The sequence below is a fragment of the Eumetopias jubatus genome, unplaced genomic scaffold, assembly GCF_037043125.1.
Source record: "Eumetopias jubatus isolate StellerSeaLion01/CBP00866 unplaced genomic scaffold, mEumJub1_p1.0 scaffold_7, whole genome shotgun sequence".
Lineage (NCBI taxonomy): Eukaryota > Metazoa > Chordata > Mammalia > Carnivora > Otariidae > Eumetopias > Eumetopias jubatus.
The window spans coordinates 70,870,331-70,989,040 of record NW_028274813.1 but is presented as its reverse complement, the minus strand read 5'-3'; the positions used below and the strand labels follow the sequence as shown (position 1 = coordinate 70,989,040).

Sequence of the window (118,710 nt, the reverse complement as noted above, 5' to 3'; positions counted from 1 at the left end):
CTGGGATCACGACCCGAGCCGAAGGCAGACGCCCAACCGACTGAGCCACCCAGGCGCCCCTCCCTCTCTCTTCTTTTTTTCCCTAATTTTTCTTCATTATTTCCTCTCTGTCTCTCATACTCACCCCCCTCCCATGTCCCAACTCCTTCCAAAGCTTGTAGGCTGCTTAGGCTGGGGCTGATTGCTCTGTGCCAGGAGAAGGGAAAGTCAGAGAGAGGACATACCCTCAAGTCTGGAAGCTGCATCTTTATTGAGGTTTACTGAGGACACTGTGACCTGGAGGAGGATTCTTGGGTCTGAGGGATGTGGCGGGGCCTCAGCAGAGACCAGAGGCAGCTCTGGAGTAAGTGGCACAGAGAGCCTGCTCAGGTCTGGTTCCAGATTTCCCCTTGGGCTGGCCCAGGCTCCGTCCAGGCTTAATTCTCCTTCAGGACCTCATTGATCCAGGGCCGGTAGTGGGAGATTCGGGTGAAGACAACAGGGGGCTTTGCATTCTCCTGTCCATAGGAGACAATACCCTGGGCCACCCCAGCACACAGAAGAGGGCCCCCTGAATCTCCCTGTGGGACAGAGAGAAAGAGGGTATAGAGAGAGAGAGTGAGCACAGAAGGTGAGCAGGGAAGTCATCCACTCCTGCCTGTGGGTCCCAGTTCTGAGTCACAGAGAGACCTCTGGTCAGACCCAGCAGCCCTGGCTTCTCATGGGGTTATATATCTCGGTATGCTGCCCCTTTCCCTTTCCTTCTTGCTACCCTATGTGCGCTGGGCAGCAGCCTGGGAGGGATGGTCAGAGACTGCATGGCGGGGAGAGGGGGATAGATCTGCAGAGGGGCAATTCCAGTTCCTTAGGCCTGTGATCTGAAACCCTGCTGCTGGCTGACAGTCTTCCCACCCCATCTCCTTCCAGGAGACGTTCTAGACCCCAAACAGTGATTTGTGGAAAAGAACCCATGTCGGAGGGTCACCTTAAATGCAGTTTTTTTCTTCCTGGGATTGCCAACACACAGCTGGAGGTTGTGGTCAAAAGCTAGGTAGTGTCTACAGGCCTGGGGATCCATGAGCCTCAGCTTCACCTCTTGCAGAGTGTCAGAGCCTGATCCATTCACTTGTCTTCTTCCCCAGCCAGCCACCCAGCACATTCTCCCGGGTGGGATGAAGTTGAACTGGGGTGGGAGGGGGAGTGTCCCCACGGCCAGGGTCAGGTTGGCTTTCTCCTTCAACTATGAAGGGCATGAAGTGCTGTCAGTACTAGAAAGGGGTGACGGGGTATCACCACTTTGGGTGGAAATTTCCCTTGGAGGAAATCAGGGGAGGACAGGGCAAACAGTTTCACATTAGAACTACCCCCAGTGGGGTGACTTGGTGGGGTTGGAGTCCAGAGGCAGGTTGGGGAAATTTCAGGGCAATGGGGACCTGAAGGAGAAAACTAAGAGAACAGGAAGTGCAGAAGGGGGAAAAAGAAGTTATCACCTTCAGTAGCATGATGTCATGGAGAATAGTAAAGTCATTGTATTTTGGGTGAGGGAATTGTTTTATGACCTCAAGCTTCTGCCACGTGTCTTCTTTCTTTCGTATGTTATGGGCTCCGAGGGTGACCATTATGAACCTGTGGTGAGGGAGAAGGAAAGACAAGGAGCGACAGTGATGGTCTGTTTCTCCTGGGATGTGCCCACTCTGAGGAAAGGGAACTGGAGTCTATCACGGGGGTTACTGGACTCTCACCTCCCTTTTCCTGGGCCACTTGTGGCATTTGGGGGGTTCAGGTTTCACTCAGGGAACAGGGACAATTTCCAGGACTCTTGGGAATTGCTGGGGACTGGGCCGGCCATGGAGGACCCACGGGACAGGGTTAGCTCTTACTAATTCAGGGAGCCCTATATGAGGGCCAGCCCTCCAGAGCAAGAGATACCAGAGGAAAGGGGGACGTGGTGGAGTCCCTGGTAGACCCTGTTCTCTGCCTCCCATGGAAAGGATGGGTGAAATCCCTGAGAACTAAAGGCCAGTGTTCTTGGAAAGGGCAGAGAGGAAGCGGCCTGGAAAACTGGGTGGGCCCCTGAAAGTCACATATATCATAGGTGGGGGTCGGGGAGAGGGGAGCTACTTTTAGAGGAAGTACACTTGGATAGGGCCTCCTTTTTCCTCTGTAGGGTTGCTGAGCTCACAGTGGTTGAAGATCAGGGCATCCATCAATTATGGGCCCAGTTTCCTTAAATTCAAGTCTTGCCTCTCCCAGGCCTGGGACCCCTCCTCAGGCCACCCAAGCGTGTGTCCCTGGCTGCTATGCTGGCTGCCTATCTCCTTTCCGGACATAAACCGGACCCTGTTGTGTCACCTTCCTGCACAGTGAGCAGCTGTCAGCACGAAGTTCCGTCTTATCAGGAAACCACCACAAGACATCAGATGGTTCTGGGGAGTGATGATTTCCAAGTGGGCCATGTAAGGGCGGGAGTGTGGCTTGCACTCTGTGCCCCCGATGATCTCCCCTGGAACAGAGAGCCCCCAGGGCCTGAACACGGAGAATGCGTAGGCTGGGCTGAAGTTGGGAATCTCATCCTCACCCTGTACTCCGCCCGTCTTCCCCCTCAGGAGGCTCTGGTATCTGGTCTCCCCACCCACAACCTCCCATATAAATTCTCATTCCTTCTTCCAGGTATAACAGCCAATCTGGCCGCAGATGCCATTCAGGCATTTTTCACCTCGGATTTCCACCGCTCCCACACCGCCCGTGCCTTAATGCTCCTCTGTGACCATGCAGGGCAGGCTCTCCGGGTTCCTGGCTTGACCTTCTCCACCGGTCGTGAGCAGCATCACAGAATGGCCACATTACACGGTAAAATGTAGCCCCGAAGCTCAGAGGGTGAAGAGAACATAGGACCTTCTACGCAGTATCTCACATTATAGCACGAGAAGATGCCCCTCTTCCTCCCACCTGTTCTGGGCTTTCCCTGCTCAATGGGGTTCCTTGTCCCCTGGGGAACTACCATAGGCTGCAGAGACGGGGTGGGCGTATCCCAAGTGGAACTTCACTCTGGACTCCTGCAGAGAGATCCTGAGACCTTGTTTAAGAGTCAGCTATATTCAGACTAAACTTTGTTTTGGGGCTGATCCTGTCGCTTCCAGAGGGAAGGACCGCAAGACTCACCAGCTTCAGCTCTGCAGCATAGGAGAAGGAGTAGCAGGGTGAGAGGCAGATGATGCATCTTCTCAGAGAGGCTGCCCCAGGCAGATGCTGCTGCTATTTTCCGGTCTTGGGTTTTTATAACGCCAGCAACGAGCGAAGGGCTGGGCTGGTCACCACGGGAACTGTGTGGTCATGGTTTCTTCTCCCATCCTCAGCCAGCAGTCTGAGCTTTCAACCGTGGTGGCTTATCTGGGGAGCGGGGGTGGAGGGACCCTGTCTTTCCCAGCTAGGGCAGTTTGTTAAAGCCTCTTCAGAAACATGGGTTGGGAGAGTCCTTATGCGGAGCATCCAGAAACATATGTACTTTTATGGCCCACAGCAGGAAATGTGTTTTGCAGAAGGACCCAATGCACATAGACGTGTGCGTGAATACATGAGCACAAACATGCACACGTGCAACTGAATCAGAAGTTTCAGGAAACAATATTTATCCTGCTCACGTGCAGTACTTTCAGTTTCTATTCCATTCCGTTCCACTCCATATTAAAATATGAACAGCACCCCACTTAAAGGATGATTACCTGCAGTCTGAAAACCATTGATCTGGATCTCTCGCTTCCTCTGAACCGAATGTTCATTGGCAGAAGATCCACGGAGAGTAGATGTGAGACGGGAACAGACCCTACGGTAGGACTTTACATACATTATCACAAGTGCAATTGGAATTGGAATTCGCATTTTTTGAGACAGCCTATGCATCATTTATTGTCCCAACTCTTAGATATATTTGCGTAACGTCCCTGTGAAGTAGGTATCACTAGCTCAGTTTTATGGATTGGCTTTTGAGGCTTGTGGTTCAGAAATAGATTTTCCTGATTCCAAATCAAGGGCCCTCTCTGCTCTACCACTGCAGAGAAACAGAGAAATGGAGCCCCACTGATGGGGCTGTAGATGGAGTCCCGTCCTGTAGCCCTTCCCCAGTCGGACCCAAAATGAGAGGAGTAAACAAAGGAAGCATTTCTAGTTTTCACTCATGTGTGAGAAGTTGAGAGGTAGGTAGTCCAGGGCTAAGGTGGTAGTTCCACGGCATCATTAAGGCTCAGGTTCACCAGCATTCAATTTTGTTTCACCTGTACTGGAGGAGGGCAGGAGAATGAAATAGGTACAGCTCTGGTCAGGGGCCAATTTCAGAAATAAAGAGGGCACTCTCTGTCCATATTTTCTTCCTTGCTCCGTCATGTGTGTATTTGCATATTTGAACCGATTTCCTTTTTCTCTGTCCTCTGCCTTCCTTCTGCTATTTTATATATAGGATGCTGTTGGTGGTGAACCTTCGCTTTAGTCCATGGTTTATAGGATATCAGTTTGGGGATCTGACTAAATTAGAGGCGGAATGGGTATTTACTTGGAGCTGAAGGCAGTTAAGTGCTGAGACTGGCTTATTTCATTTCTGGGGAGAGTCGAACCTCATTTTCCTTTGTACAAGAGATAGTGAGGATTACGTTCAATGAGGGCACTTTCGTTTTAGGAAGGTTACTTATGGAGAAGTTCATGTTGGGCAGCCAAGTGATGGACTGTGGTGGGCATTTGCCATGTATGTGGTGGGTCCTTAGTGTCTTTTGAACACTTTTCCTATATTAGGGGAATTCCCAACCATAATTCTTGCTTTCCTAAGGTGGAATCTGTAAACTTCCTTTCTCAAATTCTCTTGCATCTAGGCCCCAATCTTGTGACTTAGACTCTGCCAATCAGATGGGTAGGTTTACAGTTTGATTTAGAAGGTGCAACCTGAGGGAGTAGGCACCATGTGGAATTACTTTTTCTAGTGAGAGTGAGTGGCCGAGGGGTCTGATTTTGGGGGAAAAATTAGTTATGGTTCAGATGTCTGCTGCTGCCTGTATATAGGGTCTGGGCCAAGCCCATGGGCTGTGAGGCCTTTGTTGAAGAATCCTGCGGGGTAGTTCAACATTGTTTCTGGCTACATGGCCTCCACATCTGATTTCACAGCATCTGAGGGAGATACTGACTCTGTATAAGGAAGAATTCACTAATAATCTGTTGTTACAACATGAATGTGCGAGGAGGGGAGTTAAGTGATTTCCCCATTGCTGAAAATAATAAACAGAGGTTGGACAGTCTTGTTTAAGATTCACAGTTGGTGGAAAGGAAAGGGTTGGGCCTGATATAAAAACACTGGCATTTAATGACGGCGGCGTTCCTTGGCCACGATGAGGCTGACCAAGGGATCATCCCTTCTCTGAGTTCCTGAGACATTTATCATCTGTGCCGTGGTTCACTTTGACATTCAAGGCATGCAGCCGGCTTGCAGTTTGACGGGAGGGCTTGAATCCTGCTTCTGCCACTTAATGATCTGTCCGACCTTAGCAGAGTCCCTTAAGTTCTCAGCCTTAGTATGACCTCTGTAAAATATTAAGAATGAGGTGAAACAGGGCTTTCGGAGAATTAAATAGAGTATTAAATGAAAAATGCCCCAGGGTTGGTCCTTAAGAAATATTGATTTTGTCTCTTTGTGTTATCTCTTGTGCTGCCATGTCAACATTTGATAGGTTAGTGGTGCCTATGTCCTCAGGGAGGCTGTTTATCTTTTCCTCTGAATCCGCCCTAAACATGCTACAGATGAAGCAGATGTACCAGACTCTAGTCATGTCTGCTTTGTACCAAGTCTTATTTTATTCTTTGAACTTTGAGCTGCCAGGCTGTTTCTTAACCTTGTGCTTTGAGTGATAGCTGTGGCTTTCTTGATTGAGCACGTGACTGAGTGGTTTTAACCGTTCAGTTGCCATGTAGGGATATAACTGCTGTCAACTTTCACGCCTGTTGAAGTCTCTTGTAAGAACTACTGTGGAGACGGACAGCTGATGGTCCCGGCTCGTGCCATCTTTTTTTTTTTTTTTAAAGATTTTATTTATTTATTCATGAGAGACAGAGGAGGAGAGAGAGAGAGAGAGAAGCAGAGGGAGAAGCAGGCTCCCAAGGAGCAGGGAGCCCGACGCGGGACTCTATCCCAGGACCCTGGGATCATGACCTGAGCCGAAGGCAGACGCTTAACCATCTGAGCCAGCCAGGCGCCCTTTTATTCTTTTCTTAAAATTTTTTTATTGTCATGTTAATCACCATACATATCATCATTAGTTTTTGATGTAGTGTTCCGTGATTCATTGTTTGTGCATAACACCCAGTGCTCCACGCAGAACGTGCCCTCTTTAATACCCATCACCAGGCTAACCCATCCCCCCACCCCCTCCCCTCTAGAACCCTCAGTTTGTTTTTCAGAGTCCATCATCTCTCATGGTTCATCTCCCCCTCCGATTTCCCCCCTTCATTCTTTCCCTCCTGCTGTCTTCTTTTTTTTTTCCTTAACATATATTGCATTATTTGTTTCAGAAGTACAGATCTGTGATTCAACAGTCTTGTACAATTCACAGTGCTCACCATAGCACATACCCTCCCCAATGTCTATCACCCAGCCCCCCATCCCTCCCACCCCACCCCCACTCTAGCAACCCTCAGTTCGTTTCCTGAGATTAAGAATTCCTCATATCAGTGAGGTCATATGATACATGTCTTTCTCTGATTGACTTATTTCACTCAGCATAACACCCTCCAGTTCCATCCACGTCGTTGCAAATGGCAAGATCTCATTCCTTTTGATGGCTGCATAATATTCCATTGTGTATATATACCACATCTTCTTTATCCATTCATCTGTCGATGGACATCTTGGCTCTTTCCACAGTTTGGCTATTGTGGACATTGCTGCTCTAAACATTGGGATGCACGTACCCCTTCGGATCCCTACATTTGTATCTTTGTGGTAAATACCCAGTAGTGCAATTGCTGGATCGTATGGTAGCTCTATTTTCAACTTTTTGAGGAACCTCCATACTGTTTTCCAGAGTGGCTGCACCAGCTTGCATTCCCACCAACAGTGTAGGAGGGTTCCCCTTTCTCCGCATCCCCGCCAACATCTGTCGTTTCCTGACTTGTTAATTTTCGCCATTCTGACTGGTGTGAGGTGGTATCTCATGGAGGTTTTGATTTGGATTTCCCTGATGCCGAGCGATATTGAGCACTTTTTCATGTGTCTGTTGGCCATTTGGATGTCTTCTTTGGACCCGGCTTGTGCCATCTTGCATCTGACTGACACAGCAGTGCCATGGAGCAGACACGTAGTGCATCCTTTATGGCATGGGCTGCATTTTCCTGAAGCAGGCTGGAGCTCTCTGTGCTTGCCTCCTTCTGTGGGTGATGTTCCCGAGTAACCAAGGTTTTCTTTCTTTTTTAAAATTTTTTTAAAAGTTTTTAAATTTAAATTTGATTAGCCAGCATATAGTACATTATTAGTTTCAGATGTAGAGTTCAGTAATTCATCAGTTGTGTATAACACCCAGTGCTCATCACATCACAGTTACCCCATTCCCCCACCCACCTCCCCAAACAAGGTTTTCTGAACTTCACTGCTACTAGCTTACATTCAGTATCTACAAAATAATTTGCAAGGATATAAGCTGATTTAGTCTAGTATACCCTGACCTCCATTCCTAACATGCTACTTCTTTTTTGAATGACTATGCTCAGCATGATTTTTTTCAGTGGACAGAGTATGATGAATGGAGAGGTCCTGGAAGATGACCCCAAGTTGTTTTTTTTTTAATTTGATTTTATTATGTTATGTTAGTCACCATTCATTACATCATTAGTTTTTGAGGTAGTGTTCCATGATTCATTGTTTGCATATAACACCCAGTGCTCCATGCAGTACGTGCCCTCTTTAATACCCATCACCGGGCTAACCCATCCCCCCACCCCCCTCCCCTCTAAAACCCTCAGTTTGTTTCTCAGGGTCCATAGTCTCTCATGGTTTGTCTCCCCCTCTGATTTCCCCGCCTTCATTTTTCCCTTCCTGCTATCTTCTTTTTTTTTTTTTAAACATATAATATATTATTTGTTTCAGAGGTACAGGTCTGTGATTCAACAGTCTTACACAATTCACAGCGCTCACCATAGCACATACCCTCCCCAATGTCTATCACCCAGTCACCCCATCCCTCCCAACCCCCACCACTCCAGCAACCCTCAGTTTGTTTCCTGAGATTAAGAATTCATATCATATGGTATCATATCAGTGAGATCATATGATACATGTCTTTCTCTGATTGACTTATTTCGCTCAGCATAATACCCTCCAGTTCCATCCACGTATTTGCAAATGGCAAGATTTCATTCCCTTTGATGACTGCATAATATTCCATTCTATATATATATACCACATCTTCCTTATCCATTCATCTGTTGATGGACATCTGGGCTCTTTCCATAGTTTGGCTATTGTGGACATTGCTGCTCTAAACATTGGGGTGCATGTACCCCTTTGGATCACTACATTTGTATCTTTGGGGTAAATACCCAGTAGTGCAATTGCTGAGTCGTAGGGTAGCTCTATTTTCAACTTTTTGAGGAACCTTCATACTGTTTTCCAGAGTGGTTGCACCAGCTTGCATTCCCAACAACAGTGTAGGAGGGTTCCCCTTTCTCCACATTCTCGTCAGCATCTGTCGTTTCCTGACTTGTTAAGTTTAGCCATTCTGACTGGTGTGAGGTGGTATCTCATTGAGGTTTTGATTTGGATTTCCCTGATGCCAAGTGATGTTGAGCACTTTTTCATGTGTCTGTTGGCCATTTGGATGTCTTCTTTGGAGAAATGTCTGTTCATGTTTTCTGCCCATTTCTTGATTGGATTATTTGTTCTTTGGGTGTTGAGTTTGATAAGTTCTTTATAGATTTTGGATACCAGCCTTTTATCTGATATAGATGACCCCAAGTTTTGGAGTGGGAGGAATGTGTCTCATGGCCTCACACAGGCTCTTCAGCAAGAACCACTGCCCACCCAACGTGGCTTTTTTTGGCTATCCTTCCGCTATATCTCTTTTCCATTTTCCATTCCTGCGACAGGCTGGTGTTTGAGGAGGGAGAGTCTTAGGGTGCCCCTTCTCATGAGTTTGGGCAAGCCCCTTTCCCTGGCCCTTTCTCGTCTGACCGCTGCGATGCTACCACTCCCCCATGGCTCTCAGCATCGGTCAGGTTGGCCATTGTCTTCTGCATCTCAGAATTAACATTCTAGCCCTGGCGGCCTTCGGGAGAGATCAGAGAGGCAACGACTGTTATTTCCATTCCAGGGGTCCACGTGATGCTCATTTAATCTGTGGTAGTTGCCCATGGGAGAGTCAGGGTCTGGAGGCTCAGCCCTACTCCTCACGGTCTCCATGCTGCTTCCTGTGGGCCATGCAGTCAGGGCGGCATTCCTGGATTCAGAGTGGCTTGTCTTCTGATAGTCCGAGAGTGGCCTGGTATCCTCTTTCTAGTGGGATCACTGCTCTTTGTTGAGGGTGTCTCATTTGTCTTGTTTTTTCGCCACATCCTATGCTCTTAGTTGCAAGGAGATTCCTTTTGTTCCTTGAGTGGCAGATGCTGCGCAACTATAGGCAGATGCCGCGCAACTATAGGCAGATGCCGGGGAGGCTGGCGGGGGCAGGTGTGAGGGGAAGTTACTCCAGACGTCAGAGACACCCGCTGTACAGCGGCGGCAGGGTGGAGGACGGCCAGCCCTCCAGGTGTCCCAAGAGTTTTCATTGCTGCTTTTGTGTCCAGGTTTTTGTAATTATGAATAGAGCTGCTATAAACCTCTGTGGACAGGTTTTTGTGTGAACTTAAGTTTTCATTTCTGTAAGATACACAGCCAGGCATAGGATTCTAGGTCATATAATAAATGTATATTTAGTTTTCTAAGAGAACGCCGAACTATTTTCTAAAGTGGCTGTACCATTTTCCACTCCCCTAGCGATGGATGAGTGCTCATGTTGGTCCACATCTGTGCAAGCCCTGGGTTTTTCAGTACTTTTAAAAAAATATTATTTATTTATTAGAGAGAGAGAGAGAGAGCACACGAGTGAGGGGAAGGGGCGGGGGAGAGGGAGATGCAGACTCCCTGTTGAGCAGGGAACCTGGGAAGGGGGGGGACTTGATCCCAGGACCCCGGGGTCATGACCAGAGCTGAAGGCAGACACTTAACCAATTGAGCCACCGAGGTGCCCTTCAGAATTTTTAATTTTAGCCATTCTAACAGGTGTGTAGTAGTGTTTCATTGTGTTTTTAATTTGCATTTTTCTAATGGCTAATGAAGTTAAGCATTTTCATGTGTTTATTTGCCACCCATAAATACTCTTGGATGAAGTCTGCTCATGCCTTTTGCCCGTATTTTAACTGGGGTTTTGTTTTCCTCCTGGTGAGGTTTGTCAGTACTTTATACATTCTGGATAAAAGTCATTTGTCTTTTTTCTTTCAGTCTGTAGCTTGTCCTTTCATTCTCTTAACAGATACTTTCTGTAGAGCAAAGGTTTTTAAATTTTCATGAGTCCAAAAGAAGTTGATGCCTTCTTTTATGGATTGTGCTTTTGGTGTCATGCCTAAGAATTTTTTGCTTAACTCCAGATTATGAAGATTTTCTGTTTTTTTCTAAAAGTTTCATAGTTTTACATTTAATTTTATGATCCATTTTGAATTAATTTTCGTATAAGATATGACATTTAGATTGAGATGGTTTTTGTTGTTGTTGTTGTTGTTGTTTTTTTTTGCATATGGTCTCATGAGAATTAAATGAGGCAAAGCAGGTAAAACAGTGCCCCCAATAGAAGTTAGTTCTTGCCCTTAAATTTTGTATGGCCTTGGGGTAAATGACCTCTTCATGGATATGATACTGACTCCTAGAGAATGCAGACCTATAAGGGTGGAGGTATAGCTCACCTTACATTTCTTTCGGATCTTTTGGGTGAATTACAAGTCCACAGAATGATTATCAACTTCACCCATTGTCAGCTTTTTATAAATGTATTTCCTTGGGATCTAAATTTTCCTCCATCCGTAACCCTGGCTCTCACTCTGGTATTGAGGAATAGAAATGTCCTTGGGGCACATTGTTGGCTCAGTCGGTTAAGCGTCTAACTTCAGCTCAGGTCATGATCTTGGGGTTCTGGGGCTGAGCCCCGCATTGGGCTCCCCACTCAGCAGGGAGTCTGCGTCTCCCTCTGCCCCTCCCTCTGCTTGCGCTCTTTCTCTTTCTCTCAAGTAAGTAAATAAAATCTTAAGAAAAAAATGTCCTTTATGACAGTGACCTTGAGTAAAAATTCATTTGAACTATCTAGAGGCCGAGAGGAGGCCAGCCACGAGCCATGACCGCTCTCAAATGTGGTAGCCGGGGCTGGGACTAGGGCACAGCAAGAGAGGCACATAGGACACACTGTTGAGGAGATGCTCACTCTCCCCTGCAAGAGCCTCTCTAAGCGACTGTCTCCTTAAATTTTGCACCCAGGTGGCTTTGGCTTTCTTGCCTCACTCTGAGGCCGGTCTCCTGCAGGGTGGCAGCAGTGTGCTTGAAAGATAGGGTAGCCCATGGGGTGGGCTCAGGAGCAGCGAACAGTAGATTGTGAGTACAAGGTGGGAGTGAAACCCTGCACCTGTTATTCTAATCACTGTAAAAAAATAAAAACAGAACAAAAGAATTTTCTGAAGCAGGCTGGAGCTACACTCTGTAAATGTGGTTTTAATAAGCTCTTTATCGCACTCACTGCGGATTCTTTCCTTGATATGTTGGAATGGCAAAGCTTTTTATGAATTTAATGCCCCCTCCTAATATAAAAGACTTATTAAAGTAAATAGTGGGGAGGTGAGTGGGAGGATGGAGTAACTGGGTGATGGGCATTAAGGAGGTCACTTGAAGTAACAAGCGCTGGGTGTTATATGCAACTGATGAATCACTAAATTCTACCTCTAAACTAATAATATGCTATATGTCAATTAAATTGAATTTAAATAAAAAATTAAAAGAGTAAAGTAAATGGTGATTTTTGGAGAAAAATTTAAATTCCTAAAACTCTGCCTTAACTCCTGTATTCTACAGTTACTATTACAAAGTACCACCAAGTAGGTGGCTTAAAACGATAGAAATGTATCTGCTCACAGTTCTGGAGGCTAGAAGTCTGAGACGAAGTTGTGGGCAGTGTGGATTTCTTGTGAGGGCTGTGACGAGCAATCCGCCCCGTGCCTCTCCCTAGCTTTGGGGATAGCTGGCAATTCTTGGCGTTCCTTGGCCCTCAGATGCATCATTCAGTGTGTGTTTTCACCCCGCCTTCTCCCTGTGTGTGTGTCTTTCCCGCTATGAGGACTCGGGCCATATTGGATTAAGGGCTCACCTGACTTCTGCATGACCACCCTCTTCAGGGTGACAACTGCTTCAGTGTGGGCCCATGCCAACCCCCTACACAGCCCAGGACTGCGTGAGGGGGGAAGGTGCCAAAGGAACTGTGGGTGCAGGAGGGACAATTCCCAGGTTCTTGGGGGAGGGCCTCACCCTTGGGGGGGTCAGAGGGGCAATTATCTTCCTGTTGGGCTTTTTGACCTGGGCCCCCACAACCCTGGCTCTGGAGGAGCTGGTTCCTCAGCGTTCCCCTGTGCACCGCCCTCAGCTGTCCAGAACCTTTCTTCCCGTGAGTTTGGGCAAAGCCGTTTTATTCTGATGGTTTCTCCTGCTGACCCTGTGGTGCTGAGACTCTCCTATTGCTCTCAGTGCCAGTCAGGCAGGCTCATTCCATGGGCCCTCTTGTCCCTACTTCGGAACTAACGCTGTAGGGATGATGATGTGCTTAACTTCTCTGTGTGGCTGGGCCACAAAGTGCTCTTTCCACGGCATGGGTTCATGGCATGCTTGTTTGGTTGGCATTGGTGGCCATGCTTGGTCAGTGCCTGTCAACCCCTTCGGGTCCAATTCAGCGTGCAGACTCAGTCCAGCTCCCTGTGGTCTCCACAGGCTGCAGTATTTCTCGGAGGCCAGGCTGGCAGGGTAGCCTGACCACTCTCTCCACGTCTCCAGTTGCCAGCTTCCTGGGAAGGAAAGCTGCCCTGAAAACGTGCTGTCTCAAGGGGTCAGGAGTGGGTGGGGCCTTAGCAGCAATTCAGCAAGTGCTCTGGTCTCCTAAGCAAACATTATGCATAGTGTCCCTGTTCCTTTTTCATATTTTAAAACTATTATTTAATTATACAAATATAAAAGGAGATTTGGGGCTAAAAGAAAAAACACATTTTTTTTTTTTATTGAGAGAGAAAGAGAGAGTGCGTGCAAGAGGTGGGGAGGGGCAGAGGGAGAGAGAGAATCTCAAGCGGACTCTGTGCTGAGCTCAGAGCCCAACAAGGACCACCGGGGAGGAGGGAGGGGGGAGGGAGGGGCTCGATCTTATGACCTCGAGATCATGACCTGAGCTGAAATCAAGAGTCAGGCACTTGACCGACTGAGCCGTCCAGGTGCCCTGAAAAAACACATCTTTTAATTACCATTTCCAGCATACGTTCTTTTATTTTTGGGATCTTTCCAGGTTTTCTCTTTTCTTTTCTTTCATTTTTTAAAGGTTTTATTTATTTATTTGAGATAGAGAGAGAGAGAGAGTGAGTGGGCCAGGGGAGGGGCGAGGGAGAGCGAGAGAGAGAATCTCAAGCAGACTCCTCTAGGAGCCTGACGCGGGGCTCGATCTCAAGACCCTGAAACCATGACCTGAGTTGAAACCAAAAGTCGGCCACTTAATCGACCAAGCCACCCAGACACCCCTGGTTTTTTCTTTTTTAAAAGGTAATTAAAATTTTTTTCATAGTCATGTTTTATTCATACCACATATATATCACAAATTATATTTTATACATTGTGTGACCATTAACAGATCTATTATTATTTTTATGAATTTTTCTTTTAAATCATAAAAACTGTAATATTTGCTGTTGCTTTTATATTTATGTATTTAGAGTGCTTTTCCCCAGTCCTTTTTATCATCATATGTCTTCAAGTTTCCCTCTATTGTCCTTTCGTTTCAGCCTGAAGGGCTCCATCTAGCTTTTCTTTCTTTTTTTTTTTGTACTTATGGATTTTTAAAAAACTGAAGTGTAGTTGACACATAATGCTATGTTAATTTCAGATGTGCAACAGAGTGAACTGACAAGTCTCTACATTACGCTAAGTTCACAAGTTTAGCTGCCATCTGTCACCAGGCAAGGCAATTACAATACCCTTATTCCCTGTGCTGTGCCTTTCATTCTCAGGACTTATTCATTCCATGACTGGGAGCCTGTATCTCTTCTCCCCTTCACCCATTTTGCCCATCTCCCCACCAAACTCCCCTCTGGCAACCGTCAGTTTGGTTTCTGTATTTATGGGTCTGTGTCTGCTTTTTTTGGTTTGTTTGTTCATTTTGTTTTTTAGATTCTGCCATATGAGTGAAATCGGATGGGATTTGTCTTTCTCTCTCTGACTTATTACACTTAGCATAATACACTCTAGGTCCATCCACATTGTTGCAGGTGGCAAGATCTCATTCTTTTTTATGGGTGAGTAATATTCTGTGTGTGTGTGTGTGTGTGTGTGTGTGTGTGTGTACTATATCTTCTTTTATTTTTCCTTCTACCAATGGACACTTGGGCTGTTTCCATATCTTGGCTACTGTAAATAATGCTGCAATAAACATAGGGGTGCATGTGTCTTTTCATATTAGTGTTTTCATTTTTTTGGGTAAATACCCAGTGGTGGATTTACTGGTTTATAAGGTATTTCTATTTTTAATTTTCTGAAGCACCTCTATTGTTTTCCACAGTGGCTGCACCAATTTACCCACTTAGGCCTGTTGTACACAGAGAGTTAGTTTATTATCAGTCTTGTATATTATGCTTGCTTTATTTTACATCTGTACTCATCAGTGGCAAAGCTGGAAACCCCGCTCTGTGGGCTGGTGGGCAGTGGGGAAGGTGGAGAGGCTGGGTTCCCTGTATCCAGCCATGGTAGCTCTTCCTTGCCCGGGGCCAGGCCTATCTTCTTAGGCCTTAGGGGCTGTGGTGGGACATGTTTGGACGTCCTTGAATTGCAGGCTCCTGAGAGTGAGTGGGAGTTCATACCCTGTTTCCCCGTGTTCGGGCAGGCGTGGCTGAGGTGTACTCGCCTCACTCAGACGCTGGTGGGCATAGGGTTCAGAGTGTTGCAGTTCCCTTGGAGGAAGCAACTTTGGAGAACTTGGCCTAAGTCAGATATTCTTCTTCTGGAAGACCTGAGACATTGTGTCATTTCTGGAGGAAAATGACAGTTGAATTTGGGTGGCTCTGATGTAGTTCACAGACTAGGCTGACACTGATATTCTTGGGGCGCTCCCCTCAGTTAGAATGGCCCTGCCCCACATACAGCTCTGTGCTGACCGCTGTGCCAGACAGACCCATCCTGAGGACTCCTAGGGGTCATCCCTCCCCCTCCCTCCTGAGCTCTGCTGCTTGGGAAGTTTTCTTCCCTCCCCCTTGGCATAGGCTCCCCCAGCTGCAGAGCCAGTATTGAGGGGGATGATAATGATGAGGTAGAAAAGTCCTGCCTGGGGCCATTTCTAGAAACATTCATGGGGAGTTGGCTCTGGTGCGTTCTATGCCCTGAACCGCAGTGGCTGGGACACGGGTTTTGAGGAAAGAGGAAAATTGAGAGGAGGAGGAGGAGGAAGGGGGAAGAAAGTAAATTAATGCAACATCACTCTGGATGTTAAATCCTATGTGCAGATCAAAATATATTCTTCAATAATCCATAATATCACACAATGTACAAGGTAATTAGGAGGCAAGATTATTAATCTGGCAAGAAAGGAGCCCAGAACAATTCATTTAAGCCAGAGAGGAGTATCTGGACTCCTCCGTCGGAGCAGACCAGCTCTGTGGGAGAGAAGAGTCACACACACATGCTGAAGGCAGCATGTTTATTGAAGTTCACTGGGGGTACAATCAGCAGGGACTTTGTGTGCCTCCAAGAGCCTCCCTGGGGCTCAGGCTGGGGCCAGGCGCTGTGGAACCTGCATCGGCCCAGGGAGGCCTCTGGCTTTGGGACTCTCACACAGGCTGGCCAGGCTTCCATGACTATATGTTCTTTAAGATTTTATTAATCCAGGGCACATATGGGGAGATCCGAGTGAAGACAGAAAGAGGCTTTGCATCTCCAAGTCCGTAAGACACAATATGTTGGGCCACACCTGCACACAACAGGGGGCCCCCAGAATCCCCCTGTGGGTTAGAGAAAGCAGATCGTGAGCAGGGAATGTCCTTCTCTTCCTACTGTCACCTGATCCTGGTTCTATCAGCACCCTAGCCAGCTCCTAGATACCCCAGAGTCAGATCAGGATCCTGGCTCCTCATGGAATCCTAAGTTAGGAGATTAATGTCTTATTCCTCTCTGGCATGGAACTACAACTCTAGATCCTGTCCGTTCCATTTCTTCCTTTCTCTCCTGGAGTCCTGTTCAGGAGAGTAGAAGGGAGGGTTAGAGGCAGGGCTTGAGTATGTGAGGATGGAACCCCGAGGGAGGATTCCAGTTCCCATGTTGCTAGAAACCCACAGACTTAGGCACCACTCACTGTACTAGGGGACTTCCCGACCCCACCCCCTCCCAGGAGGATGCTGTCTCCCAGGGACTGCGTTGTGAGGAGGAAGTGGAGGTGTGTGGTCACCTTGTATGCCGATCTTGTCTTCCTGGGATTGCCCACACAGATTTGTAAGTTATGGTTGTAAAAGAAATAGTGGTTGCAGGCCCTGGCGTCCATGAGTCTCAACTTCATCTCCCTCAGAGTATCTGACACCACCTCCATCACTCCTGTTCTTCCCCAGCCAGCCACCCTGCACATTCTCCCAGGTGAAATAAAGGCAGACCAGGTGAGCAGGGAGATTGTCCCTATGGCATGGGTCAGCTTGGCTCTCGTTTGTAGTTGTGAGGGAGGGAGAGGAGATGGACCTCCGGTCCCGGGGAAAGTGGGGGGTGTGCTGCGGTAGGGACTCCCTGGGCAGGGCCAAGAGTTGCTCCCCAGTGGGGTGGTGATGACACAGAGTGGGAGGGTGGGCCCCAAGGAGATGGTTTGGAAGAGAGAATGAGAAATGCACAGGTCAGGCAGGAGAAAGGTTCAAGAAGGGGGGGTGGAGATGGGCTGGAAAGCTAATGGCACCTTCAGTAACATGATGTCATTGAGTTTGGTGAATGAGTTGTAATTTGGGTGAATGATTTGTTCTGAGACTTCTAGCTTCTGCCATGTGGATTCTTCCTGTTTTATGTCATGAGATCCCAGAGTGACAGTAATTTTCCCGTTGAGAAGGAGGAGAGAAACAGGAGAAGGCGCTGGTCCCCTAGAAAGGGTCCCCTTCTGAGCAAGTGGACAGTAGGCTCTCTTCTTCCCCAGTGCAGGGCCATCTGAGGAACTCAGGTCTTACTCGGGACAGAAATGCCCACCTGGGATCATAGCCAGTTCAGGAAGGGCCAGGCCCTGGCAGCTACAGGGTACTGAGAGACTCAGGTGGCAGCAGGACAAGAGGGCCAGCATTGGCCTGCTGTGACCCAGCTGCCCTGAAGAGGGCGGTGGCCTCTGGAGGTGGAGATGGCAAATGAAAATGGGCTGGTTGCTTGCAATATACATTGCTGACCATCTTGAGATGAGCAGGGCACAAGAATCTCTCCTCAGGCCACTTTGAAACTGTGTGTAACTCTGGTTCCTATAGCTCCTCACATGAAAAGAGAGTAAGTCAAAGTTTTCTTACCTTCCTTTACAATGAGCAGCGATCATCACGAACTCTTGACTTAGGAGAAACCCGCCACAGCTGGCAACATACCCCTCGTCAGTGACCATTTCCAGAAGGGCCATGTAGGGGCGGGAGCGTGGCTTGGACTCAACGCCACTGATAATTTCCTCTCAAACAGAGAACCCCTAAACAGAGACTCACCTGCTTTCAGACAGAGCACTGGGTGAGGAAAAGTAGGTGGAAGCTGAGGGCCCCCCAGAGCTTCTTTCTTACTTCTTATGGAGCTCAGCCCTCCACGTGTAATTATTGTTCACTTTCTTGACCCCAATCCACCCCATCAACCTACCCTGAGCCTACTTTCAGAACTTGATTGTTAGTCTTGATTCTGAGCTGTCATTTAAACGTTTCTTTTCTTTTCAAGATTTTATTTATTTATTTGAGAGAGTGAGAGAGAGCTGTGCATAAGCAGGGAGAGAGACAGAGGGAGAGGGACAAGCAGACTCCCTGCTGAGTGGGGAGCTGGACGGACGTGGGCTCATCCAGGACCCTGAGATCATGACCCGAGCGAGCCAAAAGCAGACAGACGCTTAACTGACAGAGCCACCCACGTGCCCCTAAACATTTCTTCATGTCTCTATCCTGACCTCCTCTCAGCAAGCACCAAGAACTGGGAATGAGAATGGTGCCTATTTTGAAGAAAGCAGTTCAGGAGGAGTTTTCAAAGCCAGTTTTCTGACTCTTTCTCCACCCAAGACTTCTCATCCCAGGGAAACTGTATCAGCTGCAGGGAAAGAGTCTGACTCTTCCAGCTGGAGATTTCTCCCTAGAATACTTGCAATGGGATCTTGTAGCCTCTTTTGAGGTCTTCTTTGACAGGAAGTTACACCCTAGACTCACCAGCTCCAGCTTCAGGAGGCAAGAGAATGGCCAGCAAAAGAAATAGAGCCTGCAGGCTCTATTTCCCAGGGATGGTGTCCATGGTGAGCTTCCTCTGTCCCTGCCCTCCCTTGCCCCTGCTTTTATAATCCCAGCAGAAGAAAGGGGAGGACTGGAAACCACAGAAACAACCTAGTCACATTTTTGTTTTTCACTTTGGCCTGGCTATCTTCTTCATCAGAAATTCTTACAACCCTCTTCTCCTCTCTGCTGGTGTTGAGGCTGTGGTCAGAGCCCAAGGGTCCTGTTTACTAGGATGAAGCATGCACCTTTCCCATCTAACATAGCTCTCTTGAGGCAGCATAGTAACACAGATGGGGGGTAGATTAAAATTTTATTTTTTATTTTTAAAAAAAGATTTATTTATCTATTTGAGAGAGAAAAAGCAAGCAAACACGTGAGTGGGGGGAAGGCAGAGGGAGAGGGACAGAGAGAATCTCAAGCAGACTCCCCGCTGAGCATGGAGCCTGAGGCAGGGCTCGATCCCAGGACCCCAAGATCATGATCTGAATTGAAGTCAAGAGTCCTCAACCAACTGAGTCAGCCAAGTGCCCCTTTATTTTTTATTATTGAAGTATAGTTGACATATCATCTTCTATTAGTTTCAGGTGTCCAACATAGTGATTCAGCAGTTCTGTACGTTACTTAGTCCTCCCCATGATAAGGGTACTTACCATCCATCTCCATACAATGTTATTACAATATTATTTACCATATTCCCTATGCTCTACTTTCTATTTCCATGACTTACTTATTTTATAAAATATGAATAAGAATATATAAATATATGTAAAATATATTTATGAAATATAAGGATGTATAAATAGAAAGCATTTATAAAATATAGGGATGTATAAATAAAATATATCTATAAAATATAAATATAAATTTTATAAATAAGGAAGTTTGTGCTTCTTAATCCCCTTCACCTGTTTTGCCCATTCCCCCACCCACTGCCCTTCTGGCAACCACCAGTTTGTTCTCTGTATTTCAGAGTCTGTTTTTTGTTTATTTGTTTGTTCATTTTTTTTGTTTTTTAGATTTCACACATAAGTGAAATCATATGGTATTTGTTTATAACTGTATTACTTATTTCACTTAGCATAACACCCTCTAGGTTCATCCATGGTGTTGCAAATGGCAAGATGTCATTCCTTTTTAATGGATGTGTAATATTCCACTGCACAAGCACGTGTGTGTGTGTGTGTGTGTGTGTGTGTGTGTGTACTGTATCTTCTTTATCCATTCATCTATCAATGGACAGTTGAGTTGCTTCCATATCTTAGCTATTGTAAATAATGCTGCAATAAATGTAAGGGCATATATATCTTTTTGAATTAGTGTTTTCATTTTCTTTGGGTAAATACCCAGTGCTGGAATTATTGGATCATATGGTATTTCTATTTTTAATTTTCTGAGAAAACTCCATACTCTTCTCTACTGTGGTTTACATTCCTACCAACAGCACCTGAGGGGTCCCTTTTCACCATATCCTTGCCAACAGAGGGGCGTTGGTTTAGGTGATGTAAGAATCTAGAATAGGGATCAGCAAACTTTTTCTGTAGATAGCCACCTAGTGAGTGTTTTCAGCTTTGCAAGTCATACTGTCTCTGTGGCAACTATTCAACTCTGTTGTTGTAGTACAAAAGCAACCATAGATAAGATGTAAACAAATAGGTGTGCAGTGTTCCAATAAAACTTTATTTTAAAAACAGGTGGTGGGCTGATATGGCTTGAGGGCCATAGTTTGCCAACCCCTGATCTAGAAGATCAGCCCTTTCTTCAGTCCAAATAATCAATAGAAGAACAGAATGTGGCAGTGAGAGAGAGAAGGAAAAATGGAGAATTTATTGACTACCCACAATATGTTTGGTGCTGATAGAACTTACATGCATCATCTCATTTGTAATAGTCCTTTTGGGTAAGTATTATTATACACAATTATGGAGCACTCAAGCGAAGCTCAGGATGTCACATAGCAGCAAGATCCAAGTTTAATATGTCAGATTCTGAAACTTATACTTTTTCCATTCCACTAATCTGAATAACAAGGGATGTGGGATGAGGTTAGTCCAATTAACAGAGAAAGAAATGGAATGTATAAAGGAGAACAGTTGTGTTCTCTAGGGGGTGTTGGGGTTTTCCACTTGTGCATTGAGAGTCACACTTAGTTTGATAACCATATGATATCTGCACTTGTCATTATTTGAGATATTACTCTGGGTTCTCATTTGTTTATGTGCATTGAGAAAGGAAAACATTGTTCTTTTCTTTTTTTAAAGATTTTATTTCATTTATTTGAGAGTGAGTAAGCACATGAGGAGCAGGGGGAGGGGCAGAAGGAGAGGGAGAAGCAGGCTCCCCGCTGAGCAGGGAGCCTGACCCGGGCTGATCCCAGGACCCTGGGATCATGACATGAGCCAAAGGCAGACGCTTAACCGACTGAGTTACCCAGGAGCCCCAGGAAAAAGTTGTTCTTGACTAAACAATAACATGCCATTGATTACAAGATTCCTTCCTGTTGTAAAGGGGTTAAAATGTAAAATATTGTGCATTTTGGAATCAATGAAATATGATATATTGCAAGTATCTCATTCACTCTCATATCAGCCTTGAGAGCTATTATTGTTTTCATTTTACAGACGAGGAAACTGAGGCTCACAGAATTTGAGTCCCTTGACAAGATTTCAAAGCCAATAAATATCAGAACTAGGTGTCAAACACATACCTGTTTGACTTCAATCACATAATCTTTCCACATATCACCCTGCTTTCCTAGACTGTAAAAACAAAACAAAACAAAACAAAACAACAACAACAAGAATCTAGATAGGATTACTCTACCAGTTCCCACAATTTTATAAGACGCAATCCTTATAAGAAGTCCCTTATTTTACATTACTCATAGTGGTTCTGCTTTTCTTGATTGAACTCTAAATAATAGAGATATTGGGGCACCTGGGTGGCTCAGTCGTTAAGCGTCTGCCTTCAGCTCAGTTCATGATCCCGGGGTCCTGGGATCGAGCCCTGCGTTGGGCTCCGGCTCAGCAGGAAGCCTGCTTCTCCCTCTCCTACTCCCACTCCCCTTGCTTGTGTTCCCTCTCTCACTGTTTCTCTCTCTGTCAAATAAATAAATGAAATCTTTAAAAAAATAAATAATAGAGATACTGGCATTGGAAGTGAGTTCAGAAGAACCTACACTTAGGTTCTGTAACTTGGCTTGGGTTATCTATTGCAGGTTCTCTAATCTGAATATATTTCAAGGCACTGTTGTAAGTGGTAAAGCATATTAGTTGTAAGTTGTAAGTAACCATTATGGCATACAGAGCAAACCTATTAAATTATCATCTGTAGGTATCTGTAATCAAAACCAGACTTTAGGTGATTAAGAATTTGGTGACATAGAACATATCAGTGGAAATAAGGAGTATTATGGGGTTGATGGTTGCTTCTAGGTGCACTAAAGAACCTAAGAAAAATACATGATGAGCTTTGGGCTTTCAATTCCAAGCTTATGATCTAAGTAAGGGTCCAGAAATCTTCTCTGCCATAAAAGAAACCCTTCTCTCATGTAACTTACTGTCTAAGATTTCTAAAAATCAAGCCAATGTCTTATCCTGTGGGTGGTTTGAACATACTTGAATCACCAAACTGGCAGGGTCTCTTAGATGAAATTAAAGCATGGAGACTCTGAAAATTGGAATGGGAATATATGTGGGCATATTCTCATGAAGCTGGGATCTTGAACCCCGAAATTCCTTCAATCCTCCTTTGTCCATAACAGCAGCCCATCTTTTCCGGTCTGAGGAGGTTAGTCTTCCCTTGCTTGAAGAATCTGTAATGAGATTCCCTGAGGTAGTTACTTTGCAGCAGACTGCTGGCTGCCCCCTCCTACTACCTTTATCACTTCTGGATCTATAACCAGATTCAACTCCCAGTAGGTCCTAGACATGTGACCCATAAGGATTTGCAATGTACACCAAAACAAGATTTTTGCTAATTTGTATCAAGAGAAACATGAATAGAATGGGTCTTAAAGGCATTGGTGTAGGTGTTGGGCCAGCCTGACTTTATTGATGGGTTGCACTACATACAGATGCCAATGTCAGCATATTAGATCAAGCATGTTGAGGTGGCTCTAACTATTTGACTAGTTGGCTGGATTGACATATGGACCCAAAGGTGGCCTACACTAAGTGAAGCTGAGATGCCAGACTTCTTTGATATAGAGAAAGGTATTCTATGCTTTGCGGAAATCAGAAGGTAGAGATTTATTATTATGAGACTGGTTTACTCACCCCAGTGTCCTAGGAGAGCACAGAGAACATTCTTTCCCCCAAAGCTGTGAAAAATACATTAGGGAGAGGGAGCACTGGCATTTTTGGAGAGTGCTGTAGTGGCTATTTGCTACAAGTGTGGAGTGACCATGGGACCTGCTGCTACTGGATCTGGATCCCTGAGTACCAAGGTGGTGATGGGTCTCAGGGTGGGAGAAGCCGAGCTACCAGAGGTGCAGTGGGCTTGGTTACTCTAATGAGTATCAGAGTTGAAGCAGACGTTAAGATAGTGGTCCATGACTTTGACTAATTGATCGTGGTGTCCCTGAGCTGAAATAGATAGACTACTAAGGCCTTAGTTGATTTGGATAAGTAGAAGCATTCTGGGTCTGGTAAACAGAGGTCTTAAATATCACAAGACACATGAACTAGTTCCCAGACTTGAACCAGCTCACTGACCCAGAGCCCCTTGAATGAAAAGGGTGAACTGCCTTTGAGGAAGGTCCTTGCTACAAAGCCAAAAAATTGTGCTGTACATCTTCCTCTTTGCCTTCTTCAAAGCTACCTATGGCCATTTACCAGAGTGAGTATGAATTAGAGAAAAAAGTCGGAGACATAATCATGCCTTTGTTTGTTTGTTTTTTGTTACTGGGCCCTGGATCTGAACCGATATGAATTCCCAAAGATCCAAAATGCCCATGGGAATCACCAGTCAGAGGAGGGGCTTATGGACTGATCAACAAATTTTGGCATGCATTTATCTCATAGTGGTCCCAGTGGTCGCAGTGGTTCCCAAATCAACCTTTGACTATTTCCCAAGCTCCAGAATGCAGAGGTAGGATGGATGTATTACAAACGTGACAGAATCTCCATCATGGTTGCCTGACTCCTGAAGTGAGGGCTATTATGGTAGAAAAGACCAAGTGGAGACACCAGAATGGCCTCTACCTACAAAAGTAGTAAACTAAGAGCAATATTATATTCATAGAGCATTCAGGTATTAGTGCAATTGCCAAATTATAGAAGGATGCAGGAGTGATTATTCTTACCACATCTCTTTTCAGGTCACCTGTTTGTATCAAGAGAAACATGAGTGGAATGGGTATTAAGGCATTGGTGTAGGTGTTGGGCCTATTTAGTCTTCAGTTATAGGACTTCTGGGCTCTCTGTCTTATGCCTGAAGAACTCCTGATTTTGTTTTTTTTTAATTGTGCTGGTGCTTGAAGGTGTTAGAGGACAAAGTGTTCAGGGAAGTAAAACGTTGAGCGGGAGGTGGATTCTAATGTCTCAGGGGGAGAACTCCCTCTAGGGTGAGAGATGGCAGGAGAGCCTCTCGTTTTACTTTCTCACTTCTGTTGTAGGCTCACTGCAGACCTGAGAACAGTTGGCTTTGTTTTGTTTTCTGCTCTGTCTCATCTACTTTCAAGAGCCTCCAAATTTATCCAGTAGTTATGCTAAGCAGTCTTCAAACCATCCCCTTCCCAAGGGTTTGGGTAGTCCCTGAAATCTGGGATGCCTCTTTCATAAACCTTGTGATGCTGCAGTCTATCAGCAATCAGCATTGGGCAGGCTGGCAAGAGATAGCTCTCTGCATCTTAGAATCAATTCTATCAACGGCGATCTTCTCTTATCTGGTGGGCTGTTGGAGGAGGCCTGTTTGTACCAACTGTCCTTTTCACGTGCCTACTTGAAGTTTGGTTTGTGGTTGCTGCCAAGAATGGGGTGCGGCAACTGTTCTGAGCCAGCACAGCAACAAGGGACAGAGGCATAGCCTCAAGGTGTGTTTTATGCTCTCCCATCTGTGGGTTCGATTAACTGAAGGGGTGCTACTCAGGACTCTTCATTTAACCTTCCGGGATGTTTTCCCATGTAATCATTCTTCCCTTTGGTTGCTCCTTCTTCTTGCATTTCCTTATCTCTTTACAGAGCCATCCAGGAATAATTTTGTTCCTCCCCTAGGTGCCATATTTGACTGATACAATTTTGAACATTTGGCTGGTGTATTGATATGGCCATGGTGGAGGGACCTAAGCAACAACATCTCCTGTGAAGGACTGATTTTTTAGTGCTGCTAAGAGGATTGTCATAAGGAGAAGAAAGGAGTGCATTTCCTAGGGCAAACGTGTCTCATTTAAATGCAAAATCACACTGTGAAGGGCATATTTCTGTGGATTATTTTTAAAAGATTTTATTTATTTATTTAACAGAGAGAGACACAGCGAGAGAAGGAACACAAGCAAGGGGAGTGGGAGAGGGAGGGGGAGAAGCAGGCTTCCCGCAGAGCAGGGAGCCCTGTGTGGGGGTCCCAGGACCCTGGGATCATGACCTGAGCAGAGGGCAGACACTCACCGACTGAACCACCCAGGCACCCCCCTGTGGATTCTTCAAGTTGCTCAACTCCTTCCTGATTTCGTGGCCTTTTCTAACTAGTCTTAATCCCTTGATAATCACATGACACATGACTGGCACTATCTCCCTCATCCCAACCTTCCATTCATTTTCTTTTACTAAGATATGAGTTCTTTCAGTGATGATATTTGTGTTAGTCTGGATATCAAAAATCTCTATTCCTCTCAGGCTCTAGGTTTCTGGATAAAATGCTACTCATTCACTCACTTTATCAGTCAAAAAATGGTTTGATGGGCATTTAGTAGATGCCAGACTCGTGATACAAAAAGATGAGTCTGTATTCTTATAACCACAGCACAAAGAGCAAAGTGCTGCAATGGAGAGTTGTAGAAATATTGTGGGATGGGAAGAGAAGCTCCCAAGTCTGCCCTGGAAAGGCAGTGACAGCTTCATTCCAACTGAGATCTCAAGGATGGGTTGCATTTTGTCATTGGGCAAATTGAGACATGTTTTCTGAACAGAGGTAGCAACATATCCAAAAAGGGCAAGAGAAAGGCTGGGTGACTGGGGGAATTACAAGTCGCTCAGTGTTACTGAAGCATAGTTAATGGAGAAAGGGCGAGAATGGTGGAAGAGGAGGCTGGATAGGAGCCAGTTTAGGAATGGCTCATCTGCTGCAAAAGTGTGGAGTTTGTCCCTACGTCAGTGGGGTTAAAATATTGTGGTCAAAAGCACACTAATACTAATTTTATACTAATATAAAATTTACCATCTCTACCATTTCTAAGTGTGCACAACAGTGGTGTCAACCATATGCAGATTATTGTACAATAATCACTACGAATTTTTCAGTTTGCAAAACAGAAACTACATACCCATTGAACAAGAGCTACCCTTTCCTCCTTCCCACAACCTCTGGCCATCACCGATCTATTTGTCTCTTGAGTTTGACTAGTTGCTTCATATAAGTGGAGTATTTGTCTTTTTGAGACTGGCTTATTTCACTCAGCATACTGTCCTCAAGGTTCATCCATGTTGTAACATATGACAGGATTTCCTTCTTTTTTTAGGGCTAATATTCCACTGCGTGTAGTTATCATGTTTTCTTTAACTAGCTACAGTCGACATTTAGGTGCTTCCACCTGTTGGAGTGTTCTTTTTTTTTTTAATTGTGAAATTGATCACCTATACATGTAGGGCTTATAATTTACATGTACAGCTTAGTGAACAATTATAGAGCAGGTGCTCATGTAACTATCACCCAGATTAAAAACTAGAACATAGCCAGCAGGTGCCCCCTTTGTGAGAAGATTTTAAATCAGATTCTACCTCTTTAAGACATTGGGCTACTTATATTTTCAAATTTTCTTGCGTCAGTTTTGGTGAGTTATGTTTTTCTAAGAATCAATCAATTTTCTAATCAAGATTTTCAAATTAATTATCATAAAGTTATATTATCTATATAATATATATATCATTATATATAATTTATAATATATATCATTATATTGATATATATTATATAATATATATCATTATATTATAATAAAATATTTTTGATGTCTGCAAAATGTGGAGTGATGCCAAACTTAGGAAGAAACTGAAACAGCATCAGAGTGGGAAAGACAGGGTAAGGCAGTAGGGATATGGCAAGGGTTTAGAAACCAGGCCCTGGTGCTCCAAAAGAGTGTTCAGAATCTTCTAGGGAAGGTGGACAGATGACGACATACTCAAGAAACAAGCAGGGGTCCTACACTCAGGGACCCTGAGCATACCAGGACTCGGGAAAAAGAGGTCTGCCCAACCCAAGTCAAGTTGGGATGGGGTGTAACTCAACTTCTTTCCTCCTTCTCTCTCTCTCTCTTTTTTTGTTTTTGTTTTTGGGCCCTCGGCAGGAAAATGAAATGTCCTTTAAGCATTTTCTCCTGGGCAGAGTAGCCTGGGGGAGGGGGTGAGTATGTGAGCATTTATTATTGTGAAACTTTGGGGGAATTGCTGGTCCTAGTGGAGATTGGGAAAGTCCTAACCAATGTCATGATTTGCCTTTAACAAATTGCGGGTGGAGTGACCAGCTTTCTCCAGACTGCTTCGTGGATTGGGGGGAATCCTGGGAGTAACAGAATGAAATGAAAACCAGATGAGGATGTTGGTTTTCTCAAGTTCATAACTTTCACATCATGAGCCTCATCAAGATCATGGAAAGTTCTGACTTGCATGAAAGTATTTATTTCTTTATCCTATCTATCGCTTTTCAGAAAGCTGATAAAAGAATTCACATTTTTCCCCAAAGGAAACATTAAGCAGTCTTAAGATAAGGGAGACACCCTAGGCCTGTGACTCCTTCATCTACCCTTTTTTCGAAGGTTACTGCCTATGGAGAATGGTGACTGCTTTAGGACGATGGGTCCTTTAGCTCACTCTTGGGCCTGAGACTTACTAAAACTTCCCTCCGGGACAGAGGATGGGCTCTTCTCCCATTGAGCTTCTTTGCTTTGCCTGTCAGGTCATCTCAATATTAGCTGGATGGAATTCAGGAGAACTTGGTCCTGGGAACATCCCAGCCCTAGGCTCTGAGAGATTTTACAGAAAGGGTCTTGTGTGGTGAATGTGCTCCCTGCCACCTCATGGGGAACAAATGAAGAACTGTTGGGGTTAGAAGGTGAGGGTGTTTAACTCAGAACGGAGTGGCTTTGCCTGGGTTGGGGTGGGGCAGGTATGCGTGGCAGCTGTCTGGAAGCATTATATGGACTGTCATACGGTATGTGTTTTGTTTGTACCTATGGTTTCATACATAGGGTGGAATAAGGCAGAGGTTGAATTCCAGATACTTTCTCACCAGGTTGTTGTCTGAATAGCCAGATGGGAGAGGCTGGGATGCAGGCTGGTGGGGAAGGAGGTGGCTAGGTGAACTAAAGCCCTCTTGCTGCTCAAAGTGGTTACATCTTGGAGAGTACTGGCCTGGCAGTCTGGACACCAAGCTTCCCATTCTGGCTCTGGCGATAACTCTCTGAATGTCCTCATGTGGCCACTCCCCTTTCTGTGCCTCAGTTTCCTCATATTCCACAGGAGGAAGTTGTTCTATATTGGTGGGTTTCAAAAATTTTAATTTTTGGGGGTGCCTGGGTGGCTCAGTCATTAAGCATCTGCCTTCGGCTCAGGTCATGATCCCAGGGTCCTGGGATCAAGCCCCGCATCGGGCTCCCTGCTCAGCAGGAGGCTGCTTCTCTCTCTCCTGCTCCCCCTGCTTGTGTTCCCTCTCTCGCTGTGTCTCTCTCTGTCAAATAAATAAATAAAATCTTTAAAAAAGTTAAAAAAAATTTTTAAGGCCAGGTATATCTTTTATGAAGGAAAATTTTATACCTATGTCTGTATCTGAAAGAGCTAGAGATATGCTCTTCTGATTGAAGTCAGGGACTGGGGACCTGAGATTATTTCATTCATTACCTTTCTTTCCATTTCCAGGGACTTCACAGAGCAGTTTAAAAGCCATGGAACAAGATGATAAATACACAGACAACCTTCCATTCTAGTGCCAATAGAACGTATTTCTAGGACCAATGAGCTAAAGAACTGAAATCATGACAATTTTGAGGCTTTCTACCCATGATCATGGAATACCTCTTCTTTTATTTAGTTTTCCTTCGATGTCACTCATCAGAATTTTGTAGTTTTACTTATATAGATCATACACATATTTGGTTTATACTTAAGTATTTCACTTTTTTGGTGCTAATGTAAATGATACTGTGTTTTTAATTTCAAATTCCATGTGTTCATTGCTGGTATATAGAAAAGTGATTGATTTTTGTTTATTACCCTTGTACCTGCAACCTTGTTTTAATTGCTTATTAGTTTCAACTGGGGCTTTTTTTTTTTTGTTAATTCCTTTTAGATTTTCTATATAGACAGTTATGTCATCTGCAAATAAAGACAGATTTTTTTTCTTTCTTCCCAATCTGTAAACATTTTCCCCTGCCCTTTCTTGTATTATTTCATCCCCTAGAATTTCCAGTATGATATTGAAAAAGAGCGGTGAGAGGAGACATTCTTGCCTTGTACCTGATCTTAACGGAAAACTTCTAGTTTTACATCATTAGGTATGATAATAGCTGTAGGGTTTTTTGTTTATTTGTTTGTTTTTTTTTAGCTGTAGGTTTTTCATAGATATTCTTTATCAAGTTGAGGAAGTTCCCCCTTTATTTCTAGTTTACTGTAAGTTTTTATCATAAATCAGTGTTAGGTTTTGTCAAATGCTCTTTCTACATCTATTGATGTGATTTTTATTTTTTAGCTTGATATGGTGGATTACATTAAGTGACTTTAAAACGTTGAACCAGCCTTGCACACACTTGGTTGCATTGTATAATTCTTTTTAAAACATTATTGCAGGGGCACCTGGGTGGCTCAGTCATTAAGAGTCTGCCTTTGGTTCAGGTCATGATCCCAGGGTCCTGGGAATGAGCCCCACATCGGGCTCCCTGCTCAGCGGGAAACCTGCTTCTCCCTCTCCCCACTCCCCCTGCTTGTGTTCCCTCTCTCGTTGTGTCTCTCTCTGTCAAATAAATAAATAAAATCTTAAAAAAAATAAAACAATAAAACATTACTGCATTCAATTTGATAATGTTTTGTTGAGGATTTTTGCATCTACGTTCATGAGAGTTATTGGTGTGTAGTTTCTCTTCTTGTACTGTCTTTGTCTGGTTTTGGCATTTGGGTATAGCTGGCCCCACAGAATGAGTTAGGAAATATTTCCTCTGTTTCTATCCTCTGAAAGAGATTGCAGAGAATTGACATAATTTCTTCCTTAAATGTTTGGTAGAATTTACTAGTGCTTACTCTAATTCTATTATTTCTTTTCTTCTGCTTACTTTAATTAAGTTTTTTCTTTTTTTCCTAGTTTCCTAAGTTGGAAACTTAGATGATTGATTTTAGAGATTTCTTCTTTTCTAATAATATAGGCACCAACTGCTATAAACTTCCCTTTAAGCACTGCTTTTGTTACATCTCATTAATTTTAGATAAGTCGTGTTTTCATTTAGTTCGAAATATTTTTTTAAAAAGATTTTGTTTATTTATTTGACAGAGAGAGACACAGCGAGAGAGGGAACACAAGCAGGGGGAGTGGGAGAGAGAGAAGCAAGCCTCCCGCTGAGCAGGGAGCCCGACAGGGGGCTCGATCCTAGGGCCCTGGGATCACGACCTGAGCTGAAGGCAGACACTTAACAACTGAGCCACCCAGGCATCCCTAGTTCGAAATATTTTAAAAATTTTCTTGAGATTTCTTCTTTGACCCATGCATTATTTAGAAGTTTAATCTCCATATATTTTGTGATTTTTTTCATTTACCTTTGTGTTACTGATTTCTAGCTAAATTTCATTGTGGTGCAAGAGAAGATATTGTATGATTTCTACTCTTTTAAATTTGTTACGGTCTGTTTTATGCCTAGAATGTAGTTTATCTTGGTGAATGTTCCGTGTGATCATGAGAAGAATATGCATTCTGCTGCTGTTGGGTGAGTAAGTCTAGGGATTTCCCTTGTATCAAGTTGACTGATGGTGTTGTTGAGTTCACCTATGTCCTTACTGATTTTCTGCCTCTGGATCTGTCCATTTCTGAGAGGTGTTGAGGTGTCCAGCTATGATGGTGGATTCACCTGTTTCTTTTTGCAATTCTATTAGTTTTTGATTCATATAATGTGATGCTCCTGTGGATAGGCACATGCATCTTAAGGACTGTTATATCTTCATGGAGAATTAGCCCCTTTATCATTATGTAATACTCTTCTTTATCCCTGATAACTTTCCTTGCTTTGCAATTTGGTCTCCTGAAATTAATATAGGATTAGTATTTCTTTTGATTAGTATTACTATAGTATATTTTTCTCCATCCACTTACTTTTATTATTTATTCATTTTTTAAGATTTTATTTATTTGAAATAAAGAGACAGAGTGAGAGAGAGAGCACAAGCAGGGGGATGGGCAGAGGGAAAGGGAGAAGCAGACTCCCCGCTGAGCAGGGAGCCCGATGTGGGGCTCAACCGCAGGACCCTGAGATCATGACCCGAGCAGAAGGCAGATGCTTAAATGGCTGAGCCACCCAGGCGCCCCTATGGAGGGCAGGCCTTGTTAAGAAGAACAGAGTGTTCTGTGTGTTCTGTTTTATTTCAGAATGGATCCTTTTCCTTCTCTCTCTGCCAGAAGCATGAGGGTAGTTTTCTCCAGTGTTTACTGTGAAAACCTGGTTAAGCTCTAGGAGGTAAATCTCACAAAAGTATGGGGTCCCCCTATGATGGGTCCTCCTGGAGTTTTTAACTCTCATGCTGTCTACACTGAGCCTTCAGCAATTTGTGTAGATAAAGTTGAGCTGTAATTGCTCAAGTTTATCTACACCAGCACTGGTTCCCACAGTGGTTTCTGCTCCCGAGTCTCTGCTCCAGTGAGCCATCACTTCCTGTATTTGCCTTGTCAGTCTCCCTAATCATGGGGGTAGTGGTTTGCCCTATGTCCCCCCCCATCTCTTATGGTCACAAGACGAGTTGATTTATTTTTTAGTCTGTTCAGCTTTTTACTTGTCGTTTTGAAGGTTTGTCAACTTCCAAGCTCCTGACATGCAGAACTGGCAGCTGGAAGTCCCAACACTGGGAGTTTTATAAGCTCCTCAGGTAGTTACGATGTGTAGCCGGGGCTGAGAGCCGCTCTGTGAAGATCTTCTCAGGGACTCTTAACTTTAGGCTAGTTGTGTTAAGTTGGATCGGATGTTGCCAGATCAATGCTGTGAGACTCTGGGGTTTTGTGGCCCTATATTCAAATGATCCCTCTTTGACCACTTTCATATTGTCAAAACCAGTTTTGCCTTTTCCAAGATCTTATGATATTTTTGGGTTACTTGTTTCCAATTCAAGGGCTTTCTGACAATAGCTCCTGGGATAGATAACCACTTTCAGCTTTGGAGAGTGGGAGGTTCCAGCCCCCATTTTTAGCTTTCCTCTGCCACCGGGATCCTGTGGCATCCTAATAATAAGTCACTTTTTGGGTAATGGGGAGTGAACCATGGAGGGGAGAGGACCCATCAGGTCTCTTTGGGAGCGGTTTTCTGCTCTGTAATTTCTGTACTCTGTATATCCAGCAATAGATCCGGGGTTTGGCACATTGATGGGGGTGGACTGAGGCAATAAAGGATCATAGCGATAGGCTCACTGGGACACTGTGGAGGTGTCACGGCTGGCCTAAGCCAGGCCTCTGAGGATAGGGATTGTTACATAACAAACATTCAGCTGAGTACATTTTAAAGATCTAATTGGCTTGACTAAATGATTCATGAATCAGGCAGCATCCCATCTAGAAAACAGAGGGTTGTTCTGAGGAGATGCACAAAATGGAGGGTTTCTCTAGAAGGAGGGTAGGGCAATGAAGCAAAAGAAGAGGATTGTTTCAGGCAAGTGGCTTTTCCTTAGGGAAAAAGCAAGGGGTCTTATACAGATTACCTCACCTTCCTTAGGGGCATGGAGAGGGCCCACGGGGCAGATTCATTGGTGTTGACTGAAAAATTCCTGACTGACCGTTTAAGACTACATTTCTGGGGGGAGGTTGAAACTGCAATTAGATTAGGTATCAAGCCCCTGGTTTGGGGACTGGATCTAGGTGAAGCCATTGTGGGCCTGTGGTTTTCTTTTTAACAGCCTGGTCACTTACCTCTTGGAGGGTTACCAGAACAGGATCGGCCAACAAGAACAGGAACAGCAGCATCTTCTCGAAAGGCTGAATGAGTCTGCAGTGGTGTGTGTTTTCTTTTTCCAGGCTTTTCAGTCCTAGAGGTGAAGTAAAAGGGGGCAGGCTTAGTAACCACCAATTTCCTCCTGGTTCTATTGATTCTCAAGAGATGAACCTTCACCATATCCCTCTTCCCCTCACACGGAAAGGTCTTTGTGGTGAGGTTGTTGCAGGAACCACATTTCCTGTTGACAGCATGACCACATTCACCAGGAGAAAACCCTGGACTCTCTGAATGGAGCAAGGGGCTTTGGTATTAGCCAGAAATGGTATTCCCTTCCCCTAAGTCAGATCCTCCAAGAGTATGAATATGACCTACATATGCCTTGGATTTCTGAGTAGGTAAGTGTGTATTTCCTAAAATAGCATGCTTTACCCAAACCTACTCTTTGTAGAGCTTCATTTTTTGATAGTTTGAGTGGTTTCTGTTTGTTTGTTTTTGGGTCTAAATGCAAGAGAACCAAGCACTGGTCTCTCCTAAAACACACTAGGCAAGAGCCTAGTTGTCCATCAACCTCTGGGTAGTTTCAGGCAAAACTGCCAAGTGTTGGGGCTGGGGCTGAGGGCCAGAGGATGGGGATGAAGTGGAGATGGGGTGTTGACAAGAGTACTGGGAAGATAAGGTAATGACAGAGTAGGAGAGTTTGAGAGGAGGGGTTTGACAGACCAACACACTCGAGTTCATGGTGTGGTCTCAGGTTGTTCTGATGAAGCTAATGTTGTTTTCAACTTCCTGACATCTCAAAGGTTTAAGAGGCCTTAGTATCAAAGTAGTTGGTGGCACGAGGTAGAGACCAACAGGGGAGAAACTAAAGCTTTGCCACTCATTCTGAGTTTCTTGGTGACTCTTTCCCACCCATCCCAAGTAATCTTGTGCCCCAGGAAAGATCATGACATAATCAAAGCGTCTGCCCCCCCCCCGCCCCCCCCCCCCGGCTCCCTGTGTCTGGTGAGAAACCAGGTGTAGTTGCTCCGCTGTTCTTGGCACACAGGGGCTTGAGGGCTATCTGCTTTTGGATGGAATGCAATCAACCTGACACTTTAGAAAACTTCTCCTCATTCTTTTATAATTTCATACAGATAGGAGGGAACTTCTGAAATCTTATCTCAAACTGGACATAATATTTATGCTGCTTTTGTATCTGTTGGGTCAGTGATGACTCAGCAGGTGGAACATACAAAGTAAATTCTTATCTTCATTCTTTGCCCCTAACTCTCATACAGGATTCAGGAACTTGGTAAGTCACACTAATACAGGGATTCCAGAAGATGCTCAGGTTAGTCAAACAGTTATCACTTGACTGAGCTGTACGGATTGCTGGAAGCCCTAGGGAGGCAGATTTCATCTCGGAGAAAGGAGATGGGATGGGTCACTTGGTCTCAAAATACAGATAGATATGAGAGCGGCAGGGGGCATGGCCATGCGGCCAAGGGGCTGGGAGAGGAGAAATGTGAGGAGCAACATCTTTTCATTAGAAGAACTGTCTGGGAGTTGGGAGACCAGGGTCCTGCCCCGTGCCTATGGAGAACTCACCCCAGGGCTGTGCTGGCCCCTTACCTTTCCAGGCCTCCTTTTTAATGGAGCTGGTCAGTGTCTATCAGTGTACTTCGAGATTGTGACTTTCTTAAGCCATGAATATTTTCCCTAAGTAAAATTTGGACCCATGCTGAATATTTAAAACCAATGAGCAGAGGTGCCTGGGTGGCTCAGTCGGTTAAGCATCTGCCTTCAGCTCAGGTCATGATCCCATGGTCCTGGGATGGAACCCTGAGTTGGGCTCCCTTTTCGGTGGGGAGTCTGCTTTTTGCTCTTCCTCTCCTTCTGTCCCTCCCCTGCCCCACTGATGTTCTCTCTCTGTCTCAAATAAATAAAATAAAATCTTAAAAAAAACACACACCGATGAGTAGCTTTGATTAAGTGGTATGGGGTGGGGACTGGTCACTTTCTTCTCCTTCCCTTTCAGGCAGCACCATAATTTGAACACCACTTGACATGATGGAATCTGATTGACTGACAGGTTGTCTACCAGACAACCCTGCAGATGCAATGTTTGGGCTCTTTGGGAGAGCTGGAAACTCACTCCTGCAAGTCAAGTGGCCTGTTGTTGCTAAGAAGTAAAATCCTCAGTATTGCATGTTCAAGCGTGCTTGTCAAGAGGATGTTTAGCTTGATGAGACCAGGAATCAGTGTAATGTGGGCTTGATATTAGCAGAGCTGCAAGTCAAAGTGAATATGATGTTTGAATGTAATTCATTCTGTTCCTACCCAAAAGAGAGAAGGATGTTCTCAAGAGGCGGGCAGATCACCTAATATCATTATAAAAGGGAACAAGAAATGTGACAAGATTTTACTCTATCATAAGACAGAGATAACATGGCATTGCTATTTTAATTATATGGGCACTGTCTATTTAATCTTCATGTATTTAATATTGTTCTTTGGAATGTCAATGTACATAATGATATACAGTTTTTTTTGCATATTAAAACAGCACAATAAGATATCCAACAAAATGTAAATCTCTAAGAAAAGATGAAAAAATTGCTGTTTAAGTGACAGAAACATAAGATAGTATACTATACATGTTAATTGTTTAATTAGTCTTACAGTTACTTACTAATGGCCACAGTAAATAATCCTATTGTGGAATAGTTTAAAAATAGCATATGATAAGAGAAAATTAAATAATTAAAAATAAAATAAAATTTCAAAACACCTCCCACCTGGAGAAAGAAAGTGGGAGGAACCGAGTCCTTTTGCACTAGTTTTCAGTGTGCAAAATACTTTCTTACCGAAGTTCTGCTGCTGAGGTTTACTTAATGGGGAAAGGTACGGACCTATGGAAGGCTGGAGGAAGGGCTTGGCTTTTGGGATGATCATGATGGGAATTGTCTTCTGGAGGTGAGCACTGTGAGGTCTGTAGATATCTTTCCAGCAGGGCAGCTGGAGGCAAAGAGCTGCCTTGGAAGTGCTGACTGGCAAAGAAAGACATGGAGGCGAGATGGGTCTGCCCTGATGTTTCCTTGGCACTGAGTCCAGAGTGGTGCTCTGGGCTGCAAGTAAATGTCACAGAGAAGGAGGGCTGAATGGACTCTTCCATCGCTCTCCCCTCCCCCTTCCCCACCACCAAGTATTCTTTCTATTTGCCAATGCAAACAATTAATAATGAGACTGTTATCCCCCAGAGCAGGCAAATAACAGATAATTCCTATGGGTAGATGGTAGCAAGTGTAGAGAGTGCCTGAGTATTGTCAAAGATGTAATGTTGATTAAAATTTTGTTGATACATGGCTTACACTGAATATTATAGGCAAATGACTTGCTGATAAAAAAATAGCCATACAATGATTAAATTTACCGAAGTATTTTTGTATATAGCCAGTTAGACTTGATAAAATATGTGTTCAGTGATTATTCCATTTAAGATTATGGAAACTGCAAAAGTTCAGATGGTAAATGTCACACTGCAAGGAGTAATTAGCATCTTGATGGATGTAAAAAAACCTCCCTGCTGATTCTGTACAGTTATCTTAAGAAGGTATTTAAAGTATGATTTAAATTTTGTGACTTTAGTAATCTTTTATTTGAATATAATATTGATATAGATAGTCATGGGCTAATTTTTTGGGTACAAGTCATTATTTTAGTTAACATTTTGTAGGGAGTTTTGTATAACCTTAGATTATCAAAATAAGAGAATGAAGCAGTGGTCTGTAGTCCAGTGGGGGTTGGTGTGGCTTAAGGGTTTAAGAGAAGGACACTAGCTGTGGATGGGCGCTTGGGTTGCTTGCGTCTCTTGGCCATTGTGAATAGCGATGCTGTGAACGAGTGTTTGGTAGCTATTTTTAAAAATGCATATCTTTACTTTTTTCTTCCTTCTAGTACATGTATGGTTTCATTTTTTTTTGCATTTATTTATTTTAAAAAATTTTTATTTATTCATTTGAGAAAGAGTGAGAGAGAGAGAGAGAGAGAGAGAGAGAGAGAGATGGAACAGGGGGAGGGGCAGAGAGAGAGGAAGCAGCAGATTCCTCACTGAGCAGGAACCCAGGGCTATCCCAGCACTCCGAGATCATGACCCGAGCTGAAGGCAGACGTTTAACCACGGACTGAGCCACCAAGGTGCCCAATTTTTTTTTTGCATGTAGGTATCATATCTATTTGAGTTTTATTTTGGCTTTTAGTGTGAGGAATAGGTCCAATTTTATCTTTTTTCCCCCCAAATAACTATCTAGTTGTTCTAATACCATCTATTAAAAGTTCACTGTTTCCCAGCGATTTGCCACCTTTATCAAATATTAAATTGAGCCTTGTATGGAACTTCAATTCTGTCCCTTTGGTCTGCCTGTGCTACACATAGCACAGGCATATGGTTTCAGTACAGAAACCTGTAGTTCTCTCCTAGGGGAGAGAAAAGACTTTCCGTCCTTCTCCAAGGCGGTGGGGGGAGGAGAAACGGGGGACTGGCTGGCTTGGCGAAGGGAAGAAGCTCCTCCCGATCCCCCGCGATGGTGTGGGAGGGGTTAATTGTTCCTGGGGAAGAACCCCATTTTCCTGGAGGGGCTCAGACTCTGTTCTGGCATGCGTTTGTTGTGTACGGAAGGATGGTTAAGGAACACATGAGAAATCAGTTATTTCCACTCTAGACACGGACATTTATTAAGGCTCTGGCACCTTCCCTGGAGCCGCCCCAGGGCAGAGTCAGTCACAGCTGGGGGTGGGGAACGGGGGAGGGGGGGAGGTGGAAGGGGGGGAAGGCGGGGGGGGGGGGGTAGGGGCTAGGTCTTGCAAGGCTGTTTGAAGCGTCTCATTGTTCTATTTACCCAGGGCATGAAGCTCCTAATCCTGGTGAAGACTGCTGGAGGAATGCCCCTCCTATCTCCATAGGAGACAATGCCCTGGGCCACGCCATTACACACCAGGGGGCCCCCGGAGTCCCCCTGAGGGCACGGAGAGAAAGAGACCCTAAGCCAGGCTTCCCCACTGCTCCCCCTGGCTCTCAGAGAAAGCAGGGGTGTGTGGGTGAGATAGATGGGCGGGCGGTGGAGATATGGAAGTCAACCTTCCGGATCTTTCCCTGGCTGGGCTTCAGGCCTGGCTACAGGTACTGTCTCTCACTCAACCCATGTCAACATACCTTCCCCTGTGGCAGGAAAATCCTGCACGTGTATATGTTGTGTTCCCCCGGGACCCGATGGATGGGAAAAGCCCCCACCCCACTCTGCTCTGACCCCACCAGACAAGGGGGCGCAGTGGCGTGGGGGATATAGCTCCTTCCTACTGCCCAGCCTGCCCAGGCTCCCGTGTCGGGCAGTGTTGGCAGACAGACGCCCATGGCCTTACCAAGAAGGCGGACTTCCTCTTCCTTGGGTTGCCCACACAGATTTGCGTTTGGCTGTTGTAGAAATTGAAGCGACTGGAGCACCTCGAATCACTCTGCACGGTTAGCTGCACCTCGTGGAGTCTGTTTGTTCTCCTGTTCAGGCCCAGCTGGCCCCAGCCCGCCACAGTGCACCTGTCCCCGGGTCTCACCCTGGCCCGCCTGCGAGGCAGAGCCACTGGCCTCACCGCGGACGTCTGTCTCATTGGTCTTGCCAGCTGCCAGGAGGGGTGCAGGCGCTCAGGGGCCGCCTGCGCAGCTCATCGGACGCTCCATCCCCACCCCGGGGCTCTGCCCCTGCCTACTCCCCCAGAGTCCCCGCAAGGCGAAGTCCCCCAGCACTGGGCATGGACGGGCGGGGTGGGCAGGCCGCACCTTTAGTAACATGATGTCATTCCTGTTGGTCTGGGGATTATAGTCAGGGTGGCGGGTGGCTCTGCACGCCCTTGTGCGCTGCTGCGTCTGTTCCTGCCTGCGGATGTTGTGGGCCCCCAGGGTGACCGTGATATTACTGCAAAGGAGAGGGGGCCTAGAGGTAGGTGAGAGCCTCAGGAGCTCCGGCCGCTGGCTCTGCACGGCAGGTGGACAGCCCAGGGCGGCAAGATTGCCGCTGAGGGAACTGAGGCGGGGGTGGGGGGGGTGGGGGGGGTGGGGGGTGGTCAGGGGCCCAGCCCTCTGTGCTTCTCCTCAGCCCTGAGCTGGGGGTGGTGCGGGCGCAGTGACTTTAAGTTTTGCTTCCCCTGGAATTAGTTGAGAAATAGCTTAAATTCCTATTTTGAGCCCCAGCATGTGTCTTCATCTCCTGGTTTTTTTTTGATCATGGCCTCCTTTTCTCCTCGGTCGCCCTGGCCTGTTCTCTGCCCCCAAAGTCCCACTGGTGTCTTTTTCACTCCATCGTGGCTGGAGCCCTGCTTTCACTTGGCTGGGCCTGCGTTCGCCTGGGCCTGCGGGTCCCGTGGGCCTGCGGGTCCCGTGGGCCTGCGGGTCCCATGGGCCTGCGGTCCTGGCCCTCCGGGCGCCCCCCAGCTGCTCACCTTCCCCAGCAGTGGGCTGCCGTCAGCACGAAGTCATTTCTCACCAGGAAACCCCCGCAAGCCCTGAGCCCCTCTTGAGACTGGATTCGGAGAAATGCCATATAGGGGTGGGAATGAGGCCTGGCCTCTCGGCCTCCGATGATCTCCCCTGGAAGGAAACATTTGGCACTTATCTCTGCGCTGGCTGAACCAGCACTGTGGGCCCCAGGGTGGTGGCTCCAGAAAGGCTGGCAGTTGGGGAGCGGGGAGAGATGATGCAGGGGAAGGAGGAGCTGGTGGTGAGAAATGGGTCTGCAGGGCACCCACTTTGGGAGAGGGCTCCCGGGTTCTGCAAGAAACACTGCTGGCTCCCCATCCCAGACCTCAGCTCCCTCCCAGCTCCCCAGAGAGCAGCCCCAGCCTCTCTGGAAGTTCCCTGGAACTTTTTTCCTCAGGGAGACTCCCAGGTCCCTCTGAGGCCTGCTCAGGGCCCGCTCATGACCAGCATGGGACTGGTTTTTCAGAATCTAGACAAGAGCTGATGGTAGTTCTTGTGCATTCTTATTGCCTGGGCTTGGACCCGCGGGCAGCGGGATGAATTTAGAGAGTGCATTTATCTCACATGTACTATGTGCTGGGGCAATTCCAAGAGTTAGTTTTATGTACACTAACTTAGGTCTCATAGAACACTAGGAGGTATGCATTGGTATTACTCCCAATTTATAAATGAGGAATCTGAGGAGCTGAGAATTCAAGTATCTTGCCCAACGATACAGAGTTAGGAGGTGTCTAGGCAGTCTGGCTCCAGGGTCTAGGAGAGGGGTCGGGCCTGAGGTTGGGGACGGTCACTCACCTGCCCCAGCCCCAGGGGGTAGGAGAAAGGCCATCAGGAGCAGGAGGAGTGGCATCTTCTTGGGAGGGTTGCCCCAGTCAGGTGCTGCAGGTGCTCTCTCCTGCCAGACTTGTATCCCCTGAGAGAGGAAGGAAGTCTGGGGGGCGGGAGGGGGGCTCGAGAACAGTTCCATTCTCCTGCTGGTGTGATAGGTTTCGTCACCCAAGGCTGCCCAGGAGGCTTGCCCACCAACTGCCAGTGATCTGCAACTGCCCATTTCCAAATTGCTAATTTAATTTATACTGTAGTAAGGTGTGGACATGGGTGAATGAAAGACGGGTGTGGGGTGGTGGTGGGATGCGGTGAGGACACCAGGAATAAGTCAGAGGAGGCAAAAGAGGGAGGAGGAAGGTGGCCTGTCTTTACCCTTTGGGTCTGGACCCTCTGCTGGTATCTTTGCTGCTCCCACTTCTTTCTAGAAGTTGTCAAGGCAGATTGAGGAGCTCTCCTGAGTGGGTGCAGGGCACAGCCAGGGAAGGAAAAGGGAAGAACAAAGCTCTGCCACTGATAATTACTTTCTCAGGACACTTGAGCCCCAACAAACGCTCAGTGAAAATTAGGACACAGTTGAAGATTTCTATTTTCCTGCTTCCTACTCAAGGTGAGGGCTTTTGTGTCCCAGAAGGTTCCTTGCACACAGAAAAGACCCTGGCTGAAAGAAAAGCAACTAAGATCCTTTTCATCCATGATATGAGTCCAATTCACCTAATCCTCATTCTCTGCCCCAGAGGCTTCTGAGAAGGAAATGCATGCTTGTTGTGCGGTCTGCAATCCATAAAGAATCACCTATAATACATAAAGAACATGCGCTCCACATCGAGAGCAAGGCGTCGCAGATCGTTGCAGAGTAACACAGACACCCTTAAAAATACTTAGAAGATTCTGTGGACGCACAGAAAAACATGGTAATATGGTATAAATTTTGCAAAAATGTCAGAATTAAAAATTAACACAATTCTTAAACTTTTCCGGCTGTGAGAGCCCCACTTGAAAATATTATGGAAATGAAGCATCCTCTCCTTGTATTTAAATATACAGGATTTTCATAGCTGCAAAGAACTTAATCCCTTCTCTGATACATGCTTAATGGTTGCAACCTCATGAAATTTCTTTATGCATCTGAAAAGTAATATATAGAAAAAAGAGAAAACATTATAACGGCTTTATTAGTGCCTTAGCATTAGGGGTAATTTTACTTTATTGTTACTTAACTTTTTCAACACTTTGCTTTAAAATCATTAGTCTAGCTTTTTTTTTTTTTTAAAGATTTTATTTGAGAGGGAGCATGGAGGGGTGAGGGTGGAGGGGCTCAGCTCGGGGTCTGCTAAAGTTTCTCTCTCCCTCTCTCTGCCCCTCCCTGCCGTGCGCACATGTGTGCTCTCTCTCAAAAATAAGTAAATCTTAAAAAAAAAAAAAGGTCACAATGGTAAGTTAATTCTGGGGTTGGAGGGCAGAGAAGACATTTTTTTAAAGAGATTTTATTTATTTATTTGGCAGATAAGAGACATAGCGAGAGAGGGACAACAAGCAGGGGGAGTGGGAGAGGGAGAAGAGACACATGGGGGTTTCTGAAATTTGGCCATCGTTGTTTAAGTTTTGGGTACTTTTCATGTGTGTATATTTTGCAATAAAATTTTTTTAAAAAAACCTCTGTTTGCCAGGGTTGGGGATTAGAGAGAACCTTTGGACAGAGAATGGAATGTGGGAGAACAAATAGGAGCACATAGGTTTTTATTTTCTATTTTAATAAAAATTGTGATATTGGAACAAGGAAGACTGTGATACATTTCACAAGATTCATAGCTAGTTACATTTACTTTTGACTGTTTTATTACATTTCCGTCAGTTACAATAGTTTTCTCCTCTGGGAGGTTGGGACATTAAAGTAGGATGTTTCCCACCTCCTCCCAGGCCCCATTTACTGCCCAAATGCAAAACCTCTGGGCAGGCAGTTGCCCGCTGAGGCCGGGACCACTTCCCTCTCTGTCCTTGTGATGCTGCTCTGGTCAGAAACCAATCCGGTTGCTCTTGGCATTGTAGGAGACCAGTGTACTACTGAGGCATTCCGGACATTCTCAGGGCCGCCTTAATATCACATTTAGAAGGACAGAGTGGCAGCTCCTTGAGAAGTTTCTGCTGATGAGCTTGTGATTGTTTTATGGAGCGCCAGTGCGGGGAGAAGCAGGTGTCTGCGCTATTGTCTTCCCACACACACGTGTCTGCTGGGAGTGAGACTTTCTTTGCAAGAACTGGCCTGTGCTCTGTTCCGGTAGGAAAGAACTGGTGACAAAGGAAATTCTAGGTGGACATATTCCCTGAGACTCTCTTCCCCCAATGTTCAGACCATCCGACTCTTCAACAATAGGAGATCAGTAATGCTAATTCTCTTATATTCAATGGGGTGAAATGCTATCCAGCCATTAAATAGCATCATGTTTTAAAGACTGCTTAGTGGCACGGAGCACTCTGCATCATCTAATATTACGTGGAAAAAGTAGAATGTGGAACGGTGTATACAACTTGATACTGATTCTGTTAAAAAAGAACACGGCCAGAACGATCATTTTATGACTCTTATTTTCCCTTTTGTATTAGCCAATTTTTTCTATAATGGCTATGTATTAGTTTTACAGGTAGAACAAAATTTAGGGCCTGCAATCCGTATAAACAGCAAACACTATAAGGAGTTGTGGTAGAGGTGAGCTAGCGGTCTAGCCAAACAATTTCCTTTTCTTCCAGAGGACCTGGGTGCACGCCGTTGTGTAGCCTTACTTGACGTTAGATGTGACAGTGTGACGCTGGTAGCAAATGGGATGAGTGGAGATGCTGTGGGTACCTTCCAGACCCGGCCTATCACCTGCTCCTGTGCCTGACCATCCAGGTTCTTCCGCTACCTGGGTTTGACCCAGATGAACACAGGGAGTTTGGAAGCCATCTTTAGGAGCCTGAGTCTGGGCTCCTTAATCATGGGCACACATGCAATTTATTGTCCCAGCTGGGACACTTAAGAGTAAAAGGGGCAGGAACATTCATTTTGGACTGTTTGTGAGCAAGAAACAGGTTTCTGTTGGGTTAGTCACTGAACTGCTGAAGTTTCTGTGGTAGAATAGTTAGGGTTATCTTAACTAACACATGTACCAACTTATTTAAGCCTACCTTTTTTCTGATGTTTGAGAGAGAGAGAGAGAGAGTACGAGAGGGGGGAGGGTCAAAGGGAGAAGCAGATGCCCCGTTGAGCAGGGAGCCGGATGTGGGACTCAATCCCAGGAGTCCTGGGATCATCACCCGAGCCGAAGGCAGACACTTAGCAGACTGAGCCACCCAGGCGCCCCGAATCCTATAGTTTAAATTATCCAACATAAACATCTCCCTCTGGGGCGCCTGGGTGGCTCAGTCAGTTAAGCAGCTGCCTTCGGTTCAGGTCATGATCCCAGGGTCCTGGGATTGAATCCCACAACGGGCTCCCGGCTCAGCAGGGAGCCTGCTTCTCCCTCTCCCTTTACCCCCTCCTCCCTGCTCCTGCTCTCTCTCTGTCTCTCTCAAATAAATAAGTAAATCTTAAAAAAAAAATCTCCCTCTGTTAGTGAATATCTGTTAATGAATTAATTAAATATCTGTTAATGAATATTGTTTTAAAATCTCATTCATATTTAATAAACAGACTTTTAAGTTATTTAAATAATACATAAAGTTGCAGAAAAATTAGGAAAGTGGATATATAGGAAGAACAAGAAAAGCCTAAAAGGAAAATACATGTGTAAGTAAAAATTTGATTTTTTTTTTTTTTTTGAGACTAGCATATTCTGCTCTCACAGGCTTCTGACTTAGGTATACCTGGGAGCATCCCTCCATGGGGCAAAATTTAATTGTTTCATAACTTAAAAGTTTCCATAGTGTTTAGTAGTACATAATTTTTAAAAAAAGAATCCCCACATTAGTCCTGGACACTGGTGTTATTTCTAAGATTTGACTTGTGTAACAAATCTATAAGGAATGACCGTGCCAGTTTTCTCAGTGTGGTTGATGGGTAGGTCAAGGACTCCTTTGTTCTTCTCTTGCGATTTTTTAGGACCTTTGTATATAAGGTGTGAAAATGCCATCTCTCCATGTCCATACAGAATCTCGGTATTATCATTTTTGTAAATTTTTCTCACCTGTGCTATTGTTAGTGCTGTGAGCACCAGGGAAGACTTGGCAGATGGATGGAGGCACAGTCGTATGCAAAAAATTGGCTTTTATGTGCTTTTCACCTTATTTTTCAATGTGCTGGATTTTGCTTTTTCACATCCATGTGATTTATTTGTTATCCTTTTCAGTGAAATTCTTCCTCTTTTTGATGGTGGTCCCACTTGATTCAGTGTTTATGCAGTTGTCCAGCTATTGTGAATTTACTGGGTTCTGTCATGTCCAACTCACTAGTGGTGTTGTTTGAAGGACGTAGGACCCTGGGATGCCTGGGGGGCTCAGTCAGTTAAGCATCCGAACTCTTTTTTTTTTTTTAAAGATTTTATTTATTTATTTAAGAGGGAGAGAATGAGAGAGAGAGCATGAGAGGAGAGAGGGTCAGAGGGAGAAGCAGACTCCCCACCGAGTGGGGAACCCGATGCGGGACTCGATCCCGGGACTCCAGGACCATGACCTGAGCCGAAGGCAGTCGCTTAACCAACTGAGCCACCCAGGCGCCCCAAGCATCCGAACTCTTGATTTCGGCTCCGGTCATGATCTCAGGGTCAGGCTCCGAGCTCAGCGGGGAGCCTGCTTGAGATTCTCTCCCTCCCTCTCTGTATCCCCGCCTCCCCGCTCTGCTCACACAGGTGCATGCGCTTTCTCTCTAAAATAAATAAATATTTTTTAAAAAAGGATACAGTACCCTCAAATAAGGTTATCTGGTCACAGTGAACTATCTTGCACCTGACATGTGGCATTTCATGGGTTTGTGGACTGCAATTCATGTCTTCTACCTGTGAAATAAAAATGAGGCTGCCGCTCCCTCCTACCACCCTCTCTTCCTCACCTCAGGACGTGGCCTCTACCCGTGCATAGATCTGGACATCTCAGAACGTGTGGGTCTCCAACTTTCTTCCAGTTTCACATTGCCCTTTTGGAACCAAAGTCATGCATGTGAAACTATAATGTGCGATACAGATATGATTCAGGGATTTTAATTATTTTCAAGACAGGCTTTCTCATGGATTCTAAATACAGATCCATTTGTGCCAAACCTGAACTGCTTGGTGGAAGGAGGTGGAAGGGGCATTTAGGAGACATTTCTCATTAAGTTTCCCAATGGCAGGGACAGAGCCAGTCATGTACCTGGGGAGAGAGATTAACATTTGATCCAGGATGGTCTGCAGCCTGGAGCCCTCTGGCTCACAAAGCTGCCGTAACCCAGGTTGACAGCAGGGGGAGGTGGGGTCCTGAGGCCAGGCCAGGCTGTGCCCCCTTGCAGAGAGAGAGCCCCTGGAAACAGGAAACTGAGTCCCCGTGACATGGCCCCCTGGCCTCTTGGGTCCCTGGAGTTACCCCCTTTCTACTGACCAAATTGTTGGGTTGGTGATGGTGGTTGGCTTAGAGAAGAAATTTCTAAGGCCCAGAGGGGATACTTTTTGGGGAGAGGATTGTCCTTCTATAATAGAGTTTAGGCTGAACCAAGGGCTTCTATAATAGAGTTTAGGGCTAAGCACCAAGGAGGTGTAATTGAGAAATTGATGAGAAGCTAGGCAGCATAGGGGTTAGGGAGGGCGGAGGGCTGGGGGAGAAAGGAGGCAGCAAAGCCTGGAGTTGGCAGCAGAAGACTGCCTGGGGCAGTGTTGCTTCATACCGGAAGTGGTTCGGTGAATAAATAAGACCTCAGTCAAGTTGCCTCTAGAGATCCATTTATTATGGCCCTGCCATCCCTACCCTCCACCCCCCCAGGCCCAAGGGATTCTTGCCTCTGCCCCAGAAAAGATGGCCAAGCACAGAGGGAGGTCAGTCTCATGCCTGTTGTTAGAGGCGCTTCATTGTTCTCTTTATCCAGGGCAGGAAGTGGGAGATCTTCATGAAGACCCCTGGAGGGTTCCCGTCTCCTTTTCCATAGGAGAAAATCCCCTGGACCACGTTGTTACACACGAGGGGGTCCCCGGAGTCCCCCTGTGGGCAGAGAGAGGAAGGACTGAGCTGGCCTCCCAGTGGTCCTGCCTTCCCTGCTGCGCTGGGGATGGGTGGTCTGTGTTAGGGGGCTGCATGGGAGATTGGGCCCAGGGCAGGCCTTGTCCCCTCTCTCAGTCCCTGGGCTCCAGCCTGGCACTGACTGTTCTCTCCAGCTCTACCCAGGCGAAACCTTTCTCTCCAATCCTCAGGGAACCTCGGGGTGGAGGTGGAGGGGGGGTGGGTGGGAGGGATGCTTTTTGGGATGACAGATCCTTCCTCCCCTCCATCCTGACCCACTTGGGGGAAAACTGAAGACTGGATTTGTGGACCCAGCTGCCCAAGCTCTCAGGCTGAGGCACGAAGATATGGCCACTCCCACACCCTGGACCGCCCCAAGTTCCTCTCTCCTGGGGCCTGTCTAGGTAGATGCTGGAAACCTGACCTTGAAGCCGGTCTTCATCTTCTTCGGGTCTCCTACACAAATCTGGGTGGCCCCGCTGTAATAGCCATGGAAGAGGGATTCACACTCCCAATCCTTCTGTACTTCCAGCGACACCTCTTGCAGAGTGGTTGCTAGGGAGCTCATTGAGACCCGCCCCCAGCCGGCCACACTGCACACCTGTCCTGGCCGCACCCGGGTCTTGCCGGTGGGCAGGCGGAGGGGCCTCACCGCTGCAGTCTGCTTGGCCTTTCTCTCCAGCTGATGGGAAGAGGCAAGAGAGTCCAGCTCAGCCAGTGGCCCCTGGGCCTGGACACCCCGATGAGGCTGCACCATCTTCTCTCTGCCCTGAGCCACGGGGACTGGTCAGGCGGCCAGGGTGGGAAGGAGGGGAGGGGACAGGTCCCAGGGGGAAGAGGAAACAGTGTGGACCCAGGAGAGCAAGGGCAGCAGGGAGGTTTCTTTACCTTCAGTAACATGATGTCGTTGGAGTAGTTCTTCGGATTATAGTCTGGGTGGGGGATGGCTTTTCTCACTGGAATGTCCTGCTGGGTCATCTCCTGTTTCTTGATGTTGTGGGCCCCCAGGGTGACCCCGATGGAGCTGCACAGAGAACAGAGTGGGGTGTGGGGGTGTGAAGTCACAGGATACAGCCAGCGGCTGTGAAGGGCACATGGCAGCCAGGGCAAGGCAGGACTGGAGCCGAGGGGGAAATCAAGGTGACAGATGGGTCCTAGATCCTCTTCTTTTCAATGACACTGAAGGTAGGGCTTCTGCAAGCTTTCTTTTGCCTTCAGGCAATATCATGAAATTACTCGAGTTTGCATTTTGGCTCTAATGCATGCTTCCATCCTCCATGGCTGCTTTATTTGCCTGGTGTGGTCCCTCTCTTCTCAACTGTGCCACTTATTCTCACATCAGACCCTCTGACCCCAAAAGCTTACCTGTCCTGCTTCTCAGCCTTTCATTGCCCCAGCCATGCTCTCGGCTGGCCTCTTGGATGAGCTCTCATAGGCTTGAGTTATCAGGAGCCCCGGGTGCTTCCCTGGGCTTCAGCCCCTGGGGAGAGGACAGGGGTCCCTGTAGGGGTTTCAGATGTGTAGGCTGGATGCTGCCCCTCACCTTCCCCGGCAGTGAGCAGCCGTCAGAACAAAGTACTTGTGCACCAGGACACCACCACACCTCTTCTTCTTGTCCTTATCCAGAAACTGAACAAATGCCATGTAGGGCCGGGAGTGGGGCTTGGCCTCATGGCCCCCGATGATCTCCTCTGAAAGAAAAGACTGGAAGATGGGGTGTCTGGGGGCGGCTGTGGTCAGGAGGGAAGGCTTAGGAAGGTGGTGATCGAGGGCAGGGTCTACAGCGCCCTGCGGACCCCAGGGTGGGCAGTCCTCCCAAGTTCTTGTAGCAGGATGACCTTTCTTGAACCTTGAGCCTCAGAACCCCCCTGAGAAAGGGGCAGTTCTTGTTCTGCACATCCCACTTCAGGCACACTTATGGAGGAGATAAGATCTATCTTTAAGACGGTGGAGTCCCAGAAGATCATGGACAGGACTCCCCTGATGCCTTGATTCTCAGTGAATCTCCCAGGCCCCTCTGAGCCCCTGCCAGCATCCTGATGGGTGCCATTTTCTAATAAACGATCTATGAGTTTATTGAGTTGGATTTTCTAAAATCCTCATGTCCTAGGGGATAGCACATGGTCTCAGTAGACATTTTTAGGTTGCACAAAGGAATGGCCTTCGATGCGCTTTTGGCTGAGGTTGGGTGGAGATAGTGCTGGCGGGATGCAAGGCCACAGGAATCGGGGAGGGCACTGCCAAAGACAGTGGAGCAGCTGAGGGCCTGGGGCAGGCAAACGGAGGTGGTGCTGACAATGGGTTGCCCAGGCCTGGGGCAGAGCTTTGGGTGCAGTCATCTAGCTGCTGCTGAGATCAACTGCTGAGAAATTTAACCGGCTCTTTAAGCTGGGGCCAGTGACACCTTCCACTACTACAGCCGGTTTGCCTGAGCTTACCTTTCCTGGGTTGGAGTGAGGGCTTTTAATTACCTGTTTTTTGTAGCTTCATATCTTCTGCCAAATGCCTTTCTCCAAACAACTCACTTTCCAAGTGATAAGAGGGAGGCTAACCCGTACTAACCCTCTTAGTTAGCACCCTTCCTGCCGGCCATCTTTGTTGAGCGTCTGTCTAGCATCAGACCTGTTAGTCTGGGTTTGGGGTAGGAGCTGGGGTTCAGAAAGTTCCTGGGCTCCAATTGAGGATGATCCTTGACTGTGCTGGGCAGAAGGGTCAAGAGTACAGGGGGTTTTGGGGGATGGGCTCAGGTCTCTGGAATGGGGATGTTCACTCACCTGTCCCAGCACCAAGGGGCAGAAGAAGGGCCAACAAAAGCAGGAGTGGCTGCATCTTCCCTGAAGTCTGCTCAGGTCAGAGCTGTTGGTTGTCCTTCCAGATACAGAGCCCTGAGGGTGCTGAAGTGATAGAGGGGTGGCTCACTGATCTTCTAGGCCTCTTCAACCTCTGCCCCTCTATGGCTGGGTGTCATCATTTAAGGTGGTTTGTTGAAGTTCTCCGGTTTCAGCTATCACACTTGCACTCCCACTGCTGAGTCATAAAGGGAAAGCAAGAAGAAAGAACAAGAAAGTGAAGGCTGTGGCTCCCGCCAGCAGGAGGGCTGCTACCTCAGAAGCCCCTCAGTGATGGACTCAAGAATGTCTCCATTTCTCGGCTCTTTTTCCATTCTGAGGAAATCATGAATAATTATTGAGCTAGCTGGGTTCAGGGATGTGAGACACACAGCTCCTGCCCTTGAGGTGCCGATGGTCATCTGGAGCAGCCAAAGAATCTGTAATGAGTGTACATTTTCCCACAGTCGAAGCACACTCATCAGTGGCAGATGTTCGGCAAACCACTTTTTCTGTTCAGCCTGCCTTCTCTAAGGTGGATGTTTTAAAGATGAGATTACTTTTTCTGAATACATTCTTATATAAGAGACTTAGAGATTGCTGAAAATGGAAGAAAAAATTTACTCAATAACTATAGGCTATAGGACAACTTTGAAACCATAGGATACCTTTGAAACACAAATTTTTATTGTAATGAGTTTCCTTTGGAGACACACACACACACACACGTGTGCACGCACAGAAATAGCGTGAGGCAGGAAGAAGCTGGATCAGACCAAGATGGAAGAGCACCCTCAATGTCATTTGGGGATGCGGGAAGATGGGCATCAGGACACCAGAGGCTGTGCTGGGCTCTGGGACCATCGCAAGGCTGTGACCAGCACTTGGGCTATGCCTGGGAGTACCGAAAGGCCCTCCAGAAACTCTGAGGCTCCCAAGCTGCCACTCTGATTGGGAAGGGAGTGCTGCAGAATCTTCCCGCTTATTTCTATTAGGATGAAGTGATCCCCTATCCCAGAGTTTCTTAGGTGGTTCTCCTTCCAAATGTGGATTCCTTTATGTTGTTGTATTGGGAAGGATGGGATGGGGGTGTAGGTGTGGGATGAGGTAGGAGGGCAATATGGATGAGATAAGAGGGTCCTCTAGGAGAAGGTCATTTTTCTTGGGGCAGTGTCTCCCTTTTTCCGATGGAGCTTACGTTCAGCCTGGCAGGGGGAGGTGCTGCTGGGAGGTGTATTTGGAAGGAGCTGGGTATCAAAGCAACATGACTTTATTCCAGAGAAATGTGAACAGATGGTGGCTGGACACGCAGTAGGTAACTAACAAATGTTTTGGTGAATAAAGGAGGAATCTAATTTCCACTCAAGAGGTGGAAGTTTATTAAACCCTGGCGGCCTCCTCTCCACCCCTTTCCCAGTGCAGTTCTGGCCTCTGCTCCAGAGAAGATGGACAGATTGATCCTGGGGGCACGTCAGTCTGGTCCCTGCAGGCTGAAGCATCTCATTATTCTTTCTATCCAGCGCAAAAAGCTTGAGGTCCTGGTGTAGACACGTGGAGGTTTCCCATCTGGTCTTCCAAAGGAGACAATGCCCTGGGCCACGTTGTTACACACGAGGGGGCCCCCGGAGTCTCCCTGTGGGCAGAGGGAGGAAGGACTGAGTTGGGCTTTCTCTCGGTCCTGTCCTCCCTACCGCCCCTGGGGGTAGATGGTCTCTGTTAGGGGGCTGTGGGTGAGATCAGGGCCAAGGCAAGCCTTGTGGCCTTCCTTGGTCCTTGAGCTCCAGCTTGGCCCCGATAATCCCCTCCCTTTTCTCCCTCAGAAAGCCTCTGCCCATAAGTAGCTGTGGGACAGTCCCCCCACCCCTCCCCACCAGGGAGACAGGACCAGAGATTGGATTGGATAGAAAGGCTGAGGGCATAGAAATACAGCTAGTTCTCACTGTCCCTTCTCCTCAAAGCTTGGTTGTCCCAGGGCTGGGCATGGACAATGCTGGGGATCTCACCTTAAAAGAAGACTTCTTCTTTTTTGGATTCCCCACACACATCTGGGTTGTGCTGTCGTAGAGGTTTTTATAGCGTGAGATGCATTGTTCGTCCCTTTGGACTTCGAGCTCTACCTCGTGCAGTTTCCTTGCCCCAGAGGTGCTGTTCATGCTGAGGAGCCCCCAGCCGGCCACACTGCACACTGTTCCTGGCCACACCTGCGCACTCCTCTTGGGCAGTCTGAGGGGGCTCACATGGGCGGTCAGGTGGGCCTTCTTTTCCAGCTGAATGCAGAGGAAAGGAGTTCTAACCTACCGATGGCTCACAAAGACTTTAGGGAGAGTCATGGGGTTGCCCTCCTCATAGCCCTGGGATAAATGAAAATGTCATAGTGGGAAGGAGGGACAGGAATGAGGCCACAGGGGATGCAAAATCCCCAGGAATAAAGTGTGCAAGAACCAGCGGACCGAGGGCCCTACGTGCAGTAACATGATGTCGTTGAAGACGTATTTAGGATTATAGTCTGGGTGGTGGATGGCTTTTCTCACCGGAATGACCTGCTGGGTCCTCTCCTGCTTCTTGATGTTGTGGGCCCCCAGGATGACGTTGATGGAGCTGCACAGAGAGTGAGTGGGAAGTGGGGTCACAGGACATACAGCCCAAAAGCCATGGACGAAACGGGACAGCTCAGGTCAGGGCAGGATTGGGATGGAGAGGAATTCTAGGGGATGCGGAACCAGGGCTGAGCATCTCTGTACCCTCTGCTTCTTGGCAGCCCAGGCTGGGTGGCAGTTCTTGGAAGAGGGATCCCCATGTGGAGTTAACAGAAGGGTGGGGTTGCAGGCGCTGCTTCTCACCTTCCGTTGCAGTGAGCTGCTGTTAGCACAAAGTCCTCCCGTACAAGGAAACCCCCACAGATTTTATTTGGATTCTGGAGCCGGAGAAATGCCATGAAGGGACGAGAATGAGGCTTGGTTTCATGGCCCCCGATTATTTTCCCTGAAAGAAACAGTTTACCCTGACTGCTGTGCTCATGGAGCCAAAGGCTGGAGAAGGGGAGATGGGGATAAACTGAAGCAGGAGGGAAAGAGTTGGGGTGGCAGAGAGCAGGGTCTGTAGTAACCAGTAGCAACCAAGAAGGGTTCCTCAGACAGCATTCCTGACTTGCCAAATGACCCACAAGACTCAGATTCTACCTCCAACAGAGAGAAGAACAGTCCTTGTTCCTTAATTCCTGCGGTGGACACATATGGTGGCAGGTGGAATTTACGTTTGAAACAAGCAGTGAGGTCCCCACAGATCCTGGAAAATCCTTTACCCGATAGTATCTGGGTTCTCTCTCCCCTTTTGTTTTCCAGAACTTACTGAGCTGCTCCTCATTTGTAATGTTTGGAACATGAGCTCAAAATGCTCATGTTTGTGTTGTGGGTTGTGTTTGATCTTCGCTAGAGCCTGACACATACTAGGTGCCCAGTAAATGTCTTAGTTGCATGAAGAAATGGCTCCCAATTAGCTTCTGAATAAGCATTGGTTGCGGTTCTAAGTACGAGGAAATATGGGGCCTGCCAAAGCCATTGTGCCCGTTGTGGCTGAAAAATTACCAAACATAAGTATTAAAGGGACCAGGATGCCACCAACTCTGGGACCAACTGGGTCCTTGGCTTCTTTCTTCGGCAGCATAAGAACGACAAAGCTTGAAGAACTGGGGGGAGATTGAGGATAGATCTTAAGACATTGAGTTAGAAATTTAGTGGGCCTTGCTTTGACTACAGAAGCCAGCCCCTTTCTCCAAACTACCAATTCCTGGGGGATTAATTATTTCTCATTCCCACCTTCCAACATTCTTCTAGATGCCTTTGTATAAGAACCCAATTTCCAGATAACAAAGGTAAGACCTGAGGAGGGGATAGGACCTACGGCTCCCCCTGGGTAACAGCCTTCTGCCCTGCCGTTCATGCTGAGTGTTTATCTTGCTCCAGATTTGCCCATCTTTGAGTGAGTCTGGCAGATCTGATGCGGGATCAAAACTCAGCAGGGCTAGGATGTGCCTGAGTATAGCACCCGAGCAGGGCTGTGCCACAGTGGGATGGGGCTAGGCCTCTGTTGGGGGGGGGCAGTCATTTACGTGTCTCAATCTCAGGGGCCAGAAGAAAGGCCACCAGGAGCAGGAGCAGCTGCATGGTCCCGGGAAGGCTGCTCAGGTTGGAGTTGCCAGTACTTCCTCCTAGTCTTCTAACCCCCACGTTCCTCTCTGGTGTTGTAGTCTTTATCAGATAAAGCTTCCTCTGAGTGCCTCCTACTGGTGTCTGATCAAGTCCTGGCCTGAGTGAAATAACTTAGCAGTCACCACATCAGCACTGGTAGCTCTTGACTACACCAGCTGAGAACAGGAACCACAGGCTATGGGTGGGGTGGTTAAAGACATTGCATCCATGAGTAGCAGGGCCCTGAGCTGCAGAAACCTGAGCCTCTTGATGATACATCCAAGAAGGTCTTCTTTTCCTTAACTCTCTTTAGACTATCAGGATGATCCTTCATCGAGCCCCCTTTTGTTGAAGCTCAGGGGTACTGGAGGTGAGATCCCTTGCTTCTGGTGGAGGAGTCAAAATCACTAGTGATCTGATAAGGATGGTGAGGGCCACAGATAGAGGGATGGACTGAATGAATGGTGTGGGAGTAATGTTGAAGAGGGCTTGCTCCACTTACTGAAGAATTGCGTAGTTTAAAACGACAGCATTGACACCACCATCACCACCATTTATCTTTCCCGTGAATCTGCGAGGTGTCAGGGTTTAGTGTGGATAGCTCTCCTGTGCTTCTCTTGGTGTCAGGGGAGGCTTGAAGCCTGGAGACTGGAATCACCTGAAGTCTCACTCACTCATGCCCAGTGGTTGGTGCTGGTTGTCTTCTGGGCCTGTCAGTTCCTCTCTATGAGGTCCTCTCATGTGGTCTCTGCATGGGATTGTTCAGTCTTCCTTGAGACATGATGGTTGGCTTCCCCAGAGCGAGCATCTCCCCAACATAGAGCCAGGCAGAAGCTGTGTTCTTTTTGTTACCTAGACTTTGAAGTCATATGGCATTGCATTCTACCATATTCCACTGCTTGGAGCTATCAAAAGCCTCCACCCAGGTTAAAAAGGAAGGGGCATAGACACCACTTCTAAGTGGGAGGAGTGTTTCAGTCATGTAGGAAGAGCCTGTGGGATGGGAGACATACAATGGCAACCATCGCAAAGGACAATCTGCCATACTGCTTTAGGTGCAGGTAGAGTTGGTCAGAGGACTTGAAACCAGTGATTCATTTAAACTGAGGTCATAGCCTGTGGATATGTTGGGGTCTGCTCTGTCCAAACCAAATGTATTGAGAATGGAAGAGGTTTGGCTTTCTCTAAAATGTTACTCTCTTTAATGAGCTACTGATACCATGTGAAGTGGGAATGGATGCCAGGGAGCTAGAACAGTATCCTCACACTACTGTCTGGAGAACTATATTTCTCATATCCCTGGACCATTTGCTAAACAAGTTATTCTGATCATCTCCCCATAATGGATATAGAGGGGAGTCATGGAATTGAAAATATTGTCACTTCTAAACATCTTGATCCCAATTGTCTTTAAGAAGCAATAAAGCCCATAGCAATTTTGTCAGGATGGGGAGCCACAGTGAGCCAGAGCATGGCATCCAAGCCTGTGTGAGGTGAGGAAGGTGCCCACACCGGGCTTCCTATGTGGACACTCTCCTTATCCCACATGGGCTTGGATGCCCTGCCCTGGGCAGCCCAGCTTGGGATGGCAGAATAAATGTGAGGTGAAGAGGGCAGCCTAGCTCAGGACGTGGACACCCAAGTGATGCGAGGAGGATGTTCACATAGGGACTGGCCTAGTAGTTGATATCAGAGCTCAAGTAGGGAGACAGGGGCCTCCACTGAGTGGGCAGTCGGTGCAATTTATCAGAGCAGGTTGAGGAGGGTGAGGTGGACATTGGCATGAAGGGACTGCCTTTAAAAGTTAAACAGCATACTCCGTGGACAAGGCTATTTTTTTATTTTTAATTTTTTTAATTTTTAAAAAATTAAAAAAATTTTTGATTGGTGTTGCAGGATATATATTTTTTCCATTATAACTTTACTTTCATCTTATCTATGTCTTTATATTTAACATGTCTCTCTTGTAAACAGCACACAATTCGTTCTTGCATTTCTTATCTAGACTAGTAATCTCTGCCCTTTAATTAGAGTGTTTAATCTGTTTACATTTAGTGGAGCTGCTGATAGGGTTGGTTGAAGAATGTCTTACTGGGGTTTGATTTGTATTTGTGTGATTTCTTCTTTGTTCCTTTGTCCTTCTTTTCCTGCCCTCTTTTGTTGTGTCCCATTTTGTCTCCTTTAGTGGCTTTTATTTATACCTGTATATATTATTTTAGCATTTACTGTAGGATTACAGTACAACTCCTCACATATCACAGTGTACTTTGAATTAATGTTATACCCCTTCATATAGGAAACTTGTCATGATGTCTTTCCATTTATTTTCCTCCCACATTTTGAGTTATTTTTGTCCTACATTTTATTGTATATCATAATTCCAAAAGCATTTTTTGCCTTAAATAATTATCTTTGAACAAAATTTACATAAAGTCTTTTATATTTAGTCACATTTTACACATTTATTTCTCTTTTTCTTTTTCTGATTTCAACAGGGATCAATTCCCTTTAGCCTCAAGAACTGCTTTTAGTATTTTTTGCAATGCTGTTCTGATGGCAACAATTCTCTTATCTTTGTTTTTCTGAAAATATCTTCATTTTGCCTTCCTTTTAAATACTATTTTCACTGGATAGAGAATTCCAGGTTAAATACCAAAAATAGGTTGCCTATTCCTTTTTTTCTTTCAACCGTTTAAAAATGTCATTTAAGGGGCACCTGGGTGGCTCAGTCCGTGAAGTGGCTGACACCTGATTTTGACTGAGGTCATGATCTCAGGGTCCTGGGATTGATCTCTGCATGGGATTCTATGCTTAGCAGGGAGTCTGCTTGAAGATTCTCTCTCCTCTCCCTCTGCCCCTCCTCCTGCTTGTGCGCGCTCTCTCTCTCTCTCTCTCTCTAAAATAAATAAATAAATCTTTAAAAAAAATGAAAATGTCATTTGACTGTCTTCTGGATTCTGTTGTTTCTGGTGGGTAACGCTTTTTTTTTTTCATTACTATTCTTATTGTTGTTTCTCCAAAGTAATGAATGTATCTTCTTTTCCCTTTACTTTCAACTTTTTGTCTTTATCAGATATCAACTTGACTCTTATGTGCTTAGATGTGGCTTCCTTTGTCCTACCTGAGGCTCATTGAGCTACCTGACTCTGTGGGTATGAAACGTCATCTAGCAACAGGACTATGAAAAAAAGGAACTTAGAGCTCTACTTCTTTCATGGTCAAAAGCAGCGTCATGTGGGATACAGAGAGGTAACAAATCCTGTAAGTTCTCTAAGTACCACAAAGTGGTACTGGAAGGCAGAGCCATCCCAATACATGTTCCCAAAACAAATGAGAAGATTTGGCATTCCTTCGGGTCTATCCGCCACCAGGAGCTGGCTTTGCATTTCTCTCTCCAGTCACACTGTGACCTGACTCTTCCAGTGAGTCTGTGGGGAAGGAGGGGTGGTGGCAGTAGATCTTGGTGGGAAGAGAGGCGTTTCCTTGAGGTCACTACAGAGCTATTTTATTTTGTTTTATTTCTTAATTTTCTTTCTTTCTTTTTTTTTTTTAAGATTTTATCCATTTATTTGAGAGAGAGAGAGAGGGAGCACAAAAAGGGGGTGGGGCAGGCAGAGGCAGAGGGAGAAGCAGGCTCCCTGCCGAGCAAGGAGCCCGATGCGGGGCTCGATCCCAGGACCCTGGATCATGACCTGAGCTGAAGGCAGATGCTTAACCAACTGAGCCACCCAGGAGCCCCATTTCTTAATTTTCATGACAGAGATTTTTAAGCGAGAAGAATTGTTTCCTCAAAGCTGGGAGTGGGGGCTATTTCCCCAGACAAAGGAGATTTGAAGGACTTGACGTGTTTAACGTGCTTCCCTACCTCCATCCAAATGTGCCCATGAGTAGACTTCAGCTCGCCAAGGAAGATGTTTTGAGTACTTGTCACAGAATGGCTTCCACAGGAGCCTAGAGGCTTTCTCTCCAGGGGGCTGTCTGAGCAGAAGCTCATCACAGAGTGGGGGTTAGAAAACATGTAAGGGTTCTTGCTGGCCTGGCTGTCAGGAGGCCTGGGCTCAGTCCAGGCTCTGTCCTGACTCTGGTACCTTCAGTCAGTTACTACACCTTCCTGGGATTTTGTCTCTCCCCAATTTCTCCAAGGAGGATGAGAGACTGCAGCAAGTGTGCTCAAACTTGTTTTAAACCACAGAACCACTTCCTCAAAGTAAAGGTTATACTTAAACTGAATATGTATGTGGCTGGGTAACTTTAAAATATAGTATTTTTAATTTTGTTTGCTGCATTTTCCTTTTTGTCTTTTTAAATCAAGGAACCTTTAATCAAGGAAAAAAGGAACTTTTTAAACTAAGGAATTTAGTATGCCTTAAATGCCCAGATTTTTTTTTTCAGCTCCAAGTCAGAAGCTATGGGACCTCATTGCTCTTCCCTTGTAAAAGTGCCCGAGGTCATTAAGAGATGGTGTTGCTTCAGGCTTTGTGCATAAGATGTGAAGGCGCATGGCTTTGAGGGTTACATGACCCCAGAGTATTTACCCCATGTCACAGAAGAGTGTGGTGTTGTGTGTTTTTGGTGCAGGAAGGTACTACTCCAGAGCTGGAACTTAGGCTCAGCTTTCAGGCAGTGCCCACACTCGTGGCAAAACCTTGGAGGTGTGGCTGCTGGGAGTGTCCTGTGAGGCGAGCCCAACAGAGGGAGATCCTTGTTTAGCAAGAAATCACATCCTCCATGTGTGGCCTCCAAGCCAGGACTTTTGAGTGTTGAAGAGTCTAGAAAATCTTGAGCTTTGTGCATGCAGCAGGAATCATGGTGGCCTGAAGAACAGAGGCGATTCTCCATTTTTCTAGACTATGTGAGCCTCTCTGATTCTAGTTTGAGTCTGCACAGGTGGGAGCTTGCAGTCATGACAGAGGTTGTTTCTGGCTCGTCGGATTGGATGGGTGTTTAGAGTCAATCTTAGATTGCCTTTAGGCAATTGAATATTGTGGTCTTTCCTACCATTTGAATCTGTACAGTGACATTCATACCTGCTATTTCTTAAAATTTGTTTTATTTATTTTTATTTTTAAAAAAGTTTTTATGTATTTATTTGTGAGAAAGAGAGAGTCACACTTGTGAGTGAGCATGGGTAAGGGGTTAGGGGCGGAGGCAGAGGGAGAAGCAGGCTCCCCGCTGAGCGGGGATCCCATGCAGAGCTCCATCCCAGGATCCTCAGATCATGACCTGAGCTGAAGGCAGATTCTTAACCGACTGAGCCACCCAGGCGCCCCTTACACCTTTTGCTTTTGAAGCAAATGAAAATAAGGTTGCCCTGTCCCCTAGGCGAAGAGGATGCTCCAGTAAACAGAGTTTGGTAACCTCACATCCAGAAACTGAATGACTAAAGTCATTTCCAAATCCCATAAACTGCTGTTCTAGAGTCACATGTGATAATATTCATACAGACTGTAACCAGCAATAAAAATAACTGCAAATACTTGCTTCCTGTGGATTTCCCACAGAGACGTAGGCCACATGGACTCGTGTGAAGGAGGGAGAAGAGGTTAGAAATTTAGGTGAAAATCAACAGTGTCAGGTTCACTCTAGGCTCAGAGTTTGCATTCTGTCCAATCAATGCCTGGCACTTAGTAGGTGCTCAATTAGTATTTGCTGGTTAGTTGATGGAAAAAATTGTCCTTTCCAGTCCTACTGCACAGAGGATTCCTTTCGAAGTCCAAAGGCTGATATAGCCCACGGTGGCCAGCAGGGAGTCTCAGCCTAGAGGTTGGCAGTGACCAGAGGGACAGGTTGAGAGGGACTCAGCTACTGAGTGACCAGGCAGCCAGTGGACCCTGACACATAGGGAGACACTGAGCTGGATGGGAGGGGTTGAGCTGGCCCTGCCAGGTGATAGATAAGGCCAAGGGTTCTGGAAAGCCACCCCACCAGCCCTGTCCTCCAAGGACGCTGTCTGGTGCTCTCAGGGCTGGTGCCTCTGATGCCCCTCTCTGTCGGGGCATGAGCTGGGCTGGCATCTCAGTGGTGAGGCCCTGCTGGAGCTTGGGTGCTGTAGGTGGAAGGGATAGGAGGCAGGGGCCAGCTCAGATCAGTGTTGTCTGGAGGGGACAGGAGTTGGTGGCCACTGAACACTCTCGGTGGTAAGCGGGGGCAGCCAGGAGACTAGAGGCTGAGCTGGTCTCTGAGCTCAGAAGGGGTCAGGGAAGGGAACTCATTCGAGGTGAGACTCCAGAGTTACTCAAGAGACCCGGCCCCTCTCCATGCCAGCTTCCTTGGCTGTGGGAGAGAAGTGTCCTGATTGAGAAGGTCCCTGTCACTTCTTCCCAGTGGGGTAGGGCTGTGTCCTTGAGCTGTAGCCCTAGACTGTGCCAACTTGGTGTCCAAGACCCACAGTGTTACCCCCTTCCTCCCTGCCAGAGAACACAGGGGGTGGAGGTAAGAAGTTCACCCAGAGCCCCAGGCCCAGAGAGGTTCATGGTTTCTCCTGGTGGTGCTCAGCTTCAGCCCTGGCAGAAGGGCAGGCTCTGAGAGACAGGTGTAGGTAAGAAAGAGCTGGAAGGAACTTTGCATGGAGTTGGGGGGTGGATGGAGAAGAGGAAGCAGAAAACAGCAGAATTTTGTCATTGGCCTTGTAAGCACAGAGTTGATGCCGGTGTATGGTCAATGAATAAACAAGAAACCAGCCCTTCACAGTCAGTTAAGAGACATTTATTTGATGGCTGATACTCAGGTAAGAGACATTTATTTGATTGCTGGCACCTTTCCTGCCACCCTCCGCAGTGTGATTCTGGATCAGCTCTAGAGCAAATAGTCTGGTTCCTGCAGGTAGGGGCTTTTCATGGTTTTCTTTATCCAGGGCAGGAAAGTTGAGATTTTGGTATAGACCCGTGGAGGTGTCCCATTTCGGCGTCCAAAGGAGACAATGCCCTGGGCCACACTGTTACACACGAGAGGGCCCCCAGAGTCTCCCTGTGGGCAGAGAGAGGGAAGGAGTGAGTCAGCTGTCCTGCTGCCCCTGCCCTCCCCAGCCCCTCTGAGAAGGCTGTCTTGCGTGGCCACCATGGGAGATGGGAGGGCAGGACAGGGCTGGACCTTGTCACTGCTTCGCTTCACCCCAGGTGGCAGCTCCCTCTCCTCCCCCGGGTCCCAGATCCTCTGCTGCAGGACTGCTGGCTTCACCCTGCTGTTTAGGGGCCTCCCCGGAAGCAGGTGGGCGGGGCTGACACTCAGCATGGAGGATGAGCCCCGAGACCCAGGTGGGGGCCAGCTCTGAGGAGCCACCTGGTTTTCACCACTGCACGTCCAGGGAGCAAGTTTTCTAACATCGGGGGGCCAGGCACAGGGCAGAGTGCTGCAAATTCATCCTTCTGCAGGAGCGCCTCGTTTGGATTCATCCTAGGCCCTCGGCAGGCTGGCAGAGGGCCTGGGTGGCCCCATCTCTGGCTGCTCCCCCTCTCTTCCTCAGGAAAAAGGTCACTTCTCAGGTCTCCAGATCCCAGGTCTTCCCCAAACACCCCTGTCCCCAGAGCCCTGTTAAGCAGACCCCCAGTCTCACCTGAAAGGAAGACTTTTCTTCCATTGGGTCCCCCACGCACAGCTGAATGGTGCGGTCGTAATGACTGGGAAAGAGGGATTTGCACTTCCCATCCTCCTGCACTGCCAGCCTCACTACTTGCAGAGTATCTGAGAACATGCGTATCTTGGCGTTGACCCGCCCCCAGCCGGCCACACTGCACACCTGTCCTGGCCGCACCCGGGTCTTGCCGGTGGGCAGGCGGAGGGGCCTCACCGCTGCAGTCTGCTTGGCCTCTCTCTCCAGCTGATGGGAAGAGGCAAGAGAGTCCAGCTCAGCCAGTGGCCCCTGGGCCTGGACACCCTGATGAGGCTGCACCGTCTTCTCTCTGCCCTGAGCCACGGGGACTGGTCAGGTGGCCAGGGTGGGAAGGAGGGGAGGGGACAGGTCCCAGGGGGAAGAGGAAACAGTGTGGACCCAGAAGAGCAAGGGCAGCAGGGAGGTTTCCTTACCTTCAGTAACATGATGTCGTTGGAGTAGTTCTTCGGATTATAGTCTGGGTGGGGGATGGCTTTTCTCACCGGAATGTCCTGCTGGGTCATCTCCTGTTTCTTGATGTTGTGGGCCCCCAGGATGACCCTGATGGAGCTGCAGAGAGAGCAGAGTAGGGTGTGGGGGTGTGAAGTCACAGGATACAGCCCCAGGGGCTGTGAAGGGCAGGTGGCAGTTGGGGTGGGCAGGCCTGGAGTTGATGGGGAAACTGAGGCAATAGGAGGGCCCAGGTTTGAGCTGTCTGTGCCTTCTGCTTCTCAGCAGCTGAGGTAGGGTTCTGGAGCCATTGGTGACTGTGTCAGGGGTTCTCAGGGGTCAGTTACCCTGAGAAACTTGTGAAATGGCATTAGTCTGCATTCTGATGCCAAAGCATGTCCCAGCTCTTCTCTTACTCCTGCACCTGGCCCCGGCCTCCCCTCTTCCCACCCCCTACTTGCCCTCCCTCACCCCCTTTCAGGAGCCCTCCTGGCTCACGTGTTCCTTACAGCTCCCGGGGAAGAAAGCAGGGCTCCGGGCTGGGCCGGGGTTTTCAGGGCGGTGCAGGCTGCTGGTCCCTCCTCACCTTCCGTGGCAGTGCGCGGCGGTCAGCACGAAATTCTTGTGTATCAGGAACCCACCACACGAAACCTGCTCATTCTTATTCTCGATCTTAAGATACGCCATATAGGGCCGGGAGTGGGGCTTGGCCTCATGTCCCCCGATGATCTCTCCTGAGGGAAAATTCTGTTCTGCTCCTATGTACCCACTGAATGCACCGGGCAGGCACGGCCTGGATTTGGGAGGGCATGGGAGGGGGAAGGGCAGGGTTTTGGTCTGTGTATCTGTCTTCTGCACACAGCCGGAGGGGAGCCTACCTGTCATAGGGATAGTGACGTCCTAAAGCCTCCTGAACAATCCCTCTCCTGACTTTGCTTTGGTTCAAGCAAGTTTCTAAGGCCCCTGTCATCCTGTGAAGTCTTTTCCAGTGGCTAGGACCTAGGTTTAGTGATGTAGGTGTTGTCTGACATGGCCTATTTCAATGGCCTGACATGGTAGTAAGGTAGTAAGTACCTAGGGAGTGCTGTTTGGCTTCATGAAGGCAAGGATCCCCAGGGAGCCTCCGGATGAATGTTGGTAGGGCCCCTGGTGCTAGGATTCTGGAAAACAGAGAAGTTTAGGTCTGCCAAGGTCATGTTTGAAAGAGGAGAGCCACTAACAGCCTGGGAAGAAAAGCAGAGTTGGAGAGAGGGATGAGGAGCCTTGGGATAGGGCCAAGGCAACAGCAGTCTTTTGGGGACCAGGGTCTGTCCAAGTGTTGGGTCAGCTGAGCCCTGGGCTTCTCTCCCAAGCAGATGCTGTGGGAAGCACCAGGCTCATCTCACTAGAAAGCCAGGCCTGCTCTGCCCTCTGCAGGAGGATTTATGAGGTTCTCTTTTCCAGTTTCTCACCCTCTGCTATGCACTTGTAGGAAAGTTCCATTTCCAGATGGCAAATGGGGAGGGGGCAGTACCCACTGGCTCTTCTGGAGACAAGCCTTCTGCCCTCCCATTCCTGCTGGTAGCTTGTGCAGCATCCCACTTGAGAGTGGGAGGCAGGATGAAGGCAGGATGCAGAATGTTCCTGGTGGAAAGGTGGATCAGGGGTGTACAGAAGGGACAGGAGAGCTGTGCTCACTGTGGGACGGGGTCGGGCCTCTGAGGTCGGGGGTGGTCACTCACCTGCCTTGGCCCCGGAAGGCAGGCAAAAAGCCAGCAGGAGCAGGAGCAGGAGTGGCTGCATCTTTCCCAGGAGGCTGCCCAGGTCGGGGCTGCTGGTCCTTCCTCTGTGCTCCCAGAAGAGGAACGGGGTGCAGATGGGCTCACTGACCTTGAACTCCCCTCTGGTTTTGTGGTGTTTCAACCTAGAAGGCTTTCTATGAAAGCTTCCCTGCCCCCACCCCTCTGTCGGATGACGTTCTCTGGGTGGTTGTGGGAGAATCATGCTGTGACCTCATCAGAACCCACACCAGTTGACTCAGAGCAGACCACTCGTTCCAGTCCAGAATAGGACAGGGAGCATACAAGGTGGGGACTGGAGGATGTGGTATCAACCTGGATGGGTTCTAGAGCCCAGAAACCCAAATCCCCAGTGATAGGGCCACCACTGCCTCAGCTCCATGCTGCTAAGCCCATCAGCGTAATTTCTTCAGCAGCTGTGTGTTTAGGCCCCCTGTCTGAATGACTCAACATACCAGAGATGTGTCTCCTTCTCTTAGAGAGCAGGCTCTCTGGTGGAGGAGACAGAAACAGCAGCGACCAGGTTCCAGCATGGTCAGCACCATGGTAGAGGGATGCACAAGACAGTAAGAGAGCATGACCACTAGCTACTAAATCCATAGGGCAACCCATCCATCACCCCATCTTCTTTTCTAGGGATTTTAACATCTGTTTTTAAATCACAAATGCTCAGAGTCATAGAGTCCACCTATTTTGTCAATGTTTTTAACAAATGTCTTGCACTTGACACCTGGCTTAAGTTAAGGAACCACCTTGACCTTAGACATTGAATCCACTGATTGACTGAAGCCTAGGTCATTCCTCCTTTGGGTAGACTGGGGTCAGTCCTGCCCAAACCACCCAAGCCACATGAACTAAGACTGGGAAAAGGTTGGTTGCCCAAAAGAAGTTCACATTACTAGACTGCTAATACCATGTGAAGTGGGAAAATATGCCGGGCAAACAAAGACCAAGAACTGTCCTTTTAGCATTCCCTGTCCTCTGTCCAGAGAGCCACACTTCTGAGATAGCAAGGTTGGCACATAATAGACTCACTTTTGCTAAGTAAACTCTGCTGTTGATCTTACTACCATTGGTTGTGAGGGGCCATTGTTTCTAAACAGCTAAGCCCAGTTCTGTTTAAGGAACAACTAAGTATCTCTGAGGGGTAGAGTCTGGTGATTTAAGTTTCCATCACTACATTTTCTGCCCTTTACAATTTTTCTACGAGGAATATTATCTATCAAAATATATAGTTCTGGAGTAAATATCCTCCTTATCAAATCAAATACATTTATCAAACCTCTACTTTTTTGAACTTAGCTTGCCCAGTTGTGGACATTTAAAAAATAAAATTATCTTTCTGATTATAGTGGTAATATATGTCCGTTGAGAAAATTTGGAAAGTAGAAAGGAAAAATGTCACTTATTTGCTTATCTCCTATAAACTGTTACCTAAGCAATGCATTTTATTTTTTAAAAGATTTATTTATTATTTATTTATTTATTTATTTATTTATTTATTAATTTATGAGAGAGAGAGAAAGAGAGAGAGTGACCAAGCAGGGGGAGGAGCAGAGGGGGAGGGAGAAAGAATCCCAAGCAGTCTCCAAGTTGAACATGGACCCATCATGGGGCTTGATCCCAAGACCTCAAGATCACAACCTGAGTCAAAACCAAGAGTCCGAATCTCAACCATCTGAGCCACGCGGGAGCCCCAGTAATGCATTTTAAATACCTGGAATCATACTATACATACAATGTAATTTTGTTTTATCCTCACTTTACCCCATAACTGAAGTATTTTCTTCATGCTCTTAATGACTATTAGTTTCTTTTTCCTAGTTATTAAAAAATTTAGCAAGCAATTATTTTCTAAAATTGTTGGGAAATTTGGAAAATAATTTAAGCAAAGAGAAAATTAAAATTATCTGATTTATTTTTTTTAAAGACTTATTTTATTTTATTTTTTAGAGAGAGAGCAGAGGGGAGGGGCAGAGGGAGAGGGGAAGAGAGGCTTAAGCAGACTCCATGCTGAGCACAGAGCTGTATGGGGCTTGATCTCACAACCCTCAGATCACTACCTGAGTCAAAACCAAGAATCCATGCTTAACTGACTGTGTCACGCAAATGTCCCTAAAGTTATCTGATTTCTGGGGCGCCTGGGTGGCTCAGTTAGTTAAGCTGGCTTAATATCAGCTAAGGTCTTGATCTCAGCTCAGGTCTTGATCTCAGGGTCATGAGTTCAAGCCCCATATTGGGCTCTAGGCTGAGTGTGGAACCTACTTAAAAAAATGATCCGATTTCTCATCATTCATTGATAATCATCTTTAATGCCTTGAAGTGTGATCTAACTTATTTTTCCCTCACATATATCTGCATTATTTATAATTCAAAGAGGATTATGCTAAATATAAGGCTATGCACATAACAATTGAGGTGAATTTCACATAACCCACAATTCATTAAAGTGTACCATCCAGTGGCATTTAGTACATTCCAAATGTTGTGGGACTACCACCTCTTTCTAGTTACAAATTTCTTCCTCACCCCAGGACATCCATCCATCCATCCACAACTTAATGGGTACTTAATAACTTTCCATTCTCCCTTCCCCACCCCTGCCTGGTCCATTGGCAACCATTAATCTTCTTTCTGTCTCCATGGATTTGCATATTTGGAATATTTTATATAAAAGGGTTATGCAATATGTGACCTGTTGTGTCTGGCTTCTTTACAAGAGTTCCTATTTCTGCACATCCTCGTCAATACTTGATATTTTTCATTTTTTATTATAGACATCATAGTGTGTGGAGTGGTATCTTGTGGTTTTGACTTACATTTCCTTAATGACTAATTATGTTTAGCATCTTTACCTATGTTTGCTGGTCATTTGTATATCTTCTTTGGAGGAATGTCATTTCAAGGTCTTTACCCATTCCTTAATTGAGTTGTCTTTTTTTTTAAAAAATTTTATTTATTTCTTTGAGAGACTGAGAGTGAGAGCGAGCGAGCGAGCAAGAGATAGAGAAAGAGAAAGAATGAGCCAGGGAAGGGACAAAGAAGCAGGCTCCCCACTCAGCAGGGATCTCAATGTGGGACTTAATCCCAAGACTTGGATCATGACCTGAATCGAAGGCAGATGCTTAACCAACTGAGCCACCCAGGTGCCCTAGTTGCTTGTCTTTTTGTTGTTGAGTTGTAAGAGTTCTTTATATATTCTAGATACTACACTTCTATCAGATATATAATTTGCAAATATTTTTTCCCATTCTGTAGATTGTATTTGCACTTTCTTGATACTATTCTTTAGTGTACAAGTTTTAAAATTTTTGTTAAATCCAATTGATCAATTTTGTCTTTTATTGTTGGTGCTTTTGGTGTCAAATATAAGAATCCAGTGTCAGATCAGAGGTCATGAAGATTTACCCTCTGTTTTCTTCTAAGAGTTTTATGGTTTAGCTCATATTTAGGCTGTTGATCCATTTTGGGAATTGATTATTGTGTAGGAGTGAGGTAGGGGTTCAACTACATTGTTTTCATGTAGTTATCTGGTTGTCCAGCAACATTCATTGAAGATATTATTCTTTCTCCACCAAATGGCCTTGGCACCCTTGTCAAAAATCAATTGGCCATAGACGTTTGGGTTTATTTCTGGGCTCTCAATTCTATTCCATTCACCTATATGTCCATCCTTAAGCTGGTACCACACTAGTTTTGATTGCTGTAGCTTCGTAATAAGTTCTGAAACCAAGAAGTGTGAGTCCTCCCACTTAGTTTTTCTTTTTTAATGTTGTTTTAGCTATTTGGGGCCCCTTGCAATTCCATATGAATTCTAGAATTGGCTCTTCCATTTTAGCAGAAAATGTCACTGGAATTTTGACAAAGATTGCTTTGACTCTGTAGATGACTTTGGGGAGTATTGCCATCTTAACAATATATGCCTTCCAGTCCATGAACATGGGAGTCTTTCCATTTAAGTAGTTCTTCTTTAACTACTTTTAACAATGCTTTGAGGTTTTCAGGGTATAATTTATTCACCTCCTTGGTGGAATTGAATTTAATCCTAGGTATTTGATTCTTTGGATTCTATTGTAAATGGAACTGTTTTTAAAATTTCCTTATTGATTGTTCATTGCTGGTGTATAGAAACAATTTATTCTTCTTTCTCAAGATTTCTGAGGCTATGAAACATGGACATGTTGGCACTGAAATTTAAAATTTAAAATTTAAGTTTAAAATTTAAAATTTAAAATACAATACCACTGGGGCACCTGGATGGCTCAGTTGATTAAGTGTCCAACTTTTGATTTTGGCTCAGGTCATAATCTCAGGGTCCTGAGGTTGAGCCCCATGCTAGGCTCCGTGCTCAGTGGGGAATCTGCTTGAGATTCTCTTTCCCTCTTTCTCTGCCTCTGCCCCTCCCCCTACTTTCTCTCTCAAATAAATAAACAAATCTCAAAAAAAAAATACAATACCACTTAGAACTGCTCAAGAAAAGAGAAATACTGTGATATAAATCTCTCAAAACATGTACAGGACTTACTTTCTGTTTAAGATGAACATAACTGAATTGTTTTGGCGTCTTGAAATATCAACATTATCGTGATGGAGAACATTTTAGTGGTTGCCAGTTGTCAGGGTTGTGAGGGTGAGGGAGGGAGGTGGGTGTAGCTCTAAAAATGCAACAGGAGGAATCCTTGTGATGATAGAACTGTTCTGTGCTTTGCCTGTATCAGTGTTATGTATCAATAACCAGTTATGATATTGTACTATAGTTGTGCAAGATGTTACCGTTGGATTAACCAGATAAAGTGTCTATGAGATATTGCTGTATTATTTTCTACAACTACATGTGAATCCACAATTATCTCAAAATATATTTAAAAAGGTTGTTTTTTAAATATATTTTTAAAAGATTTTATTTATTTGAGAGAGAGAGAGAGAGAGAGAGAGAGAGATAGTGACAGAGATAAAAGAGAGAGCACAAGCAGGGAGGAAAGGGAGAAGCAGTCTCCTGTTGAGCAGGGAGCTAGACATGGGGTTGGATTACAGGACTCTGGGATCATGACCTGAGCCGAAGGCATACCTTTAACCGACTGAGCCACTCAGGAGCCCCAAAGTAAAAAGATTGTTTAATACAAATTTTAAAAATACAAAAAAGAAACAACTGATCTTATACCCCGCAATTTATTGAATTCATTTTATTAACTTCTGTTCAGCTCAAACGCCCACTCTATGTTGTTATTGTCACAAATTACACCTCTGTACATGTATGCCCATTCACATAGCTGGGATCTGATTCCAAAGTCTGTGATCTTATCCACAGCTCTATAAATATCATCAGATATGTACATATACATTTATGTGTGCTTACAGTTCCCTGGTGGTCTAGTGCTTAGGATATATTTATATGTGCTTGTGTATGTAGTTGTATATGTATATGATGTATGTTTCTGTTTGTTTGGATCCCTTCATTTTTTCTTTCTGGGCAGGATTTTGGTACATTTTTGTTTCGGGAGGATTTTCAGCGTTCAAACAGAAGCTGTGTGAAATCAACTCTTTTCCCCTCATTATGAAAGTGGTCAAGATCATTAAGACATTCTGCTACAGAGATCTTTGTGGGCAACCAGATGTGAGAAGACATGACTCTGAGGGTGACGGGAACCCAGAGGGAGATATTTTCTCTATGTGAAAATGAGTATGGTATTAGTGGTGTGTGCTATTTGGTTAAGGAATAGTCATCCACAATTGTGACTGAAGTTAACCCCAAAGCAGTATCCCCGATTGGCGTCAAGACCTGGGAGGGGATGGCTCCTGGGCATGCCTGGCTAGACTGACCCAGCACAGGGTCAAAAAAGAGTCTCATACCACATGTGTGGTCTCCCAGCTAAGAGCTGAATGACTTTGAAGGGTCACTGTAGGCTTGGAAACTCAGTGAGTTGCAGTGACCATGATGGTCTGAGGTTTGGAGGCTGTTCTCCATTTTTCTGGCCCCATGTGTGCCTCTCTAATCTGATTTAAGGAAGATAAGGGAAATGTGGTATCTCTTCCATGTCAGAGTTCATATTGAACTTTGTACCCCATAGAGTACCCTAAATGTAAACTGTGAAGAAATGGCTGCCTTGGTTATATTTTTTCCGTCTACATCTCTCCTGCATCCAGAGGTAGGTCTCCATTGACACCAGAACTATATACTTCAATCCTAGGGACAAATGTGACAACGTACATGAATACTGCAAGTTGTAAGACAAATGAATATTAACCTTGAACAAGATGATTTTCATTTGGGTGGATTTCCCACACAGATTCAGGCCAATCTGACCAGCCTGAACAAGGAAGGAGACTTGGGGAAATTCTGGTGAATGTCCTTTGGCCTTAAGTTTCATGAGGGCATGGACAGTGTCTGTCATGCTCACTTCTGAGCCTCCAGTGCCTGGCACATAACAGGTGCTTAGTGTCTGTTATTTGCTGATTGATAGCAAAAGTAGTGCTGTCCATTTCTGCTGCAGAGACTCTCTCCTTTGCTCAACAGGTGGGCAGCCTGGGTCTTAGACCAGAAGCCAGGTTATCATGGGTGATCAAAAGCCAGCTGAAAGGGGCCAAAGCTGTGAGTGAATAGCCCGCCCATGAGTGAACTTTGATCCCTTGGAGGATGTGGGACTGGATGTGAGGGGCTCAGCCACAGAAGAGTTGTGCAAAAGAGTCAAGCAGGTCATAACATGGCAAGGCTTTGTGAGGAGGTGGTGAGGGGTAGAAGAGAGAAAGATGCAGAAAACAGGGGAGAAATGTGAGCAGAGGGCACAAGGCAGACTTGGCCCATAGCTTCTACCCCGTGACTGTGGAATAAATAAAGGACAAATCAATCACTGAATTTGAAAAACAGATATTTATTAAGGCCATGGCAGCCTCCATGCAGGGAGGTCTGGACTCTTCCCTAAGGACAATGGTCAGTCACAGAGGGGGCTTTATTGAGTCCCTGCTTTGACTGATCTCTTTTTCCAGGGCAGGAAGCTCAGGATCTTGAAGGCCTGGAGGTGGTCCATTTTTTATCCAAAGGAGACAATGCCCTGGGCTGTGTTGTTACATGCAAGGGGCCTCTGGAGCCTCCTGTGGACAGAAGGAGGAAGGATTGACCTGGCTTTCTCCTTGTCCTGCCTTCCCAGCTGGCCTAGGGTGGGGTGGTCTCTGTTAGGGGGCTGTGTGGGGATCAGGAGCAGTTGTGGGGCCCAGCCCTGGCCTTGAATGTTCTCCCAGCTTGATCCAGGCCTAGCCTCTGCCCGCAGAACTTTGTTGTGGTAATAACTGCAGAACAGCTGCCTGGGCTTGGGCAGGCCATGCTCTCACACAGCTGTGAGCCAGAACTTGGCTCTCTTAGGAGAATCCCTGGCTTGGGTCTGCAAAGCCCTGGAGAAATGGCCACCATTTTCTCACAAAAGGCACACCAGTGTAGCCACACCAGTGACAGTCTTACTAAGGTGTCTGTCTCTATTTACTTCTCTAAGAGGCACTAGCTTTTTCTGATGCATCTAGCTCAGGGGATGTGATTTTCAAACGCACACTTCCAGATAAGGTGCTGTATTAGGTTTCTATGGCCACTGCAACAAATGATCACCAATTTGATGGCTTAAAACAATAGAAATATATTCTCTCACAGTTCTGGAGGCCACAAGTCCAGAAACATCAGTTTTGTGGGGCTGATGTCAAGGTGTCAGCAGGATTGTGTCCCCTCTGGAGGGCCTAGGGGAATCTATTTCTTCCTTCTTCCAGTTTCAAGAGTACATTCCTTTGTTCATGGCCCCTTCCTCCATCTTCAAAATATGTAAAAATGCAAATAAATCAAGTTAGGAAAAAATATCACATGATATTCACCACCTAGTTACAACCACCAATAATTTGGTGTATATTTTAATCATTTTTTTCCTATGCAAATAGGTATATTTAGCAAAATGAAAAAGGGATAATGCTACACATAAGACTTCCCCCCAGTTTTTTTGAGGTATAATTGACATACAGCACTATATAAGTTTAAGGTGAATAGCATAACAACTTGACTTACATATATTGTGAAATGATTACCAAAAATAAGCTTAGCTAACATACATTATCCTTCTAATGTGATCTGTCTTGGTCTCTGTGGTGGAGGGGGGTGCTTCGTGTTCTAGGATTTTCTCAGTGGTGTCTTGTCCAGGAGTAGTTGTTGACTGTTCTTCTTGTGAAGGGAAGCCAAGTCAGGAAAAATCTGTTACCATCTTGGTGACATCATTCTCCTACTCATAAGATTTTGTAATCTGCTTTTGTTACTTAGTAATATGTGACTACCAGGAAATATTAATCATCATTTTATTCTATTTTGTCATTTGCATGTGACATATGAACTTATGACAATTTACTTAATGTTTCTCCTTTTGTTTTATGCCAAGGTTTCTCTCAATTTTCTTTTTTGCTAGTATATACAACACAGTAATGAACAACCTTTATGTACATGTCCCATTTTCCAAAGATGGATTTCCTTGTTCAAAGCTTAGTTGTATTTTTTTAACTTTTTGTACACATTAGCAATTGCTATCTAAAAAGATTGTACAAGTTTATTTTATTATTTTTTAAAAATTTTATTTATTTATTTGAGAGAGAGAGAAAAAAAACACAAGCAGAGGGGGAAGGGGCAAAGGGAGAGGGAGAAGCAGATTCCCTGCTGAGCAGGGAGCCTCATGCAGGGCTCAGTCCCAGGACCCTTAGATAATGACCTGAACCAAAGGCAGATGCTTAATACACTGAGTCATCCAGGTGCCCCAGATTGTGCAAATTTATATACTTATTATCAGGAAATCTCTATGGCAGTCCTCTACACCTGTGCCTATACTGAATATTGTCATTCTTCTAAATCCCTGCCAGTCAAAAAGACTGAAGTGTTATCTTGATGTTTTAATGCTTTTTTTGGGGGGGGGAGTGGCATGCAAATAGCCAGCTAATGTTTTTAGCCTGGTTTTCTATAGGGTTCTTAAAAATCCTATTTATGTTTATATCATACTCCGTTATGTGGATATTCCCATAGTTAATCCTTCTCCACTTTGTTATTTAGGCCATTTCTAATTTCTGGCAATATTAAATAAAACTGAGATGAACATCTTTATGCTCAAAGTTTATTGTTTATTGCAGCCTGTGTGTGTGTGTGTGTGTGTGTGTGTGTGTGTCTGTGTGTGTGTGTGGTGTTTTGGGTTCTGTTTTTTAGGATATATTCCCAGTGGTAGAATGATTATGTCATAGCAAATAAACATTCTAAAAAATGATATTGAAACGCTGAACTGTTTCTCTTTGTTGATGGGAAACCTACTAAGAAAGAAGACATCCGGGATCCTGACTTGTCAAGCACTCCCTGGTTCCTGGCTTGCCATGGTCATTACCGCAGTGCAGTACCATTTCATCATTGTGTCTCTCATCCCTAGGGTCTTATCTTTACACCATTACCTAAGGCCAGGGTGCCCATCAGGTGCTAGCAATTTAGGAGGAGGAACAAGAGGCTAAACTCTCCTTGTGAGGGTCAGGGGGTGGGTGGGTGGGGGTTTTTCATCCCTTCTTTTGCTCCAGCCTTGGTCCCATGTCAGCTGGGTCAGAATATCTCCCTTAGCTGGTTTCTCAGGTCCTTCCCTTTCCTTTTTCCGTTATTCTCTGGCGTGACTTTCAAACAATGATCTGTTGGATGCCCCTACATTCCTCTAAGTGCCACAAGATTCCCTTAAATGTAGGAAAGGGGAGTTTTAAAATTCAGGAAGACGATATCAAGAAGGAGTTTATACACCAGATTGGATTAACTTTTTATAAGAAACATCCCCTGAAGAAAACCAACCTGTGACAAATTTGGATATTTCTCACTGAAATTAAACAGTTTTTCTACATGTTACCTGGACAGGAGCTCACTAAAATGTAGTCATTAAACTATTTTCTGGGATTTTGTGAGGTAAAGAATAACCGCCAAAAACATAGGGCAAAGGCTAGGGAAAATAGTTCTAATTATGTCCCTCAAAGGAGAAATTGAATCAGGTTGCTTGGGTAAATAAAAAAGAATATGCTGACGTCTATCTGTAGTTTTAGCAGGCAGGCTAGTTAGTCCAACCCTCCGAATGAAAAAAATTTAGGGAAAAAAACCAGGGAAGAAAAAGCTTTCTAAAGCACTGATGAACTGGTAAGACAGTGGAGAACTCTCAGGTTAAACTTTGGATGTAATTCTGAAATTCAGAAAGGCAAACAGAAATCAAAACAACCCAAGCATTTTTTGCCCTGAAGGTATTTGCCATCTAAACAATTTGGCCCTCAGTTTTGGTGATTTCTTGGGGCAAGAGGGATAAACGTCAAGGTCCTGGGTCCAAACGATATGGAGGGTCAAGTATGAAACTCCCTTACTGTAATCTGGGGCCCCCGTGGGCTCTCCTGTGGCATAAAGGTAAAGCAGAACTAAATCTGTCCTCACCAGAGAAGGCAGCCTTGGTACTGAATAAAGTGGAAAAACATAAAAAAGGGAAAAATAACTAGACCCTGAGAAGTTGTGACCAAGGGCCAACCTTCCTGAAGATTTATAGCCTAGGTTCTCAATGACTGGACAGACCGGGTCTAAAGCAGTGGTCTTGACTTTCTGATGGTTTAGGAGGGGGCCTTAGGAAGAATGCCATGCAGAAGCAATTGCAAATCCTCTCTGAAAGAGACATTTTTATTCTAGGCCTTGGAAATCCTGTCATCCCCCACACTCCCCCAACATCTTTTTTAAAAGTAACAAGCTGCACATAATCAAAATGCCAAAAAAACACAAGAAAACATGACACTGTGAATGAGTCAGCAGAAATAACACTTAGTAGGAGCAGGTCAGTGAGCACTTGAGATGTTGGTGTTATCTGGCACATATCATAATACAAACTTAAAAATAACTGTAGGGAACAGGAAAATATGAAATTTCATAACAAATTTGATAAGGAACTAAACAAGACTTCCAAAAATAAAAAAAAGCAATAAAATTAAAAATTCAGTGGTGGGTTTTGATTGCAGACTGAAGACCACAGAAAGAGAATTACTAGCTGGAAGAAATAGCAAAAGAAATTATTGGAGTACAATACAGAAAAACCCAAAACTAATCTAGTTACTAGAAACTATTAAAGGAAAATGAACATTGTCTATGTAAAATGACAATCACAATTTCTAATAGTGCTGAAAAAATAGGGTAGAATGGGGCACCTGGATGGCTCAGTTCGTTAAGTGTCTGCCTTGGGCTCAGGTCATGATCTCAGTATCCTGGGATCAAGTCCCACATCAGGCTCCCTGCTCACGGGGAGCCTGTTCTCCCTCTCCCTCTGTCTCCTGCTCCCCCCTGCTTGTACACACACATACTCTCTCTCTCTGTCAAATAAATAAATAAAATCTTAAAAAAAAAAAAGAAATAGGGTAGAATGAAAATGCAAAAATGTTGGGAGGAGGTAAATGAGATTAAAGGTCCTGCATTTCTTTTGTTTTCAGGGAGGAGGGTCAACCTGATTAAGTTTAGTCTTTGATAAGTTAAGGAAACATGCTGTACTTTTATGTAACCACTAAAATAATATAAACAATGTCTATCTTTCAAACCAGCAGAAGGGAAAAAAGGAAAGGTAAAAAATAATCCATCCTAGAAAATGTAAGAAAGAAGAGGGAAAAAAACATAGAATAATTGGGGACAAATAAAAAGCATCAGTAAGAGTATATTTAAAAGCAATATATCAGTAACTATATTAAATGTAAACGTATGGAACGCTCCAGTCAAGTCAAAGAATATCAGATCGGCTATAAAAATGAAACATAAATATATATTCTGTGCAAGAAACAGGTTTTAAAAGTTGAAAGGAAAAGAAAGGAAATGGATACATCATTTAGAGTAACCATAGGAAACCATTATAGGTGTATTTGTACCCGACAAAACGGACTTTAAGTCAAAAGCATCTGTAAAAATAAGTAGGGCCTTTTCATCAAAAAGTTCATCAATGAAAATGCTAAATTCATCAGAAAGACAAAATGATTTAAAATTTTAATGCACCTCATTCTATGACTAGAAAATATATAAAACAAAAATTGAAAGAACTCCAAGGAGAATAAATAGTCTCAGGAATTGTACAGTAAGTAGATAAAAAAAAAAAAAAACCAGTAAGGATGATTGAAACAAAACAATGACCAAATTGGACATAATAGACACATTCAGAGCTGTGTACCCACCCAGTGCAGAATATATATTTTTAGAAGTATGTAGAATAGACTTGCCAAATTTAATCCTATACTGGCCACAAAGAATATCTTGAGAAATTCCAAAACCATAAATCTTTGGACTATTTACTATCAAGCTAGAAATCAATAAGATGGTAACTAGAAAAATCATTACAATATTAGAAAAAAAGAAACATACTTTGAAATAACCCACAAGTCAAAATGAAATTTAAAAAGAAACAGAAAATGTTTTGAATTGAATAGTACCAGTACCAGTTCTTATTACAAATGGAATGCGGCTAAAGCAAGTGGAGGAAAATATATAGTCTTAAACCTCACATATTACACAAAACTGAAATTATATATCTCAAGATGTTAGAAATTAATAAGTGAATAAATTCAATGAAGTAGGAAGAAGTAGTAAGAGGTAGCAGAAGTTAATAAAATAACGGGCAAACATACAATAGAGAGGTTTAATAAAGCACAGACGAATTATTTGAAAAGGCTAATAAAATTGACAAGCCTCTGGAGAAACTAGTCAAGGATAAAGAGAGAAGAAACAAATATTTAATATTATGAACTAAAAAGGGAGGATTTCTACAAATGCTGCAGGCCATTAAAAGATAAGCTAAGAATATTATAGAACAACTTGATGCTAACAATTTTTAAATTTCAGACAAAATAGAAATATCACTGCCTCACCCTTATTCAAGAAGAAATTGCAAACTTAGGTGATCCTGGAACTAGCGAAGAAATTGCATCAGCAATTTTCCACATAGAGAACTGGCCTAGATGGCTTTACTATTAATTTTTACTAAAATTTGAGGAAGGAAAACTTTTCATCTACAAAGTCTTCCAGGAAGGAGATGAAGAAGGAATATTACCCATCTCACTTTATAAGGCTGACATAGCCTTGATACAAATAACAGAACAAGGAAATTTACAGGTCAATCTCATGCGTGATTCATAGACACAAAAATTCTGCACAAAGTATCAACTCTTGAAATTAGTCCAACAATATATAAAAAGGTTAATATGCCACAGATAAGTTAGGTTTACACTGAGAATGCAGATCTCACTCAACCTTATGAAGATCAATTGACATAATTTGCCACACAAACAGATCTAAGAGAAAAATCATATCATCACCTTAATAAACAGAAAAGCAGTTAATAAAATTCAACATCCACTCATGATAACAAAGATATCCTTTTAGCAGACCCAAATGGGAAGAAACTTCCTTAGTCTAATAAACAGTATGTGCCAAACCCTCAGAAACCATTTAACCAACTCCTCATCTAGCAAGAAAATTGATGCTTCTGTCTTTCCCACAAGAACACGGGAAAACCCTTCTCTCTAGGCTGCGTTGCACATGGAGCGTGTGATCCTGGCCTGAATCTGGAAAAGATCCCAAGTGGGATCTTTCGGGGAAGTCTATAGAGACTGAAGGGGGAGAATGTGAGAGTAGATCTGAGAGAGAAAGCAGGGCTGGCCCAGAGAGGAGGAGGGTTTCCAGCCCTATGGACGCTGTTTCTAGCCTTTCATCCCAGTGTTCTGGACCTGGTGCTCTGACGCTGATGTATGCTCCCGTGTTTGGGGCCCTGGGGTTCTCTTGTTCAGGGGAGATCATCAGGGCACAGAGGCCAAGCTCCACTCCTGCCAGGCAGGGTGCCCCTGTAAATCACTACTAGGCAGAAGGTCCAGGTGTGGTAAGTGCCAGTGAACAAGGTTGTTGTGACGGTCCATCATGGGGTTGGACAGAGAAAAAGCTTGGCTTCTTCTCCATGTTTTGGACAACCAGAATAAAAAATATATGGGGACAACATGGGGGTAGTAGTTTGGGCTCAAGGAATCTCTTTATTTTTGAAGAATAACTGAGAAGGTAGAACTGATATTCTGGGATATTATTCTTTGTGCAGGGGCGACTGGGTGGCTTGGTCGTTAACCGTCTGCCTTCGGCTCAGATCATGATCCCAGGGTCCTGGGATCGAGTCCTGCATCGGGCTCCCTGCTCCGCGGGAAGCCTGCCTCTCCCTCTCCCACTCCCCCTGCTTGTGTTCCCTCTCTCGCTGTGTCTCTCTCTGTCAAATAAATAAATAAAATAAAAAAAAAAAACAGCAACAATAACTCCTTCCTGTGCCTGTCTCCAGGAAAAGTTCATGCCTTAGTCCCTACTGTCCAGGGCCAGACTCTCTGAGACACTCCTTGCAATTGTTCTAGAGAAGCTCCTGACACTGAGTGACTGACCTTGCTGAGCCACTTGCCTTGGCAACTTGGGAAGTATGGCCGGCTGTGGTAATATCACAGATCACATGGCATTGCATCTTTCCTTGACTGCATTCTTTTTCCTCACTCTGATTTACCTGGGCTTGCACCTACCAAATAAATCATTACCACCATAATCCTTGCTTCAGGCTCTGTTTCCTATGGGAGTCAGGATAGGACAGAGTGGAAAAGCCCAATTTTTGTCATTTCTTCCTTGTATTTCAGGTTGGAAGTTGAAGCTCAAAGGGAGTCTTCTCATAAATTACAAACAAGATAACCTCCTGGGATATCCTTCCATTAAAGTCTGTCCTCCTTATGGCAGTCTTTGGATATTTCTCCCCCCTTTATAACCAAGGTTTAGGATGGAAGGTCTTTACTTACCCCTTTCACAAGAGTTTCTGGGGGATCAGGAATGTCACCTAAATACTTTCTATTGGTAAAGTGTTGTATCCTTATGAAGAGCATCCCGAGGGTCTCAGCCCCACTGAAGGAAGGAAGTTTATTCTGTACCTTCTGAAGGCAAAAGATCTCATTGGGAAAATGAGATGTCTATATTGGTAAGTACTTTGGTAATCGAGAAAGAGCTGGAGCTCAGTCCTACAAAGTCACCAAAAAACCCTGATGGCCTCAAAATTGGTTGTATTTTCCCTTACTCTTCTGATACTACATTCTTCCTGTTTTACAGCTATGTGATTATCCAACCAGAGGATGACAAAAAACAGCCAAAGAATAACTGAATGTGCACAATGAGGACAATGCACATGTAGATATTTATTTAATGCTGTCAGGAATGATGGGAATGATAAGAAATGATGCAAAATACAAAGCTGTGGACTTTAAGGCAGGGGATGAATGTGAAGTAATAAGGAAAAGAGTAATGAGAAAAAAACTGATAGTTCATAAATTACTTAGTAGATGTTCAAAAGATCGCTGAAGAATCCGTGATGGGAAAGAGAATGCCTTTCCTAGGAGCTTCTTGGGATTTCCAGGAAATCAGGCCTGAAGGATTTTTTAGAACTGATTAGTTGTTTTGAATTGCATTTTTGCATTTTTCTTAACCCATGAGAGAAAGACTTCATCTTTTACTTTCTCTTTCTATAGGTTATTTCATTTCTGACATTTGATCTGGTCCTCTAACTTTTTGGGGTCACTTTCATGTGGGGTGACATGTAACCCCCTTCCTGCATGCCTCTACCTCCTACTATGAAGTTTCCTTTCTAGGAACGTGACATTCGAAAAGTGGAGACCAATTGTGGAACTTCAGTCTTGCCTTTTTATTGAAGAATGAATTTAAAAAAATTAAGTTTTTATTAAAATTCCAGTTAGTTAATGTTAATGTGTAATGTTAGTTTCAGGTGTACAATATAGTGATTCAACACTTCCATACATCACCCGGTGCTCATCACTGCAAGGGCGCTCTGTAATCCCCTTAACCTATTTCACCCATCCCCCACCTCCCCTCTGGTAATCAAGTTTGTTCTATATAGTTAAGAATCTGTTTTTTAGTTTGCCTCTCTTTTTTCCCCTTTTGCTTGTTTGTTTTGTTTCTTAAATTCTACATATGAGTGAAATCATGTAGTATTTGTCTTTCTCTAACTTATTTCACTTAGCTTAATACAGCCTAGTTCCATCCATGTCCTTGCAAATGGCAAGATTTCATTATTCCCTTTTATGGCTGAGTGATAGTCCATTGTGTATATATACCACATCTTCTTTATCCATACATCAGTTGATGGACACTTGGGCTGTTTCCATAGTTTGGCTATTGTAGGTAATACTACTATAAACATTGAGGCACATGTAGCCCTTTTAAATAATATTTCTGTATTCTTTGAATAAATACCTAGTAGTGTGATTGCTGAATCATAGGGTAGTTCTATTTTTAACTTTTTGAGGAACCTCCATACTGTTTTCCAGAGTGGCTGCACCAGCTGACATTCCCACCAACAGTGCAAGAGGGTTCCCTTTTCTTTACATCCTCACCAACACCTGTTGTTTCTTGTGTTGTTAATTTTAGTCATTCTGACATGTGTGAGGTGGTATCTCATTGTAGTTTTGATTTGTATTTCCCTGATGCCAAGTGATGTGGAGCATCTTTTCATGTGTCTGTTTGCCATCTGTATGTCTTCTTTGAGAAAATGTCTATTCATGTCCTCTGCCCATTTTTAATTGGATTATTTGTTTTTTTGGCTTTGAGTTTTATAAGTTCTTTATATATTTTGGATACTAATCTTTTATCAGATATGCCATTTACAAATACCTTTTCACAATCAGTAGTTTGTCTTTTAGTTTTGTTGATTGTTTCCTTCGCTGTGCAGAAGCTTTTTATTTTGATGTTTATTTTTGCTTTTGTTTCCCTTGCCCCAGGAGACATATGTAGAAAGAAGTTCCTACAGCCAGTGTCAAAGAAGTTAACTGCCTGTGTTCTCTTTCAGGATTTTTGTGGTTTCAGATCTCACATTTAGGTCTTTAAACCATTTTAAATTTATTTTTGTGTATGGTGTAAGAAAGTGGTCCAGTTTCATTCTTTTGCATGTTGCTGTCAGTTTTTCCCAACACCATTTGTTGAAGAGATAGTCTTTTCGCATTGGGTATTCCTCCCTGCTTTGTCAAAGTTTAATTGATCATATACCTGTGCATTTATTTCTGGGTTTTTCTATTCTGTTCTATTGATCTATGTGTCTATTTTTGTGCCAGTACCATACTGTTTTGATTACGACAGCTTTGTAATATAACTTGAAGTCTGGAATTGTGATGTCTCCAGCTTTGTTTTTTTTTTTTCAAGATTGCTTTGGCTATTTGGGGTATTTTGTGCTTCCATACAAATTTTAGAGTTGTTTGTTGTAGCTCTGTGAAAAATGCTATTGTTATTCTGATAAGGATTACATTAAATGTGTAGATTGCTTTGGGTAGTGTTGATATTTTAATGATATTTGTTCTTCCAATCCATGAGTATGGAATGTCTTTCTATTTCTTTGTGTCATTGAAGAATGAGATTTCATCTTTAGGAATTCCACTGGACTCCCTCTTTCCTATGTGATTTCCACCCTCCATTTTCCTTCATTATATAAAATGGCTGTACACCACATACTGATACTCCACATCAGTGTTTTCATCTTTCTTCTTGCTTCCAACCCCAAATCTAACCAGGATGAGGAGAGGAGGGTACATATGATATACTCAGGAAACCTGTGACAGGCAGACAATGGGAGCATTATGGGTGGGGTCTGTATGTGATAACCCTGTGCTACGGCATCCAGATGGAAGGCAGACATTCCAACATTGCCTAATCACTGTAGTGTAAACTTGATACCCCTCTCATTGCCCCAGACTTAATAAAAATAAAATAATCCCTTGAAAATGTGTCATAGAAAAAGTGCAAAATGCCTGGGAGCTGAGATAAGCCTGAGAGCTCATTTTGATTAGTCAATAACCACAAAATTGCAATTAACTGCTGTCACCACAGATCACTCTTTTAGGGTTTATGGTGTTGCAAGAGCCGTTGAGTCTTTACAGTCATTGTAGCCACAGTGGGAACCTCATAAACAGTTCACTGTGGGCTTTAGATCAAAGATAAAGATGCTGCCTCCTGCAAATTCTGAGACTTTCCATTACTTGAGCTGACATGGGGAAGCCAAATCTCAGAACATGTGAGAAATAGTTCCTGTGGGAAGGGTTTTTATATAATACAGATGGAAGTGGAGTGTCCAGGTCTGGGCAATTCTTTCAGTCAAAAAGAATTTATTAAGTACTTTCTCTGCATGTGGCATTGTACAAAGCATGGGGAATCAGATGGTGAGCAATACCAAGTTAGTTTCTAACTTTGAGGAGTGAAACATACATTAGCCAAATAAACATACATGTGTGTGATTATGAATGGTGCAAGTACTCTGAAGGAAAAAAAATTAAGAGACTATGACAGGTTAAGCTGACCTTTTATAAGGGTCAGGAAAGACTTTCCTGAGGAGGTAATATTTGCCGGTCCTGCAAACAGGAAGTTGAAGATGGAAAGTGTTCTCTGATATGTTTAAGTAATTATCTGGGGGTGATCACATACCCGGAGGTTCTGGAGTATCCGAACATTATGAGAAATGATGAAGAATTTTGCCAAAAATTAGTGTTTTCCAGAAAATACATGGAATTCAAATAGGCAGAAATTAATAAATTAGAGTCTTTGAAAACTTAAATCTTCTATTTTTTAAATTATTTTTTCTTTTTAAAGATTTTATTTATTTATTTGACAAAGAGAGACACAGCGAGAGAAGGAACACAAGCAGGGGGAGTGGGAGAGGGAGAAGCAGGCTTCCCGAGGAGCAGGGAGCCCGATGCAGGGCCGGATCCCAGGACCCCGGGATCACGACCCGAGCTGAAGGCAGACACCCAACGACTGTGCCACCCAGGTGCCCCTTAAATCTTCTGTTTTAACCAAAGTTATCATGATAGTATAGAAAACAACTCTGGACTGGGAGAGGATATTAAAATTATCTGTTGAAAAAAGGCATCTAGAACATACAAAGGAATTTTTAAAATTCTTAAGGAAAACAACTTGAATGTAAATGTGCAAAGGATATGACAGACAATTCATAGAAGAGCTAACTGAGATGGCTAGTAAATATTTGAAAGATAATGAGCCTCAACAGTAATCAGGGAAGTGGTAATAAAAACCATCATGGTTTCCTATTTCACACCAAGTAGAATGACAAAAATTAGTAAGCTTTACAATACCAGGTATTGTTGTATTAACTGGAACGATAACTTTGTGAAACAATTGGGCAATACTAAAGACAAGTGAAGGCACATATATTCTACGACCCAGCCACATACCCAAGGTATATCCACTTTAAGGATATACCCTGGAGAAATTCTTGCACATGTGAACATAGATGCACGGTAAAGAGTGTTCACTGAGAACTTTTTTTAAAGAAAAATTGGAAACAACCTAAATTTCCTAGGAATGCATAAATAAATTGTGTTATTGTGCATCCATTAATATGAATGGACTATATTTACATGTATCAACATGGGTAAATCTCAGAAATATATCACTGAATGTTTCTTTCAGGAAGGGAAACAGGATGACTAGCAGTCAGAGATGAGAGGAGTATTTTTACTTTTCATGCTTTCGGAACCAGATTTTGCACCAGGTAAATTTCTTAAAAAAATACAATTAAATTTTTTTTAAAGATTTACTTATTTATTTTAGAGAGAGAGAGAGAGCAGAAGCAGGAGGGGCAGAGGGAGAGGGAGAGAGAATCCCAAGCAGACTCCCTGCTGAGTGTGTAGCCTGATGCAGGGCTTGATCTTGAGCTCTCCATCGGGATGCAGGGCTCGATCCCATGAGCCTGAGATCATGACCTGAGTTGGACGCTTAACTGACTGTGCCACCCAGGCTCCCCAAAAATACAACTAGTTTTTAGGGGCACCTGGGTGGCTCAGTTGGTTAAGCATCTGCCTTGGCTCAGGTCATGATCCCAGAGTCCTGGGATCGAGCCCCGTGTTGGGCTCCCTGCTCAACAGGGAGTCTGCTTCTCCCTCTCCCTCTGCCCCACTTGTGCTCTCTCTCTCTCTCTCTCAAACAAATAAATAAAAATCTTAAAAAATACAATTAATTTTTAAAAAATGTTGAATAATTATAAGGTTGCAGAGGCTGGTATAGGATCAACCATCTTTAAAAAGTTTAAAAACACAAAATGAAGAACAGCCAGCTCACTTCTGTCTCTTGCATGGTTTCAACAACTCAGACTGCTCCCAGTTTAACTCAGATGAGTCCCAACTTCCCCTATGGTTTCTAAACCTGGGCCACCGCATTGGCTGGGAACCAAAGCTCTTGATTTTCTTCCATTATTTGCTTCTGACAATGGAGACACCAGGGGAAGAAAAGTATATCAAGAACTTTTGATATACTCCTTGTGTAGTATACAAGGGAGAGGCTGGGCCACTGAGTGCTCACTCCCCTTCCAACTCTGAGGGCAAGCGCCTGGTATGCAGAGCGACCCCTGCCCTGGGCAGCCTTTCTGGAAAGCCCAGCTCCTCTGGATGATCTTGGCAGCTGTTCTCCTTCCTTTCTCAAGATTGTTTACTTCTTTCTGAAACTTACCACAATGTGCTGGCTGAGTTAGAGCAATACATTGTCATGATAAGTATATGAATCAGCTGATGTCTACAGTGTAGACAGATCTCTCCGTACTCAGATTCCTTTCCTTTCCTTTCCTTTCCTTCTCTTTCCCCTTCCCCTTCCTTTTTCCTTCTTTCTCTTTCTCTCTTTCTCTCCCTCTTTCTTTCTTTCTTCTTTCTTTCTTTCTCTTTTTCTTTCTTCTTTCTTTCTTTCTTTCTTTCTTCCTTCCTTCCTTCTTTCCTCTTTCTTTCTTTTTCTTCTTTCTTTCTTTCTTTCTTTCTTTTCTTTCTTTTTCTTTCCCTTTCTTTCTTTCTTTCTTTCTTTCTTTCTTTCTTTCTTTCTTTCTTTCTTTCTTTCTTTCCTTTCTCCTTTCTTCTTTCTTTCTAGATCTATTCAGATTTCTAAGTCCTTGTGTGTCTGAGTTCTACTCTTGTGAGGGAGAAAACTGACCCTTCCCTTGGGCCCTTCCAACTGGAGGAGAAGGCCTAAGCTTTAATGCTTAGTTGACAGGGTCTTGGATCACTAGCTCAGTCTCTTCTCTCATTAAGTCCCTCTTCTTTGCACTGATTTTCCGTGCCTTGTACAATGCCACATGCAGAGAAAGTACTTCATACATTCTTTTTGACTGAAAGAACTGCCCAGACCTGGACACTCCACCTCCATCTGTATTATATAAAAACTCTTCCCGCAGGGACCGTTTCTCATGTGTTCTGAGATTTGGCTTTGTCATCTCAAGCAACAGAGAAGTCTCAGAATTTTTATCTTGTACCTCCCAGGAGTGGTGACGAGGGGGAGTAGTCTTAAGTGATTTTGTGGTGTTAGGAGTATGCTTGAACAACTTTCTGAGTTAAATTGGGAGAGAAAATCTCCGAAAGAAAGGAAGGCTTATATTTCACCTAGACCCCCGCAGGTGGCCAGGCCAGCCTAGGAAGGAGAAGCAGCAGGTGAAGGAATAAAGGAGAAACTGCTGAGGTGGTGGGTCATGAAAATCTGCCGCTGCTTGAACCTACATCCTGAGATTCTCAGAGAATCCTCCCGCTGCTGTCCAAGCTCAGACAACTCTGCCCAGGCAAGTAGTTCAAAGAGATCTCTGCCCCACACCCTTAACCAAATAAAAAAACCTCCTGGTGGTCCCAGAGCAGGCTCCCTGTCACTGGCTGGGAGATCCTATAAGACCACAAATGTTTAGCATGTTAAGGTGGAGAAGTAAAATGACAGGCTTGTGGCTTTTCCCACTAACTCTTCAGCTGCCACCACCCGAGGACTTGGTGGGGTGGGGTGGGCAGATTTCTTCCTGTGCACAAGCTCGGGTCTAGTTGCACGAGTCTCCTCCCTGGTGATAAAGCAACACCATCAAAATAAATGTCTTTTAGAGCTCCAAGCTCTGGCAGTGTCCCATTATATACAGATTGCAAGTCTGAGGTACACAGTATCACTACAGAGTCCACACTTAGCCAGTGAATTTTATTAAGATCTCTTCAAACAGCCCCCAACATTCTCTGGCTCACGTTTGTGGAGAAGGCTCCAAGGCCTAGTGTCCTCCTTCTTAAAATGGAGGCTGACATTGCCAGTTGCTTGTCCGGTAGCATCTCCTCTTCTTCCTCGCTAAAGAACCCTCGTTTTGCTCAGGGTGATGATGGCACCCCATTAAATATACCCACCTTCCCAGATTCTTTTGCACACAGGAGTTTAGGGGGGGATGCAACTCAGCCCATGGAAGTCATTGAGCAGGATTTCGAGGAGAGGTTTTAGATTTTATTTATTTATTTGAGAGAGAGCGCGCGCGCACGTGCAAGAGAGAGCACCAACAGGGAGCAGGGGGAGGGGCAGAGGGAGAAGCAGACTCCCGGCTGAGCAGGGAGCCCCATGCAGGCCTGGATCCTGGGACTCTGGGATCGTGACCTCAGCCGAAGGCGGACGGTTAACGGACTGAGCCACCCAAGCGCCCCTTCTAGGAGAGGTTTTAAAAGGGGGTCTTCTCTTTATTCTTTGTCCCCTCCTTTCATCCCTGGAGAGGGAGTATCCCGTATGTCTTACGCCTATAAGATGGTGTGAGTGAAGACTTCTCTCCCCTCCCTAGGCACTTCTCTTTTACGGGTCGGCTCTCTCCTTTTCTCTCCAGCACAATGGCTTGTTTCCAGTGTGCATTTTCCGCCCGGGAAATAGCTGCCGATGCTCCGATGAAGCACTGGGTTAGATTCACCCTCCCGTTCCGCCTTCCAGAGGAACAGGTGTGGCTGCTGCAAACCGACTGCACTGATGGCACGTGACCAGAGAGGGCGCTCCCTAGCCCCCAGGCCACGGACGTGTTTCAGACCATGGACTAGGACGTGACCTGCGTGCGACGCCAGCTCAAATCAAACTTACATCAATTTATAGAAAATAAGAGGGGCGATATATTTCAAATTCCGGAGTTTTTAAACTTCGTACATTTGTATTGATAATTTTGAGTGACTAAGCATGCTTAAATCAATGCAGTACTTATTAGAGAAAAAAAATCAAACAATCTCATAGGATCTACAAACTAATAGAGTTCAGCCGTGTTGCTGGGTACAAGATAAATATAAAAAATCACTTGGGTTCTAGAAACTTAGGACAAAAAATTAGACTACATAAATTTTAAAAAGAAACTTATTCACAATAGGAACAAAGCCTCTAAGTTATCCAGGAATAAATAGTAGGTGGGTGAGGCTTTTATGGAGAAAGTTATTAAAAAAAAAATGGTGAAACATACTATGTCCTTGGATGAGAAGACTCAATATTCCTAAATGTGTCACTTCTCCCAAAATTAACTCTCAGATGCAATATTGTTCTCATCAAAAGCTCAATAGAGTTTTTCAAGTAACATAAGTTGTCTTTAAAATTTAAATATAAAATTAAAAAGCTTCAAATAACCACACAAAAAAATTGGAGAAGAATGAGATGGGGGCTTACCGAAGCAAATATTAATATACTTGTTACAAGGCTATAGTTATTAATACAATGCAGTATTTAAACAGAAATTAAAAGAAGAGAAGATCAATGGAAGAGAGTAGAAAGTTCAGAAAGAGACATCCTCACATTTAGACTCAATAGATGACAGAGGCATGAAAAATTAACAGAGAAAAGATGGGCTCTCATCAATGGTGCTGGACAATTGGTTATTTATGTGGGGAAAAATTAAATTACATCACTAATTCATACCATCATCAAATTAAAGAAAATTAGAAAAAATTAAAATTAAAGTAGAAATTAAAGATAATTAGAGATCTGAATTTAAGAAATAGATTTTTGTAAGTCTAGAAGAAAACACAGAATGCATTTATAACCTTAGGGTAGACAAATTTCCTTAACAAGACACAGAAAGCGAAGACCATAAGAATATATTTGCTGGGGCACCTGGGTGGCTGAGTTGGTTAAGCGACTGCCTTCTGCTCGGGTCATGATCCCGGAGTCCTGGGATCGAGTCCCATATCGGGCTCCCAGCTCAGCAGGGAGCCTGCTTCTCCCTCTGACCCTCTCCCCTCTCATGCTGTTTCTCTCTCTCTCTCTCAAATAAATAAATAAATAAAATCTTTAAAAAAACAAAAAACAAATATATTTGCTTAAGTGAAAAAAAAATCTGTACACCAAAAGAAACCATAAACAAAGTTAAAAAGACATGAATTCCTGAATTCCATAGCAATCTATCCCCTGAAACAAGTTGTTTGGACAAGAGATACGTTTTGGTGTTAGATTGACCCAAGTTTGATTACTGGTTTGCCCATTTACTAACTTTGTGACTTAAGTCAAGTTATTTAAACTCTTTGAACTGTTTCTGTATATGTTAAAAATGTCAGCACACAGGACTGCTAAAATGATTAAATGAGATAAGGTATGTAAAACACCATGCCCAGAGCTTGACACATGGTAGGTACTTTTCCCAGACAATTTTATAGTACCAGCCAAAGAACAATTTAGTGATGCAGTCCTACGTGGGAAGATGCTGGTGACCTTCATAACTTAATTGTGAGTCAAAAACTGGAGTTGAGCTATTTTACAGATACCAATCCTATAATGACCCCATCCATATGGCAGCCCTTCAGAAATGTTTGGATAACTCTTATTTCCCTCTTAATCCTTTTTTTTGGAGGGGCAGCTATTTATCTTCAATGAAAAGGTGCTTAACATCACTAGTCACCAGGGAAAGGCCAATCAAAACCACAGTGAGATATCACCTCACACCTGTTAGAATAGCCATTGTTAGAGACAAGAAATAACAAGTGTTGGCAAGAATATGGAGAAAAGGAAATCTGGCGCCTTGTAGGTAGGACTGTAAATTGGTGCAGCCACTTTGGAAAACAATATGGAGGTTTCTCAAAAAAATTAAAAATAGAACTACCATATGACCCAGCAATTCTACTTCTGGGTATTTATCTGAAGGAAATGAAAACACTAACTTGAAAAGATATATGTACACCCATGTTAACTGTTGCATTATCTACAGTAGCCAAGACATAAAGCAACTTAAGAGTCCACTGATGGATTAATGGATAAAGAAAATGTGGTATATATATGTGTGTGTGTGTATATATATATATATGTATATATATATATAATGGATTGTTATTCAGACATTAAAAAAGAAGGAAATCTTGCAACTTGTGACAACATTGATGGACTTTGAGATCATTATTCTAAATGAAATAAGTCAGAGAAAGACAAATACCATATGATCTCACTTATAAGGGGAATTCCCCCCAACCCCCAACACCAAACCCCACCAAAACCCTGAACTCATAGATATTGAGAACAGATTGGTGTTTGCCAGAGGCAGGGTTGGGGGTGGGAAGTGAGATGGGTAAATGTGGTCAAAAAATGCAAACCTCTAGTTTTAAGTAGGTCCTGGGGATGTAATATGTAGTATGGTGGCTGTAGTTAATAGTACTGTATTATGTATTTGAAAGATGCTAGAAGAGTAGATCTTACAAGTTTTCATCACAAGGAGAAAATTTGTAACTACGTGAGGTGATGGGTGTTGACTAGACTTATCGTGGTGATCATTTCATAGTATATACATATAGTGAATAATTATGTTATACAAATGAAACTAATATATATCGCTTACATTTCAATAAAAGAGAAACTCATTAAAGTTTTCCTTCCGTAACACTAAGATTGAAATAAAAATAAAATCAAAATTGAAATTCTAAGCAGAAATTAGAGTTGGAGGCTTAATATGACATAACATCAAATCTTGACATTTAGCTTTTCTTGGCCTCATGTTTCTTATAGGGGACACAGGAGTGACACTGATACCCCATGATGATATGGTATCAGAGCTTTGACCCAACAGAGGATTTTCAGAATAATGACTTCGTTATCTGTGTCCAAGAGGTATGTTCTTCCATCTAAGACTAGACGGAAAAACTGTGAGCCTTCTTTCTCCCTTCTTGGATTTTCTTCTCAGTCTAGAGCTTGTGCCTGGCTTGAGGAGGACTGGTGTGCTCAGGCCTGTGGCTACCACAGACCACAGTTAAGTGGCTTTCTCACACCACTTCAGAGGCAACGTAAGGAAGTCCATGTGCATCGTGCTGTCAGCAGGACCTGCCTCAGAACCAGCATCCAACAGATGAGGCTACCGTGGGAACACACAGTAGAGAATAGACCAGCAGAACAGCCAGCTCTAGGAAGTGCTACCTCTGGGGGTTGGGGGGTGGGAATCAACTCCTCTCTGAGAAAATGAAGCTATGTGATTGAATCTCCCAAAACGTTATTCTGGGAGATACAGAGAAGTTAGGTTTATCAGGTAGGGAATGTGTTCAAATTTCAAATCTTCTTATCCGAGTCAAATTGCATCTTCACCTCTTATTGACCCAAGGGATCATTGTTAATCACCTTCCTTCTCCATAACATTATTTGTTGTAACCTAAGGCTGAGGGCATTCATTTGGAATAGGAGATGTCACCAAAGTAGTCCATCATGTGGGCTCTAGTCTTGTGTGAAATTTCCTAGCTTGGTGCCTGGAACAAATCTTAGGCTTAATAAACTGTGTGAAATCTAAATCACTGTAATGGTAAATATTCTGTTTGAAATCGTTATGTTTTCAAGATATAATTGTGGAGAAAATGGTACAATAAATCTCCATATACCCTTTATCTAGATTAAACAGTTATCGAGTTCATCATATTTTCTTTTTCTTTTTGTGTGCTTTTGCATTTTTTTACTGGTTCTTTTTAAAATTTATTTAAGTTTTTATTTTGATTCCAATTAGTTAAGATACAGTGTTATATTACTTTCAGGTGTAGTGATTCAATAGTGCCATGTGTTACCCTGTGCTCATCACAAGTGCACTCCTTTTTTTTTTTTTAAGATTTTATTTATTTATTTGAGATAGAGAGAGCACATGAGCGGGGGTTGCGGGGGAGAGAGGCAGAGGGAGAGGGAGAAGCAGGCTCTCTGCTAAGCAGGGAGCCTGACCTGGGCTGATCATAGGACCCTGGGATCATGAGCTGAGCCGAAGGCAGACGCTTAACTGACTAAACAACCCAGGCGCCCCAACAAGTGCACTCCTTAATCCCATCGCCTATTTCACCCATCCCCCACCCACCCACCATATTTTCTTTTTTAAATGCCCCTTAAAATTTATCTGTGCTCTGAAATTTGTTCCAATTCAAACACGAGAAAAGATCTGGAAAAAAGTATGACCTTGCTTTGCCAGTCACAGTAACACGTCTCTTCTTGCGACCCATCAGTGGGTTCTCCATAAGCCCACCACAAAGGAAGCTGAGAAGGAGGGGCCTGTGGTCGCTTGTTCTGGTAATGTGTTAAACAGACGTCACATTTTAAAAATTATTTTGGCATGTCAGAGAAATCCACCCCCATCAGAGCCAAGGCTTTTCTGCATGGTGAAACTTTACATATGACCCTCCACCTTCATTAAAAGCAATGAATGAATAGAAAGCCCACACTGAGGAGGAAACATTTCAAAGAAGAATCATCCAGGGGTAATGATGGAATTTCTTCATGGGGGCCTATATTCCACACCATTCATTCAAGGGGCCCCAAGGAGAACCCACGTGTATAGATTCAACTTCTACCTCCAGCCTGATGACCCTTAAATCTAGAGCTCCTGCCCAGACTTCTCTCCCCAGCTTGAGACTGGTAATCCTAACTGATTTCTAGAACCTTCCCCTGGATGCCCTGTGGGCACATCAAACTCAGGGGTCCAAAACTGGACTAATTATTTCTACTTCCTCTCCAGAATCTTTTTGAAAACCCCAGTATTCTCAGATTTAACTTTCACAAACTACTCCAAAATGACCCTGAAATTCCTTGTTTTTGTTTGTTTTTTTTTTTTTAATTGGGGCAAAATTCACTTAACAGTAACCATGAACTATTTTAAAGTATACTATTTAATGGCACTTAGTACATTCACAGTGTTGCGTCACCATCACTTCTACCTAGTTCCAAGACATTTCCATCACCCCCAAAACAAAATACACACATTAAGCAGTCACTCTCCATCTCCCCTTTCCCCAGGCCCTGGAAAACACTAGTCTCTGTTTCATCTCTATTCCGTATGTTGAACGTAAATGGAATCCTGCAATCTGTGTCAGCAGAACGTTTTCAGGGTTTACCCATGTTGTAGCATCAGTGTCTTTTTGTGGCTGAATAATGTTGCACTATATGGATCGGCCACATTTTGTTTGTCCATTCATTAGTTGACGGACATTTGGGTTGTTTCCACTTTTTGGCTATTGTGTGTAGTGCTGCCATGAATATTCATGTACCAGTATTTGTTTGAATTCTTGTTTTCTATTTCCTGACATATACCTAGCACCAGGATTGCTGGGTCAGAGGGTAGTTCTATATGACTTGTTGAGCAACTGCAAAACGGTTTCCTGCAGGGGGCCACGCCATTTGACATTCACACCTTATCCTTTGCATTCCTATAGCAACGTACAGAGTTCTGATCTCTCTATATCCTTGCCAACACTTCCCCCACCACCTTTTAAAAAATGGTAACCATCCTAGTGGTTGTGAAGTAGTATTTCATTGTGGTTTTGATTTGAGTTTCCCTCATGACTAAGGATGCAGAATGTCTTTTCAGGTGCTTGTTTGCCGTTTGTATATCCTTTCTGGAGACATGTTTATTCCCCTCCTCTGTTCACTTTTTATAATGTCCCTGACTTTTTATTGAAACTGGGGTTTGAATCTCAGGCTGAGAGCTTGGTGTGTGGGGCAGTCAGTGGGCTGGGTGCCCGGCAACTGTAGCAGGGGGAGCTGTCTCTTCAGGACTTGTTTCCTTATACTTTTTTCCAATGGGGAGATATACAGAAAACTGATCAGGGCTCTCGTGAATCTTTTGTCTTGGTCAAGGGCACTATAATCCACACAGTCATCCAAGTTAAGACTTTGCTGTGATCCTCCCCTCCTCCCCCTCCTTGGCTGCCCTTGATGCTCAGTTACCATGGCTCTTCTGTTATCAGCAAGAGCCAAACGCGGAGCTCAACTTTAGAAACAATACTGAAGTTTATGGCGATGTAGTCTTGGAAACTGACCTTAATTATGGTTTCATTTTACATTAATACTTGCATTTCCCCTTTATTTCTAATTCTTCATTTAAAAATTTTGTCACGTGGCACAAAATTTTGTGAGCTGCCTCAAACTGGCTCTCTTAAATCCAAGGTGAAAGTAAAAGTTAAAAAAAGTCTTACACCATCTAACTCCTATATTATTCTGTAAAAACAAAGCGACTTTTATCATTTGCTAAATACTCATGAAAAAGGTGCTTATTTTAGTAATGTAGAAATTGCTCACAACAAGCAAACACGTAAAAAGAGTAAAATAAAAATCGTATATAAATTTACCACTCAGTCCTGTTAATATTTCATCAAGTATCTTTGCAGTTTTATCTATCTATCTGTCTACACTATTTGTTTTTAAAAAAATGGGGCTATATTGTAAATCTTTTCTATAACCTATAATTTTCATCTAACAATGTATCATGACCATTTTCTTTCATGGTTCACTAGACTTCCATGGATGTAAGTTTTTAAATATTACATGCATTAAGTATCACTGGAATAGCCTGTTAAAATAAAGATTCCAAGTCCTATTCCCGGAGATTCTGATTCCATAATCTGGACCTGTGCCCAGAAATCTGTATTTTTAACAAGCCCCTGGCTAATCCTGATGTGGGCTCCTCTTTGACAGTTTGAGAATCACCTTTTTACACCAATAATTGTAACTCTTGCCCAATTTTCCATTGTGGGGATACACCATTATTTATTCAACCAATTATTTATTTCGGAACAGTTAAATTATTTGCATTTTCCCCACTGTTTTATTAACATACCTGCTATAAATATCCGTATCCCTACAATTTTGCCCTCATGACTGAATGTTTCTTGATTATACTCAAACTGGGGGGTTTGTAAAAATGATGGTGCTTGATGAATGCTCCTTTAATTGCTGAATGGAAGACTGGAAGCATCGAGGCTAGAGAGAGCCTCTCAAGATGCCATATTGGGATGAGGGACAGTTGAGAGGAGGGAGGCTCTCCTACTCAGGCAGCTGAGTGTGTGAGGGAGTGAGATTCGACTTCCATCCACTGGAGGCTAGAAGCCAAACAGGGTCATACACCTGGGCCCGGCCAACAAGGTGTTCGACTTCTCCAGAAACCAGAAGAGGGACGAAAGCCATCCTTTTTATCGAGTGCTTCAGGTGACCCATCAGTCTCGGATCAAAGGAGAAGGGGTAATGCAGGGAGAGGGAGGACAGGGAGACAGCACAGGGTGCCCGCCCCAGCTCGGCCTGTGGAAGAGAGGGCTCCAGAGCGCCAAGTGAAAGCATTCTTTTCCCTAAATCTCTCGGAGAGACACTGAGGCACAAGCAAAATTGCTGTGCTGCTGGGATGTCAAGACCTAAGACTAGAACCGAGGAAAGAGGCAAGAGGTTTTGGCACCACCGAGGCGTGTGACTTGGTCAGGTTGGGTGTTTTTAGAACTTCAAGGAAAACCCAGCGTCCTTTGGTCTCAATGGCCTGCATTCATTCCTGGGGTGTTAGAGGAGGTGATGCTTACGGACGGCACTGTAGTTTTGCAGGCTGCGTCGGGCTGCGTGGGGAAGAGGAAGACAACCCCAGGAAAGAGGACGGTCGGAGCTCTGTGGATTAGCAAAGGACTTGTTTGTGAGCATTTGTGATGCACGTCCTTTTAGGGGCTTCCAGGAAACTATGGGGCAGGAGGGGAAGGGTGAGGACATGAGCCAGGTACTCGGAACCTGAAAGTTCTATGTCAGAAACCGGCAAAATACAGGTAACTCATGGGCCAGAGCTACACAGGCAGGGCCCAGGTACGAGGCCAGGGAGTGGAGGCCGTGCTTGGAAAGGATTGCTCATCTCTGTGTGGTGTGTGTGACCACAGAAGTGGGCGGCGGAAAGAGCACCTACTGAATCACTTATCAGAAGCCCCCATAAGGTGACCAGAATACGGAGGGTATTTCTAAGAAAACGCAGCCTCTTATCTCATTTTGAGGTGAGGGCAGCTAATTTTCCCCTCCACCCCCATTCCCACTGCTCCCCACACTGGGCACACTGAGGGTGGATTCTTACCCCTGCTGTTGAATCAGTTCTAGTGAAGTCCACTCCCTAGAGCTTCTGCTTCAGGTCAGAGTGTGAATGTGGGTGAGGGGAGGGGAATCTGGGGCTGAGGGCACTGCTGAGGGGGTGGGTGTCCCTGTAGCATAAAGAGATGTAAAGGGAGCTTATGAGCATATGGAGTAACTTGGGGTGGAAGGAGGGGGACAGGTGCAGTGAGGAAAGCAAACAGCCTCTAAGCATCTAAAGCTCGAGAGAGTCCAGAACTGGATGTGGTGGCTTCCTGTTTGACATCTCACACAGCCCTGCAAAGAGCAGCTGTGTTTGCCAGGCAGGTTAAGATTGCCACAAGTGTCTGCCGTTAATTAATTTATAAATTAATTGGGGGGAGACCCGCCATCTTTAAAACCCTGCAACATTGAGCAATGTTTTTGTATTCAAGGAAGAGAAACCTGACTTAGAGCAATGCAGACAGTGAAGGCTTATGTCTCCCTATGCCGAACGGTCTGGAGCTGCCGAACGGTCCAGGGCTGTGGCAGTGACTGCCCAGTGCTTCTTGTTAAGTGTCTTTGACTTCTATCTGTACATGTTGAGCTTATGCTCAACCTTATGCTTATTGCTTCCTTGTTACAAAACAGTTGTAGCTACTCCGGGCATCACATCTGTTTTCCTTCAGGAAAAAGGAAAATGAAGAGGAGAAAGCCAAACAAATGAACAAACAAACAAAAACTATCCCAGACATTCGTTTACCTCTTGTTGGCCAGAACTTCCTCAAAATTTATGCCTTTCTGGGACGCCTGGGTGGCTCAGTCAGTTAAGCGTCTGCCTTTGGCTCAGGTCGTGATCCCAGGGTCCTGGGATCGAGCCCCACATCGGGCTCCCTGCTCCGAGGAAAGCCTGCTTCTCCCTCTGCCTCCCACTCCCCCCTGCTTGTGTTCTCTCTCTCTGTCAAATAAATAAATAAAATATTAAAAGAAAAAAAATGTTGCCTTTCTGCAAGAAAACTTAGCAAAACACATTTCCATCCTCTCCCCAAATTTTGGGTTTTGTTAGCAAAACAAGAAGGTGGAGAATAGATTTCATAAAGGTAACTTATGATCTTTCATAAAGATCATAAGATCTGCTACACCATCCATCAATGTTGTATATTTCTTGAATTTATTCAGTCTTCCTTTATGTTCCTCATAAACTTTTTATTATGTTCATGTGCACATGTTTAACATGTTAGATTTACTCCTAGGAACCCTATACTTGTATTGCTGTTATCACTTAAAAAATACATATTCTGATTGGTTGTATAGGAATTGATTTTTGTGTATTGATCTTATTGAGTCTAATTAGTTATAATACTTTTTTTTAAAGATTTTATTTATTTATTTGAGAGAGAGAGAATGAGAGAGGGAGAGGGAGAATGTGAGAGGGGGGAGGGTCAGCGGGAGAAGCAGACTCCCCGCTGAGCTGGGAGCCCGATGTGGTACTCGATCCTGGGACTCCAGGATCATGACCTGAGCCAAAGGCAGTCGCCCAACCAACTGAGCCACCCAGGTGCCCAGTTATAATACTTTGTAGATTCTCTTGGGTCGTCTGTATTGACAGAGACAGTCACATCATCTGTGAAAATCGACTATTTCATCTCCTTTTCCAATCCTTATAACATTTACTCCCTTTTGTTAACTTATTGCTAGGTTAGGACTGGTAGCATAAATACAATGTTGATTTAAAGGGATGCTGGAAAGGTAAGAGTACAGCATTAAGATATTTGCTGTTTTTTGTTAGTTGTTAGTGCCTGCAGGAGGGGTGTTTTATTTTAGGATAGTGGCAGTGGAGAGGAACACAAGTGACTAGATTATGTTTAGGAAATAGCGTCAAAAGCACCTGGTGATTGACTGCACTTGTAGGCTGAGGCAGGGGAAGGAGCCAATTTCAAAAAGAAATACTTTATTTTGACATCATTTCAAGATTTCAGAAAAGCTGCAAGAATGATACAAAGAATTACTAAATAGCCTTCGCCAAGGTTCTACATGTCAACATGTTACTACATTTGCTTTTCTCTGCCTCTCTCATTGAAGTGAAACTTGCAGATATATTGTCTTTTTACACCGAAATACTTTGGTGTGTTTTCCCAAAGGAAGAAACTCTCTTTTAAGGACACGGTACCATTATTAAAATCAGAAGTTAATATGGCTATGATGCTGTTACATAATCTACAGAACTTATTTATATTTCTCCAGTTGTTCTAATACTGTTCTTTATAACAAACCAAGATCATATGTAACATTTTCTCCTGTCACTCTTTAATCTCCTTTACTTATTTATTTAAGTAGGCTCCACACCCAACATGGAGCCCAATGCAGGGCTTGAACTCATGATCGCAAGATCAAGACCTGAGCTGAGACCAAGAGTCAGATGCTTAACCAACCGAACCACCCAGGTGCCCCTAGTTTCCTTTAATTCAGAACAACTTCTGAGTCTTTATATTTCATAACCTTGACATTTTTAAGAGTACAGGCCAGTTATTTTGTAAAATGGCCCCCAATTTGGGTTTGATGATTTCTCACGATTGGATCCATGTGATGGACTTTGGGCAGGGAGATCATAGAAGTGATGTTGAGCTGTATTCCTGTGTCACATCAGGAGGCACTTGTTGTCAATCAGTCCCATTACTGGTAATGTCACATTTGATCTTTAGGTTAAAGTCATACCTGCCAAAGTAAAATAGTAAGTTTTCTATTTTAATTAATAAGTAATACTACTGTAATTAATAAGTATCTCTGGGGAGACCCTTTGAAAGTGCATAATATTCTGTTCCTCCTCAAATGTTCACCTACTAGTAGTGACAGTTCTTGCCTACAAGCATTATTGTGAGGATGGACTTAACAGGAATTACCAGTGAATTGGAAGTACAACGTGGGGGAAGATCACGTGGGGAAGAATCACTCAAGAGTGATTCTCTAGGGTTTGGATCTGAGTAACTAAGAGATGGTGGTGCCAAAGGGGGAGAGTGGAGGGAGGAACAGGTAAGGGAGGGAGAAGATGAGTCAAAAGTTCTGTTTTGCACAGTTGCATGTGTTATGTCTTTTGGACATATACGGAGAGTTTGGGCGGGCCAGTTGGAGCATTGAGGAAAGGTCATCCTTGGTCGAGATGGCCATCTCCAGCTATTTGGGGCTGAAATGAGATAAGACACATGGACACACCTGGGGCTTTCTAAAGGGCTGTGTGTGCACAAGGGGTAAATGACTAGATGCTTCCCCTTGGTTGCTGTATCAAATATGCTTGTTACGATTTTAGTAACTAAAACTCTCTTCTCATATTCTAATTGATCTTCTATTCAATAAATTGCATAATCCAAGTTTTAAGAATGTACATTTCTCTTGAAACTCACTATTATTTTTAAAATAAAATTATGTCTTCTACTAATCATTTTATTTTCCCTGTATTGCTCCCTCCTGTGGGAGAAAAAAAAATTGCTCTGGACAGCCTTGCTGGGACAGTAAGTGAATCCAGTCTGGACACCAGAGGGCGCCATGCAGACCGTCAGTGCCCGCAGGAAACCAAAAAAGTAGCAATTGAGAGTTGCCAGATTCCTTGCCTTTTCTCTACCCCTTAATTCCTAAATCAGGGATCCTGGGATCTGATCCCCACAGTACTTCTATTCTCAATAAACTGTACATGAACTGGAAGGGCATTTGGTTGTGGGGAAGGGGGCAGGCTGCCCTGCCTCTTGACAAAAAAGATAATTGCCGCGAGGGGTCCCGCTCAGAGCTGATGAAATGTGTATGAAATTTTCCTCCCCCAGGCTGCTAGCCCTCTGAGTCACCGAGTCACTGGGAGAGTGTTCTATAGAAGGGGGAGAGGGAGATGAAAAAGCTACATCATCACCTCTTCCCTGTAGTGCTTTCCCAAGCTCTTAAAATTTTCAGCTTCTCTCCTTAGTCATTTTTCCTCTCTAATGTTTTGTTTCAGAATTAGCTTGAAGACTTCTGTTTTTTTTTTCTCTTTAACTAGCATTTTGCTTATCCTATAATTTATTGTGCTCTGGAGGATTTATGCTCTATAAGTAAATAAAGGTATTATTTTTATGTAGCTCTATTCAGAGCGTTAGTTGAAGGAGAAGTGACATTTTTCTTTATTTGCTTAGAAATGTATTGCAGAAAAAAAAAAAAAGAAATGTATTGCAGTCACCATAGCTTTCCTCCAGCCTTGGATTAATGGCATAATTAATTCACACTGGGCAACTGAGATGGAATGAGTTTGAACTTGGCATGAATTAATATACTAAAATATGCCTCCTGTTCTCTCTCATTGCCTAATTAATTCTGAATTATGAAATTCCCTTTGAGCTTCCCAAGAAGCATGGTCACTGGATTTTGGTGCAATTATTCTTCCTTGCAATAAAAAAAATCAAGTGATTTGATAATTATGGGCTGTTTGAAAAGAGAATGTTCATTTGAACATCTTGGGAGGGAGAGCGCCAACATAACAGAGCTTTCTAGAGGTTTTATAATGAAGAACCTGCACATGATGCATGTATAGGAGTCCCAAAGGAGACTGAACTTGGCGTGAACCAGCTTTACCATGAGGGAAGATAGAAGGCTTAGGAGCATTACCCCAGGTCTTTCTGCCCATCTTGTACTTCAGTGTCTGAAATTTCCACTCTGAAAGCCATGCCTTTTGATTAGGACACCATCTTCAGAGGTTCCCAGTTAAATAAGAATGCGTTGCCCTTGGAGAAAACATGATCATCCATCTGTGCAGTGGGAAAGAACTTGCCATTCTATGACCAACCTGCCCAAACCCTTGCTAGCTGCCCCTTTAAGGGAGGTAGAGTCACTACTGTGAATTATTGGAATTCAAGACATTAACTGGAACTTAGTAGGTAATGGATGGAATGTTGTGACATAAAAGACGCAAACAGAGTCCCTTCAACCCTTGCTCTCTCTTCCATTCTATGGGGATGTGTAAGTGGATTCAAGACCACTCTCTTCAGTTGACTTTCTTCCTAAAGTTTTCTAGAGAGGTTAAAATTCTAAGAACTGGATCCAAGACTTGAAGGAGAAGCCTGAGCTGTAGAGTCTTAGTCAACCATTATTAGGACTTTGAACTGGAGCATTAAGCACTCAAACAACCATTCACAGCATTTAATTATTTGTTATTCCTTGTCTGTGGCTCCCTTAGGATCCTCAGAGAATTGGGGGGAAGAGAACAATTGGCATTGTAGGATTTTAATATTTTTTTTTGGATTCCTGGTGATGGTACAATTAAACGATATCAATATAAAAACTCCAATAGAAAATCTGGCAATATTCATCACTCATCTGAGCATCAGTTAGTTTATCATATTACCTTGAAATGACCACTGTGTAGTGGGTTTTTCTCATCAACATGTATGCATTCTGTATTATCTCTCATCTGGAAAACAAAACAGAACTTCCTAAACCCCTCAGCTTGCTCCATGCCTCTGTCCCCCTTTATGGAAAATTTATTTAAAAATGCCATTTGTACTTTTTGCCTCCCCATTCTCACCACAGATTCTCTCCAATTTTTGCCAATTTGTTGCCCAATAATTCATTGAGATCATTTTTGCCAAGGTCATCAATATTCTCTCTCTTGCTAAATTTGATGTCATTTCTGTGTCTTTTTTGTACCTGTATCCTCAGGTGTATTTGGCATCATGGACTATGTTCTTTTTCATAGAGCACTTAAAAAAAGACTTGTCTTCTAGGCTAGCTCTCTCCTGATTTTCCTCTGATATCTTTGTCCATGGATTTTTAGTCTGTTTTCCTGAACTCTCCTCTTCCCAGGACTTAGTCTTTTTCTTTATCTATTCTTATTCCCTAAGTGATGTCATTGGGTACTGGGCCTTAAATACACTGCCGATATACTGATGCCCCTTGTACTATCAATTCCTGCTGCAGTAGCAAATTACTCCAATGTCCCAATGCCTTGCAATAAACATGTGTTTCTTGTTAATGGTACAGAAATGCTGCAGGTGAGCTATGGCTCTGCCTAACTTGGCGGGACCAGTGTGACTTCTCATTCTAGACTCAGTAGCCCTTTTCTGGACTATGTTGCACTTATGGTGGAGGGCAGAGCAAGAGGGTGCAATACGAACCATCAAATCACATTTAAACTTTTTGCTCAGCCATGCACTTGCCCTCCCATCTCATTGACCAAATCATATCCTTATGTAAATTTGTGAAGTGGACACATGTTTTCCCTCCAAAGGGTGCACAGATGACTCACATGACAGAAAATTAGTGAAATGTCTGGTCAGCATTGCGTAGAGATGTCCAGTAAGCAACTCAGATTTATTACGTCTCAAACAAAACTCCCGAGTCCTCCATCCACCCCAACCTGGTTGTGTTGTCTTCTCAGTAAACACCATCACTGTTCTCCCAGGTGATCAGGTCCTAACCTTCAAGTTTTCTTTGAGTCCTTTTTTCCCCCTTCATAGGCTATGCAAGAGCAGACTCTGCTGGTTCTACCTTCAGTATATATCCCAACATGTAACTGCCACCAGCACTATTATCCCAACAGTTTCCCAACTGGTTTCCCTGCTTCTTCTTGCCTCCCTACTATAAATGCCTCACACAGCAGACAGAGGGATCTTTGAAGAATACAAATTATATCTCACTGGTCCTCTACCCTGAGCCCTCCAGGGCCCTAGTTTCTATACAGCCACCAGCTTTCTACATGGCCAAGTCAATAGTTGGCTCAGACTGACAGGAAGATCAGTCTCAGATACTCAGACACATGTGTAAATCAAACTACATTTACTTATCTAAAAAAATTAGAGGAAAGAAGTCCCTACACTCAGGCCACATGGCAAAGGTATCAGCAATATTTTCCTGGACAGGTGGCAATTGCAAGCTTTTAGACCCCAAAATGCCTCATCAACTGGCCAACATTTGCAGAAAGCAATGTCTGAGTGAATGGTGGTCATATCAGAGCTTTTGGACGCTCCTCACATTCCAGATCTACCCTATGAGGCTGCAAGAGTATCTGCTGGTCTAGACCACGGGAGAGTCCAACCTCATTGGAGCCAGGGACACTCAAAGTCATTTAATATACAAGATCACCACAGAGAGTAGTCAATACCATACATTCAGGCATAAATACAGTGCTCATGTAGAACCACCAACCTTCGCCCCACTAACACAGCTGATCCAAGTGACTCCTGGACTTGACGGTGTGTAACTAGGGTCTGTTACCCGGGACTCCCTGGGAGTTATGCTAATTGGCCTTCAATGTGGCTCTAAGTCCTCTCCTGAAGCCCCCCGTCATCCTCCAAATAAAACTCCAAGTCCTGAAAGTGGCCTCAAGACGCGAGGCCACACATTTAAGCCTGGTCGTGTTGCCTCCAATATACTAAAGCAGTGGTTTCTGAAATGGGGGTGTGTGTATCCCAGGGGAAGATGAGATGAAACTCTGGGGTCTGGCAGGAACATTAAAATGCCTATTTCTGCTCTTTTATAAACTTATGTGACTCTAATTTCTGTTTTGTGTAGGTTTTGTAATGTATTCAATTATATAGTGTACCACTGGTTCACACATATTTTATTACTAAATAAATATTCACAGATATGGCATGTGTGCTCCAAAAATGTTTGGAGGCCCCTTAACTAGATTGCTCTCCATTTCTGAGAGGTCCTGAGCAGGATGGGGGTACGGGGTGTCCATGGCGGTGAGGAACACGGAAGGAAGTGGAAGGGTGTTAACTGTTGACACCTGCAGCTGGAGTCTCGGGGTGGGGCTAACATGGAAGGGTCAGTGTTCTCAGCTGTATGCCCGGCGAGACAGCCCCATTCACCATCCCCACAGCAAATGGCGGACTGAATTCGTTTCTGAACAGCATTGGACACATCACTGATGGAGGCAAAAACCTCTAAGGAAGTGTTTCTCCTCCAAATTCAGGAGAGGGCCAGGCTGGGAACGACTTCCTAGTTCCTCCCGCCTACCCTCGAGCTTTCACTCGTGCTTACACATGCAGAGTACACTCACACGCAGATACACACTGCCACACTTCCAGAATGTGAGAGATTAAAGAAATGATCTAGCCTAGTTCTTTCATTCTGTAGGTTAGAGCTGGGAAGCACAGCTCGTTTGTGGCAGGACCGGGACTAGGTCTTCCTGATCTGACTTCCAGGCCCAGGGCTTCCCAGACTTCCAGGGAAGCCTCACTTAGGCCCATTTTCTTACAGGGCAGACTTAACCCTGAAGGCTGGTCCCATTCTCACAATACTGGGTCTTCGGAGTATTGGAACCCTGGGGACCCTCAATAAGCAGGGTGCCTGTAGGTGCATTGTCCACTTTCCCTTCATTTCAATATGATGTGATCCTCAAACGTGTGAAATATGTCTCAGAAACGCCAAATGGCTCTGTGGCCTTTACTTCCATACCTTCTCATCAGTTCTCCCCACCCAGCCCTCCAGGCGGCAGCTCCTTGCTGCCTACCAGAGCAGGAGCCCAAGCAAGTACTGGAAGCTTAATTGATCTGGATGTTTGGAATCAAACTTCATTAGCTCAAATTACTTCAGTTTGCCTAATTTGTTTCTCTATGTGAGCTCTGATAAGCTTGGTTTAATATCTTCTAAACTGTGGTGTTTATCATCATCAATGCCTACTCAAATTACTCCTGCAGAGTAATGGACCAGGAGAAAAATGGTTTAAAAGGTGTAGCTATTTTGTATTTTTATACGAGCGCACAGAATGTGGAGTGCTAGTCACTAGATCAGCTCATTTATTTCCGTAGGACAACTCTACATTTTTAAAAATGGAACTTAGCCAGAAAAATCCCTTCAATTATTAAGATTCAAGCATAACTTGTTTAAGTGTTTTAAGTCCCATAAACTTCAAGATTTTTTTTTCTATTTATAAACAGGGATAAATCCACTGTTTTTTAAAAATTTTTTATTGTTATGTTAATCATCCTACATTACATCATTAGTTTTTGATGTAGTGTTCCATGATTCATTGTTTGTGCATAACACCCAGTGCTCTACGCAGAATGTGCCCTCTTTAATACCCATCACCAGGCTAACCCATCCCCCCACCCCCTCCCCTCTAGAACCCTCAGTTTGTTTTTCAGAGTCCATCGTCTCTCATGGTTCGTCTCCCCTCCGACTTACTCCCCTTCATTCTTCCGCTCCTGCTATCTTCTTTTTTTTTTTCTTAACATATATTGCATTATTTGTTTCAGAAGTACAGATTTGTGATTCAACAGTCTCGCACAATTCGCAGCGCTCACCATAGCACATACCCTCCCCGGTGTCTATCACCCAGCCACCCCATCCCTCCCACCCCCCACCACTCCAGCAACCCTCAGTTTGTTTCCTGAGATTAAGAATTCCTCATATCAGTGAGGTCATATGATACATGTCTTTCTCTGATTGACTTATTTCACTCAGCATAACACCCTCCAGTTCCATCCACGTCGTTGCAAATGGTAAGAGCTCATTCCTTTTGATGGCTGCATAATATTCCATTGTGTATATATACCACATCTTCTTTATCCATTCATCTGTCGATGGACATCTTGGCTCTTTCCACAGTTTGGCTATTGTGGACATTGCTGCTCTAAACATTGGGATGCACGTACCCCTTCGGATCCCTACATTTGTATCTTTGCGGTAAATACCCAGTAGTGCAATTGCTGGATCGTATGGTAGCTCTATTTTCAACTGTTTCAGGTACCTCCATACTGTTTTCCAGAGTGGTTGCACCAGCTTGCAATCCCACCAACAGTGTAGGAGGGTTCCCCTTTCTCCACATCCCCGCCAACATCTGTCGTTTCCTGACTTGTTAATTTTCGCCATTCTGACTGGTGTGAGGTGGTATCCCATGGAGGTTTTGATTTGGATTTCCCTGATGCTGAGTGATGTTGAGCACTTTTTCATGTGTCTGTTGGCCATTTGGATGTCTTCTTTGGAAAAATGTCTGTTCATGTCTTCTGCCCATTTCTTGATTGGATCATTTATTCTTTGGGTGTTGAGTTTGATAAGTTCTTTATAGATTTTGGATACTAGCCCTTTACCTGATATGTCATTTGCAAATATTTTCTCCCATTCTGTCAGTTGTCTTTTGGTTTTGTTGACTGTTTCTTTTGCTGTGCAAAAGCTTTTTATCTTGATGAAATCCCAATAGTTCATTTTTGTCCTTGCTTCCCTTGCCTTTGGCGATGTGTCTAGGAAGAAGCTGCTGCGGCTGAGGTCGAAGAGGTTGCTGCCTGTGTTGTCCTTTAGGATTTTGATGGACTCTTGTCTCACGTTTAGGTCTTTCAACCATTTGGAGTCTATTTTTGTGTGTGGTGTAAGGAAATGGTCCAGTTTCATTCTTCTGCATGTGGCTGTCCAATTTTCCCAACACCATTTGTTGAAGAGACTGTCTTTTTTCCATTGGACATTCTTTCCTGCTTTGTCAAAGATGAGTTGACCATAGAGTTGAGGGTCCATTTCTGGGCTCTCTATTCTGTTCCATTGATCTATGTGTCTGTTTTTGTGCCAGTACCATACTGTCTTGATGATGACAGCTTTGTAATAGAGCTGGAAGTCTGGAATTGTGATGCCGCCAGCTTTGCTTTTCTTTTCAACATTCCTCTGGCTATTTGGAGTCTCTTTTGGTTCCATACAAATTTTAGGATTATTTGTTCCATTTCTTTGAAAAAAGTGGATGGTATTTTGATGGGGATTGCATTGAATGTGTAGATTGCTCTAGGTAGCATTGACATCTTCACAATGTTTGTTCTTCCAATCCATGAGCATGGAACGTTTTTCCATTTCTTTGTGTCTTCTTCAATTTCTTTCATTAGTATTTTATAGTTTTCTGAGTACAGATCTTTTGCCTCTTTGGTTAAATTTATTCCTAGGTATCTTATGGTTTTGGGTGCAATTGTAAATGGGATCGACTCCTTGATTTGTCTCTCTTCTGTCTTGTTGTTGGTGTATAGGAATGCCACTGATTTCTGTGCATTGATTTTATATCCTGCCACTCTACTGAATTCCTGTATGAGTTCTAGCAGTTTTGGGGTGGAGTCTTTTGGGTTTTCCACATACAGTATCATATCATCTGCAAAGAGTGAGAGTTTGACTTCCTCCTTGCCGATTTGGATGCCTTTGATTTCTTTTTGTTGTCTGATTGCTGTGGCTAGGACTTCTAATACTATGTTGAATAGCAGTGGTGATAGTGGACATCCCTGTCGCGTTCCTGACCTTAGGGGGAAAACTCTCAGCTTTTCCCCATTGAGAATGATATTGGCTGTAGGTTTTTCATAGATGGCTTTTATGATATTGAGGTATGTACCCTCTATCCCTATACTCTGAAGAGTTTTGATCAAGAAAGGATGCTGTACTTTGTCAAATGCTTTTTCTACATCTATTGAGAGGATCCTATGATTCTTGTTCTTTCTTTTGTTAATGTATTGTATCACGTTGATTGATTTGCGGATGTTGAACCAACCTTGCAGCCCAGGGATAAATCCCACTTGATCATGGTGAAAAATCCTTTTAATGTGCTGTTGGATCCTATTGGCTAGTATTTTGGTGAGAATTTTTGCATCCATGTTCATCAAGGATATTGGTCTGTAATTCTCCTTTTTGATGGGGTCTTTGTCTGGTTTTGGGATCAAGGTAATGGTGGCCTCATAAAGCGAGTTTGGAAGTTTTCCTCCCATTTCGATTTTTTGGAACAGTTTCTGGAGAATAGGTATTAATTCTTCTTTAAATGTTTGGTAGAATTCCCCTGGGAAGCCATCTGGCCCTGGGCTTTTGTTTGTTGGGAGATTTTTGATGACTGCTTCAATTTCCTTAGGGGTTATAGGTCTGTTCAGGTTTTCTATTTCTTCCTGGTTCAATTTTGGTAGTTGATACATCTCTAGGAATGCACCCATTTCTTCCAGGTTATCTAATTTGCTGGTATAGAGTTGCTCATAATATGTTCTTATAATTGTTTGTATGTCTTTGGTGTTGGTTGTGATCTCTCCTCTTTCATTCATGATTTTGTTGATTTGGGTCATTTTTCTTTTTGATAAGACGGGCCAGGGGTTTATCAATCTTGTTAATTCTTTCAAAGAACCAGCTCCTAGTTTCATTGATCTGTTCTACTGTTCTTTTGGTTTCTATTTCATTGATTTCTGCTCTGATCTTTATTATTTCTCTTCTCCTGCTGGGTTTAAGCTTTATTTGCTGTTCTTTCTCCAGCTCCTTTAGGTGTAGTGTTAGGGTGTGTATTTGAGACCTTTCTTATTTCTTGAGAAAAGCTTGTATTGCTATATACTTTCCTCTCAGGACTGCCTTTTCTGTATCCCAAAGATTTTGAACAGTTGTATTTTCATTTTCATTGGTTTCCATGAATCTTTTTAATTCTTCTTTAATTTCCTGGTTGACCCATTCCTTCTCTAGTAGGATGCTCTTTAGCCTCCGTGTATTTGAGTTCTTTCCGACCTTCCTCTTGTGATTGAGTTCTAGTTTCAAAGCACTGTGGTCTGAAAATATGCAGGGAATAATCCCAGTCTTTTGGTACTGGTTGAGACCTGATTTGTGACATAGGATGTGATCAATTCTGGAGAATGTTCCATGGGCACTAGAGAAGAATGTGTATTCCGTTGCTTTGGGATGGAGTGTTCTGAATATGTCTGTGAAGTCCATTTGGTCCAGTGTTTCATTTAAAGTCTTTATTTCCTTGTTGATCTTTTGCTTAGATGATCTGTCCATTTCAGTCAGGGGGGTGTTAAAGTCCCCCACTATTATTGTATTGTTGTCAATGTGTTTCTTTGCTTTTGTTATTAATTGCCTCATATAATTGGCTGCTCTCATGTTAGGGGCATAGATATTTACAATTGTTAGATCTTCTTGTTGGATAGACCCTTTAAGTAGGTTATAGTGTCCTTCTTCATCTCTTATTACAGTCTTTGTTTTAAAATCTAATTAGTCTGATATAAGGATTGCCACCCCAGCTTTCTTTTGGTGTCCATTAGCATGGTAAATGGTTTTCCACCCCCTCACTTTCAATCTGGGGGTGTCTTTGGGTCTAAAATGAGTCTCTTGCAGACAGCATATTGATGGGTCTTGTTTTTTAATCCAATCTGATAGCCTGTGTCTTTTGATTGGGGCATTGAGCCTGTTTACATTCAGGGTAACTATTGAAAGATATGAATTTAGTGCCATTTTATTGCCTGTAAGGTGACTGTTACTGTATATTGTCTGTGTTCCTTTCTGATCTATGCTGCTTTTAGGGTCTCTCTTTGCTTAGAGGGCCCCTTTCAATATTTCTTGGAGGGCTGGTTTTGTGTTTGCAAATTCCTTTAGTTTTTGTTTGTCCTGGAAGCTTTTTATCTCTCCTTCAATTTTCAATGGCAGCCTAGCTGGATATAGTATTCTTGGCTGCATATTTTTCTCATTTAGTGCTGCTCTGAAGATATCATGCCAGTCCTTTCTGGCCTGCCAGGTCTCTGTGGATATGTCTGTTATCAGTCTAATGTTTCTACCATTGTAGGTTACATATCTCTTCTCTCTGAGACTCGTAAGTTTTACTATTAGATGTCGGGATGTTGACCTATTTTTATTGATTTTGAGAGGGGTTCTCTGTACCTCCTGGATTTTGATGCCTGTTTCCTTCCCCACATTAGGGAAGTTCTCTGCTATAATTTGCTCCAATATACCTTCTGCCCCTCTCTCTCTTTCTTCTTCTTCTGGGATCCCAATTATTCTAATGTTGTTTCGTCTTATCATATCACTTATCTCTTGAATTCTGCCCTCGTGATCCTGTAGTTGTTTGTCTCTCTGTTTCTCAGCCTCTTTATTTTCCATCATTTGGTCTTCTATATCGCTGATTCTCTCTTCTGCCTCATTTATCCTAGCAGTTAGTGCCCCCATTTTTGATTGCACCTCATTAATAGTTTTTTTGATTTAGACTTGGTTAGATTTTAGTTCTTTTATTTCTCCAGAAAGGGTTTCTCTAATAACTTCCACACTTTTTTCAAGCCCAGCTAGTATCTTTAAAGTCATGATTCTGAACTCTAGGTCTGACATCGTACTAATGTCCATATTGAGTAGGTCCCTGGCAGACGGTACTACCTCTTGTTCTTTTTGCTGAGGTGATTTTTTTCTTCTTGTCATTTTGTCCAGAGGAGAATAGATGAATGAGAGAACAAAATGCTAACAGGTTAACAATGTCCCCAGCAAATATACTGTATACAAATCAGAAAAGACCTGAAACCAGGGGAAAAGAAAGAGAAAGAAAGAAAAAAAGAAAGAGAAAAAAAAGAAAAAGAAAAAGATAAAAACAAAAAAAAAGAACAAAACAAAAAGAAACAGAATATGATCAAATATGATCAGGCTAGTGCATAGATCAGTGCCACACACTAGATTTTGGGCGTATTTTGGTCTGTTAGAAGAATGTGCCTCCTAAAATTTTAAAGGAAGAAAGACTTATATATGTACAAAATAAGGGTTGATACAATGAAGGGATGGAAGATGAGTGTAAAGATGAAAATTATAAAAGATTTTATAAAAGGAATTGATAAGATAAGAAGCTGTTTGAAAAAAGAAAGAAGATTAAAAAAAAGAAAAGAAAAAAAGGGAGAGAATGTGATCAGGCAGGAGACTAGAACAAAGCCGTACACTAGTGATTTAGGGTATATTTTGATCCATTAGAAGAAATTGTATCTCAAAATTTTAAAGAGAGAACAACTTATATATACATATATATGCCAAAAATAAGGGTAACTACTATGAAGGGATAAAGTATGACTCTAAAAATGAAAAATAAAAAATATTTTTTTTAGGGCGCCTGGGTGGCTCAGTTGGTTAAGCGACTGCCTTCGGCTCAGGTCATGATCCTGGAGTCCCGGGATCGAGTCCCGCATCGGGCTCCCTGCTCAGCGGGGAGTCTGCTTCTCCCTCTTCCCCTCTTCCCTTTCATGCTCTCTATCTCTCATTCTCTCTCAAATAAATAAATAAAATCTTAAAAAAAAAAGAAATACTATATTTGGCAACTAGTTTGGTCCCTCACTACCAAAAAAAATATATATATATTTTTTAAAAAAGGGATTGATAAGATGTTGGTTGAAAAAGAGAAAAAGAAAAATTCAAAAAAAAAAACCAGCTAAAAAGATATTAACTTTGAAAAACTAATGAATCATGGTAAAAAAGCCATGAATTCTATGTGCAGTATTCCCCTAGAGCTGGAGTTCTCCCGTTCTCCTTGATCGGTAAACTTGGTCTTGGCTTGCTGGCTGTTCGTGGTGATCTTCTGGGGGAGGGGCCTGTTGCAGTGGTTCCCAAATGTCTTTGCCGGAGGCGGAATTGCCCCGCCCTTGTCGGTCCGGGCTAAGCAAGCTGCTGAAAGTTTGCTCTCAGGAGCTTTTGTTCCCTGCAAGCTCTCGGTACAGCTTTGGAGGACCAGGGTGAAAATGGTGGCCTCCCAATCTCCACCCGGAGGAGCTGAGAACTCGGGGCCCCGCTCCTCAGTGCACCCCCAGAGAAAAGCTGTCAGTCACTCCCATGGTCCCCAGTCTCTGGCTGCACTCCATGCTCACCCGGCCTGTGACCGAGTGTTTCTATCTCTGGCACCCGACCCCATGTGGAGTCTCCAAACCCAGCAGATCCCTGCGGTGCGTTCCCGCGCCGCTCCTCCCAGGGGAGGAAGGGGAGTCTCCCCGGATCTGCCACTTGTTGGGTCCCTGTTGGAGGAGCAGTGGCCCGACTGGGCCGCGGATCACAGTTTATGGCAACCCCGAGCTGAGAGCCCGCGCCTCAGCTCTGTCTCTGCAGCCGGCTTCCCTGCTCTGATACCTGGGAGCTCTGCCGCACTCAGGTACCCCTGGTCTTTCTGTGAGCCCGAGGGTCCTGAGACCACACTGTCCCACAAGGGTTCCACCCTCAGCTTAGCCACTGGAGCGACGTCCCTCAGCGGAGCCGACTTCTAAAAGTTCCGATTTTGTGCTCCGCGGCTCTAGCACTTGCCAGAAGCGGCCGATGGAGGCCCCCTCCCCCGCCGTCTATCCTTCTGATTATCGCCTCACCTCGGATTCACTTCTCCACACGTCCTACCTTCCAGTAAGTGGTCGCTTTTCTGTTCAGAGAGTTGTTGCTATTCTTCCCTTCGATCTCCTGTTGAGTTCATAGGTGTTAAAAATGGTTTGATCCCTATTCAGCTGAATTCCTAAAACCAGACAAAATCCAGGTCTCCTCCTCCGCCATCTTGCCAGTTATTCAAATCCACTGTTTTTGTTTTTCTTCCAATCTTTTAGAGGCTTTTGACTAACCTGTGTGTGTTTATGTGTTTGCAAATACACATATTTGCATCTGGGGACAAAATATTCACCTGAAAAGAGGCGTGTCTCCTTAGGAACGGCTATTGATCCATACCCAGTGCCGAGAAACTTTTAGCATTATTGAAAGTCCTGTTGAGTCTCTGGAAGGAACAGATAGTAATGGTTGCTTCCAAGAAAGGGCACTGGGAAGGAGACTTCTTTCTAGAATACCCATTTTTATTTATTTATTTATTTATTTATTTATTTATTTATTTGACAGAGAGAGAGAGATAGCGAGAGAGGGAACACAAGCAGGGGGAGTGGGAGAGGGAGAAGCAAGCTTCCCACGGAGCAGGGAGCCCGATGCGGGGCTCAATCCCAGGACCCTGGGATCATGACCTGAGCTGAAGGCAGACGCCCAACGACTGAGCCACCCAGGTGCCCCTAGAATACCCATTTATACGTGGGTAACTGCACATATAAGCTTTTCCAAAAATTAAAAACAAAAACTCTTGTCAGTAACAACAATCCCAAATAATCAGTTGCCCCCAGTACGAAGGCTTGTTAAGTGTGCTACATAGAGAACTTCTATTTTATGTAACCAAAACCAAGAGTCGGACGCTTCACCGACTGCCTCACCCAGGCACCTTTAGCACTGTGGGGACTTCTAAGCAGAGCATCAGATGTTGTCTGCATCCTGCACCCATCAGTGCTGGCATGTTTCCCTGCACTTACTGAGATGGCTGTTGGTTTAGTAGAGTCCTGGCTGCCCTCGTTCCTAAGAAGCAGGATGTGTGGTGAGGGCTGCCCTGGCCCATGTCTTTTGTAAACATTCCCTGTCTTCAAGTTTGATAGTTTCCTCTTTATTTGACAATCAGCGGTTAGTTCTCATCCACATTTACTGTCTGTAGGTTTTGAAAGTGGTGACAGATACATAGGTAACCAACGTATAGAACTTGTTTGGTGAATCTTCATCCTTGTTCCATTTTGTGGACAACTGCACATACCGGATACGGTATGGAACATTCCTTATTCCTTTGGCCCAGACAACTTTGTTGAGCCTGGTGTCAATGCGCCCATCTGGAGTTCTCGTCTCCTTCATGGCAGATTTCCAGATCTCTTGGAGTGCCCGAGGGGCACACCTCTTGAAACCCACTCCATGGATGCCCTTGTGAATGTTGATGGTGTGTTCTGTGGTCGCTACCTCATTGATGGCAGAACGGCGCTTCTTCTTGCCACTCTTCTTTGTGGGAGCCATGCTGCCAGGCCCTGGTTGGAAAGTGCACTTAAACAATTTTTAAGCGTATGACTCAGTGGCACGGTTTTCCACAGGCTGCACCATGGTGCATTCCCATCAGCAATGCATGAAGGCCAATGTTTTAACTTTTATACAGACAGTAAATCCCTGTTGCTCTCCCTGCAAGGCAGGCAAACACTGATAAGCCTGCCTGGTGGAGGCAACTTCAAATGACAGTCTCTAGTCTGTGGGTGCTTGCTTGCCTGTCAGGTGGCTGCTCGGAGGAGCCCAGAGCCCCGTTCTAATCTGGCTTCTGTTTAGCCCTCGCAACTGGTCTGCTGGTCATGCCTATTTATGCCTGACCTCCAGCCTCTGATACTGTTTGAGTTCTAGTCCCAGACATCTCGAAGCCTCAATGCAAATGAATTGATAAACATAGACACTTGGAGAGGAGACCTATTCTAGCTCTGCACACAAATCTCTACTTGGGTTCAGCTGGGAAAACCTTTTAAAAACATCTTTCACGCAGATCGGCCGATGGCTCTAAATCAATCGGCAGAACAATTCAGTGAGAAACAACTAGTTAGGAGATGGTCACTAGCGGTGTTAGTGGCGGGTACTGAGATGGGATGAAATGAGCAAGATTTATTAGGGACGTGGCCGAGGGGAAGGTGGGAGGGGGCCATGAGGGGCTGTGAGAGGCAGCGGGAGGTGCAGGTCTCACTCCAGGGAGGGAGGGGAAAGGAAAATTGGGTGGAACCATCCTAGACCCCTGTGCAGCTGAAGGAAGTCTGGCGGGGCTGTTGGGAGTCATTGGTCAAAGTCAGAGGGGCCCGCATCTCCCTGGAATGGACCTGCCTCAGTGTCCCTGCTCTGCCCTGTCTTTGGCCGCGGGCAGCCCAGGGCAGGCGTGGCCTCAGCAGAGCAGGCGGAGGGCCACTGAGCAGCCGCTGGGCTGTGGTCGGAGCTCTGAGAGGCGCAGTGGCAGCCAAAGGATCGAGCGGGTTTCCAGGAGCGCATGTGTAGAATGGTTCCTTGGAGATTTGTGAGAAACACATTTGGCAAGGAGGATCTTTTGCCGTTTCCTGTCAGAGGTCCTCCCTCCTGGACATTCGTGCTGGGCAACTGCCCCATCTTTTAAGATGCCTGGGGCCTGGGGTCAGCTGTGTGTGAACCTTCTTGATGAGGATGGGAGTTTGCAACTACACCAGCCTCCGCAGATGATCCCTCGCACCGTTTCTACCAAGTGCCTGTTCTGTTGAGGGTGCTGTGGCGACTATGAGATCACTCCATTCTGATCGTGTCATTTACCCAAGGGCTCAAGGGGCAGGGGCAGAACTGGAAAGCAGAGCTCCTGACTCCCAGTCCAGGTGTCATTCAGTATCCCTGGATGATATTTCATTTCCTCCTTCCTTTCTCACTGTTTGGGGTGGTTTGCTCCCCTGAAGACTTCAACCTGCCTTGCGACTTCACCCCAGGACCCATGGGTGTCTAGGAAGAGTGCTTGCCCGATGTGGTGGGAGGACTCTGTCTACACCATGTCATCTCTTCTTGGTCCCTGTTTGCTCCTTGTTAGACTCCTCACCCGTTTCTCCTTGGCCCCACCGTCCTTTCTCGGTTCCAAACATGTACCTTGGCTGCATCGCTGCTGTTGCATTGGGCTGTCCTCCCTTGCCCCAGAGCCCCACTGGGCGGGTCAACCGGGAGCCTCAAGTCATTCATTTTTTATTTGAGAACGATGTTAAATTATGATGGGAATGAAAGCGGAATGGGGTCAGATATTGCCCATGGGATGCTCCTTTCTGGTTGCTGTCATTTCTTCCAAAGGAAGGAGACAAATTCTTCCACACTTGTAGAGGTCTTACAAATGTTCCTCCTGAGGGGCCAGGCGATCCTGAAGGTGTTTGCAGGACGCAGCAGAAAGGGAAGACGTCTAACTGTGTGTTGGTGTGTGTGTTTCTGAGTGCGTATTTGAAGCCACTTTGCAAAATTGGATCACAAAAGTTGTGTGAGAAGTCCCAGGCAGGGTTTCTGGGATAGTCCATATGAAAGGGGAAAAGAAAAATCCTTCCTTGAACTCAAAGAATGAGCTTTAAAAAATTTACCTCAATTTACTAGATGCTTGCCATTGGGTAGCTAGAACCTGGTCTAAATTTTATCCCAACTTGGCACCGACAGATTGCTCTGCCCTCTGGCTATGATTATATCTTGGCTAATGATAAAGGGGGTCATTATGTTGAATTTTCCCATGGCTTCATGTTTGCGGTGGTTTTGAGCACTTCCTTCCGAGTGGTAAAAGATGACTGGTTGCAGGTGCTAGAACTCTCCTTCCCCTCCCCCTGTGGCAGCAATAACAGCTGTGGAATAAGCCTGACATCACACACCCTGCTAGGAGATGCCACCATGTTCAAACAAAACCCACCCAAGTTGGAGGCCTTTGATTCTGGAAAGTAACTACCTATTTGACAAACCAGAAAGGGAGGTAAGCCGTTTGACTTAAAAAAAAGTAACAGTGGGTATCAGGGTCTTTGTCACCAAGCTCTTGCCTCTTGAATGATATTGTTCCCACGCCTGAGATCAACTAACCCATGAGACAACTGAAGGTTGCCTTGACCTTCACTGCATTATAACATCAGATAGAACCCAGTGAGGCCCAAAGATGAGCAAATATAGCACGAAGCCTGCAGAGCCCACCTGATGCCCTGAAAACACTTTTTTTTTTAAGGGAGGGAGGGGAGAGGGAGAGAATCTCAAGTAGATTCTATGTCCAGTGCAGAGACTGACACAGGACTCAATCCCAGGACCCGAGATCATGACCTGAGCTGAAACCAAGTCAGACACTTACCTGACCGAACCACCCAGGTGCCCCCTGAAAACACTTTTTTGAAAGAATCCTTCATTGTGAAGCTTCTCCAAGAAATTTCATCTGCTCCATTTCTTAATAAATTACCCTGTACTTTTTTAGTGGACAATGGGGACAATATTTACTTGATTTGAATAAATGACTAGCAACATGCATAAGGAAGCTTCTCTTCAAAGTGCATCAATTGATTAATGACTTGGGCAAGAATCACTTCATGGCTCTTTGATGCATTATTAGTCATTTTGTAATAATGGCTTTTTGTCACTTTAAAATGCAATTTTCTTTATAACTCAGTTATGGTCCCGTGTGTTTGGCAAGGTTAGCTGGTGAGTATGTGACTGTACTCACTGTGTGATCATCTTGTGACTTTGGCTTTGCAGGAAAAATTTACAAAACTTTTTGACGGCGTGTCCTTGACGAGTAGTGCCCAGGGATGCACAGAACTATAGAGCTGGGGGAGACCTTAGATCTTTTCCCGCCCAAATCCCTAATGCTGTAGAAGAGGACCCTGAGGTACAGAGGTGACATTAGGGCTACCCTCCCCAAATCAGCCTGAGTTTCTCAGACACCTCTGCTGTGCCTTGTACTGTGGCTAAGTGCTGGGGAAACAGGTGGTTTTGGTTTCCGGCTTACCCTCTAGCTGGGGAATGAAAGCTGGTAGGTGCAAACATTTAAAGATAGCATATGGCAATATATCAAATGTAAGCAAGGATGGCCCAGGCTAATGTAATTGGCTGTGCTTTCCCGCCATGCTTCACATCACGGTCAGTCTGGTGGTCCAGTTGGAAATGGAGCAAGGGCTGAGGCAGAGCAGAACGGTGAGAGCATCCTCCTGGGGTACAGCATAGAGCTGGCCACCCACATCTTCAGTCTAGGTCGTGTATGACAGAACTGGCGCAGGATCCGAGGACAGATCATCCAGCTTAGAACCATGGTGACAGTAAGGTCAGGAAAGCCTGAGGCTCCTTTGGCACGGGACTTCCTTTCTCCTCACTCTGGCAGCGTCTTTCTGATGGGGGGTGGTGGTGATACAGCGTGGGAGTTAGGAACACAGGCTCCAGAGCCAGATGGACTCGGACAGGAGCCCCAGCCCTGCCACCTTGTCGTGGTATGACTTTGAGTAAGTTATCTCACTTGTAAGCTTCATTTCTTTATCTGCAAAGTGAAAATAATAATTAGTAACTGCCTCATAAAATTTTGTGAAGATCAATTGAGATAATGCATGAACGCAAAGCACACAGCACAGTGTCTGACATAGAGCTACGCTTATTATAAGGATCTATTATTAATATACCCAAATCAACTATGCTGTTAGCACAGTTGCCGATAGCAACGAGAGAGAGAGAGAGAGAGAGAGAGAGAGAGAGAGAGAACATGTGTGTATGCTTCCGTATACTGTGCTCTGCTATTTTAGCCATCAAGGAGAGAGCTGGATTATGGAATCCAATTGGTTGTACAATGAATAGTTCTTTAAATGGCCAAACAACAAATGGTGTTAAGGTGGAAACACAAGGAACATTTCATTTGTAAGTGGTCCTGTAAATCGTTATGAGCTTACCATTTTTTTTTTTTCACTAGGCACAACGGAAAACTACATTTCCCAGATGACCTCACAGGTAGGTCCAGATCATGTGACAGGTTTCTGGCCAATAAGATGTGGGAGGGAGGATGTACTCCACTTCCAAGTAGAACAAAAAGCTGACTGAGTGATTTCCTTCTCTCTCCACTTTCTTTTTCCATAGTCACATGTTCCAGATGGCAAAACTATTGAATGGAAAGGACATGTATCCCTAAGTCACTGCTTGTAATAGAGCCAAGGAGGGGAGTTGCCTAAACTTTACTGAACGTCCCATGAGCAAGAATAAATTTTCATTATGTTAAGGCTCCGAGATTTGGGGAATATTGTAAAAATTAGTTGTGATTGTGTTTACTTACAAACTGGCCAACTGGAACTATTTGAATGCAAAAAAATGTAAAGATAACAAACATGTTCACACCCAAACCATTCAAAAGCCATGCTTAATAACAACCAGTTTTATTAACAAAATGTACAAGCCATATTTAACTTGGCAAAAAATTAATATATTGCTGGGTTGGTTTTTTTTTTTAAAGATTTTATTCATTATTTGAGAGAGCACACAGAGGGAGAGTGAGTGGAGCTCCCGATGTGGGGCTTGACGATCCCAGGACCCTGAGATCATGACCTGAGCTGAAGGCAGAAGCTTAACAGACTGAGCCACCCAGCGGCCCCTGGGTTGTTCCTTTTTGAATGGTCTGTTATGCAAAAAGAATTAAAAAAAATAGTGCCCCAAAAGGTGGCATTCTGACTTAGGTCTGAGAACAGGATATACTTTAGTTTTGTCAGAAAATGTGCTTCATCATATGCAGATGAGTGGAAAAAAATTATGTTTCCAAAGAGTACAGATTGATTCCACAGAAAAAAATTACAATGTCAATAGTGATGTCTCTCACGGTGGTGGGGTTGATAGCCAAGTAATTCTTCTCCATATGCCTTATTATATTTTCTAAATCTTCTACAATAAGCATGTATAACTTGTAAACAAAAAGATAAAAAGCCATTTAAAAAGTATTCTTTAAAATTTATTATTTTAAGTCCTTCATCCTTTTACACATCAATAACCCCTGAAATTACTAGAAAAGGAAAAACAAAACAGGAACAAAACAGATTATTCACATAATAGATTTTGGCAGTCAAACACTTGAAATACAGAGATTTGAAAGGCATAGGCTCTAGTGAGCCAACCACGTCACTACTGCAAATTTTGGGGAGAAAACACACACATGAGCTAGTGGTGCTGGGGGGGATGTTCAAAAGGATCTTAAGCTGAAACAACAGAAAAACCAGAACCTTGGCTGGAAATACTTATGTTTGCTTTGGAGAAGCGACAATGAGAAAAGGTTCGCAATAAGAAAGACACTTCTGGGATGCCTGGGTGGCTCAGTCAGTTAAGTGTCTGCCTTCAGCTCAGGTCATGATCTTAGGGTCCTGGGACTGAGTCCTGGGCTCCTTGCTCAGTGGGGAGTCTGCTTCTCCCTCTGCCTGCCGCAGAGGGAGAAGCTTGGGTTCTCTTGCTTGGGTTCTCTCTCTCTCTCTCTCTCACAAATAAATAAAAAAAAATAAGAAAGACACTTCTGGAGTCATTTCTTTAAGAGCCCTGTAGTGGGTGTCTTTTGAAGGGTCAGCCCACTCTTCCTGTCCACCACCCCGTCTCTTCACCTGGTCTGCCCCTATGTCCGTGTTGTGGAGGGTAGTCAGTGAGGTGGCGGCTCCTCCATCTTCCTTAGATTCTGATAAAATTAAGATGGGAGATCAGAAGACATCAGATACTTTATTCAGCATTCCTCAATACTTTCCCTTTCCACATTCAGTTTCATGAGCCCTTGCAATACTGCCCCCTTTGATTATAGAAATCATAGACATAGGATTAGAAAGAACATTTATAGTCAGAAGAACTGGATTCTCTCACCTGCTTTTGGTGTGACTTTAGTCAAGGTTTTTAATCTTTCATTTAAAAAGATCACAAGAACAAATTTGTCAACCAGGCATTTGTCCACGAGAATGAAGACACAGGTGTGTCTTTTATTTCAAATGGAGAAGCATGATTGACATTCACTTGGCATTTAGGCCAAACTAAAACTGGAAAGTTTGGAAACCTGGAGTTTACTTAATTTTAGTAGAGGATGAATACAGCTGAAGGGCCCCTAGAGATCATGCGGTCCAACACTCTCCTCCTCTTTCACCTCCAACTTCACTGTTAGAGGTGAGGGAAATGAGGCCCAATGAAGTAACGGGAATGCGCTCGCTTGGCTTTACAGTTGGGTGATATCAGACCCGTCCCCTCCC

The 118,710-nt window shown here is 44.4% G+C and overlaps 6 protein-coding genes and 1 long non-coding RNA gene across 8 annotated transcripts; 1 reads left to right on the top strand and 6 right to left on the bottom strand.

Annotated features, from left to right (window-relative positions):
* Window positions 1-231: 231 nt before the first annotated feature.
* Window positions 232-3,559, bottom strand: LOC114217787 (chymase). 2 transcript variants are annotated; one of them, XM_028114730.2, is made up of 5 exons: window positions 3,142-3,558; window positions 2,332-2,482; window positions 1,470-1,605; window positions 965-1,219; window positions 232-560 (listed from the first exon to the last, which is right to left on the bottom strand). In XM_028114730.2, the coding sequence occupies exons 1-5, from the start codon at window positions 3,197-3,199 to the stop codon at window positions 417-419; spliced, it is 744 nt and encodes a 247-aa protein (XP_027970531.1). In that variant the 5' UTR covers window positions 3,200-3,558; the 3' UTR covers window positions 232-416. The 2 variants fall into 2 exon arrangements, with proteins under 2 accessions (XP_027970531.1, XP_027970532.1); XM_028114731.1 differs by lacking the exon at window positions 2,332-2,482 and having other exon boundaries at window positions 3,142-3,559.
* A 103-nt stretch (window positions 3,560-3,662) lies between these two features.
* On the top strand, window positions 3,663-118,296 carry LOC148163914 (uncharacterized). The gene is made up of 4 exons (XR_015768520.1): window positions 3,663-3,807; window positions 89,186-89,287; window positions 116,424-116,461; window positions 116,588-118,296. It is a non-coding gene; the product is annotated as an uncharacterized LOC148163914 (long non-coding RNA).
* Window positions 16,114-33,066, bottom strand: LOC114217856 (mast cell protease 4-like). Its single transcript, XM_028114772.1, has 6 exons — window positions 33,013-33,066; window positions 18,655-18,712; window positions 17,777-17,926; window positions 17,192-17,326; window positions 16,701-16,957; window positions 16,114-16,257 (listed from the first exon to the last, which is right to left on the bottom strand). The coding sequence occupies exons 1-6, from the start codon at window positions 33,064-33,066 to the stop codon at window positions 16,114-16,116; spliced, it is 798 nt and encodes a 265-aa protein (XP_027970573.1).
* On the bottom strand, window positions 37,870-40,406 carry LOC114217879 (cathepsin G-like). Its single transcript, XM_028114803.1, has 5 exons — window positions 40,338-40,406; window positions 39,506-39,653; window positions 38,847-38,982; window positions 38,435-38,689; window positions 37,870-38,031 (listed from the first exon to the last, which is right to left on the bottom strand). Exons 1-5 carry the CDS (start codon window positions 40,390-40,392, stop codon window positions 37,870-37,872), a joined length of 756 nt encoding a protein of 251 aa, XP_027970604.1. The 5' UTR covers window positions 40,393-40,406.
* On the bottom strand, window positions 46,236-49,551 carry LOC114217881 (granzyme H). Its single transcript, XM_028114804.2, has 5 exons — window positions 49,301-49,551; window positions 48,070-48,217; window positions 47,415-47,550; window positions 46,951-47,208; window positions 46,236-46,508 (listed from the first exon to the last, which is right to left on the bottom strand). Exons 1-5 carry the CDS (start codon window positions 49,353-49,355, stop codon window positions 46,365-46,367), a joined length of 741 nt encoding a protein of 246 aa, XP_027970605.1. The 5' UTR covers window positions 49,356-49,551; the 3' UTR covers window positions 46,236-46,364.
* Window positions 50,826-53,517, bottom strand: LOC114217855 (duodenase-1-like). Its single transcript, XM_028114771.2, has 5 exons — window positions 53,463-53,517; window positions 52,195-52,336; window positions 51,817-51,952; window positions 51,358-51,621; window positions 50,826-50,987 (listed from the first exon to the last, which is right to left on the bottom strand). Exons 1-5 carry the CDS (start codon window positions 53,515-53,517, stop codon window positions 50,826-50,828), a joined length of 759 nt encoding a protein of 252 aa, XP_027970572.1.
* LOC114217878 (granzyme B-like) lies at window positions 60,225-63,508 on the bottom strand. The gene is made up of 5 exons (XM_028114801.2): window positions 63,301-63,508; window positions 62,166-62,313; window positions 61,564-61,699; window positions 61,094-61,357; window positions 60,225-60,507 (listed from the first exon to the last, which is right to left on the bottom strand). The coding sequence occupies exons 1-5, from the start codon at window positions 63,359-63,361 to the stop codon at window positions 60,337-60,339; spliced, it is 780 nt and encodes a 259-aa protein (XP_027970602.1). The 5' UTR covers window positions 63,362-63,508; the 3' UTR covers window positions 60,225-60,336.
* Window positions 118,297-118,710: the final 414 nt, after the last annotated feature.

Coding starts and splice junctions, on each gene's coding strand:
- LOC114217879 (XM_028114803.1), bottom strand. CDS start 40,392: ATGCCACTCCTCCTGCTCCTGATGGCCTTTCTCCTACCCCCTGGGGCT. Junction 38,690..38,846: donor ATGACATCATGTTACTAAAG/GTGCGGCCTGCC, acceptor CCCTCCTGGCAG/CTGGCAAGACCAATGAGACA. Junction 38,032..38,434: donor AGAGGAAGTCCGCCTTCTTG/GTAAGGCCATGG, acceptor CCGTGCCCTCAG/GGGGACTCCGGGGGCCCCCT.
- LOC114217855 (XM_028114771.2), bottom strand. CDS start 53,517: ATGCAGCTGCTCCTGCTCCTGGTGGCCTTTCTTCTGGCCCCTGAGATT. Junction 51,953..52,194: donor GCAGCTCACTGCAACGGAAG/GTGAGAAGCAGC, acceptor CTCTCTGTGCAG/CTCCATCAACGTCATCCTGG. Junction 50,988..51,357: donor AGAAGAAGTCTTCTTTTAAG/GTGAGATCCCCA, acceptor CTCTGCCCACAG/GGAGACTCCGGGGGCCCCCT.
- LOC114217787 (XM_028114730.2), bottom strand. CDS start 3,199: ATGCATCATCTGCCTCTCACCCTGCTACTCCTTCTCCTATGCTGCAGA. Junction 1,606..2,331: donor GCTGCTCACTGTGCAGGAAG/GTGACACAACAG, acceptor CCCTCACCACAG/GTTCATAATGGTCACCCTCG. Junction 561..964: donor AGAAAAAAACTGCATTTAAG/GTGACCCTCCGA, acceptor TCTGTCCCACAG/GGAGATTCAGGGGGCCCTCT.
- LOC114217881 (XM_028114804.2), bottom strand. CDS start 49,355: ATGCAGCCACTCCTGCTTTTGTTGGCCCTTCTTCTGCCCCTTGGTGCT. Junction 48,218..49,300: donor GCCCCTTGGTGCTGGGACAG/GTGAGTGAACAT, acceptor CTTTTCTTTCAG/AGGAGATCATCGGGGGCCAT. Junction 47,209..47,414: donor ACGACATCATGTTACTGAAG/GTAAAGAAACCT, acceptor TCTTCCCATCAG/CTGGAGAGAAAGGCCAAGCA.
- LOC114217856 (XM_028114772.1), bottom strand. CDS start 33,066: ATGCTGCTGTTCCTGTTCTTGTTGGCCGATCCTGTTCTGGTAACCCTC. Junction 18,713..33,012: donor TTCTGGTAACCCTCCAAGAG/GTAAGTGACCAG, acceptor CCTGGGAAATAG/AGCCTGCAGGCTCTATTTCT. Junction 16,258..16,700: donor AGACAAGATCGGCATACAAG/GTGACCACACAC, acceptor TCTAACCCACAG/GGGGATTCTGGGGGCCCCCT.
- LOC114217878 (XM_028114801.2), bottom strand. CDS start 63,361: ATGCAGCCACTCCTGCTCCTGCTCCTGCTGGCTTTTTGCCTGCCTTCC. Junction 61,700..62,165: donor GCCGCGCACTGCCACGGAAG/GTGAGGAGGGAC, acceptor CTCTCTCTGCAG/CTCCATCAGGGTCATCCTGG. Junction 60,508..61,093: donor AAGAAAAGTCTTCCTTTCAG/GTGAGACTGGGG, acceptor CTCTGCCCACAG/GGAGACTCTGGGGGCCCTCT.